This window comes from Lemur catta, chromosome 1 (assembly GCF_020740605.2).
Source record: "Lemur catta isolate mLemCat1 chromosome 1, mLemCat1.pri, whole genome shotgun sequence".
NCBI lineage: Eukaryota > Metazoa > Chordata > Mammalia > Primates > Lemuridae > Lemur > Lemur catta.
Window position 1 is genome coordinate 223,837,119 of NC_059128.1, and position 137,545 is coordinate 223,974,663.

Below are 137,545 nucleotides of genomic sequence, written 5' to 3' on the forward strand. Positions count from 1 at the left end.
ACGAGGACAATCATACATACTTTATTGATTCAACAGATACTGAGTGCCCTACTCTATATTGTTCTGGATCTGGATGTATAGGTGAGATGAAAAGAGACAAAAATTCCTACCTTCTCAGAACGAATAAACTAGTGAGGAGAGAGAAAATAAGCAAGATAAATGAATAAAATATATGTTACATGGCAAAAATGCTTAGGGGAATATAACAAAAGAGGTATAGTGTGTACAGAGGACTGCAATTTATTTCTCTTCATTTTTAAAATTGATACATAATATTTGTACATATTTATGGGGTACATGTGGTATTTTGATACATGCATATGATGTGTACTATATTTAGGATATTGATCATTTATCACTTCTTTGTATTGGGAACATTAAAAATCTTCTAGTTATTTTGAAATATACAATATACTGTTGTTAACTATTGTCACCTCACTGCACTATCAAACATTAGAACTTATTCCTTCTACTTAACTGTATGTTTGTATCCACTAACCAGCCTCTCTTCATTCCCCCTCTCCAAATCCATATACCCTTTCCAGCCTCTGGTAACTATCATCCCACTCTCTACCTCCACAAGATCAACTTTTTTCAGTTCTCACATATGACTGAAAACATGTAATTGTCTTTCTGTACCTGGCTTATTTCACCTAGCATAAAGACCTCCAATTTCTCTAGATGGGTAGCCAGGAAAAGGCTTACTGAGCTGGTGTTTGAACCTGAAAGGGTTATGGAATCACTAGGATGAGGATGCATATAGTGGGCTAGCTGAACGCACAGTATGATTCAATAAATTCAAACTAATAATTAAATAATTATTCTCATTGTCCAGAGAGTGCTTGAAATGATAGATCATTGGAAGCTGACTGCTGTCCTCCCTTTCCTTAGGGTTTTAAGTAGAGCATACATGATTTCCGTCTCTTGCTGGAGCTCCTTATTAACTCCCATTCCAGGGCCTGAGCCCTCAAATCTCACCCTTTGCTTAAGGCCTGGCTCAAACGCCACTTCCCAAGAGGCACATTCCTGATAGTCGCCATTTTCTATCTCTCACACTCATGTCCTTAGAGACATTGGCGATCCTCTTTCATACTGACACCGGGTTTTAGTCCGAGTTCCGTCACTAAGTCGCCGTCTGACTTCGGGCAGTTCACTTCTCTGGTTCTCATTTCTCATCAGCAAAACGAAAAGGTTATACTAGACAACCAATAAGCGCCTCTAGTATTTTACGACTCTCAGAGGAAAGCCGACATCCCCACTCCCTTCTCAAAGCTCATTCAACAATCCTAAAGGCAGCTGGTGCCCACAGTCCCAAGTCTCCGCAGAAGCCCAAGCCGTACTCTCGATCAGTCGCAAGCAAGAAAGCAGAGGAATTGGAGGAATCCAGTACACCCACCTCACCCCCAAAACACTTAACCTTTCCCAGAACGCCCGCCCTCTCGGCATTTCCGGTCCTTCCCCAGATCTTCTTCCGGGACACTGGCTCCTGTCTGATCCCGCCCTCATTCACTCTTTAGAGTCCATTGGCTGTTTCTTTGAGGAAGCGGAGCATTTTCTGGCGTTGATTGGTTTCCATCATTGTTGATAGGTTAGTTATAAACAAGGCGTGCCTGGTCTCCCTGGTAACGCCCTGCCGATAGCCTTGATTGGCTAATGTCCTAATCCCATCTTCCGTCCCAGCTGCGAGTGGTTGAGTCCCCGGTGGGGCGCGGCGGTGGTAGGTGTCGTGTAAGGTTCCCGAGCTGACGTGGCTTCAGTTGGGAGGGGGGTAGCTGGAGCCTCCGGCGGCAGCCGCTTCCAGGTGAGTGGGGGACACTCCCCAACTCCTCCTCTTCGCGAGTCTAATAACGGCCACCCCCGCTACGGGGGCCGCGGGAGCTGCCAAAGCTGCCACACTCGAGTCCCCTCCCCGCCCCGCCTCTCCCGGATTCAGTCCGGGATCCAGTTGTTCACCCGCCTCCCTTCACCTACCAGGCCTAGTTCTAGTAACCCACTTGCTGCTTTGGCTCCTTCGGTGTGCTTTGGGGTGTTTCTGCGCCGCCTTGGAGCACATACTCGCCGTCTGTCCCCTGCCCAGGACGTTTCTCCTCTGAGAGCAATGTGGAAAAGCGCCCAGGTCAGTCCTGTCCGCACGGCCTTGTTCCCCGAGCGGCCTGCTTAAGCCGGCCTCCGTACGCAGCAGCTGACGTCGGAGAGAACCAGCCTTGCCCCAGCACTCAGGCCCTAAACAAACTTAAGTGTCCCCAGAGGGAGGCGGGACCTAAAATCAAAGGTTTTGAGGGCGGAGATCACAGAAACATTGGAGATATTAATGCAAACGGAGGCCTGTCAATAAGCCTGCTAATGCTAATGGGTTGCTGGAAAGATGAGAAGAGAAGGATGATACCCGCGACCCCACCAACACTGAAATCGCAGGAATCAGAGGTGGGCAGGCTGTCAGAGGAAAGGGAACCTTGAAGAGAATTCTGGAGGAAAAAGAACTTGATTTGATTGTGTGGAGTATGTTTATTCTGCATAACAGGAGTGTGAAGGGGAGGATGAGTCCCTTGACGAATGAGGAATATATTTGTCTGACTTATTTAAAGAGCTCCAGTTGGTTTATGGGGAGAGAACAATTTAAGAGTGGGAAAAGATATTTAAAGTAATGGATAAGTACTTTCACTTTTGGAGATAGTTGGAAGCTGTCAGAGCACTTAAAGGACGCGTGTACAGTTCTATGCAAGATGGCAGTGAAGAACTCCTTACAGAAAGGCTTGGAGGCCTGTCCAGAAGCATCAATTAATAAAATTTGCATAGTTAGAATGATTATGAAGGGTCAAATTCAGGAAATACTCTGTTGGAAAAAGGGCAGGCTTTGGTCTTGGAATAGATATAGGAAAAAGCTGAAGAGTACTAAAAATTGCAGACATTGTGCACTGACTGCTTCACTTTTACTTTTCATCCCTTGATCATGGAATGACCATTTAATGCTTTCCTCTTCACTGCATTAAATTTGTTTGACTACATCAGTAGTTTCTAAACATTTTTAATTGCACATCCTATCAGTAAAACATTTTTGAGCATGAATCTCCCCAAATACTGTATATTTACTTGTGGATAATGCATGGCTACCACTGGAAATATATATGTATAAAAAATAAAATGTGCAAAAGTATAAATTTAAAATAATGACATTAAAAAAAATGTCTTATCTACACTGTAGGACACTCCTAACCTGATTTGAAGATCACATCAACGTGCCTCCTTGTTTTTTTTCCTTTTTTTTTTTTTTTTACTTACCAAGTTGTGTGCCTCCTTGTTTTTTAAGAAAGTTGTTTGCATCTCTGAGGATCTCCAGACTGTGGGACCTCCATTATTCTGGGATGCAGCCCTTCTTAAAAATAATCATCTTTAGAAGATACTTTTTTTAAAATTTTCTGAGTTTTAAAGGCCCCCTTTCTTTTCCTGTCTTTGAATTAATGGATTAATTAAAGGGATGTTGATTTTACCCTTGTTTATAAAATCATTCATTAACTTCTCTAGGTTAACTATTATTAGGAATACATTATTTGGGACACATCTCACCACTGATCATTACATACCAGTCTGTTGTTTGAAACCTCTATGTAAAAGGAGATTAGGCTCTATAATACTGTATTTTTAATTTGACTACTTTAAAACCAGCAATATATGCTTCAGTATAGAAGGTTATAATGTAAAAAGAAAAATTGCTTTCTTCCCTATCTATTGATCCTCTTCTCCATTTCCTACTTCCCAGAAGTAAGCACTATAAATAATTTCTTGGTTATCCTTAAGAAAGTTTCTGATCATAATGAAGCACACATATAATATATACCCTCCTCTTTCTCCTTCACAAATGGTATCCTAATACACATGCTGTTCTATACTTTTCTTTTGTCACTTATTACTGTATATTAGATATTTTCAATATCCATAAGTATAAAACTTTTCAATGGCTACACAGCATTTCCTTGTAGAAATGTAAGACATGTATTTAGCCTGTCCCCTATTGATAGATATTTAGATTGTTTTCAATCACTAGTCATCCAAACACTCCTGTAGTGAACATTAGTGTATATGTATCTTTGGCCATTGTGTGAACCTATCTGTGGTATAAACAATACAGAAATATTTGGGGCCACATTACTATGAATCATTTCATTTTAATCTATGTGCAGCTCAAAAAAAAGCACCTATATGACTATTAACATAGTGCCTTTATGCCTTCATCCCTATTTGTAGAAGGGTGAGAATGTTGGGTGATGAGGTTATCCAGAAAATAGAATATCTTTTGTGTATCTCTTCAGCCAAAAAGCTTTGTGGAGCTGTGTGATTGGGAAAAGGACTTAATTTCCTTATGCCTTAGTTTACTCACTTTAAAATTGGAGACACTGATAGTGCCTCCCCCTTGGGGTTGTTTTAAGAATAAAATGAGTTAAATAATGAAGATAAATAAGTTATATGTAAAGCAATTGGAGCAGTGCTTGGCAGGTAGTGCTGTGTATGTTATACCTACCACTGACTTTTAGATTTGTTTAATGAAAATAGTAGCTTTTTTGTATCATGAAAAATAGTTTTTCATTTTCTAATTGTGAAATTATATCCTAATATTGAATATGCTTTTCCCAGCTATATAGCACACTACTTTCCTATTAAGAATCACTTTGAGAATTAGGGAATTAAGGAAAACTACTGAGTCTTAACTAAATATGCATGAAATAAGTTTGAGGAGTCACCTCAGTGGAAGTCTAACCATGTTCTGTGTTGCTTCTGTGGAAAAATGTGATTTAAATTCCAAAGCAAATGGTGCATATGCGTGTGCACACAGGCACGCACTCACTGTCTTTAGTTATTTTGCCTATTTTCCTGTGCATATTGTGGTAAGTTCTCTGTCATTAGGGACATGCCTTATATTTCTTTTTATATTTTTATAGTTTCTGGTATAATGTTCTCCACCAGGTAGATATTTTTTAAAATAGTAATTGTTCATAACAGTGAAGACTTTGAGAAAACAGGTTTCTTGTTTAATTCGAAGTGCCACTTCAACACACAAGTGTTGAGGTCCTGTGGCAGGGTTTGTGGAAGGTATGACCAGTGTGGACTTTGAAGTATTGTTTTATTTGCCTGAGTGTTCTAGAATCCTAGCCGTGGCATAAAGATCTGTATTTTGTTCTTTTCCTTAGTTGCTTATTCATGATTCTGGTCCTTTATAAAACAACAGTGAGATCTTTGTCCAGCACACACATTCCTTACATGAATTTACTACTGTGAACATGAATATTCTCCCTTGTACTAATTTTTATATAAACATTTGCTCTTCTACAGGGGGCGTAAGAGAGGAGGATACCCATCTTTCTTCATTTAGCTTAAGAATGGCTACTTAGCGGCTCTCTTGCCCTCGTTTCCAACGTTTGAGCTAACCAAAAGCACTTATCTGTGCCTGTGAGATGCCCTTCCATTTATATTTCCAGATTATTCCTTTATTGTCAACAGCTAGAGCATAATGGGCATTAGAATAGTCCTTGTCAGTCTTCATTTTAAGATGAAGAAACTGACACTTAAAAGGTGAAATGACTTACCCAATGTGATACAGCTTCTTGTTGAGCCAGAGTGAAAGCCCGGTTCCCTGGATCCCAGTTTGCTGTTCCTTTCACTGTATCATCTACTTTCCTGTGGACATCTCAGATTTTTTAATCAGCGTATAAGAGACTCCTCTTACCTTGTCTGAAATGGTACATCCCTGGCACTCACCCAGATTTTTATCTCATTTAAATACTAGTCTTAAAAAAAAAAAAAAAACTAGTCTTTCCTTTCTTAAAATATATATATTTTTGAATGATTATGTGAGAAAAGTAGTCTATTTTCCATTTAAAGAGCTTTTTATCTTATTCTATTGATCTTTTTATCTTATTCATATGTATTTAACTGAGGTACCTCGGAATGTCTTAAGTTCTCTGAGTGTCAGTTTTCCCTGTCTATAAAATGGAGATGATAACCCTTGCAGATTTTAAGATTAAAGTGTATGTAGAGTGTCTGGTATACTTACTTTGTATTTAAGTTAAATATTGCTCGATAATTGTTGTCATTACTATTATCATTATTATCCTATGTTCATGTGTTTGTGTCTTTCATGTGCAATGATTTTCAGTAGACACACCTTCCTAGAGAGGATCAATCAGAAACTCATGTGTGGTAGTGGTATAGGGAAGAGAGGAGGACAATTATTTTAATATAATTTGAAAAAAATATTTAGGATTTTAATTTTATATAAACAGAAAAGAAAAAAGTCATTTTCACAACAGAAATTACATTAGATAAGATTCATCACAACCTTCTTGGCTAATGATATGCAAAAGATTTGATGTAAGTCACACCACCTATGGATCTGGTGGGTGTGTGCAACGGGTGCTTGCATACACATGGTAGTTTGACATTTCTCTAGAGAGGGTATGGCTTAAAAATGGTTAAGAAACACTGTTACTGTGTCTGAAATTTCAGTACTTTTTTGTTTAGCCTTAAAGGTAGTAGCAGTAGCAGTGGGGCCCAAGCTACTTAGAGCAGAAGCTGTGGGTGTGAACAGCAGGGCTATGATAGAGGTGGAGTTGTGGAATTTGAACTGAAAGTGACGGAAAATGGCCAGTGAGTTAGGTATATGTAGGTCGGGGTGTGTGACAAAGCCCAAGGTTAAATCAATAAAACTCCCCTATGGACTGCCTCTAAACATAATTGCTCAACTATTTCTGTTAATTAATTTTTTAAAAAACCTTCTTATTGCAAAATAAGGCACAGATATAGAAAATCACACCCCAAAAATGTATACCTTACTGATTTATAAAGTGAACATTCTTTTCATAACTACCAGGTCAGGAGATATAACTTTGCCAGTCATCTCAGAAACATATCCCGGTCATGGCCCTCTTTTTCCTCCCAAAGGTGATCACTTTCTTCTGGTTTCTTTATAGTTTTATTACCCAAATGTCAGTATTGCTCTTTTTGACAAATTTGATGCATCTCTTAAGACTTTTCCTTATAATTTATCTGTCGAAGAACGTAGGCCTTTTTGGAATTGCACATTCATGGGGCAGTTTAGCACGTTCCACTGACCTCTGCATTTCTTGCAAATGGGCAGCAGTATGGTGGAGGCTTCATCAGACTGAGGTTCCATCCCTTTGGCAAGACTATATAGGCGGTAGTAGGTCCTTTCATCAGAAGGTTCTAATGTGTGGTTTTTGCCCTTTGTTATTATCAGCTGTTGATGCTCGATGTCTAGATCTGTGAGTTTATTAGGGTTTGTAAAATATTAGAACAGATATTCCAATTCTACCATTTTGTTTTCTTTTATTAGTTGGAATAATTTTATAAGGAGATGTATCTCCTCATATATTATTTGCTTCCTGAATGCTAAAGTTCAAATAGGAAAGGCAAGATAAAACCTGGTATTTACCTAGTTTTTAAGGTAGTTCATTCAATGGTGACTGGTTAGCTTATAATGATTATGAACTTATGAATTTAAATATTTTATGTTGGTTTCAGTCTATTGTAATTCTTATTCTTATATAAACTCAAATTGTCCTTTTAGCCAATGGGAACTTCTTCAGTTTGGCTCCTGGGTCCTTTTGATATGACTCTCATAGTCTTTGATAGCTTCCTTGTTATCTTATATAACAGGATGTTTCAGGCTCATTTTGTACATTTCCTACCTTAGAACTGGAATCAGGCATTTCTCTAAGAAGCCCTCCTATTAAAAAAAAAAAAATAGTGGGAAATGGTATTTCAAGACCCTGACCTAGGTACTGGAGATACTCACTGCTTCTGTTTGTCATTGTTTTTATGCCTTTTCAGTGGATAGAGCTAGGAAAATATATGTACTAACATCAAGTATCTTGTAAGTTTATACTTCCAATTCAAAGATCAGTTTGTATTTTGGGGTTCTTAATTTCTTCTGTAATGCACCTATATCTTATATTTTCATACTGAAAATATGATAGAATTAGTATACCCGTAATTAATACTTATTTGCTTTAATTCCACATTCCACATACAACAGTCTGGGAATAACAATGCTAATACCACCACCACAACCACTTATTGATTATTGAAAACAGTTTAAAAAGTTTTATCTTTTGCATATATCTGTTCATATTCCCCTCGATTTTTTTTCATGGTTGTTAGAGCATATAATTATTACATACTATGCTGTCTCCTTTCCAGTCTTTACTTAGTCTTGGTTCTACTAGTAACTGTGTATTTAATGCTCACCATAAGTCCTTATTAATTGTTTTCTTCAGTCATTTTGCTTTGTCTCAAGTTTTCTCTCTAATAAATTCCTTAGGAAAGGCTTAAGGGAAAATGTTTCATGAATTTTCTTGATTTTTCATAACATTTTGTCTGTGCTCTTTGTATCTGAAGGTCATTTTTGCTGGAAATAAAATCCTTGGCTCACTTTTTTCTTTTCTTGAATATCTTAGATCTGTATCTCATATTTTTTTTCTGGTGAAAACATTGGTGTTGAAAAGTCTAACAATTGTCTTATTTTCTTTATCTTAACCTTACTAGTCATAGGATCTTTTGACCTAAATCCTAAAAGATTTTTTTTTAAGTCTAGTAATTTTACTGGACTATCTTATTGGTCATTTTGAGGTGATATTCTCAGGTACATGGAAAACTCTTTCAATATGTAGTTTCAAAGCTTTAATTTTAGATAAGTGTTCTTGGATTATAGTTTTAAACATTTGTGCTGTTAATTTGCTTTGTTTTTCTTCTTCAGGGAATCCTATTAACCTCTTTGCTTATCCTCTATATTTATCACATTTTCTTGAATCCTATTTAATCCTTTATTTCTTTTAAACATTGAAAAATAAATTATTAGGAATAATTTTAGATTACTATATAAAATTTGGAAAGCTAAAACAGAGTTCCAGTGTACCTCTCACCAGTATTTCCTAAGGTTAGCATGTTACATTTGCAATATACAAAATGAAGTAATTAGCATTAGTACATTACTAATAAGTAAACTCCAGACTTTGTTCATGTTTCACTAGTTCCTCCATTAATGTCCTTTCTCTGTTCTAGGATCCAGTCTAGGATGTCACATTGCATTTAGTTCATTTCTTTTTCTTTTTTAAAATATTAAGATAATTGTGGAGTCACATACAGTTGTAAAATAATACAGAGATAACTTGTACACTTTATTTAGTTTCCCCAATGGTAACAGTTTACAAAACTAGTATATAATATCACAAGCAGGATATTGACATTGATACATTCTCCAATTTTACTTTTATACTAATCTGTATATGTGTATATGTCTTAAGATCTGTACTGTTTTGTCACCTGTGTAGCTTCCTATACCCACCACCATAGTCAAAATTTTGAATAGTTCCAACACCACAAGGAACTCAGATGTTGCCTTATAAGATAGCCACCTCCCATCTTAGCCCCTCCCTAACCAGTGGCAACTACTGATTTGTGAAGTTTTGTCATTTAAAAAATGTTGTATAAGTATAGAATTATATAGTATGTAACCTTTGGCATTGGCTTTTTTCATTCAGCATAATTTTTGGGGGATTCGTGTAAGTTACTGGGTATATCAGTAGTTTGTTCCTTTTTATTGCTGAGAAGTATTTCATGGGATTTATGTACCACAGTTTGTTTAATCACATACTTGTTGAAGAACAGCCAAGCTGTTTCCAAATATATTTATTTTTTCCAAATATGTATATTTACAAATAAAGCTGCTATGAATGTTCATGTACAGGTTTTTACGTGAACTTAAGTTTTCATTTCTCTGGGATAAATACCCAGGAGTAGAATTGCTGAATCATAAGGTAGTTGCATGTTTAGTTTTTAGTTAACTTCTTTTTGATTTTTAAAATTATCCTTCCTTTCAGCTTTTTTTTAAAAGGTATGATTTGTTATATTTATTTATTTTCCTGTTCCTTCTAGTTTCATCTTTGTTTTTAAAATGATTTGAAATTTTTTTTCAATCCTTTCTTGAGTTTGCATTTCATTTCTGGGCTTTTCTGTCTCTCATCTTTTTTTTTCATGTCTTATGTCATTTTTAATGCCTTTCAGTTCCTTTAGTACGTTTAGTAGGTTATAGTTTTGAACTGCTTTTTGAGTATGGCTGAAACTTTTAGAAGGAGACTTTAGATAGCTTTTTTAACTATTGTGCTGCTTTCTGATATTGTTCAAATATTTGGCAGCTGGATTTCTGAGATTTCCTGGCTCTCATTTCACCCACTCTTTATCTACACCTTCTCTTTCATTAGTTGCTTACTTTTGATTAGTCTCTTACTCAGCAGTCTCCTCAGTGTGGGACCCTATCATGAAAGAGAGCCCAACTCTTCAGTTTTGAGAATTCATAGGGCCTCAGCCCTTGCAGGCCCCTTGCCCATACCTGTTACTGGAATGACAGTTTTTCTCTAATTGGCTTGACACATTTGCCAGTGAGTGCACACTGGTTCTTCTGTGGTTCTCTTGATTCTCTCCGTGGTTCTCTTGGAAGCACTCTTAGGGCTTCCCTCTGCTTCCTCCCACATGGACAGCAGTGACACCCAGGTTTTGTGGCTATTGGTGGTTTGTCTATATCCATGTTTATTTTGGAATTTGTAGGAAACTTTGCTAAGTAGTTTTTTGGTAAAGGCTGTCCATGGGTTGTTTGCCCATGGGTTGTTTTATTATCTAGTTGCTTTGTATATTTTTATGTGGGAATTCAGGAAGATACAAAAGATACACTGCCCCTGCTACTACCATCTTCTCAGAATTCCATCAGTTGGTGATTTTGTTTTGTTTACTTGTTGCCAAAGTATTCCGAAAAATCTGAAGATAAAGTGATTCTTTTTGATAAGTTAGATTCCCATGTGATTTTCTTTGATTAGGGCTGATTTTGTGTCTAAAAATAGCTCTTTAGTGATGGTATTGATTTTATGCATTAAAAGTTACTATAGAAAATGAGATCTTTAATGTTGAAAGGAAAGTTTGGAGTCTGTGTGCTGGTGAGTTGTGAATTTTTTTTTTCAAGGTGACTATACCTGTGAGTCTCATAGCTTGAATGAGTAGTTATATAAGGTTCTGTATACTTATACATGGTCTCACATTGCCCTTCCAGTAGTTATATATGACATTATGTATGTAGTTATATATGGTCCTATGTTGCCCTTCTAGGAGGTGTTCCGTTTTTCCTTTTTTGTCTCATACATCTTTTCTTTTTATTTATTTATTTATTTTTTTGAGGCAGGGTCTTGCTCTGTTGCCCAGAATAGAGTGCATGATGTCATTATAGCTCACTATAACTCTTGGCCTCAAGGGATCCTCCCACCTCAGCCTCTAGAGTAGCAGGGACTATAGGTGTGTGCCACAGCTAATTTTTAAATTTTTTGTATAGATGGGATCTCACTGTGTTGCTCAGGCTGGTCTCGAACTCCTGGCCTCAAGCAGTCCTCCCACCTTGGCCTCCCAAAGTGCTAGGATTAAGGGCATGAGCGACCATGCCAGGCCTCATACAACTTTTCTAAATGCTGTATGCTACTTAGGTTATCCAAGACAACCTGTTGTAAAAGCAACGGTCTCTCATCACTTCTTTCTTTTTTTCTTTTTATATAATTTTTATTTCAAAATATTAAGGGGGTACAGTGTTTTTATTTCATGGATGAATTGTATAATGCTGAAGTCAGGGCTTTTAGTGTGCCTGTCACCAGAATAATGTACATTGTACCTGATAGGTAAGTTTTTATCCCTCACCCCGCTTCCACCCTCTCCCTCCTTAGTTTCCAAAGTTCCTTACACCTCTTTATGACCATATGTACCCATTGTTTAGCTCCCACTTATTGGTAAGAACGTGTGGACTCACCACTTCTTTCTTATGAACCATGGCTACCCTAAACACTATTACTACTCGGAGTAAAAAATATTGTAGCAGAGACTAGTTTTGTTTAAGTACTTATTTTTTACAACAGTTTTTGTATTTCTTTCTGCTGAGGGTTTTAAAAGCCAAATAACATTTTATCACAAAACATAACATGAAGCATAATCACTTAAACTAGTGCTATCCGGCACAGTCCAGTTCTATTCTGATTTTTCCTATCAAAACATTAATATAGTTCTTACTTTCATGGAGTTTATGGACTGAAACTTGACACTGATCTGAATATGTAGCATACATAGTGGTTATAAAAGTGAATTAATTTTGAAATAACTTTAAAATTACATAAATCTTGCCAAGATTAGTAAAGAGAGTTAGTGTACACTCTTCATCTAGCATCCTCTAATGCTAACATGTTACATAATCATGGTAAATTTTTTAAAACTAAGAACATAGGTACAATGCCATGAACTAAACTAGAGGTAGACTTCATTCACATTTCACCATTTTTTCCACTAATGTCCTATTTCTCTTTCAGCATTCAATTCAGGTATGTAGTGGTATTTCGTTTTGCTTTTAATGGGTATTTTCCTAATGACAAATGAGGTCAAGCATCTTTTCATATACTTATTTACCATCCCTCTGTCTTCTTTGGTGAAGTGTCCAGATCTCTTACACATTTTTTATCAGGTTGTTTATTTTGTTGATGCTGAGTTTTAAGTGATTTTGGTTTTCTGTTTTTTTTTTTTTCTTTAAATTCAAGGTACAAGTTCGTTACTGGATATGTTATTTGCAAATATTTTCTTCCAATCTATGGCTTGTCTTTTCATTCTCTTAACAGTGTCTTTACAGAGCAATAGTTTTAAATTTTCATAATTCCTGTTTATTCAAGTTTTTAAATTATGGGTTATGCTTTTTGTTGCGTCTAAAAACTCATTGCCAGATCCAAGGCATCACAGATTTTCTCCTATGTTTTCTTCTAGAAGTTTTAAAGTTTTACAATTTAAGTCTCTGAACCATTTTGAGATATTTTTTATGTAAGGTGTGAGTTATATGTCAACAGTCACTATTTTGCAGATGCCTAATTCTTCCGCTGCCATTTGTTGAAAAGATTGTCCTTTCTCAATTAATTTGCATTTGTACCTTTGTCAAAAGTCAGTTGACTCTATTTGTGTGAGTCTATTTTTAGGCTTTGCATTCTGTACCATTGATCTATATGTCCATACTTTGACTAGTGATACACTGTCTTGTAATTATAGTTTTATAGTAAGTTCTACTTTCTTTGCCTTTGAGTGAGTTTGTTGATGTTTACTTAAAGCTTGCTGGAATTTAGATTGGAATTGCACAAATTTTATACATCGAAATGGGAAGAATTGAACAATGTAGAGTCTCCAAATCTATGTACATGGTTTATTTCTACATTTATTTAGATTTATTATTTCTTTAGTTTTTTAGTAGTTTTCAGCATGCAGATCCTGTGTATATCTTGTTAGATCTCCACTCACTCCTCTCCTCTTTTTTTCAGTACTATTGTCAATGGTATTATATTAGTTTCAAATTGTTCATTGTTTGTAATAGGAATGCAGTTGACTTTTATATACTAAGCTTGTATTCTACAACCTTGCTAAACTCACTTATTAGTTCTCGGAGCTTAACTATAGATTTTATTTTTTAGGAAAGTCTATGTGGACAACCATGTCTTTTGCTAATTGAGGCAGTTATATTTCTTCCTTTCCAATTTGTATGCTGTTTATTTCTTTTTCATGCCTTTGCACTAGATAGGACTTCCAGTGTGGTGTTGAATAGAAGTAGTGAGAGATGACCTCTTTGCACTGTTCCTAATCTTGTGGTGAGAGCATTCAGCATCTCCCCATTAAGTATGAATACCCTTTCTTAGTTTAAGAAAATTTACTTCTTAGTTTGCTGAGAATGAATTATTCTTATTATGAATTCATAATTATGAAAGGATGTTGAAATTTGTCAAATGTCTGTTTTGAATCTATTGATATGATATGGTTTTCCTTATTTAGTCCACTAATACAGTGAATTACATTGATTTTCATATATTGAATTAGCCTTGTATTTCTTGAATCCCACTTGGTTCTATTGTATTAGCTTTTTATATATTGCTGGACTTGACTAGCTAATATTTTGTTAAGTATTTTGAATATTTCATTGGCTATAACTGTGAGGAATATTGGTCTATAGTTTTCTTTTCTTGTAATATCTTTGTCTACTTTTAGTATTAGAGTAATGCTGGCCTTATAAAATAAGTTCCAAAGTGTTTCCTTCTATTCTGTCTTCTGGCGGAGATTATATAAAATTGGTATTATTTCTTCCTTAAGTGTTTGTTGCAACTTGCCAATGAAGCCACCTTGACTTGGATTTTTATTTTTTAGAAAATTTTTAATAAAATATAAATTCAATTTCTTAGTTATATGTGTGTATGTGCATACACATATGCACCTACACCCATCCACCCGTATATATTCAGGTTCTCTATTTCTTCTTGAGTTTTGGTGGTGTGTATCTTTCAATGAATTGGCCCATTTCATCTACATTGAATTTATGAGCATAGGGTTATTTGTAGTATTTCTTTATTATCTTTTAATGGTTGTTAGATCAGTAGTGATGTCCCCTCTTTCATTTATTATGTCAATAATTTGTGTCTTCTCTCTTTTTTTCTTGGTCAGTTTCACTAGAACTTTATCAATTTTATTGATTTTTCAAAGAACCAGCTTTTGGTTTTATTGATTTTCTCTATTTTCTATTTTATTAATTTCTGCTCTAATTTTTATTTCCTTTTTCCTGCTTACATTGGTTTTAATTTGCTCTTTTTTCTGACTTCCTAGAGAAGCAGCATAGGTTACTGATTTCTATCTGTCTTCCTTCTTTTCTAATATATGCATTTAGTGCTATATACTTTGAACAATGTTTATATTTAAATTTTAGTGAAACCACATGGTTTATCAAAAAAGCTTCCTGAAAAAATGGGGTTCATGGGACACATAAGAAAAGTTTTGCAGAATCATGGGGTTTATTTGAAAAAGTGGGAGAGAATAACAGTCTAGCAGAGGAAGGAAGAATAAGAAATTCATGTTTACAAATCAAACTACTGTGAAAGAAAAGGCATTAAAGATAACCTTTAAGGTGTACTTAACTATTACATCCTTGTACTTAACAATTAGGTACTTGTATTTCATTCAAAAAATGATATTAGTGATGGCGATTATATTCTCTGCACAATTGCCACTGAAAAGAACTGTGTGTGACTGCATTGTATATACTCAAATGCCTTTTTGAAGACATCATCATGTTGCAGACTGTATCTAATATATTTCACCTGCACAGTTTTATTTCACTTACAGATGATATGGTTACAAATATAGGAGAAGACCATGTCTGTTTTGCTAATTCTTATGTTTTTTTACCCTCTTTTCTTACAGAAATGCTGAGCCGATTGTCAGGATTAGCAAATGTTGTTTTGCATGAGTTATCAGGAGATGACACTGATGAGAACATGAGAGCTCCCTTAGACCCTGTGAGTAGCTCTGTTCTGAGTTAAACTGATAAAACATATGTTCCAAATTTAAGATAAAAGGGTGTGAGCAGCCTCCCTGGTGCTAGGAGGAAGTGAGGATTCAAAAAATTTTGAAACTTTATAAATGATTGTTTTTTTATAACTTTGTAGCCTAAAGAACCACAGTGATGGGAAACAAGATGATACTTGAAAGGTCTTTCTTATTTGTCCTCCAGGACCTTATTTATTGCCAGATTGATTTAAGTTCTTTTTCTCATCCTTGGGTATAGATTCCTCTTCAATAGGAAAGGTTTAAATGACAAATGGGGGAACTGGAACACCTTTTGGGTTTGAGAATATCTGTTTGCATTTATAGTTTCATCTACCACTTCTCTAATAGTTTGTATTGTGTTTTCTGAGGACCACATCAGGAATCAAAAGAGGTCCTTTAGTTTTCTGAAAAGACAAGCAGTAACGCCTAGTGGTTAAGAGAATTTTATTCAACTACTCTCTTAAATTTTGGGCTCTTCTTAATGATTTGTGATCTATGCTTCCCTTTAATTTTCTCTTTGTTAAAATAAGGTTAATAATACCTTAAATTAGATGTTTGTAAAATGCTTAGCATTTATAAGATACTTCATACATTATAATGTTTATGATTGTTATCGTTGGATCAGAGTTAGAAAGATTCTTAAGTTAACAAGAATATGAGGTGGGCAAAACAAAGGATGAAGTTGTAATAAAGGAACTCCTGTTTGGAAGCTAATACCTTTTCCCTGGTGCACTGGCAACTTTTTATCAAAAAACTAGGAATTACCCCAGGAATCTGACATGGAATTTAAAAATAGAACACAAGAGGATGTTCTGGAGCGCCTGGCTTACGCAGAGCAGTTGGTGGTGGAGCTAAAAGATATTATTAGACAGAAGGATGTTCAACTGCAGCAGAAAGATGAAACTCTACAGGTACTATTGTTTTTATCCTTCCTTGCAGAGCGTTTGATAAAGGACAGATACACCATTCACAGATTTTTCTCTTCACTTAGATTATTAGAAAATCTGATTCTTATTTCCCTAATACTGTAACAAGATCCCTACTGAACATGACTTTCGTTATGTTAGGTAAGTGATGAATAAACATTTATATATTGACCATCATCGTTCTCTGGCAGGAAGAAAGAAAAGCTGCTGATAACAAAATAAAAAAACTAAAACTTCATGCTAAGGCCAAATTAACTTCTTTGAATAAACACATAGAAGAAATGAAGGCACAAGGAGGGACTGTTCTGCCTACAGATCTTCAGTCAGAGGAGCAACTCTCCAAGGTATGGTGACTGGGTATAATATATATTTTCTAAATCAAAAAGGTTTCCCAATATAACAGAATAGTAAAGCAGATCTTCACTAATCACAAATATTTAAGATGGTAAAATAATATAGTACTAATGCTGTCATTTATTAATGAGTTTGTAGTCCAGCTGGACTATAGGCTACAAACAGGGAAAATAAAGGGCTACAGAAAACATGGACATGAAATGTCTACTTGTGACCTAGACCATAAATCCCTAACCTTTTTGGCACCAGGGACCAGTTTCATGGAAGACAATTTGGGAGGCGGGAGAGGGGAAGGGTTTCAGGATGATTCAAGCGCATTACATTTATTGTGCAGTCCAATCTCTCTGGTAATGATAATCTGTATTTGCAGCTGCTCCCCAGCACTAGCATCACCACCTCAGCTCCACCTCAGATCATCAGGCATTAGATTCTCTAAGGAGCACGCAACCTAGATCTCTTGCATGCACAGTTTGCAGTAAGAGTTCAGGCTCCTATGAGACTCTAATGCCACTGCTGATCTGACAGGAGGTGGAGCTTAGGCAGTGATGTGAGCGATGGGAGCAGCTGTAAATATAGATGAAGCTTCACTCGCTTGCCTGCTGCTCACCTCCTGCTGTGCATCCTGGTTCCTAACAGGCCATGGACCAGTACTAGTCCACCACCCAGGGTTTAGGAACCACAGACCTTGACTTTAAGAGAATTAAAAAAAAATTAACAAGAGGAAATAAGTACTGACATGAGGCATTTAGAGAGGAGAGATACATATCTTTTGGATGAGTTTCATCATTGGTTAGAAGATTAGATGATCTCTAAGGTTTCTTCCAGCTCTGAAATCCTTTAATTCAATGACTTTACAGAATATTCTATGTTCTTTTATGGCCACATAGTGGCAGATTAAAGTTTTATGTGTTCTTGGCTGAATCAGCTAGATTACCTTGAACTCCTTCTAGGGGAGGCTCTCTAGGTTTATAACTGCTACTGACAAAACAGTTTAAGGTTGAGGATACAAAGAGGAATAAGGAAAGTATTGCCTTTTGAGGAGTATAGAGCACTGTCCTAGTACTCATATTCATTATCTTTCCTCTATGGTTAAACCCCAAATATTCATGTTCAGCCAGCTATTTAGAGAACCAGAAACTTCAGTTTTGTGGAGAGTTTGGCATAGATTATATGAAGGCAGGCATATCTCATGTGCACATTATAGTTACAGAGTGAGCCTAGACTTTACCCTGCGTAAGAAATCTTTCTATTTTCATAATTTCACTCTGTTTTACCCTTTGACCCACTAGAATTTTTATTCTCAATATTCTTAGTTCATAGAAAATAGGTTTTAATCATTTCTCTAGGCACAACCCTTGGGGTTACTCGTTAGCTTTCCAATACCTTGGTTAGTCTTTTGAGGGCTAATGTTTGGAGGATATTATTAATACTTTTTCCAAATTGGTAAACTTATTTAACTTCACAAAGCATATTTTAAAAGCTTCTCTTAAATAATTTCTTCATCTTGATTCCTCCTTTCTTGCTTTTTGGTTTTACCTCTGACAATTCTTCCGGCTGTGGTACCATCAACCTCTCTCCCCATGTTGCTTTGTTCCTTCTACCTTCCCCTCGGCTATGTTACTAGATTTTTAAATTATCCATTTTATGCTCTGCTTTTTAATTTAACTTTTAGCTCTGAGACCTTAAACAAATCAGTGTGTTACAGCTCATTTCCTTCCTCTGTTAAATAAATGATTTCTAAATTCCAGCAATTAGTTATAGCAACCCTTTAACTATTATATACCCAATACAGAGCTAGGTATTCTGTGGAAAATGTAGTTGAAGATTGATAGGAATCCTCATATGCTTGACTGACTATTATGTGAAAGAAAGGGCAAAATTATTCCTTGTAGTTCTGGTAAACAAGACCAAGTTTGTTTTGGGAGGTGAATTCAATAGAGAGACATAATCTCAGTCTAAGGAAGAGCTTTTGGAAAAAAATAGGTTATTGAAATATTTGGTTTTCCCCTCACTGGCTCTTTTCTGATGTTTTTCTCCTCCCTTAGCAGCTGTAGTTTCCTGAACTCTGTCCTTGATTCTTTAAGACTGGGGTTTTTCTATTAAGGTTTATTCTTGTATGGCACTGACAGGTTTTGCCCTCAGATGAAAAGCTGTCAAAATGGGAAACTCAGTGCAATTTTTTTCCAAATATCAATTCCTAGCATTTTCCTGCTTTTGGTTGCTCTCCAATATTTTCAGATATCTTTTTTCTATATTTTCCTTAGTTTATAGCTATTACTTGTGGGAGGGCGGTTCTCATAGGAGCTACTTGGCCATAGTGAAATGGGAAAACCCTAAGATTCCTTACTTGTTACTAGGTCAGCTGGTTTTTCTTGCTTCCATGAGTTCAATAAAAATATTATTAAATGGTTGTAAAGGGCAAATTAGAGCAAAAGATCAAATGCCTATTAATTATAATTCTTTTAAAGAAAAATGACTTTATCTTCTGCATTTTCAGCATGACAAGAGTTCTACAGAGGAAGAAATGGAAGTAGAAAAGATGAAATATAAACTCCAGGAGAAGGAGGAACTAATTAACAATTTACAAGGCCAGCTTACCCAGGCACAGGCAGAGCAAGCTGCACAGGTAGGGGTATAATTTACTTCATAATCATTAGGTTAACTAATCACTAAAGCCCAGTGGATTATTATATGACAAATACATTCTTTTAGATGCCCAGTGGGTATTTATCTATGTATCAGTCTCCTTCTTTCCTTCCTTCTTTTCTTCTTTCCTTCTGTCCTTCCTTTTTCCTGTCTAGTAATTTTATTAGCATATGCATTGGTGTTTGTAATTTTTGGTTGATATTTGTAGATACCCCAGTATGCTCTTTCAATATATGATTTCACGTATTTTTATTTCAGAAGAGTTTTCTTGAATTATGTGGTTTGTAGTATTTGATCTGTTCCTCTGTTTTGGTTTTCTTCTTTGGGGACTTCTATTATCCATATGTTTGATCTTTGATTATCTTCAATATTTATCACTTTCTCTCAGTTCCTTTTTATCTCTTTTTCATTAGAAAAAAATTTTTTTAAGTCTCTTTTTTGGTTTTATTTCACTTAAGGTATTCTATTTGTGTTTACTTTTGTTTTCCTTCTTATTTTGTCTTCTGAAAATATTTCTTTTATAGCAAATTTTTCATGAATTCTGTCATTTTATTTCTGAGTTTTTCTAATTCTGATTTATGTTTTTCTCTGATGTCACATAATTTTAAAAATATTTAAAAATTCTTTTTGAAATAGATTGCAACTTTTATTTATTTTTTAGTATCCCTTTGATATGCTTTTATTATATGTAAGCATATTATTCAGCTTCTTAGTCTTTTTTTTTTAATTTATAAAGAAAAGGAATTTATCTCTTACAGTTATGAAGGCTGAGAAGTCCAAGGTCAAGGGGCTGCATCTGGTGAGGGTCTTCTTGTTGGTGGGGGCTCTCTGCAGTGTTCCAAAGTGGTTCAGGGCATCACAGGGTGAGACGGCTGACTGTGGTAATGTGCTGGTTCAGGTCTCTCTTCCTCTTCTTGTAAAGCTACCAGTTCCCCTCCTATGATGCCCATTAACTCATTAATCCATTAATCCATGAATGTATTAATCCATTCCTAGGAACAGAAACGTATGATCCAGTCACCTCTTAAAGCCCCCTCCCTCACAACACTGCCACATTGGGGATTAAGTTTGAATATGAATTTTGGAGGGGACATTCAAACCATAGCATTCCACCCTTGGCCTTCAAAAACTCATGTCCTTCTCACATATAAATACATTCATTCTATCCTCATAGCCCCAGAATATTAATTCATTCTAGCACCAACTGAAAAGTACAAAGTCTTATCTGTAAGCTTGTGAAATCAAAACAGGTAATCTACTTCCAAGATACAGTGGTGGGATAAGCATAGGGTACACATTCCCATTCCAAAGGGAGAAATAGGGAAAATGAAAGGCGTAACAGGCCCCAAGCAAATCTGAAACCCAAGAGAGCAGACGTTGGATCTTAAGACTTCAAAATAATCTCCTTTGACTTCATGTCCAGCATCCTCTGCACACTGGTGTGGGATTTGGGTCACCAAGGTCTTGGGAAATCCTGCCCTTATGGCTTTGCTGGGCCCGGTCCACCCAGCTCTCCCAGGCTGGCCTTGCACACTGGTAGTTCTGAAGTTCTGGGATCTTGGTGGCAGTCCTGCTACCATAGTTCCACTAGACATTACCCTAGTGAGGACTCTTGGCAGTGGCTTTGCTCCAACAGCTCCACTCCCACAGCTCTGCTAGGCATTGCCCTGATGGGAACTCTCTGTGGCAGTTCTAATCCCACACTTCCGCTCAGCATTGCTCTTGTTGGGGCTCTCTATGGGGTTCTGCCCCTGAGACAAATCTTTGTCTGGGCCTCTGGGCTTTCAATGATATCATTTGATATCTGGGTGGAGGCTGCAAAGACTGCAGGATTAGGACCATGTGGACTCTGCTAAGATTTATAACTTGTGCCTTCTGGGGCTGCTGCATGAGCTGCATCTGGGGCCACTTGAGCCATTGCTGCATCAGCCAGGGGCTGGGATGTGGAGAGCAGCATCCTGAGGTGGTGCAGGGAAGTGGTGCCCTGGGTCTATTCCAAGAAACCATCCTGTCCTCCTCGGCCTCTGGGCCTTGCGATGGGAGGGGCAGCCTAGAAGATTTCTGAAATACCTCTGAGGTCTTTTTTTGTTGTCTTGACTATTAGCACCTGGCTCTCTTTTAGCCATGCTAATCTCTTTAGCAAATGGTGACTTGTGCACCCTTGGATTCCTCTACTAAAAATGCTCTTTCATTCTCTACCACGTGGCCCAGCTGTAAATTTTCCAAATTTTTCCAGTTTCCCTTTCCTCCAGCACTTCGCTGCAAGCAGTTGGAAGTAATCATAAAGCAGCCTGAGCACTTTGCTGCTTAGAAATTTCTTCTACCAGATACTCTCATCACTCTCGAGTTAGGCCTTCCACAATGTCTGCAAACATGGACACAGTTAAGCCCAATTCACTTCCAGCTTGTAACAAGGATGGCCTTTACTCTAGTTTCCAATACCTTGTTCTTCAGTTCCATTGGAAACCTCATCAGAATGGCCTTTACTGTCAATATTTCTGTCAGCCTTCTGGTCACAACCACTTAACCAGTCTCTAGGGAGTGCCACACTTTACCTAGTCTTCTTGTCTTCTGAGCCCTCACCAGAATCTAGGATTTTTCTAGTCTGGTCCTCTAAATTCTTCCAACCTCTATCCGTTACCCAATTCCAGAGCCACTTCCACATTTTCAGATATCATTATCAGCAACAACCCACCTCTCAGTGCCAGTTTTCTGTATTAGTGCGTTTTCTGTTGCTTATAACAGAATACCTGAAACTGGGTAATTTATAAAGAAGAGTTTATTTCTTACAGTTATGGAGGCTAAGTCCAAGGTTGAGGGACCACATCTGGTGAGGGTCTTCTTGCTGGTGGGGACTTTGCAGCATCCTGAGGTGGTATAGGACATCACATGGTGAGAGGGCTGAGGGTGTTAACACGCTGTTTTGTTTTTTTAATAGTAACTTTATATGAGATTTAACCTTGATTCTTTTCTTTTCCTTATTTTTGTGTGAAATTCATTTTCCTAAACTTTTAGAAGGAAACTTGGTTCAGGAAAGCTTTTCTTAACAGACTTCCTTCTTCTGTTGTTTTTGTGTTGTGTTTAAAGGTATGGGAGCTGGATTTCTGACATGTTTGACTTCCCCCTGCCCTTCACTTTGGTCTATACCAGTACTGTCCAATAGTAATAGGTTTACTTATAATAACCAAAGACAAGAAACAACTTACATGTCCATCGACATGGGAATATTTAAACAAACTGTGGCATGTCCCCGCAATGGAATACTACTTAGATGGAAAAAGGAATGAACTATATATCAGTAGTATGCCTTCATTTTAAATTTCAAAATGTATCCATACTTATTTTTGAACTGGAAAAATAATTCAATTAAAATAATAAAGGCTTATATTTGAATTTAATTACCAATTATAACTAATATTGGTATCAACTGTTATTCATGCCATCTGCATTAAATATTCAAATAAACACATTACTGTTTACATAGGAATATAGGAAAAATCATTTGAACAGAATCAACCCATTGATACCAACTTCACATACACTTGTTACTTGCACAACACCTGAACAGTATCTTATGTGATGTGGCAGATAAAGTGAAATATAATCATTTCAAAACAAAGTTGTATTTAATGGAAAAATAATTTATATTTTTTTAAATTTAAATTAATTAAAATTAAATCATATTAAAAATTAAACATTTCTTTTGTACTAGGCGCATTTCAAGCCTTCTATAGCCACATGTGGCTAGTTGATACTGAATTTTACAGCATGTATGTAGCCCTTCTCTTTCTTCTATCTCTTTTATTGCTATCCTGCTTAATTTTGATTTCATTCCTAGCAGTTTCTTCTTAGCACAGATCCATGTCTTACAAGGGAGCCCTGATCAGTCAATTTTGAGTATTCAGAGGGGCTGGCTGCTCTAGCTCCTTTAGTTCTTCTTAATGTGGATCCCTTGCATTTACCCAGCATTAGAGAATGAGAAAGCTCTGCAGCTGTTCTAAAATTGGCCAACTCTGCATTCCAATAAATACATTGGCTGTTTGGGAGTTTTCCTGTTCTCAGCACCATCAGATGTCATTCTGTTGCTGCCTTCTTTTTCTTATGCCTTTTGGTGGTTTGTCCCTACTTGCTTATATTTTAGGGTTTATAGGACCATCTTCCCAATTTTATGGTAAATGTCCATGTTATTTTGGTTTTACTATCTGGTTGTGCTGTCTTTATGTGAGGATTCACAGAAGCTGAAAAATTGCTACTGCTGCTTCTGTCTTCCTTTGACCAATAAATTTTTTATTGATAATTACTTTTTGACAACCACAGTGCATGTAATTTGCTTTTGCATTAAGTAGAAATTAGAAGGAAATATGATAGGTATTTAGGGGAAACAAGAAGTGGAGGTCAAAGAATTAAGAATACTAATTCTTTTGCTTAAATAAACATTTTTCTCTTCTGTATCCTCAGTTTAATAAGAATTCTACAGAGATGGAAGAATTTGCAATGACGAGGCAACAGCTCCAGGAGAAGGAGGAACTTATTAGAACTTTGCAAGCCCAGCTCAGCCAGACACAGGCAGAGCAAGCTGCACAGGTAGGGGTGGAGAATACCTCATAAAATTTGGATAAAGAACCATGAAGTCCAGTGGGTTATTACACAGTTATTAATTCAGTAAGTCACTTTTTAAAATCTTGGTAGATAAGAAAGTAGCTAGAGCATTAGAGTAGAAATTAGAACAGTGTATGGTAGAAGAAATTAGAAGATACATGGTAGGTAAGTGTGTCATTAGGGAAAACCAGAAAACCTCAAAAAGTGTTATTTATCTTATTGCTATTGCCTAATTGATGGCTGTTTCTTAGTTCTACAGGTCCATAAACGATTGACCACCTCCCTACTTATTTTTCCTTTGCCAGTGTTTTTGAATCATGAAAGATTTTTTTCCCTGTAGTACCTTGGCCCATAGCTAATCTTATCCATCAGGTGTTTACTTTATTGATAACTTATAGTATTAGTGGTGCCTTCTGTCTATGGATGGCCTTCTGCTGTGTTTACTGTTAAAATTGTATATCCTGAAGTCCTTAATGGTACCTATTAGCTTTTATTATGTCCCCTCTCTGCACAAGCACTATATACAATGTGGGATGGAGAAATAGAAAACATGATTTTTACCAATGAGTTGCTTAAAATATGAAAATCCAGGATATATAAATATGTTAACAGATCCATCATAATGCAAGCCATTCTGAATAAGTGCCAAAGCAAACAGCAATATAAGCAAAGTATTTTAAGAGGTAAAAGAGGTTACTGTGAGTGTGATAGTCAAGGAAGGTTACATGGAAAATTTGGGATTACATGCAAAACCATGATGGATAGATAATATTCTGGACAAGCTGGGGAAAAGTATGTCAGTCATGCAGCATGTGCAACGTCTCAGAGAAGAAAAAGAATATGGAACATTTGCTGAAAGAATGTTCAAGGTTTTATTGTTTGGCTAATGAAAGACTCCAATGCATATACACTTTGAAACACAGATTCTAAATTCATAGGAAGGTCACAATTCAGATAATCAAAAATTTGAGAATTTTTTTCTTCCAACCAAGAAGGAGGGTCAAGGTCAATTCAAGATGTCGCAAACTGAGAAATCAGCAATAGTTGAAGGACCAATGCAAAATAGGCGAGCTAAGAGCTGGACAGCATGCTCAACCATTTATCTTAAGCAAATAAATAAACAGACACACACACACACACAACTTAAAAACAGTGTAACATCTGTTTGGGGAGGTGGTGTGGGTTTAAAAGCACACCAAGTTCTTTGGTAGAATCAATGCTTTGAAAATAAGACTAGAAAGATAGATTTGTATTTCCAGTTTTAGAGAATCTTGAATAAAAGATACATTAGTTTGAATTATCACTTATAGGACATGAGATGTTCATTGAAAGTTTTTGAGCATGAGTGTCATATTGAAAGATGTGTCCAGGGTTTAACAGAAATCTTACTTTGCTTTGCATGTTTATTATACTAATCTTTTTAGAACTGTTAAAAAATACACTTTTGTATATTTCAAACATTTCTAGTAACCGTGAATATATAATTTTTTTTTTTTTTTTTTGAGACAGGGTCTCGGTCTATTTCCTGGGCTAGAGTGTAGTGGAATTGTCATAGTTCACTACAACCTCAAACTCTTGGGCTCAAGTGATCCTCTTGCCTCAGCCTCCCAAGTAGCTGGAACTACAGGCATACATTACCATGCCTGGCTAATTTTTCTATTTTTTTGTAGAGACAGGGTCTTACTGGGTTGCTTGGGCTGGTCTCAAATTCCTGGCCTCAACCCACCCTCCCACCTTGGCCTCCCAAAGTGCTAGAGTTACAGGCATAAGCCACCACCCTTGCCAGAAAATAATTTTTAATCAAAATTTATGTTCCAATTGACTTCTGAATTTGAAAATAGGCTTTCTCTCACATTTGGAAGTTACTGTCAGGCCTGTCTCTCTTCCAGCATTCTCATTCTTGACATTCAAAATTTCATTTGAAAAAAGTGACTGTCTATCAATTCTCAGTGTCTATCTTTGGAGAATAGTCTATGAGTTTTGTTTGTACAATATTTGGGGAGTGTAACTTGTATAGTTTCTCTGGTATGTGTCTTCAGTTGAGTTCCATGCAGCAGGTGGTCCGAGAGAAAGATGCCCGCTTTGAAACACAAGTTCGTCTTCATGAAGATGAGCTGCTTCAGTTAGTAACCCAGGCAGATGTGGAGACAGAGATGCAACAGGTGTGTTGCTAAAACTCAGTAGAATGACCACCATTTTTGCTTAATTTGATTAAATCATCACAGCCACTTCTCTACCCTCACCCACTGCTCTTCAATTGGTGTTAGTGTGCTCATTTTTGGCTTCTTTTTGGTGTCTTTGTCTTCTGTTGCATATTAATTATTTATTTTTTCTTACCCTTACCTTGCCTTGTACTCCTCTAATCAGGTGGTTGGTACTCAAAAGCTGAGTTTAGTTGGTGAATGTACATGGTAGTCAGAAATAGGTTTTTCTTCAATTTGCTGATTGTAGATACCTTTGTGCATTAAAAAACATAATCTAAAGCTTCAAATCAATGAAGTCAGTTTTAAGTTTTCAAAAAATTAGAGGTGAAAAGGAGTGATTTTACAGCCATGAAATCTTTTATTAAGTCAGTAAGTCTTTTTTAAAAACACTTTATTGAGTAGATTTTAAAAATTGGCTTCCTTGTATTTGAGTTCATCATCTACTAACTTAAAGTATTTGTTTTTACTTAGCACATAGTGCAGTGTGGTACTGAAAGGCACTTCTGTGGTACTTTATGTTTGATCTATTCAATTGTTTTCGAGTAAAAACTTCTTGTAAGTTCTAAGCAATCCTTCAGAATGCATCACTAAATAAAATTTCAAAATGCAACACATTATTAAGTAGAATATTAATTGTATGGATTTATGTATTCAACAAGTGTTTTTCAAGTGCCTGCCCTGTGCATGAAACTAGGAGAAGAGAAATGGTTCTTGCCTGCAGAGAATGTTCTGTTTGGTAGGTGAGATATGCACATACCTATGTTACTTAGGTACAGAACATTAACTATATAATTTTGAAAGTGGATGTGTATCATTTTTTTCTAATTTTTAAAAAGGTTCCCTAATTCAGGGACTTGCTTGTGTCTGAGTTTGGTTGTTGTCAGTGCTCTGGAGAAGACATTTTGGAAATTCTTTGTTGCTGCTGGATGGGGAGCATGGCATGCTGGTGTCCCATTCTTTATTCTGTCATCTTCAACATCCAGGAATTTAAGTATATAAAGCTACATGACATTTTGAAAGGTAAACAATTAATAGTGCTCATTTGTTAGAATATTATGTCTAAAATATTTTCTTCTCAGAAATTGAGGGTGCTGCAGAGGAAGCTTGAAGAACATGAAGAAGCCTTGCTGGGCCGTACTCAGGTTGTTGACTTGCTGCAACAGGAGCTGACTGCTGCTGAGCAGAGAAACCAGGTGTTGCCTTCTGATCTTTACTGCCTGCCTTGAGAGTATTCATTTCCACTGTAATTTGCCAGGCAGTGGGGATAAAAGCCTAATTTAAGCCTTCAGAGAGTTGATGCCATTTATTCATTCTTTCAACAAAATACCCTGAGCTTAAGTGGTAGTGATACAGTACAGCAATGAGCAAAGCAAATACAGTTCCTTCCTTCATGGAGCTTATATTGCACATCTTTATTATTGCTTTTTTCATTGTCATTTTAGGCCTAGTTTCTCTAGAATGTCATTGAGGTTGAGCATCCCTAATCTGAAAATCCAAAATCCAGAATGCTCCACAATCTGAAACTTTTTGAGTGCCAACATGACGCCACAAGTGGAAAATTTCACACATAATAAGTACTTAACACACACTTTGTTTCATGTACAAAATTATTTAAAATATTGTATAAAATTACCTTCAGGCTATGTATATATGTGCATATGAAACATAAATGAATTTTGTGTTTAGACTTGGGTCCCATCCCCAAGATATCTCATTATGTATATGCAAATATTCCAAAATCCAAAACACTTCTGGTTCCAAGCATTTAGAATAAGAGATACTCAGTCTGTATTTTCCTTTAGTGAGGTTTTTTTTCATCATTTTACCCCTTCCACTTTATTCCTCCAGTATGTTACTTCTTCCTTGGCCCGTCTCCTTTCCCTGTCCTGTATGGACCCATGCTTGATGATTTGGACGACTCTTTTACCAGCCCTGGTATCCCTGTCCTATCACATACAAGGAGCCAAATCCTAATGCAGAATTGATGCTGTTAGTCCACATTCTCTGCTTGTTCATCTGGGTGCTGCATGCTGCTAGAAAAAGTCAGCCATCTCCTCTCTTAACTTTCAATTCTCCTTCTTGAGAAAAGCTTTCCTTCTAGAAAAGAAATGTTCCCATTTCTTCCATCCTGACAAAACCTATACACTGACTCTACAGCCCCTCTCTGGCTGTCATCAGATAGTCAGGCTCAAATCCCAGTTGTACTACTTACTAGATAGTTACCACATGGATAGTAACATCTATGTGACTTTTGACAAATCGTGTATTAGTTAGTAGTACTATGAATCTTCACAACAACCCTATGCAATGGATACAACGCTATCCAATATATCCATTTCACATATAAAAAAACTCAGAGAACTCATACATACCCAGGTTGATTTAGTAGGCTTCAGATTTTTCATCAGTAAAATTGGGGTAATAGTATCATGGGCATGTCATAAAGATCCACATGAAATAGTATGTTAAAGTACTTAGTAGAGTGCTTGGCACATAGTAACACAGTATGATAGCTAAAATTACTCTGACTCTACTGAAATCTGAAATCATTCTATACAGTCATGAAATACTTCTGAATTGTCAAATCTAATGGGGATTTTATAATTCTTTTATTGGACCTTTCTGCTATATTTGTTAGTGTTGATCACTCATTCCTTGTTGCTTTCCATTCCCTTGAGTATTAGAACATTGCATGCTCTTGATTCTCTTCCTCCATATCTGGGGCTTTTCTTCCTGCCCATTAAACAATGTTGCCCAACGTACCAGTCTCAGCCCAGTATTATTCTCATTGATACTTTCTTCTCTAGTCCTGTGTTATGGTAAATATGAGACTCTATTCCCACAGCCACTAATGTCTCCCAATTATTCATCTCCCCCGTGCATTTGGTTTATATCCAGTTCCTGTTGATATATGGGTAGTCCACAAATACCCCAAATTCAGCAAAATCAAAATTCTTCCCTCTTTAAAACCTTTTAGTTTTACTGTATTTTCTCTCTGTTATTGAACTATTTGCTCAAAAGAATAAAACTTATTAGGCTTTCTTGTTTCCTCCATATTCTTTAACCCCTACGATTAATTATCAAGTTCTGCTGATTTTACCTCTTAAGTAATTCTGGAATCTGTCCTCTCCTCTTCATCAATACTGTCAGTACCCTGGTTCTGGTCAGGAACATCTTTGCATAGAGAGCGCTTCCTGACAGGTTTTTCTCTGCCTCTGTTCTCCTTCCTAACCCCATATATCCTCTATCTGGCAATTAGAGGGATATATCCAAAAAAAGGATCTGACCAAGGCACCTCATTAGTTAAAACAGCAAATTTCAAGTCCTCTAACAATATGGTATATTTTTCCAGCTTCATCTCCTGCCTTTTCCTGCTAGAGTTTTACCCACTAACAACACCAAACTACATAGATAACCATGGTTTTTTTTTATTCTATCACTTTTCTTGGCCTGTTTATCTGCCTAAAGTACTCTTTTTAATACTTATTTACCTGGCTGATTCCTCCTTACTTAAATCTTAGATTAGTTGGCTCTTCTTTTAGGAAGGCTACCCTAACCCATCTTTCTTCTCTGCTCCTGTTAATACCTGTATCTCTCTCATGGCCTCAATTATTCTGTATGATACATATCTGTTTCGGTGTGCCTGAACTCTGAGTTCCTTAAGGGTGACTGTATTCATTCGTTCACTCAGTATTTATTGAGAGCCACGCTATGCCATTATACTATGCTATGTGCTGGAGATGGAAAAGGGTAAAACAGACATCGTCCTTTCCCTTATGGAACTTATTTTCTAGTAGGCCAGAGAAATTAAAAGATAATTACACAAATAAATAAATATGAGTACAAACTGTCAAAAGTATCAGGAATCAAAAATGTAGGATCTTAAGTAATTATAATTTTCATCCCAAGTGCCTAGCTCCATCCTTCAGCTAGAAGAAGCACTTCCCTATGCTTATTGAAATGAAAGAATATATTTAGGCCTCATGAGGTTTTATGTTTTTTCTTAGATTCTCTCTCAGCAGTTACAGCAGGTGGAAGCTGAACATAATACTTTAAGGAACACTGTGGAAACAGAAAGACAGGAGTCCAAGATTCAGATGGAAAAGATGGAACTTGAAGTGGCAGAGAAAAAATTGTCCTTCCATAACCTGCAGGAAGAAATGCAGCATCTTTTGGAAAAGTTTGAACAAGCAGGCCAAGCCCAGGCTGAACTGGAGTCTCGGTACAGTGCTTTGGAGCAAAAGCACAAAGCAGAAATAGAAGAGAAGACCTCTCACATTTTAAGTCTGCAAAAGACTGAACAAGAGCTGCAATCTGCCTGTGATACTCTGAAGGATCAAAATTCAAAGCTTCTCCAAGATAAGAATGAACAGGCAGTTCAGTCAGCCCAGGCCATTCAACAGCTTGAAGGTCAGTATTTGATTGCTTTTGAAGTCCGCACCTCAGTGGTTTTGTATTTCATATTTGCAGGGATCTGTTAACGAAATTATTTGTTCAATCCAACTTAATTAATATTATAAAAGGACTAAGAAAGATGTTTCCTCTGAACTCCATGTTGCGTTTTTCCTGCCTCTAAGGTTATAATCTGTCTTAATATTATAATTGTCATTACAGTACTAAAAACATGTTAGTGATGTTCCAGATATTAAATAGAATGCTATGTGAAACATGAATGTGATCTGAAAGGTTCAAAAACTGAAATGACTAGGATTTAAATTAGTTTGTGGAAAACTCAGGTAGGGAGACTGAGTTAGATGGAGTTATTCTTAAATCTAAAGATGGCTCTCAATGCTTTTGTTATAGGTGAAAATTTCTTTTTGAAGAAAATATCATTAAGAAGCTACAAGAAAAACTTAACTTTTTAAAAATGTTATTATATAATATGTGCCTCTAAAAAAAATTGAACATTTTAGAAGTTTATAAATTAAAAAGTGAAACTTTCTCAACGTTAATCCATCTCACCAGTCCTCTTCCCCAAATTATAAACTCTTCTAATAGATTGGCATATACCTAAAGGAAATATTTTAGAAATAATTAAGGTGAGAATTTTATGGAAAAACTGAACATTAGCCAGACAGCCTTGGGAGGAATTACTCGGGAACAGGGTGTTACATGAGGATACTGTCCTCTTAGCTGAACCATGTTCACGTTTAAAACCATATTGTGGACTCTTTGTCGGACCTATAACACCTAAGTGGAAATTAAAGAAAATAAAATAAAAACCACTGAAACCATTTTCAAGGGGGAAGAGAAAAACAAATTTTCTTTTTAAAAATGCCTAGGCCTTTTTTTTATTTTAGCTTTGAAGGAAGTAGCTTACTGATGTGTACTTGGGCCGTTGACAGCATTTAAATAGTTAAAAAATAAGTTTTGTCATTGGCATCATAATTTTAATTAAGGTAACTAAACTAGTAAACAGCCTACAGTGTATCCTTAGAAGATAATAACTCACTAAGTTTCAGACTTGAAGCAGATATCACATTTGTTTGTTTTCTTTTCCTTAGATCAACTCCAGCAAAAATCCAAAGAAATTAGCCAATTTCTAAATAAACCAACCTTGCAAAAACACGAAACAGCATCTCAGACTTCTTTCTCAGATGAGGGCACCCAGGTAATTAAATGTGGACTTCCTATGAATATGAACTGTTTGTTTTTGCTGTGTCTACACTTCGGTGCTCTATTGAGGGTTTATTCCAGAAAGCTTATTCCAGTAAGTCTTCTAAGTTTTCCGCCTGATAAAATGCTTTTTTGAGGACAATTCTGTTTGAAAGGAATCATGAAGGGATTAATGCAGTGTCTCCACAATGGATAATAGAAAAATGATAGATAACAAGCACCACAATCTCAAAAGCCTGTCTCATTCTAAGGTCTTAAGAATTTGTATTTGAGGTGAATCACTACTTATGCATTTATAATCAGTTTTCCCAGTTCAGAAGCTAATTTTAAACTTAGATTTGATCAGGTTTAGTGTGCACAAGTCAGTCTAAGTCTACTGTAGAAAACACATTGCTCCCATTAATTAATTAATAGTAAAAAATTTAATTGCCAAATGGCTGCTGATTGGCTAATATATTCCCTCTTCCTACAAAAATCTCTGTAGAAAACTAGATTACAGTCACTAGAAGGCTGCTTATTGAGCATGAATAGCAGAACAAGGGGAGTTAGTTTGGTGATATTAATTGACTAATGTCAAGCTGGGATAACTGGATTCATCCATCTCTCTTATAATCCTAAGATTATACCATTCCAAACTGACAAGATGTATTGGCCAGCAGGATTCCGTGGTCCCTGGGCAGAACTGTGCAGTGATAAAAATTTTTGCTTCTTAGTTTCTAGCATCTAGGCTTTCCAATCTCTTCTATTCTCCCATTGTCAACTTTTTCCTCCAATGTTTTGTTAAGATATTTTGCAGTCATTCAAATAAATTGAAAAAGGTTTATAGTGAACATCTGTATACCCACCATCTAGATTCTATCATTAATGCTTTTCTGTATTTGTTTTATAAAATACCTATCCATTTATTCATTCCTCTGTCCATTCATCATTTCCTCTTAATTTTTTTATATACTTCACAGTAAATTGTGGACATTTCTCTCTAAATATGTCAGCATACATATCATTGACTAGGTTTCAATATTTGTTTATAGTTCTTTTGCTTTTGAGGTAAGATTTACAAACCATTAAATGCACAAATCTTAAGTATACCTTTCATTGAGCTTTGTCAAATGTATACACCTGTGTTACCCAAACCCCTATTACAATATATCACATTACCATTACCCCACAAAGTATCCTCGGATGCTTTTACAGTCAACTTACCTCTCTCTACCAGAGGCAACTTCTGTTTTTTCACCAGAGATTAATTTTGCCTGTTTTATGACATCGTATAAATGTAATCTTGCTTCTTTGACTCAGCATGTTTTGAGATTCATCCATATTGTTGCATATATTATAATTTATTATTTTGTATTTCTGAGGAGTATTCCATTTTATGAATGTACTGCATTTCCCTTTTGCATGATTGTCCTACATTTTCCTATGGATGGACACCTGGGCTTTTTCATGCTTTGGTTATTATGAATTAAGCTACTGTGAACAGTCTCATATAAGTATTTATGTGGACATATGTTTTCATTTATCTTCAGTAAATATACTTGTTGAGGAATTGCTGGGCCATAGAGTGTATATGTATTTATTTTTATGAGGACCTGTCAGATCTTTTTCCAAATTGGTTATACCATTTTATCCTCCCACCTAAAATATAAGAGTTCCAGTTGCTTCATATCTTCTCCAAGATTTGGTGTTGTCAGTTTAAAAAGTTTTAGCCATTCTAAGTGGGTGTGTAGTGGTATCTCATTAGGGTTTTAATTTGTATTTCCCTGATGACAAATGATGTTGAACATTTTTCCTTAAGATTCTTGGTCATATGTGTATATTCTTTTGGTGAAGTGTCTGGAGTTGTAGGAAGGTTTTTGATAGTGAATTTAATTTCTTTTACAGATATAAGGCTAATAAGATTTTATATTTTATATATCAGTTCTGGTTTTTTGGGGGGTGGTTTGCAAATGTCAATTTTTTGTCGTAATGTTATTTATATCTTTTTTTTTTTACTTTTTATCCTTTTAATGCCTGTAAACCATAGTGTAAACAAATGGTTGTGGCTATAGTCCAATAAAACTTTGTTTACAAAAACAAATGGCAAGCCTCCAAAGTTTGGCAAACCCTGGTTTCATATTTCCACCTGATATTATTTTCCTTCTGCCTGAAGGATTTCCTTTAATTCATGTATATGTGTGCACATGTGTATACAAGTCTACTGGTCATGGGTTCTTTTTTTTTAACACTTGTATGTCTGACATCTTTATCTCACCATTGTTGAAAGATATTTTTCCTGACTAGAATTCTACATTGGCAATTTATTTTGTGCCATAAGGATATTACTCTACTGTCTCCTTGCTTGCATTTTGTTTTTGACAAGGAATCTGCTGTCATCCTTCTCTTTCTCTTTTTTTTTCCCCTGGCCGTTTTTAGGATTTTACCAGTTTTTGAGCATTTGGATTATGATGTAACTTGGCATAGTTTTCTTCATGTTTCTTGTGCTTTGGGTTCATTGAGCCTTTTGAATCTCTATTTATGGCTCTTATCAATTTTGGGAAAATTTCTGCCATTAATTAGTCAAATATTTTTTCTGACCTCTGCCCCTCCTTTGGGAACTCCAATTACACGTATATTAGGTTACTTGAAGTTGTTCCAGAACTCATGGATGCTGTTTTAATATTTTTAATTCTTTTTTACTGTTTTACTTTGTTTCTATTTCTTTATCTTCAAGTTTACTAATCTTTTCTGTGCAATGTTCAATCTGTTAATCTGATGTACTATATTTTTTTCAGTCTCAAACATTGTAATTTTCTTCTCTATAAGTTTAATTTGGGCTTTTAAAAAATACCATTCATGTTTTTATTTGACTTTCTGCATATATAGAATGCAGTTATAACAATTGCTTTATATGCCTTTATCTTTTAATTCTAACATCTGTGTCAGTACGGGGTCTGTTTCAATTGATTATTCATTATGGCTTATATTTTCCTGCTACTTTCATTGCCAGACATTATGGATGATGGATATCTTTGATTTCTTAACATATTTGGACCTTTTTTATGGGATTCAGTTATTTGAAAAAAGTTTAATCCTTTCAAGTCTTCTTTGATTTGTTAGGAGGATTTGAATCAGTGCTCCTTACTACTGAGGCAAAATGTAGCTGAGTATTCTCCTCGATGCCCTGTGAAATGTTGTTTTTTCACATTTGGCTGTGGAAACTGGCACTCTTCCAGGTCCTGTATGAGCACCAAGTGCTGTTCTCTAATCTCTTTAGATGGATAGTTTTGGGGAGTTCAGGTAGCCCTGGATAGTTTCCTCACATTCAGATGCTGCTCTGTACTCTGCTGAACATTTATTTGTTGGAGACCCTCTGCAGATCTCCAGTTTTCTCTGTGCGACTTTCTTCTGTCTGGTGTTCTATTCTGTGAACTCCAGCCATTTTGCTCTTCTTTGAGTCTTATCTCTGTCTCGTCCACTCAGGGAGTCCACCAGGCTTTGCTAGGTTCCCCCTTCTTGGATCGTAGCCTAGAAACGCTTCTTAAGGCATTAAGCTTAGTCAGTTGTAGGGCTCACTTTATTTGTTTCTTGCCTCTCTGAGATTACTTTCCTTCATGGCCTAATACCCAGTATTTTGAAAATTATTATTTCATTATTTTGTCTGGTTTTTTTTGTTGTTGTTGTTTCAGGGAGGAGAAAAAAAATCTGTTCCATGTTACTGTATCTTCAGCAGAAGCAAAAGTCTTCTATTGGATGTTTAGCGATAAAATTTTTTAAAGTAGTTGCTCTAGGAAGTACAGTATATCCTTAACTTTTCAGTCTTCTTGGAGTTAATACTATACCACTTCACCTAAAGTAGAAACCTTATAATCATATACGCTCACCCTATACTTTGTGCCATAGTTACTGTATGTATTATATTAACAAAGATTATAAGCCCAGCACACAATTTTAACATTTATGCTTTAAACAGTTATATGTATTTGAAAGACATTAAGAGGAAAATATTGACCTTAATATTTACCCAGATATTTACCATTTGCAATGCTTTTTTCCTCTCTGATAATCAAGTTTCCATCTGATGTCATTTTCCTTCAGCCTTCTCATAGTGTAGGTCTATTGGTGAAAAAAATTCTCTTTGTTTTCTCTTGTTTAAAAATGTCTTATTTTGCTTTTATTCTTTTTTTTTTTTTTTTTTCGAGACAGAGTGTCACTTTGTTGCCCTGGCTAGAGTGAGTGCCGTGGCGTCAGCCTAGCTCACAGTAACCTCAAACTCCTGGGCGTAAGCGATCCTACTGCCTCAGCCTCCTGAGTAGCTGGGACTACAGGCATGCGCCACCATGCCCGGCTAATTTTTTCTATATATATTTTAGTTGTCCAGATCATTTCTTTCTATTTTTAGTAGAGACGGGGTCTCACTCTTGCTCAGGCTGGTCTCGAACTCCTGACCTCGAGCGATCCACCCGCCTCGGCCTCCCAGAGTGCTAGGATTACAGGCGTGAGCCACCGCGCCTGGCCTTGATTTTATTCTTAAATAATATTTGTTACTGTTAACTCTAGATTGATAGTTTTTCTTTCAGGACTTTAAAGAAGATATTTCACTGTCTTCTGGCCTACATTTTTTTCCTCAACAGTTGATCAGTAATCATTCAAATTATTGTCCCTCTGTATGTAAAGGATCATTTTTCCATGGAACTTTTAAGACTTTTTAAAATCCTTGTCTGTGATGTACTTATTTGTTAAGTTTTTGGTCATTTCTTCACATGCTTTTGGTGAATTCCTTGCATGTATACCCTTATGTTTGGGAAAATTTTGGCCATTTCTTAAAAGAATTTTTCTTCCCATTCTGTCCTTCTCTCTTGGTACTCCAGTTACAGGTATATTGAACCTTTTAATATTTTCCTGCATGTCCCTGAGGTTGTATTGATTTGTTTTCAATCAATTCTTTCTTCAGTCTTCAGATTAGATAGTTTCTGTTGATCTGTCTTCAAGTTCACCAAGACTTTCTTCTGTTATCTATATTCTACTGTTAAGCGTATCCATTAAAGTTTTCATTTTAGGTATTCTGTTTTTTAGTTATAGAATTTCAAATTGGTTCATTATTATATTTTCTTTGTCTATACTTAGATTTCCTATCATTTCAATAATTATGAGCACAGTCATTTATGTCCTAAGCATAGTTATAATACCTTCTTTAAAATTGTTGTTTGCTATTTCAAAATTTGTATCATTTTGCAGTCAGTCTCTGTTGATTGTGTTTTTGTTTTTTCTTGAGAATCGGTTATATTTTCCTATTTCTTTAGGTGATGAGTGATTTTGTATTGAATCTTAGATGTTGTAAATGTTGTGTTTGAAATCCTATTCTGTTATTCCTAAAATTCTGGAGTGTTTCAATTACTTTTTACCAGCCAACAAGTTGGATTCAAACTACAAACTTTGGCCTATGATAGATAGCCACTCAAAACTCAGTTTACTTATTTTTGCCTTAGCTGGGCTATTTTGATTCAGCCTTGCCGATATATAATTTAATGTTCTGCCTGAAATTTGGGCTAAGTTTAAACATAGAATTTAGGGTTCCTTCTTGCCAATACTCCTCCTCTTCTCTTTGATTTCCCTCCCCACATTTGGGCCGTTATGTTTGTCCCAAAGTCTTTCTTCTCATTTTTTAAGCCAGAAATATGTATGGCTGTTCTATTGGAGTTTTACTTGTCCTGTATAATGCAAACTGGGAACTTCACTCAGGATAAAAGCCATAAAAAACCTAAACTCCTTCCTTCCTCATTCCCTCCCTCCCTCCACCTCGGCCTCCAAAGTGCTGGGATTACAGGCATGAGCCACAGCTTCCAGCCCCTTGCTATTTCTTTAAACATCAAATGAAGGTTTGGGGTCAGGTATGCTGTAAAGACCCTCATGGCTTATAATTTCCACAACTTGATGAAATTGTATAGAATAATCCCCTTGGATAATAAAATATATAAAAGTACATAAAAAATTAAATATGTGGCATAATTTGACATATGTCTATCATTAGGAAAACCAAACATTCTGAACATGTAAATTAATCACAGGAGTCAGTGCGGTGGCTCATGTCTGCAATCCCAGAACTCTGGGAGACCGAGGTGGGAGGATCACTTGAGGCCAGGAGTTTGAGACTGGCCTTACCAACGAAGTGAGACCCCATCTCTACAAAAAATTTAAAAAAAATATTAGATGAGCATGGTGGCTAGTTCCTATAGTCCCAGCTACTTGGAAGGCTGAGACAGGAGGATTGCTTGAGCCCAGGAGTTTGAGATTATAGTGAGCTATGATAGGGCCATTGCACTCCAGCTGGGTTGACAGTGTGTGACCCTGTCTCATAAATAAATAAATAAATAAATAAAGCACAAGATAATTTTTATTAAACAAAAAAACAGTTATGAATCTTCTTTCTTAAGAGGTACATATTACTTTTGCCTCTATTCCTCTTTGGGGAGATTCTCTTCATGTTCATTCTCCTCAGTAGAGAGACCATGTTACTTGGTGCCATTAATATCATCTTATAATGTTATTTGTTTGTGAACCTGAAAATGTTCTTTCTTTTGGAATAGACTTGGGATTTCTATCTTTGTAATCCAGGCTTCAATCTTAAATTCAAAACCAATGAACTTGATGTTTGCATGAAATATTTTATTTCTCTATCTTCAGGTAGAGAACATTTCTTCTAAGATTACCTAGGTAGATAAATAGATGCTATTTTAAAAGTGTTTTCATGGCTGAAGAATTTTTAGAAGACAAAAATGCTGGGCATTAGTGTGAGAATTTTTCACTGGAGAAATATTAATTTGTTGTCTTTCTACAATTTAGGCAGTCACTGAGGAGAATATTGCCTCTTTGCAGAAGAGAGTGGTAGAACTAGAGAATGAAAAGGGAGCCCTGCTCCTTAGTTCTATAGAGCTGGAGGAGCTGAAAGCTGAGAATGGTATGTATAAATGAAAACCATAATTCTCTGTCTTCTTATCCCACAAGTGCCTCTACTTTTATCATTATGCATGTATAACATGTAGATTCTCTGATTCTGTAATAATAAGGATTTAGATAGAAGAGCTGATAGTTATCAAAGATAAGATTAATATGCACATGCATTAAACATTTAGAGCATAGTACCAGCATTTAACATAAGTATAATATTTTGCAATATGGGCTATAAATGCTTCAGGATTTCTTTATATTCACTTTGGTATGGTCAAGGTATCTTTTAGGAATTACGGATTGATTGAACAGGACCTTAAATAAAATGATGAATTTTTAAATAGGTACAATAAAGAAAGGAGGGACATTCCTGTAATGAATTTGTGGGTTGAGGTAACAGATTAGTAAGGTTCAAAGGTAGCAACCATTTGGTTTTTGTTCATATTGTACCCTGCTTAGAATCCTACCCCTTTCCATTAGCCTGGCTGATTCCTACCCATCTTTCAGGCCTCAGTTAGGGCATTATCTTTTTCAAGACCTTGGACCTGATCCCCAAAGGTTGGGTTAAATACATTTTTGTGCTTCCATAACATCCTTGTATATCTTTAGCATTGTATTAAAATGATCTGTTTATATGTTTGTCTTTTTTACTATATTATAAGCTCTTCAAAGATGAAGTATAAGCTTTTCAAGAGCAGGGGACATTTCTTTTTCCATCTCTGCATTACCCAGACAAGTATAGTACCTGAAAAATAGTGGCTGCTGAATAAAGTTGTGTTGGATTGAACTGCATAGCATTTTATCCCATAAGACTGTGTGTGAACAGTAAGAATGAAGATGTATCTCCTTCCATTTATCATCTGCTCTACAAGGACCTTACGGATTTCGTAGCATATAGTTAATAATGCTTTACTGGTCTAATTCATCCTAGATTAACTGACTACTATACTTTATCTTCTAGGGGTGAGAATGAGTACCAAGTAAAGTTTGTAAAACTTACATTAAACTCTAAAGCCAATATTTCCAACTTAACCATTTAATAGTTTTCCACTTAGCTCTAAATGGAGGATTATGTAGTTTTATTAGACTATTCCCACTATTGCTGATAAAGAACACCACAAATTCAGCTCATTATTTAACTCACTCACAGCACTTCTTTGAGACCTCATCTGTAATGCTTATTTTGCAGTTTTGCAAAGAGTCTCTGTCCTTTTCACATAGTTTGGAGGTATTATATGAGTTCCATTCTTTGCCTCTTTCCTGCAGGGGTCCCTTAAGGTTTTCTGTATTGGTTGTTGTGTCTGGTCTCACAGGTTACCTTTGCTTTATGTGTCCTTTTCTATTCAGCTCACCTTCCACACTGCCGTTTCTACCACTATACCTCTTTTGTCAGGTTTAGTCTCGTTCTGTGTTCTTGGTTCTTAGCGTGCTCATGTCGAAAGAATGACCAGATGCACCAAAGTAAGGCAAGCATGAGGTGAAATTTATTGAGGAGAGGAAGATAGGATTATAGAGCAAGAGCACGACATAGATTTACAAAGCAGAATACATACACCACAGATGATGACCGGACCCTTATTGCAGCAAAGGGTGAACAAAAGGAAGGGCGCAAAAGGGCCTGGTTATGGTCTGTGTCTTGTTTTTTAGTGCCTGGATTGGGACCTCCCCATGGTTCAAACGTCGCTGTGTAACCACTTTGATTGGACAGTTAGGAGATACATGACCCGAGTCTCACTGCGCATGCACACCTCCCATGAGCCTCTCTAAAAGCCCGTGTGGGGGCTGTGAATCACAGCAGCACCCACTTCTGTCCCTAGGAGACCCAGAATCCCTTGCTATCTACTTAATACTTTCTCAGTCTTGTGAAGTGTCTGAACATACTGTATACTGCCTAGGGCATTTTACAGTTTTCTACTTAGCTCTAAATTCATTTATCTCATGAATATTCCTTCATTCATATAGCAAATATTTATCATGCCTTTCCTATGTGCCAGGCACTATTCTAGTTGCTATGAACATATTAGAAGGGAAAATAGACCCCATAAACATGTATATAAATAAGAAAATTTCAGAGAATGATAAGTATTAGGATAAAAACAAAACAGGGTACTACAGGTGTGCATGGGGGAAAAGGAAAGCAGCATTAGAGTGGTCAGGGTAGGCCTCTTTGAGGACTTGAAACCTGAATGATGAAAAGGGGACAGCCATGCAAAGAGGCTAAGCAAAGAGCATTCCAAACAGAGAAAAGAGTGGTGCAAATGCCCTGAGGTATGAATGAACTTGATAAATTTGCAGAACAGAAAGAAGGCCAGTGTTTTTGTAGTAGAGTGAACAAGAGGGGGGCAGAACAAGCAAAGGAGGTTGCAGGTCCCTGTAGGTCACATTAAGACATTTGGATGTAGTGTAAAAAATATACTTTTCTCCTTTGGTGTATCTGTTTTAGTATCTTGGGAAAAATATAAGCTTCTTGGGGATATTAATATCAATGTTGAATATTTCCAATGTATTACTACCCATTTTAGATGTATACATTTTAATAGAACATGGGGGTAGAACTCAGAAGACCTGGATTTTGATCTGAGCTCTCTCTGAACTAGCTGTGTAACCTCTTCAAGTCATGTCATTTCTTTGCTTCCTCGTATGGTTGTTGAAGAGATTGGAAAGCTCTCTTTTAGTGCTAAAATTTGGTGTCTTTATGAATATATGTGACAAAACATTGAAGACATTGTAATTGTTATATTAATATAAAATGTATTACAATAGGATTATGGATAAAGTAAGGCAAATTTATTGCCCTAGAAGTTCCAAATTGTGCCATAGAAATAGCTGCTTCATGTCACATGCCCTGGCATCCTCTCCTTTCAAGCCTTCCACTATGTATACTTCACTCAGGTTCATTATCATTACCCAGTACTATTGTGTCTTATATCTCATCTCATATTCTCTTGCCACTTCTTTATTTTAATAAGATAAGCCTTTTATCTTCCCCAAACTGTTCTGTTTCTTTTGTGTTGATTATTTCATGCCTCTTAAATAGCCTCACATACAGTTATCTCCATTTTTTCAAACACTCCCCATATATATTCTAAAGATATTTATTTTGTGCCTTTCAGAAAAACTATCTTCTCAGATTACTCTCCTGGAGGCTCAGAATAGAACTGGGAAGGCAGATAGAGAAGTCAGTGAGGTAAGTGAAGTGTTCTTAATATATCTAGAACATGAACTAGATTAGGAGACAGTAGCTTCAAATCTGAACATTTCTGCAGTATTCTAGTGTTAACAGAAAAGTATATTACCTATAGAGTGAGATCTATTTCAGAGTCATAATGGTTATTATTTCTCATTTACTCTCATTTGGTTCTGAATATTTGGAATTCTTTGTCTTAAACCAACACAGATACAGTAGCTATTTGGGATTTGGTAACCCATTTCTCATAGTGAGTTATTATTTATCTCAACTTCTTTGTTCATCTCAGGAAAGTTTCTCAGTGAAGACATTAGATAAAATCTCTTGGGCCTCCTCCCCTGCAATTGGCACAGTTTTACTTATGATTATATAAAAAGGATATCTCTGGAGAATGGTGCCTTTTAAACCTGAAAATTATTGTAAGAAATGTATGATTGCTTAATATTCTGTTGATTTAAGGTTATTGTTAGCTGTATTGTATTTAGTTAGCTGTATTCTTCCAATCAATAAGTCAGCGATAGAATCATAAATGGCTTTGAGGAATAGTGTAGCTTCTTTATTTTTTATTATTTTCTCCTGGCCTGGATAATAGTTCATAATGTAGCTTCTTAACAGAAATGTCTGCTTACTTATTGTATCAGTATCAGAGAAACAGAACCAATAGGATGTGATATATATAGATTTATTTTAAGGAACTGATTCATACACATGTGGAGGCTGGCAAGTCCAAAATCTGCAGGGTAGGCCAGCAGGCTGGAGACCCAAGGAAGAGTTTCAGTTTGAGTCCAAAGACAGTCTGCTGGAAGAATTCCCTCTTTTGGGGAGGTCAGTCTTTTTTGTGTTAATGCCTTCAACTGATTGGGTGAGGCCCACCCACATTAGGTAGGGTAATTTACTTCACTGAAACTCTATTGATTTAATTGTTAATGCCATCTAGAATATACCTTCACAAAAACATCTAGAATAACGTTTTACCAAATATCTGTGTACTCTGGCCTAGCCAAGTTGACACAGTAAAATTAGCCATCACACTTATATTTAATACCTTTTCATGGGACAACTAATGCTCTGTTCACAAAATTGTCAAAAGGAGACTAAATTTTGAAAATTGTATTAAATGGTTACTGACAAATTATAAGAGCCTAAAGTAAAAATGAATGTTCCTTGACCAATGGGGTGCTTAATGTTTTAAGTTGCTCAGCAGTAGTGTCTCATGAAAACAAAATAACTTAGCTCAAAAAAGAAGAGATAAGAAAGATGAGAATCTGATAATAAAAAGAAAAACAAAACAACCAGAAGAAAGAATTAACAAACATGGAACAGTGGAAAAGAAAGGGGGGAAAAAACTCACAGAAATTGCCAAAGGAAGGGCAACTGCTATAATCCCTTGGGATAAGAGAGAGTGAGTAGAAAAGATTCAAAGAAGGTGTAAGCTCACTCAAAATGGGAAGACTAGTATTAGGACAAACAGTTATGAGAGTGCCCAGAAAGAGTGAAGTTCTCTGGTTCTCTGCCTCCTCACTATGGGATGACATTTATTCTTTACTCAAGCCAAAAAGCTGATTAAACTGTGTAGGCATCGTAGGGAGCAGCCGAAGGCATGATCAAGGGAAGGAAGAGACTGAGCATATGACATGAAATATAGTTAGAAAAGAGGAAATAATACTTAGGGCAAGGGAGAGAACAAAAAAAGAATTACATTGAAGTCTTCTGGCAGAAACAATGCCTTGACTATATCAGGTCTTTAATGTATACAGGGACGGATAAAGAGGAATGTGACGTGAAGAAATTATAAAGGAATTTTTCCCCTATGCAAAATACTGTGTCCAGTTTTGGTCTCTAGAAATTTGAATATGATACAGGGTAATGCAGAGAGCAAAGAATTGTAAATAACTAAAATAATGCTTATGAAGAATGATGAGATAACTTTTCTAAACATAACAATTCTAAAATAATGAATTTTTTTCTTACTCGTTAGCTGAGAATGATAGCAAGATAGTAGCTAATATTCATTCAATACTTACTATCTGCCAGCTTCCACTAGTAGGTGGTAGAGCTAATGTAAACCCAGGCAGTTGGGCTGTAGAGCCTGTAGTCTTGGCCACTATATTACTTGACAGTCCTATGATTGTTTGCTTGTGTTTTCTCCCATCAAGTTGGAATATTTTTCGGGGGTGGGGGAAATGTGTCATTGGAAAAGGTGAAGATTTTATTCTGTGGCCATCTCCAAACTCTTTTAATAAAATGCTAATTAAAGTTATCATGAGATTCACTGATTTTGTTCCCCCAAGAAAACAATTACAGAAATAATTTCTATGGATCGAGCGGTCTAACACAGTAATCTTTGTAATAACTTGGTTCATATTTTGTCAAACAGGTCCATAATTTCATGCCTAACCCCCAGCAGAGCTCCATTTTGATTACTTTATTCTGGTAATTTATCTGAATCTACTTGTTTGATAATGTGCTTGTCTATTAATGGCTATTTTATCTAATATTTGCAACTTTCCTATTTTAATGGATAGTTTAGGAAAAGGAATCCATAACTTCCTTATTGGAATGGGTTAAAACGAAGATTTAATTCATTTCCTGCTTCTCTTTTTGTTTTTAAGCAGTTCTTAGAAGAAACAATTAAGAGTTTTAATCTGAAGGAAAAAAGCTTCACATGTAAAGAATATCTAGGAAATAAACTCCAGGTTTCCTTAGATCTCATGAGTGGGGCTTGACCTCAGTGCAGGATTGACCAAGTGCCCTCGGAGGCCCAATCTGGGAGGTACAAACTGATTCTGAAAGGATTTAGCAGTTTTATGCTACACAGGAGGTTTGGACTAAAAAGTTTCAGGTTTTGGAAAAATGCATGAAATACTAGTTTTAGGTAGGCTATTTTTAGTATTATAAAACATTTGATTAAGGCTTTTTTTTTTCTGTTTTAAAAATAGATCAGCATGGTTGATACTACTGGGCTCAACAAGAACAGCTTTTCTACCAAGGAAAGTGGACAAGATGTTCAAGAGGACACATTTTCTCAGAAACATAAAGAATTATCAGTTTTATTGTTGGAAATGAAAGAAGCTCAAGAGGAGATTGCATTTCTTAAATTGCAGCTCCAGGGAAAAAGGGCTGAGGGGAACCCTGAGGTTCTTGACCAAAAAGAAATGAAACAGATAGAGAGTGAAGGATTACTTCCAGTTAGAATGAAAGTATTTCTTGAAGATACAGGGCAAGGTTTTCCTTCAATGCCAAATGAAGAAAGCAGTCTTCCAGCAGTTGAAAAAGAAGAACAGGCAAGTACTAAACATCAAAATAGAACACCTGAGGAAATATCATTAAATGACAATGGAATGGAATTGAAATCAACTAAACAGGATGATGTTGATAAATCCATTTCTGCTGTACCAGATATTGGTCATTATCATCAGGAGGAGTTGGAAAGATTAAAAAGTCAAATTGTGGAGCTTGAAATAAGCTTTCGTAAAGCAGAAGAAATCTATGAGAAAAATTTAGATGAGAAGGATAAGGAAATTAACGACCTAACCCAGTTGATTGAGGAGTTTAAGAAAAATGTTGAAAACACCAGCAGTGCATTCAGTGCTTTGTCTGAAGAAAGAGACCAGCTTCTTTCTCAGGTGAAGGAACTTAGTGTAGTAACAGAACTGAGAGCTCAGGTAAAGCAACTGGAGATGAACCTTGCAGAAGCAGAAAAGCAAAGAAGACTTGACTATGAAAGCCAAAGTGCTCATCACAACCTGCTCACCGAACAGATCCACAGTCTCAGCATAGAAGCCAAATCTAAAGACGTGAAAATTGAAGTTTTACAGAGTGAACTGGATGATGTGCAGCTTCAGTTTTCTGAGCAGAACACACTGATAAGAAGCCTGCAAAGCCAGCTACAGAAGAAGGAAAGTGAAGTGCTTGAGGGGGCAGAACGTGTGAGGGATATCTCAGATAAGATGGAAGAACTGTCAAAGACACTTTCACAGAAGGAACTTGAAATAGCAAAAATGGATCAACTGTTACTAGAGAAAAAGAGAGACGTCGAAACCCTCCAACAAACCATTGAGGAGAAGGATCAGCAAGTGACAGAAATCAGTTTTAGTATGACTGAGAAAATGGTTCAGCTTAATGAAGAGAAATTTTCTCTTGGAGTTGAAATTAAGACTCTTAAAGAACAGCTGAATTTATTATCCAGAGCGGAAGAAGCAAAAAAAGAGCAGGTGGAAGAAGATAATGAAGTTGTTTCTGGCCTTAAACATAATTATGATGAGTTGAGCCCAGCAGGGCTAATAAGTAAAGAAGAACTTCAGCGTGAATTAGAGCTTTTGAAGAAAGAAAGTGAGCAGAGAAAGAGAAAGCTGCAGGCAGCTCTTATTAACAGAAAGGAGCTTCTACAAAGAGTCAGTATATTAGAAGAGGAATTAGCCAAAGTGAAAGATGAATCTAGCAAAGAGATCCCACTCAGTGAGAGTGAGAGAAGGGAAATGGAGGAGGATAAAGAGAACAAAGAAGACTCAGAAAAATGTGTGACTTCTAAGTGTCAAGAAATAGAAATTTCTTTAAAACAGATAATATCTGAGAAAGAAATGGAACTAGAGCATATAAGGAAGGATTTGAAAGAAAAAATCGCAGCTGAAGAACAGTTACAGGCTGTGGTCAAACAGTTGAATCAGAGCTTGCAAGATAAGACAAACCAAATAGATTTGCTCCAGGCAGAAATCATTGAAAACCAAGCAATTATCCAGAAGTTAACTACAAGTAACAAGGATGCAGGTGATGGAGACTCAGGAGCACCTGTGAGAGAAACAGCAGTGATCAGTCCACCTGGTGCAGGTAGTGGAGAACACTGGAAACCAGAACTGGAAGAAAAGATACTGAGTCTTGAAAAAGAAAAGGAACAACTTCAAAGGAAGCTACAGGAAGCCTTAACCTCCCGCAAGGGGATTCTAAAGAAGGCACAGGAGAAAGAGAGACATCTTAGGGAGGAGCTAAAGCAACAGAAAGATGATTATAATCGCTTGCAAGAACAGTTTGATGAGCAAAGCAAGGAGAATGAGAACATTGGAGAGCAGCTAAGACAACTCCAGATTCAAGTAAGGGAGTCCATAGACAGAAAACTCCCAGCCACTGACCAGCAGGAACCAGGCTCTCCCACTCAAGGTATAGAAAAACCTTCATTCAAAACCACAGAACAGCATCCCACTCAACCACTTTCAGAGTCTGATTTGTGCCCAGATTGGCCTTCTCATCCTGAAGATGCAAGTGCTCTGCAGGACAATAATTCTATTGCCCACATTAAGGCACAACTGAAAGAAATAGAGGCTGAGAAAGAAGAGCTAGAATTGAAAGTTGGTTCTACAACAAGTGAGCTTACTAAAAAATCAGAAGAGATATTTCAGTTACAAGAGCAGATAAATAAACAGGGTTTAGAAATCCAGAGTCTGAAGACAGCATCCTGTGAAGCTGAAGCCCATGCAGAAAGCCTGAAGCAGAAATTGGAAAGCAGTCAACTAGAAATTGCCAGCTTAGAACATCTAAGAGAATTACAGCCTGAACTAGATGAACTGCAGAAACTTATAAGCAAAAAGGAAGAAGAGGTTAGCTATCTTTCTGGACAACTTAGCAAAAAAGAAGAAGCCCTTGCTAAAGTACAGACAGAGATAATAGAACAAGAAGATTTAATTAAGGCTCTACATACACAGCTTGAAATACAATCCAAAGAGCATGATGAGAGGATAAAACACTTACAGGTAGAACTTTGTGAAATGAAACAAAAACCAGAAGAGATTGAAGAAGAAAGTAGAGCAAAGCAACAAATACAGAGGAAACTGCAAGCTGCCCTTATTTCCCGCAAAGAAGCACTAAAAGAAAACAAAGGTCTCCAAGAGGAGTTGTCTTTGGCCAGAGATACCGTTGAACGGCTCACCAAATCTCTAGCAGATATGGAAAGCCAAGTTTCTGCTCAAAATAAAGAAAAAGATACATTCTTAGGAAGATTAGCTCTTCTTCAGGAAGAAAGAGACAAACTCATTACAGAAATGGACAAGTCTTTACTGGAAAATCAGAGTCTCAGTGGCTCTTGTGAAAGTCTAAAACTAGCTCTAGAGGGTCTTACTGAAGACAAGGAAAACTTGGTGAAAGAAATTGAATATTTGAAATGCTCTAAGATTGCAGAAAACACGGAGTGGCAAGAGAAACACAAGGAGCTACAAAAAGAGTATGAAATTCTTCTACAGTCCTATGAGAATGTTAGTAATGAAGCAGAAAGGATTCAGCATGTGCTGGAAACTGTGAGGCAAGAGAAGCAAGAACTGTATGGCAAGGTAAGAAGTGCAGAAGCAAACAAGAAAGAGTCAGAAAAGCAGTTGAAGGAAGCTGAGCAAGAAATGGAGGAAATGAAAGAAAAGATGAGAAAGTTTGCTAAATCTAAACAGCAGAAAATCCTAGAGTTGGAAGAAGAGAATGACCGGCTTAGAGCAGAGGTACAGCCTGCAGGAGATACAGCTAAAGAACATATGGAAACACTTCTTTCTTCCAATTCCAACATGAAACAGGAACTTGAAAAGATCAAAATGGAGTATGACACCCTTTCTAAGGAGTTTAAGGATTTATTGGCTGAGAAAAAGTCTCTAAGTGAAGAGGTTCAAGATTTAAAGCATCAGATAGAAGGTAATGCATCTAAACAAGCTAGCCCAGAGGCCACTGAGAAACATAACCAGGTGGATATGGTTGAAGAGGCAACACAGTCTGTGCCAGGTGAGGCTGAAGAGCAAGACTCTCCGAATATGAGCACAAGGCCTGCACGTTCAGAATCTGTTCTATCAGAGAACAATACCAAACCTGATATAAGTGAGAATTTCAGCTCACATGATGATGAAATTAATAATTACCTACAGCAGATTGATCAGCTCAAAGAAAGAATTGCTGACTTAGAGGAGGAAAAGCAGAAAGACAAGGAATTTAGCCAGACTTTAGAAAATGAGAGAAATGCCTTAGTGAGTCAGATGTCAGTAAAAGATGATGAACTAAAAATGCGTCAGGATGAGATAACCAAAATAAACCTGTTAAATCAGCAAATCCAAGAAGAACTCTCCAGAGTTACCAAACTAAAAGAGACAGCAGAAGAAGAGAAAGATGATTTAGAAGAGAGGCTTATGAATCAATTAGCAGAACTTAATGGAAGCATTGGCAATTATTATCAGGATGTTACAGATGCCCAAATAAAAAATGAACTACTGGAATCTGAAATGCAGAACCTTAAAAAGTGTGTGAGTGAACTGGAAGAAGAAAAGCAGCAGTTAGTCAAGGAAAAAACGAAGGTGGAATCAGAAATACGAAAGGAATATTTGGAGAAAATACAAGGTGCTCAGAAAGAACCTGGCAATAAAAGCCATGCAAAGGAACTTCAGGAGCTGTTAAAAGAAAAACAACAAGAAGTAAAGCAGCTGCAGAAGGACTGCATCAGGTATCAAGAGAAAATTAGTGCTCTAGAGAGAACTGTTAAAGCTCTAGAATTTGTTCAGGCTGAATCCCAAAAAGATTTGGAAATAACCAAAGAAAATCTGGCTCAAGCAGTTGAACACCGCAACAAGGCACAAGCAGAATTAGCTAACTTCAAAGTACTGCTCGATGATACTCAAAGTGAAGCTGCCAGGGTCCTAGCAGACAATCTCAAGTTGAAAAAGGAACTTCAGTCAAATAAAGAATCAGTTAAAAGCCAAATGAAACAAAAAGATGAAGATCTTGAGCGAAGATTGGAGCAGGCAGAAGAGAAACACCTGAAAGAGAAGAAGAATATGCAAGAGAAACTGGATGCTTTGTATAGAGAAAAAGTCCAATTGGAAGAGACATTGGGAGAAATTCAGGTTACTTTGATTAAGAAAGACAAGGAAGTTCAGCATCTTCGGGAAAATTTGGACTGTACTGTAGCCCAACTTGCTGCCTTCACTAAGAGCATGTCTTCCCTCCAAGATGATCGAGACAGGGTAATAGATGAAGCTAAGAAGTGGGAGAGGAAGTTCAATGATGCAATTCAAACCAAAGAAGAAGAAATTAGACTCAAAGAGGAGAATTGCAGTGTTCTAAAGGATCAGCTTAGACAGATGTCCATCCATATGGAGGAACTGAAGATCAACATTTCCAGGTAAATGAATAATAAGTTTTTTTTCTCCTCCAGAAGTAATTGGAGGCAAGAAAAGGATCTATTCAAACTATTTCTATTCCCTTTAAAATTAATTTAAGACTAATTTTGGCTCCAGTTTCCTTAGAAGATATATTCTCTCTGACTTTTTTTTTTTGGCTAATAATATCCTGCTACAACTTATCTTAACATGGAAAATTTACATCTTTTCTTCTCATCTTTCTATTGAGAGATCTCTTATATTTCTTTCATTTCCATTTCAACTACCCTTGTATGAATTTTTACCATAGTACTCCCAAATTATTGCTATAGTGTCCTAAATGGTTTCATCTTTTTTCTTCCTCGTAGTCTACATCAATTCATGCTGCATGTGCCTGTGAGAGTTATTTTTCTCAAACTCCAATTTTCTATCACTTTTCAAGCTCAAAAACTAACAATGTCCCTCACCCTTTGTATTCCTCTACTGCTAATAGGACCTTTCTGTTCTGAAATAGCTTTCCTCACTATCTCTCATACCAAGATTACACCTTAAAGAGGGCAGACATTAGCTTGTGGGGAACAAAGTAGAGTACAGTAGGAGAAAATGTTACTTTTCAGAGTACCCAAAACCATGTCATTAAAACAAGCAACATATTTTGGAGTTTATGATTTAAATATATGAACCCTTAGGGGTGATTCTTCTAATACAGAGCACTCAGTAGACAAATGTGTAGATATAGAGAACTAATAATCTCTTCAGAAAAAAGTCTTAACACCTTCAATTATGAATATTGATTTATTTGTAGATCTGTTGAGTACATGTTGTGGTATTTATTCCTTACGCATAACATAGTGTTTCCTTGAAATCTTTAACTGTTTTTTCAGGCTTGAACATGACAAGCAGCTTTGGGAGTCCAAGACCCAGACAGAGGTCCAGCTTCAACAGAAGATCTGTGATACTCTACAGGGGGAAAACAAAGAACTTTTGTGGCAGCTAGAAGAGACTCGACACCTATACCACAACTCTCAGAATGAATTAGCTAGGTTGGAATCAGAACTTAAGATTCTCAGAGACCAGTCAGCTGATTTAAATGACTCTTTAGAAAAATGTAAGAAAGATAAAGAAAATTTGGAAGGGATAATAAAGCAGCAAGAAGCTGATATTCAAAACTGTAAGTTCAGTTATGAACAACTAGAAACTGATCTTCAGGCCTCCAGGGAGCTAACCAGTAGGCTGCATGAAGAAATAAACAAGAAAGAGCAGAAGATTATAAGCCTGCTTTCTGACAAGGAAGAGGCAATCCAAATAGCTATTGCTGAACTGCATCAGCAGCATGATAAAGAAATTAAAGAACTGGAAAACCTGCTGTCCCAGGAGGAAGAGGAGAATATTGTCTTAGAAGAGGAGAACAAAAAAGCTGTTCACAAAACCAATCAGCTTATGGAAACACTGAAAACCATCAAAAAGGAAAACATTCAGCAAAAGGCTCAATTGGATTCCTTTGTTAAATCCATGTCTTCTCTCCAGAATGATCGTGACCGCATAGTAGGTGACTATCAACAGCTAGAAGAGCGACATCTCTGTGTAATCTTGGAAAAAGACCAACTCATCCAAGAGGCTGCTGCTGAGAATAATAAGCTTAAAGAAGAAATTCGAGGCTTGAGAAGTCACATGGATGATCTTAATTCTGAGAATGCCAAGCTAGAGGCAGAACTGATCCAATATAGAGAAGACCTGAACCAAGTGATATCAATAAAGGACTGTCAGCAAAAGCAACTCCTTGAAGCTCAACTTCAACAAAATAAGGAGCTGAAAAACGAATATGCTAAATTAGAAGAAAAATTGAAGGAATCTGAGGAAGCAAAGGAGACTCTGCAGAGGTCCTCTAATGCCCTACACGAGGAGAAACAAGGTTTATCTAAAGAGATTGAGAGTTTGAATGTATCTGTATCCCAACTAAAGAGACAAGTGACAGCCTTGCAAGAAGAAGGTACTTTAGGAATGTATCATGCTCAATTAAAAGTAAAAGAAGAAGAGGTACAGAGATTAAGTACTACGCTTTCCTCCTCTCAGAAGAGGATTACAGAACTGGAAGAGGAATTGGTTTATGTTCAAAAAGATGCTGCTAAGAAGGTAGGTGAAATTGAAGATAAACTGAAGAAAGAATTAAAGCATCTTCATCATGATGCAGGGATAATGCGCAATGAAACTGAAACAGCAGAAGAGAGGGTGGCAGAGCTAGCAAGAGATCTGATAGAAATGGAACAGAAATTACTCATGGTCACCAAAGAAAATAAAGATCTCAAGGCACAAATTCAGTCTTTTGGAAAGTCTATGAGTTCCTTGCAAAATAGTAGAGATCATGCCAATGAGGAGCTTGGTGATCTGAAAAAGAAGTATGATGCCAGTCTGAAGGAGTTGGCGCAGCTGAGAGAACAAAAAGGCCTCCTAAACAGAGAGCAAGATGTTCTTTCTAAAGCTACTTTTCCAATGAACTCCACTGAGGAGAATAGCTTTCCTCATCTTGAAACACTTAACCAACAGCTCCTATCCAAAGATGAGCAATTGCTTCACTTGTCCTCACAGCTAGAAGATTCTTACAACCAAGTGCAGTCCTTTTCCAAGGCTATGGCCAGTCTACAAAATGAGAGAGATCAGATGTGGAAGGAGCTGGAGAAATTCCGAAAGACAGAGGAAGGAAAGCAGAGGTCTGCGGCCCAGCCTGCCACCAGCCCAGCTGAAGTACAGAGTTTAAAAAAAGCTATGTCTTCACTCCAAAATGACAGAGACCGACTAGTGAGTATCTAGCTCTTTTGGATCTATGTTTGAGAGTTTTTGAATCTTTAATTTTTGTATCTGTAGAAAAGGATAAACACATTCTTATGTTATCTGGACACTCAAGGGCAGTATTAACATCATACAGGTTCTTTTTGGTCTGAGAGAAACACAGAAACATCATGTAAATTGCTTTAAATCTGCCAATTCCATTATAAAAAAATCAAATTTTCTTGGTACAAAACTGCCCATTGGTTATAAAAGGACTTAAAGATGGAAAGCTGTTTTGTATGTACACATACATACAAATGTTTCCAGAATTTGTCATAGTTTCATTGAAAGGAAGTATAGATATCACATAGTACCTTCTTACAGTGATAGTTTAGCAATACATCATCTGGTAGAATTGGGGGCAGGGAGGACTCAGCTCATAACTCAACCCTAATTTGTCAAAAAAAAATGTAAATAAAAAAGTTTAAATGACTATTTAGTAAAATTTTACTTGCAAGCTGAACCATTTATCCACTTCCTTTTAATACCCAACTTTTTTCAATGGGAGAGAATGCTAAGTCGGATCTCTAATGCTAAAATGTTATTGCTTTTAGTAGGGGCCAGGAGTTTAATCCAGGTCTTTTTTTCTGAAAACTTCCAGGTCATTAAGATTCAGAGGCAAAAACTGGAACAATATGAGCCCAGCCAGGTTGTCAGGGGATTCTGCTTTGTGACATTATTGTCTTTACTTTCATGGCAGTCTCTTAACTCTGTCAAGGCCATGAACTTGTAGGAAAATAGGCCAAATAGAAAATAAATTGAGACTTAAAAGGCTAGTTAAAATGTTATCCATGTCCAATACCTGAAAATTCTAGTTTCTAAGATTAGCCCTAGTGAAAAGATCATTTCCCTTAACCATAGAGATAATTTTTCCTTTTTTTTGTAGGTAATGTGTTCATTCCTATTTCATTTAATATCCAATATTTATAGACAGTCTTTTCCCTTTTGTAATTTGAACAAAGTCCCCCTTTTCAGCTATGGTTTTGACATCAACACAACATATGCATATATGCTTATGTTTTTAAAACAATTTGAGTTTAGCTAACTTTGCCCTGAGAATTTGGTCTTCTGTCAGTCCTTTCAGAATGCAAATTCAGAAAGTTCTCTTCATCAGGACACTATATGCCTCAAAGATGTTATTTATACCATGCTGATATTGATTATCTTCCAAGTTAAAATCTTTTTTTCTGGTGCTGTTAGGATTCTGAGTTAACTGACTTTGTTTTATTCAGTGAATTGCTTTGCTGTTCTTATCCATTGTAAATACTAGGCACTAAACTTTGTCTCTCAACCCCAGTCCACATTTTTATCTGCTGGCTATTTACATGTCAAGCCAGCTTTTTTATTTCCATGTGGTTTTTTTTTTTTTTTTTTTTTTTTTTGAGTTTCCATGTGGGTTTTTTTTTTTTTTTTTGAGAAATGGTCTCACTCTTTCGCCTGGGCTACAGTGCTGTGGTGTCATCATAGCTCACTGCAACATCAAGTTTCTGGACTTGAGGAGCGATCCTCCTGCCTGCCAAGTAGCTTTGAACTACAGGCACCACCATGTCAGGCTAATTTTTTATTTTTTGTGGAGAGGAGGCCTTACTCTGGCTCAGGCTAGTCTCCAGCTCCTGGCCTCAAGCAGTCCTCCCACCTTGGCCTCCAAGGTGCTAGCCTTACAGGCATGTGAGCCACCATGCCTAGCCATTTTATTTCCGTGTGTCTGTAATTCATAGTAATTAATATTCTTCTGTTCCCTAAAGATCATAACTATTTTATTTAACCATCAAGGCCTGTCACTCCATTATTTGCACTGCTCATCAAATATCTTTCCTTTCCATCTTCAGCATCCTAGGGTAAACTCTGACTTTACCCTTAAGCTCTTATAATAATGCTGCTTCCAGTTTATCATCTCTCCAGTATATTGTTTATACCATTGCTGAGTAAATCTTTCTTGAACTCTACTTTCTTATTACTGCACCACTCAAAAACCTTTAAAAGTTGTACTACCTCTAAAATAGGCTTAGGATTCAAACTCCTTAGACCAACATTTAAGACCCTATAATTTGTGTTTAACTTTCAAGCCCTTTTACTGCTTCCTCCTCATACCCTTCATTCCAGGCAAGCTGATCTACTCAGTATGCAATAATCATATCTCGTACTTCCTTCTTACCCATGTTATCATTCTCAGCCAAAATGTCCTCCCAGTTGCTTTCTTTTTGGGGGTTAATACTTCCCACTACTTAAAGGTCATTTCAGAGCTCAAATCCTCTGGTTACATTTCATGATTGCTAAATTGTCTTTTGCCTTTGTTTGTATTTCCTTAGTACTTTTCTTATCATTTCTCCCATATTGCCTTGTTGTGTGTGTGTATTGTGTATGTGTATGGATATGTATGTGTGTTTAATTTCTATATGCTATTTTTTATTTCCCCAATTAGATTATAAACTCCTGGTAAATAAGTATCATGTCTTATACTTGCTTGTGTATCCTGTGATATTTAACATAGGGTTAACTAAGAGGGTGACAAACTTCTAGAGTTGCCTGTATTTGTTTATCTCTGGTCACCTCATTCTGAAAATGACTTGAGGTAGCATATAAAGATATAAACAGTTTTTCAAGATAAGATACAATAAAAGGGACTGAGAAGGAAGAGAAAATAAGGATACTACAAAAAAAGATTAAACCCAGGAGTAAGGTTAGTGTCTCAAGGAGAAATCACAGTATCCTGTAGTTTATTCGAAAGAAGGCCCACTCATTTGCTCTGAGCTTTCTGTCAGCCATCAGAAAGAGGGAATCACAACCATGTGCATGAATTACAGTGTCCATATTTTAGGAGAAAGGAAGAAAGAAAAATCACCTGCTCAAAGCAAGAATAGTTATATTTTTTAAGTATTGAGGCATGTAAGAAATTTCTTCTGTGTTCCCATAAAGAGAACACTGTATATTTGTGAAACAGACATTACTTTTTTACAGCAAACATTATAATGTGTTGTATAGGGTTTTTATTTAGCTGATTCTCATTGTCAGTGCATAGGAAAAGAACTATGTCCAATTCACTAAAACTACCAATACAAGGAGCTAAAATGCAGTCCCAGTCACACAGCTTTCTGATGATCTGTTCTTTTCCAAGGATGACACTTAGCGTATCTAGACTAGAGGAGTGAGTGGATTGCATAAGGAATTCATTTTCACTTTAGATCAAAACAAAAATACGTTTCAGTTCTTGATTAATAAAATAAAATTATATGGCACATACTTAGTCACTGTATTCTACAATGTTTGGTGGGAAAAGCTAAGAGTAGCACTACCCCGACCTTATTTATTCTTCTCCTGAGGCAATTTGCTTTCAACCCTTTTAGCTTATTCTTTTGGTATTTCCTCAGTATCTAAATATCATGCTTACATTGCATTTTGGCTTTTTATTTGTTGCATTAACTATTGACTTTCTTTATGCTGACAGGGTTTAGCTCTCTTTATTCCCTCTGCTTTCACAGCATGTACGCATATTTTCAGTACACAACCCCTCCCCATTCTCCTGATGGAATTTAATTTTAATTTTGGTTAAGTCAATTCAGTGCTTACATTTTTATGACTACAAATTCTATTAGAGCTGAGATGTGTTACTTTTATTTTCCTCAACATCTTTCTGTTTTTCCTAGAGTTGATAATTGTGTTTTCATTGCTGTTACTTAGTTTTCTTTGTATTTATCAATGTAATTTCACCCTAGATTTACTGCCATTTGTCCCCATCTCCTCTCAAGATGTTTAATTTGTATAAGTTTCATTTTCATGAAGAAAATTCTCCTAGAGTCCCTGACCTGCTCCTATATGAACCAGTTGCCCTGTACTACAAGATACTGTTTTCATCCTAGAATATTTCCCTTCACCTCTCTCCTGTATTAGATATCCTGTTTCTTGTGTTCTATGTCTTCCTTTTCTTGGTTTTGTGCCATCATTCTGATGGAATAAATCATTCAGTAGCTCCCTGCAGAAAGATAGATGGGAGGTAAATTTATTAAAAATGTCTTTTTGTCTCTTATACCTGATTAATATAGAATTCTAGGCTGAAAATAATTTCCATTCAAAACTGTGAAGACATTGGTCTCTTGCTTACTTTGTAGTTCACAAGTCTAAAGCTATTCTGATTCCTGATCCCTTGTATGTAATCTGTTTTCTCCCTTCCCTTCCCCTCTCCCCTCTTTTCCTCCCTCCCTCTCTCCCTTCCTGTCTCAGTTCTGAAATTTTATGATCATGTGATTTTGTGTGGATCTACTTTCCTTTATTATGCTGACTAGTCCTTTGAATCTAAGAAATTGTACTCATCAATTTTTGGAAATTCTGTTGAATTTTTTTTTATCATTTTCGTTTATCATTTTTCTCTTTTGTCGTATTTCTGAAAATCCTGTTATTTAGATGTAGGACCTTCTGGATTTGTTTCTCTAATTTTCTTACTGTTTCTATTCTTTTTGCTATACTTTGGGAATATTTTCTTCATTTCATCTTCTGACCCCAAAATTGAGGTTTTCATTTTTGCCATCATATTCTTAATTTTTAAGGAATTATTTTTTTTCCTTGTCTCATGGATAGATTTTCTTAACTTCTTTCTCCAAGGATAGTGGTAGTAGTTTTGTTTTTGGAAGTTTTTTTATAATGAGTTTTTCTTTATAATTTTTTATTTCTGCTGCAAGCTTTCTGATTGGCGATATTCGCTGTTAAATCTTTGAGTACTTTACATTTTTTCCTTTACTAATCTTTTCCAAATTATCTTCTTCCAGTAGGTTTTCATCCCTTCTTTAATGTTAGCCGTTCTTCAGATGAATGTTAATTCTTGGTTTACTCTTCATGTTTAAGGGAAGGGTATAAAAAGCTTGGTGGGTGGAACTTACCAACTGAGTTTCATTGCATGGTGATCTTATTGAGTTTATTGTTGGTAGTCCTCATGTTGATATCTTTAGTTCCTCTTGGGATGGTCAGATTTTTGAGAGAAGGCTTCTCATTTCCTGTGTGGAAGATAGAAGGCCTTTTACCAGCATTCTGTAAGCTGAGTAGAGGAGAGGCTTCAGACATTCAGAAAACATATATTCACTTGATCACCCTTGTTTTGGAACGGTACCCTTACTTGTGACTATAACTGGTGTTCCGTAATCCAGAAACACTTCTCCAAAGAATAAAACTAGTTTTCTGTTGGGGTAACAAAAAGTGTGGTGCTGAGGAGGGAATCTATGGATGAAATTGTTTCTTAAGCAACTTTCATCTGTTCCTCCTTATCTCAGCTACCACCTCCCTCCCACCCCCATGACCATCTTTTCCAGAGGTACCTGATGCTGTTAATTCCTGAGCCTTTTGAAGATTCTGCAGAGTAAGTTCTGTTGGTTCTTGGCTTTCCTTACTGCTGGCTTAAGATCAGCTTTCTCAGATCTGTTAAGTCAGTTACCACTTATTCATCTGCTTTTCAGCTTCCAAAATTAATTTTATTGCTGCTGACTCCTGTGGTGTTTTTCCTATTCTTGTGTTTTGTGCTTTAAAAAAATGCCTTTATTATAGCTTTAGTGGTGTTTCAGAGTGAGTGAAAAGGTGTGTGATCAAAGCCCATGTCTTTGCCCAGATGTCCTGACATATTTATTACTATTTAGCTTTTAATGAAATGTAGATAGGCAGTTTTGCTAATTAAAGGCAAGTTTGTCATCATCATCACTAACTTTATATGTGAAGGGCATTAATTTTCTCATTTACTTCTCATATTCTTATGAAAAAGGTACTGTAATTATCTTTACTTGATAGGTGAGGGAAATTAAGACTTAGAGGATATGGGGAACATGCATAGGGTCACACATCCAAGAAATAATAGGATATCTAACTGCAGAGGCTAAGTGCTCTTAACCATTGGGTAGCACTGCCTTCTTTATAATCAACATGAGCTAAGCTGGAGTTAAGACTGTTATGCCTAACCAGGGCACATGATTAAATGGAAAGCCAGTCTATCTTTATACTTCTTCTTCTAGGATGTTACCACCCACAGTGAAGCTGTAGGTCCATTAAGTCTGTCCCATATCAGAGGTGTAGCCCTATAATCAACTTAGGGCCTCAGAGGCAAGGGGAAGAAGAAGAAGTTGCAGGAATGATTGGGCCCTGCAGCCTTGATGGCAGCTCCATGGGTGATTTCCACCATTCTGACTGTATGTATTTCACCATTTTAGAGATTTGTGCTGCAGTGATATGTCAGCAGACTGTTAGGTGCTGGTTGTATGTTGTGGTGTCTGACTTACTTGGTAGGGAGCTGCTGATGACTTCAAGCTGGGTGAATGAGGTGTGATGAATCACCCTTTTATTCTCCCTTTTGTTAAAGCTGAAGGAATTGAAGAATCTGCAGCAGCAATACTTACAGATTAATCAAGAGGTCACTGAGTTACGTCCACTGAAGGCTCAACTTGAGGACTATCAAGATAAGACAAAAACATTTCAGATTATGCAAGAAGAGCTCAGGCAGGAAAATGTCTCCTGGCAGCATGAGCTACATCAGCTCAGGTATGATAATTCCTCCTTTTCAACCCTTTTATTTTCATTTTAACTTTTTATTTTGAAATAATTGTAGGTCTATAGAAAGTATAAAAATAGTGCAGAAAGCTTCTATGTACCCTTCCCCCAGTTTCCTCCAGTGGCAACATCTTGCATAACTATAGTATATTATCAAAACCAGGAAACTGACATTGGTACAATTCACAGACCATATTCAGATTTCACCAGTTTTACATGCACTCATTTGAGTATTTGTGTTCTTAGTTCTATGCAGTTTTGTCACATGTAGATTCATGTAAGCATCACCACAACCAAAATATAGAATTGTTCCATCATGACAAATATTTCCCTTGTGCTACCACTTTATAGTCACATTCCACCATCCCCTACCCTACCCTCATCACAGCTCTAATGTCCGGCAACCACTAATCTGTTCTCCATTCCTATGATTTTGTCATTTTGAGAATTTTTTATAAATAGAATCATGCAGTGTGTAACCTTTTGAAATTGGCTTTTTTCATGCAATATAATACCCTGAAATCCATCAGCATTGTTGTGTGTATCAATAGTTCATTCCTTTTATTATAAATACTGTTCCTTAGTATGAACGTGCCACTTTAACCATTCACCCACTGAAGGACATGCACGTTGTTTTTAATTTTTAGCAATTATAAATAAAGCTACTGTGAACATTTCAATACAGATTTTTATGTGAGCATAAGTTTTCATTTCTCTGGGATAATTGCCCAGGGGTGCAAATGCTAGGTCATGTGGTAAGTGTATGTTTTGTTTTTTAAGAAACTACAAAACTGTTTTCCATAATGGCTGAATATCTTTTTATGTGTTTATTTGACATTCATATGTCCTCTTTGATGAAATATCTGTCCATATGTTTTATCCATTTTCTAATTGGGTTAATTTTTTACTGTTAAATTTTACTGTTATATATTGTATGTATGAGTTCTTTGTTAGGTTTGTGGTTTATAAGTATTTTCTCCCAGTTTGCAGCCTGTCTTTTCATCTCCCACAAAAAGGTCCTTTTAATTTTGATGAAATCCAATTTGTTGATTATTTTCTCTTTATCATTCAGATTCAGTATTTTCTATTGTTCTATCTTCAATTTCTCTGATTTTTTCCTCTATCACCTCCATTCTGCTACTGAGCCCATTGAGTTAGCTTTTTATTTTGAATATTGTATTTTTTGGTTCTAAAATTTCCATTCAGTTCTTCTTTATATCTTCTATTTCTTTGCTGGAATTTCTGTACCTTTTCCAGTGTGTTAGTAATTGCTTATTGAAGCATTTCTGTGATGGCTGTTGTGAAATCCTTGTCATATAATTCCAACATCCGTGTCACCTCAGTGTTGTAACCTGTTGATTTCCTTTTCTTAATCAAGTTATGATTTTCCTGGTTCTTGGTATGATGAATGATTTTCAGTTAATATTATTTAAATTTTCTGCTTTAGCAAGCTTCCACAGATACCACACAAGCAGGGAAAGGGAGATATTACCGTATTACCACAAGATAAAGGGTGAAGTCCAGGGACCCCAGTCAGCCTCTGTTGATACCCCTAGAGGGAAAGGGAGTCCTGATACTACCAGGGGGAAATGGAAATCCAGGCTCCCCACATGGCCTCTATTGATGGGGCGGGGCCATTTTACCTGACAACAATCCCAAGGAGTAGATAGTTTATTACTATTTTATTGATGAGGCCCAGAGAGATTAAGTAACTTTTACTCAGTGTCTCACACCTAGTATGTGATAGAGCCAGCATCTGAGCCTGGGTCCTTCAGAATCTGCAGTTGCATTCTCATAACTGTGATGTTATACTGCATCGGGGCACTGCTCTTCTGAAAAGTGGTTTCCCATGGTCCACGTAATCTGACCTCATTCCTCCCCATCCTCATTTCTCACCACATCCGCTCTACACACTGTCTCCTACAGCCATTCTAAAATTCACTATGTGCATTCATACTTGTGCCTCTTGCTCAATTTGTCCCTGAACATGGAATGCTTTTCCCATTATAGAATATGGACTCATTGTTTGGGTTCCAGACCAACTGCCGGCTTTTCTATGGAATCTTTCCAGTCCTGCCAATTGGAATTCTTTTTTTAGTTCTGCATCATTCTTGCTGCACAGTATTGTTTATAATATAAATTTCACTCTGTTTATGTATTTTCTTTACTACATCTCTAACAGCCCATAACACTGTTTTAAATATGGAACTATTCACCTTTATCTCATAAGTATATTTTTACCTGTGATTATGTCACGTTTTTTCTAGGATGGAGAAGAGTTCTTGGGAAATGCGTGAGAGGAGAATGAAGGAGCAGTACCTTATGGCTCTCTCAGAGAAAGATCAGCAGCTCAGTCATCTGCAGAATCTTATGAGGGAAATGAGGTCTTCTTCCTCTCAGACTCAGCCCCTCAAAGTGCAATACCAAAGGCAGGTGAGTAATTTCAATGCTGATTGCTACTCAGAAGTAACCACTACCCAAAAAGTATCAGCTTCCTACAATTATTAATATGTGCCCATTTGTCACTAGTAGGCAAGCCATTATGACTTCCTGTGGGGTGGACAGGGTTTCTAGAGGGAAAGGATTAAGCATGAGCAATCTTAGGAGAAAATTTCATCAATGTTTGTGTCCTGGCAGGCATCCCCAGAGACAGCAGCTTCCCTAGATGGGTCACAAAACCTGGTTCATGAGACAGAACTTCTTAGGACCCAGCTCAATGACAGCTTAAAGGAAATTCACCAAAAGGAATTAAGAATTCAGCAACTAAACAGCAAGGTAAATGTTTCCTGCCACACTGGAATTCAGCTGCTTTTTTCCATGACTGAAAGCAAGAAGGCAAGTAGAAGCTGATTCAGCATAGGCTCCCAGCTGTCGTATATTTTAGGGTGGAGAAGTTTTATCTTTCTCAAAAGCTGGGCTGCTTGTTCCAAAGCACTGGACACAAGGCCCTTTCCTGTGCGTTGCCCTGGGAGGGCCCTTGGGAATGGTTTGAAGAAATCCATACAGTAAGAATAAAGAAGCCAACTACTTAAGGAAGCTTTCTTTCCCCGTCTGTGTCACTTGTTAGCAATGTTGAGGTTACTCCCCACTCTACCCTCTCACGAATCACTACCCTCCTATTGTTCTCTGACTATTCAAAGTATTCTCCAGTGACCCCTCCCCTAGTTCTGCCCCCTTCGAGGAACCCAGCTAGGTAAGCTATGACAGAACTAGAAGAGATTTAAGAGATCCAGTCAGAATCTGGTGTTCAGAGATCAGCTTTGAGGAGAGCTATGAATGCCCTCAAATTGTATGCACAATGGTGTGTGTGTGTGTTTCTCATCACAAGAACTCATCAGTTCATCAAGGGGTCAATGATCCAAAAATTGCAAACATCAGTAGCCTATTTTCACAGATGAGGAAAAAGGCCCAGAGGTATTAAGTAACTTGCCTAAAGTGTTAGGAGGAGATCTGAGATAAATGTGATCATGTGTTTAGAAAAGCACAGTGCCTGCTATATGTAGAAGGTACTTACTAAATGTTTAATTCAATTAATTGAGAATGAAGTGTCAGAGGCTAACATTATTAACTTTAGCAGAGAAATTTCCATTTTTTAAGTTTGCAGATCCAAATAAATTGGTAAAATTGCAGACCCTTTGTTGGGGGATTTGTCTGGGAGTTTTCGGAGGGACTCCAGAGTAGCTTCCACCCAGTTCGCCTTCCAGCTAGTCAGCTATTTCCAGAAGTTCCACCCTTCATAGCTCTGTAGCCCATCTTTCCATAAACGGGGTTCCGTCTGAGCCCTGTTACATTTACTCTCCAAACATTAGGTAGACTGTGAATCGCTCTGGACATTTGTCTCTCTAGGATAGTGTTTTAAACTGAAATTCAGAATTATTAGTAGATAATGAAATCATTTTGATGGGTAGCAACTAAAAAAATGTAAATGTTTTATTGAAGTAAAACATACAGAAAAATACACAAATCATAAGTATAGCACGGTATATTTTCACAGAATGAAGATGCTTGTATAACCACCACTTAGATCAAAAATCAGAACATACCAGAACCCCAGAAGTCCCTTGTATCTTCTTTTGACTACTACCCCCTTAGAACTACATATAAATGGAGCCATATTTTCTCTTTTGTATTACTGCATTTATTTTGTGAGATTCATACATGTTGGATATAGTGTGATTTTTCCATTCTCATGCTGTGTGTATTATAGGCATATACCATAATTTCTGTTTTCTACTGTTGAAGGACATTTGGGTTTTTCCAGTTTGGGGCTATTGTAAATAGTGCAACCAGTGTTTTTACAAAGCAAAAGAAACAGGATAAAAAATATATATGTAATATATAATAAAGAGTATATCTTACTTTGACGAACTTTAAAGTTTTGTTTTCTTGAGACAGGGTCTTGCTCTGTTACCTGGGCTAGAGTGCAATGGCGTCATCATAGCTCACCTCAAATTCCTAGGCTCAAGCCATCTGCCCAAGTAGCTAGGACTACAGGCATGTGCCACCAGGTCTGGCTAATTTTTCTATTCTTTGTAGAGACAAGGTCTTAGTGTGTTGTTCAGATTGGTCTTAAACTCCTGGCCTCAAGTGATCCACCTTCCTTAGCCTTCCAAAGAGCTAGGATTATAGGCTACTGCCTTCCTCCTCTCACGTACCTGGAATAGCCTATTCTCTTAGGTTGCTTATGGGTTTCTGCTTCATGGATTTTTACTTAATATACCAGACACCATAAAACAAAAGTTTCCTGCTACTCCTCCAGAATTGTTTTCCTTTCTTGTTCAAAACAATTATGCACTTTCTCACTTTGGAGGAACATACAGTGCTATTGTAGCTGTTGTTGAAATAAGGTCTTACATAAGAAGATTAGATCTTTAAAACTCAGGACAGTTAGCCTAAGCACTGCTTATAGTGAAAGAGTTCTTAGGATGGTGCTTATCTTCTCCTCTGTTTTAGTTTTCTCAGCTACTCGAAGAGAAAAACACCCTTTCCATTCAGCTCTGTGATACTAGTCAGAGTCTTCGTGAGAATCAGCAGCACTACGGTGACCTTTTTAATCACTGTGCAGTCTTGGAGAAGCAGGTTCAAGAGCTGCAGGCAGTGAGCAAGAAGAAGGTGAGAGGCTGGAAGAAGTGTGATGAAAGTGAGTGTGAGTGATGAAGCGTAAAGAGCTATGGAAGAGGCCAACGCAGTTAGGTGGGAGAGAAAGAGAGTGTTAACTGAGGTGGAAAAAGGTCTGAGAAAAATTACAGAGTCAAGGGATTAGAAGAAAAAAGATCAGTGGGATGATGGGAGAGAAATCAAAGAGTGAGAAACAGTGATGACAGAGGCTTTTGGAACTCTGAGAAAGTACTGATTTTGCTTTAAGTAATGAGAAAACTGTAGGAAGATTTGGACCTGAGAAACAAAACGGACAGCACTGTTGACAGCAGTGAGGAGGGCAGTGTTAAAGTAGGAGGAGCCTGAGAATTCATATGGAGATGAATAGGACAGGTAGGAACAGAGGGGTTGGGGGGGGGGGGCTGGGGAGCAGGAAAGGATCAGAGTAGCTTCTGGAAAATCCATGAGCATCTGCTAGATAGAAGCAGACTTAAACTTTTAAGAGGAGAAATTTAAGAATGAGAATCGGGGAGAAAAATCTAATCAAGGGAAGAGTTTTATATAAGTGATTAACCTGCTGGAGCAGAAGTTTCTCACTTCTAATTTGGACTTGAGGAGAATTATAAGAGGGGATATTTCTCCCCATGATTTCTCATTGTCTCTGATGTTAAATAAATTCTTATTTTGCTCAAGTACACTTTCTTAAGAGCTTTCATCACTGAATTACTAAGCTTATGCTTCTTCTAGGGGCCACTCAATACAGATGTTGCTCCAGGAGCTCCCCAGGAAAAGAATGGAGCTCACAGACAGAATGATCCTGAGGAACTGAGGGAGCCACAGCAAAGGTAGGGAGTGGGACCGTCCACCCTGGAGCATATACTACATGGACAGAAACTGGGTGGTCAGGAGACTGGGGCTGCAGTAAGCTATGATGATGCCACTGCACTCTGACACTGGGTGACAGAGCATGACCCTGTCTCTTAAGAACAAAAAAAAAGAAAGAAAGAAAGAAATGGGGTTGGTAATCTAGATTGACCTGAACCTCATAGAGTGGATTTACTATGTCTTCTTATCTTATTGACGTCACAGAAGTGAGGTAGGGATTAAATAGTAACAATAACTAGCAATCGTGTGGGAAAAGTTTGTAAAACAAAAACAGCAACACTAACGTACGTACACCACTAACGAACACTCTGGTATTAAAATGGAAGGTAGTCAGTTCCTAAAACCTCTTAAGATATTTTCTACAGCTTCATTTAATCTCTCCACAGCTATGCTTTTAAGATACTCTTCGTGTTCACACAAGCTTCTATAAATTTCTCTGCTTTCTAACCTTAGAAAGACTTAAAATCCCTTGTATTAGCAACTGTGTTCTTCACCTAGTGATGCTGTTTGTTTTCCTTTTATCCTGAAGCTTTTCTGAAGCCCAGCAGCAGCTGTGCAACACTAAACAGGAAGTGAATGAATTAAGGAAGCTGCTGGAAGAAGAACGAGACCAAAGAGTGGCTGCTGAGAATGCCCTCTCTGTGGCTGAGGAGCAGATCAGGCGGTAAAGACTGAGGGAGAGAGCCTGTGTTCACTTCTCATCCTTTCATGTACTTTTCAGGGGCCAGACTTAGGATTAAGATGCTTTCCTCATCTTAAGAAGAGCGCTGCAGTGAGTTTAGGGTCATCGTGGTCACCTAAGAGAACACTGTACTTGTGGAGTCTTGGAGGGCCAGTACTTTCCCAAACAATGATATCTACCATTGACTGACAGCTTCCTTCATATAATATGAAATAAGCTATGAAAGATATCTTATTTCATCTCAACAATAACTATATGAGGTAGGGGTTGGGTTCTTTAGAGGGACGACAAGTAAATGACAACCTCATTCCCTATCTGAAATCTGAATTAATTGAAATCTTTCTTTAAAGATGAAAACATGCTGGGCGCGGTAGCTCACGCCTGTAATCCTAGCACTCTGGGAGGCCGAGGCAGGCGGATCGTTTGAGCTCAGGAGGTCGAGACCAGCCTGAGCAAGAGCAAGACCCCATCTCTACTAAAAATAGAAAGAAATTATATGGACAGCTAAAAATATATATAGAAAAAATTAGCCGGACATGGTGGCACATGCCTGTAGTCCCAGCTACTCGGGAGGCTGAGGCAGGAGGATCGCTTGAGCCCAGGAGTTTGAGGTTGCTGTGAGCTAGGCTGATGCCACTGCATTCTAGCCTGGGCAACAGAGTGAGACTCTGTCTCAAAAACAAACAAACAAACAAAAAAAAACATATGGAAGACTAAAAGACTACTTTATAAAGCTGATATTAGCTTTTGATTTGTTGACAAATGCACTTCCTAACCCTGAACTTCCCCTCCCAGTCACAGGCAATGTTGGGCCTGGGCAGGCTTTCCTTGCAGAAGAACCTGCTTTTGCCAAACAGTGAATTGTACTTCTGTGGGCAGTTTGCTCCAAGGTCGATTTGTAAGGTTAGAGCTGTACCTCCCTAGTTCTTCCTTCCCAACTCACCCAAGTCAAGAGACTCACTATGCATGAGAGGGTAGAGAGTAGCTGCAAGTGTTTTGCTGCTGGAAGTCCCTTTACACAGAAAGAAACATTAGAAGCAGGCACTTATATCTGGGGAGGAAGAGCCAACTATGTATATTGTCTCTTTTTCAGGGATTGGCATTTGTGATATTAATGCCTTCTTGCAAAGTTTAGTTGTCAGAGGTGGCAGCCCCAATGAGCAGGTTTTATTTGAGATACCTTTCTTTCTCTCCAGCGTATTTATGATTGTTCATTGGGCCTTGGTACGCAACTTTGAGGATGGGCTCTGTGGGAACACAGCACAGTCTCGTGTGGTGTCTTGCTGTCTCTGCCAAGCATTTTCGCGCCTGTGCACCCATGGCTGTTTCTCCTCCACTTGCTTTGGAATTGTTTAGACCTGTGAACCCTGGCCTGTGGAGAGGTTAATTGCCTCCATGTGTGATTAACCTGTCCCAAACCAACTGAGACTGTAGGTAACTCCCAAGCCTGTGGACATTCCACATTAATCCAAGCTTAGCCCCTCTGCAATTCCCTCTTTGGCCCTGATGCAGAATGGAAATTAGGGTAGCTGATTACGTGCTGCCTATCCAGGCCAGGTACTGCCATTTTAGTGTTAGAACTTTACATTTACCCTATAGTGCATGTGGAACTCAGTGCCCTTGAAGTTTAAAAGCAGCCAGTACTGTTTGCCTCACCAGTACCTACAGACATCTCATCCTTCCTCAGCCTACAGAATTTGACAGAGTGACCTCATAGTAACAGACCTTGCTGTTCCAGATCAAGACCACCTCTGAAAGGCTTATCACATGGAGGAACAGACACAGAAGGTGTGCTCTGCAGTCCTGGCTCTTAAGAGGGAAGCAGGCAGGAGGGAACTAGGCCATGCATGCCCTCTTTCTCTTTCCAGACTCACAGATCAGTTAAGATGTTCCTTCTCACCTGGAGAAAAGAGCGTGACCTGCAATAAGAGACCAGGAATATTAGGCCAGTGGATATCCCTTCATGAGGAGGAAACATGAGTAGAGGAAAGAGTTCCCTCCTCCCTGTCCCAATTAAAAAGTGCATCCCTGGAGGCAAATGCTTGGTCACGTGTGCCGTTACCTGCAGCTCCTTTGTTTCAGTTTGTCAGAAACCATTGAGTAAAGAATGGCAGCCTCTTCATAAATGGAGAAGTTCCAGTATTAAAAAAATAAGCAAATCAGCAAAAAATGAGGTGAAAAGCAATAGAGGCTGCCAGTTCGGTTTAATTCTAAGAACCCCACAAAAATTTTTCTTGGTTGCTTTTGCCAGTTAGCCTTTTATAAATGAAAAAATAAATGTAATGAGTTTCTCCAACTCAAGTGTGGTATACTGGCAAGAAAGAGCATGAGGCTTAAAGACAAGCCTGGGTATTGAATCTGGCTCTGCCGCTTACTGGTTGTGCCACATGGGCAAGTCATTTAACTTCTTTAAGGCTTACCACTTTGAAGATAATAACACCAACCTCAAAACCTGAGGATTAAATGTATGTAAAGCACCTAACCCAGCACCTGATACATAGCAGGCAGTCAATTCCTGGTAGTTATTATCACTTGTTACTGCTGCTAAAAGAAACCCATCTGCCAATCTACTCCTGGCATGAGGACAGAGACTGTGGGAACAACCTTTGCTGTAAGTTCCCTGTGCTACCTCCTGTGGCAGGATGACTGGGAAGAGTTCACCTGACCAGCCTGTCATGCTGTGAACCAATGCCCTGCCCCTTTATTTTCTCAACACAGGTTGGAGCATGGTGAATGGGACTCTGGCCGGACTCCTATCCTTGGCTCCTGTGGCACTCAGGAGCAGGCACTGTTAATAGATCTTACAAGCAACAGTTGTCGAAGGGTAAGAAGGGAAGAAGGATAATGAGAGGGTGCTCTACTGACAGACAGGGCTGGCTATGTTGGGGGCGAAGAGTAAAGGAGGAGGAATGTGGAAATCCAGCTATTGAGCCACTGATGGATCCAACACTGGAAGGGTGTGGAAGATTGGGGGAACCTGGTGGAATTTGCCAAGTTGTTACCCCTGGAAGACTTTCCTCTTAGCAGGTATTTCTTTTCTGCAGTGGTTGGATCAACTTTGCTTAAATGCAAGACAACAGGGGAGAGAAAGGGACATATCCCTATAGGGTGCAAACTTTCTGACTATCAGATTTTTCTTTCAGACCCGGAGTGGTGCTGGATGGAAGCGAGTCCTGCGTTCGCTCTGTCATTCCCGGACCCGAGTGCCGCTGCTGGCAGCCATCTACTTTCTGATGGTTCATGTGCTTCTTATTCTATGTTTCACGGGCCATCTATAAACTTAGTCGTCACCTTTTGGACCACTCCCCTCAGAACTTGGAATTCCCTCACCTCTAACGCCAGAACTGTCAATTCCAGCGGAACAGTCTTCCCATTTACAGGTCAACTCTCCAACTCTCCGCGGAAAGTGCCTGTAAAAAGCAGAGGTGGATATGAGGTCAGGTTGGAGCTACAGGGACTGTCTGGTCTCCTTTCTTCTACTGCCCTGGGCCGGAACACTTCTGCTTAATCCAAGAAGCCTCACAGTTGATGTGTTGAGCCCAATATTTGCTCAGATTACAGGGCTCTGATCCTTTGTAGTCTTGTAAAAGATACTGAAGAAAGTCTTTCAGCCAAACCAAGAGGATGGTTTCAATAAACCTAATAATCTAAAGTCCAGTATCATTTTGATCAATAACTTTCTTTGCCTTGTTTACCTGTATTTTCTCCTGCTTCCAGGGGAATGAACACATCTCCTCATAGGACATTTGGTTAGGTCTCTTGCAGTATAAGGGGGGGGAGCTGAAAACTCCCCAGAGGTCTTAGCTATTGGATCAGAGGAGAGAACACCATCTTCTTCCCTGGCTGTTCAGACGTAACTGGAGTGAGAATTTGTGGGCCTGGACTGAAAGGATAAGCTCCCATTGCCTTTCCCTTGATCACATGTCTACTAAGGTATTAAGTGGCCCATGTCTTTCACTGAAAGGCAGGAAAAACTGGCTACAGACAGCAGGGTTCATATTAGTGTCATCCCTGTGTTATCTGGATATGCCTGGAAGGTGGCCCTGAGCCGGCCAGGGCCAGTCCTAGGTGAGGCATTAACTCCCAGCCAGAAGTCTGACTGGTCTGATGACCACGCTGCAACTCTTAGCCTCTTGAAGTACTAAGCTACTTTGGTGACAATTATTTCACTTTCTCAGCCCCGCAGTCTCTGCCCTCTGTGGTAATGGAAGGAGAATATGGAGAAGACACAATATTTAAATCTAGACCGGAAAAGGACATCCAGGATTGCATTCCATTTGTGCCTATTCCCTGCCTCCCCACCCCCACCCTTACCAGTTGGTTATTTTCTTATTACGTACATGATGTGTTCCGTGCCTGGTCTCACCACCCAAAGAGAGAAGACTGGTGGGCTGACTGATCTGCTCTAAATCTTTGTTCTCTGGTGATTAAATCTTGGTCACAGCTTCCCAGGAACTTTCCTGAATAACTGTAAAATAATAAAATTATTTTCCGAATGAAGAGTTGTGGTCAGTGTGTGAATGTTTGTGTGCACAGGTGCTTATGTACCTGTGTTTGCATGCTGTGGGGAGGAGGCAGGTTGTGAACGTGGGGATGGAGTAGCCAGGGACGCTTACAGAGGTAGAAACTACATCTTCAGGCTTCCTTCTCACTGGCTGACATCAGTAACGGCTACATGCATTTTCTAGCCTAGCCACTAGTCCTCAGGGTGATGAGTGTAGTGAGGAAATTCTATCCTAATACCGAACCAAGCAAGCTGGGCCTTGGGGCATTAAATTCATGCAGGTTCATGCGTGGTCTTGGGTAAGCTCTTGTCTGGTATATATCAAAAACATTAGGCCCCAAGGGGTCCCTCTGAGTGGGAATGAGAGAAGGGAAGTTTAATAGCATATAGCAGGTTAGATAAACATTATTATATTTGTATATTAAGTTGCTTCTTGAGAACAGGTAGCTCATTTTCTCAAGGTACAATAAGTGGCTTAATTGAACCAAGTCTGTCTGGCTTCAAAGGCCATTCTATTTCTGTGTGCTACACTTCACTACCTCATCAGGAATGAACTTGGGACATTTGCTAGGGAGAGGTGTAGTTTCTTGGTGTCATCTCCGATTACATTCTATGGTTTCTCTAGAGAATTATGTCATGGTGTGTCACAATATCTGATCTAATATCTATTTTGACATTGCATTTGGATTCCAAATGATCTAAAAGACTTTTTTTCTCCTTCTACAAACTTACTCTTCCTTAAAATAACTTTTGTGCCACCATGATAAATATTTAATAGATCAGGGAGTAGGATTGATAAATAAAACTCCCCCCAGGCATAGAATCCTTAGATTTGGAAGTAGCCTTAGAGGCTTCCTATTCCTAATACAGAAATGCCCTCCTCCATATCATGGAACGATGTCATCCAGTCCTGCTTGGGGAGCTCACCGCTGTGAGCAAACCAGGTCAGAACTCCACAGGCAATCAAGATTAGGAGAGGCTGGGTCAGAGCCAATAACAAAACACTCCTAAATTCTCAGTAGCTAAAACAACAAAGGATATTTTTTAGTCAAAGACTCCAAGTCCCTCACGTGATGAATGGGGCTCTCCTTGTATTGTCATTCACGGAGGGACCCAGGCCTCCAGAGGAGCCACTCTGCAGAATTGCAGGTTGCCTTGGTGGGCAGTGAGGGAAAAAGCGTGGTAAAGTTTGTCTCAAAGTCTCCGCCAGAAAGTGATGTCTGTCACTGGTCAGGACAAGTCACCTGAGCAACTCTGACTTCAGGAGGGAAGGGAGGGGCAGCAAATCTTGATGAAAAGTAGTGCAGGATAGCAGAAAGACTGTCCATCGGCTGTTTACCACCTGGTTCTTCCAGAATTCTCCCTCCTATCTGGAGCCAAATCTTCCTAGTGGTTAGCTCAGACTCCACACTGTCCCCAGGCAAGCTATGAATTTTTTCCCCTGCCATCTTGCTTTTTCGCTTTTGAGTTTTTCCCTTCCAACATTCAATTGATCAATGTTTATTTGAACATCTGTATGCAAACCCACTTTTAAATGCTGTGGATAACATAGGAGTGAGTTTCCTTTTTAAAATCGCCTTTCCTGTTAAGCCTTTCTTGGTTACTACAGCCCATACCAAATGCTCTGAATTCCTTTACTATATCACAAATGCAACTGCCCACCTATTTAGGACACAAATGCTGTTCTACAGCATTCTTTAATGTGTTTTCTGGTTGAAAGTTTGTTTCTCTGACTAGACTACAAACTCAGGGTAGAAGCAGTATTTCCTATGACTGCGTCATGACCCTCACCCCTAAAACCTTGCAAAAGACTAGCCCCGGGAAGGTTTAATCCTTTTTTAATTTAAGTGCCTAAAGCAGAAGGAACTGACTCGAACTTCAGGAAGTAGCTCTGAGGACAGGGTGGCAGGAAATGACAGAAAACCTGAATACGGAACTGAAGCAGCCGCTCAGAGTTTCTTGCTCTGAAGTGGCAGTCAGAGAGGGAGCCGGGTGTGGACGTGAGGAGCTGGGAGCTTAGAGCAGACGCTCGCGCTTGTGGAGGTGGGTACTCGGAGTGGTGGGAGAGTTGGGGAGCACGGGGCAAGAGCTGAAGAGGAACCTACTGGCTCTTAATCCTTGGTGAGGGGCAAGGCCACCACTGGTAGGCTTTTAACCTTTTATGGCCAGAAGGCCGGAGTGTGAGTGGTTGTGGAGAGTAATGATCTGGCAATGGAAACAGAGGAGAGGCTTGAGCCCAAGGAACATGGTTCAGCAGCCATCTAGGACCCCAGACCCAGTGAAGTGTTGCCTGGTTACTGCTGACCATCTGCAACCCACTCTAAGGCCTGTTGCTCCTAGGCACTGAGTTGGGAGGAGAACCACAGCAGATGAAGACAAAGTGTGCCCTTGAAAAGTGTATGGTCTAGCAGGGAGACAAAACCCACATAGGACATCTTGTGACAGATCAGGAAGTAGTTGCTAATGCACACTAGTGCTGACAACCAAGTACTGATGGAGGCCAAGTGAAGGCTTGATTGTTCAGCTGGGGCTAGTTTCTGTGGTTGTAGGATCACAGAATCCCAGGATGTCAGAAATGGAGGGGACTTTATAGATTAGGTTAACCCCTTCATTTATTTTCCACTGGGGAAATCAGAGGTGATCAGTGATTTGCCAAATTATTTAAGTTAATATTTGTGAATTGCCTAGTCTGGTACCTGGCAAACGAGGACACACTCTGTGTTGATTCCTTTACCCTGGTCCCACACAGGCTTAGTCCCAGAGCTGGAGAGGCCACCAGGTCCCCTGACTCCCAGTCCGTGTACTTCACTGATGCAGTGAGCCGTTGTCACGATGAGGCCCTTGATCGTGCCTGACAGCCCAGCCTCCTCACAGATTATTGTCTGGCCCCCACCTCTGGGTAGCACCTCTCACCTTGCCAATTTCTGGTCAGTAAGTCAGGGACATCAAATTGCCTCTGTTTCAGAAACTCTTCATTTCAAAAATGGGTGAAGGTGGGAGGTTTATGGGAGAGTCCAGCTGTGGCCTCAGAGGAACAGCAGGAAAGAGGACAGGACCATCGGGTCTCATTGCTTCCTTATTGCTCAGGACTATTTCAGAAACTTCTCCTTTCCAGTTTTCCGTGTGAAGTCCGTTTGCTGCAGAGCAGCCCAGGAGCCAGGGCATGAGAAACAGAGGGGTTGTAAGGATGCAGGACCATAGGTCTTGTGTCGCTGCCCCCACACAAGCGGGCCTGAGGGAAGGCAGAGCTGCTCTCAGCAGGGCCTCATCTCACGGTTAGGCTGACTTGGTCAGTACTTCTCCAGCGTCCCCTCAGCATCTCTCTAACCAGTCTACCCCAAAGTCCCCCTGGGCTGGTGTGCAAGGGGTTGTTCAAAGAGTATGGATAAGGGTGGAGTTTTCAAGTGGACATAGAAAACTGGAGAAATTGACGGCCCAGGTGGAGAGACAGGGAGCCCTAGCAGTGGTTGTAAAAGGATCTCCTTTGGGAGGTGATGGAGCGCTTGGGGGAAGGTCTCCAGGGGGACGAGGGGTCTGAGCAGGGAAAGGTTGCGGGGACATTGCCAGCTAGCAAGTGGTGCCCAGGTCAAGAAGTCTCAGTGGTCACCAGAGCAGATGAGCATTGTCTGTTGTCACCTCTTCACACCAAGATCCGGGATCCCACAGATGCCGAGCGACGGCGCGGCTCTCCTCACGCACTGTTGGCAAGGCCCGAGGGAGCAGTGGAGCTGCCCCAGAGGAATAGCAATTTGGCATCCCTTCAAACCGGTGTTCTCTACATGTTTCTTCAACATTTATTTAGTTGATAAAAAGTAAATATCTCTTAATGTTCCAAATAAGGGATATATTAGATGCTATTTTTGAACCATTAATCTTCTTCAGAAATATAATTAAACTGTTTTTAAAAATTGAGTAATAAATAACTTATTCCCAGAAAATAATACTTCTCCATGCACTGGAGAAGAGTTTTAGGAAAGCTCTCCTGCTCAGTTGGAGGAGGAGTCGGCAGAGGTTCAGTGTAGGAATTTCAGCTGACTGTCCCTGCTGACCTCACACAGCCGTGCAGTGACCGGTCTCGAAGTGGAGATGGGACAGAACTTGAGCGGAGGGTTGGAAAAAATCTGCGATATAGTTAAGCAGGTTGTAAGAATGAGTGTAGATGTTCACTCTGTCAGGAGCTGGGCTGATTTATACTTTGACAGCTATGAAAGAAGTCATGTGTTAGAATCTGAGTGAAAGGAGGCCATAATTTTAGGGATGTTGTAGCACTTTTCATTGATTACGACTTCAAGCCACTGCCTGGCTGGCCTCTGGACAGGAGGGAACAATCCCGGGTTATTTAGTGTTACCTACACCCATGCTGACTTCTCTCCAGACCCAGGTGGGCCCAGGCCTCATCAGTTTGTCTTGAATAAACCTCTGCCAACTCCTCCTCCAACTGAGCAGGAGAGCTTTCCTAAAACTCTTACTTGCTTTGCCTCATCTTCTATAACATTTTCTTCAAAGAAAAAGTGTCAGAAAATATTGGGCTGCTATGTCATTGATTTCAGCATTGTTGGTTTCTCTCCCATCGATTCTTTCCTGCCCTAAATTATTCCCATTCTCTGGCACCCTCAGATGTGGAAGTCTGTGGTGGGGCATGATGTGTCTGTTTCCGTGGAGACCCAGGGTGATGACTGGGACACAGATCCTGACTTTGTGGTGAGTTTGGAAGTAGCTTTGCTTGCACAGTGAAGAGGGTAGCTGGGGGGGCAAGGGCATCGGGGACACTCTATGGCCTTTGAGAAGGCTTGGGAATGACCTTTTGGGACTGAGACAGCCCTCATGGTGGGACTGATTTCTAGGACAGTTGGCTGTCACGAGTGGGACATACGTGACAGCTAGTGTCGAGGATGGAAGGAGACAGGCATGGATGAGTCTGCCAGTGTGGTTGACAGGCTATGGCAGGCTGTGCTGAAGGTGAGGAGCAGGTGAACCTGGGTCTCCTTTGGCCTGTGATCCAGGACGTGGGCTGGACATGTGTAATCTGGGGGGGTTGAGAAGTTGTAGGAGATCTGAGGGGAAAAGTGTGCAGGATATAGAGGAGGAATGGAGGTTTCAGAGCTCACCAGTTTAACTTGTACACGAGGTCAGGGTCAGGTAAACAGAAAAGCAGTATAAGTAAACACTTCTTCTGACTGAAGAAGGCAGTGGATGCAGGGGACATAAAAGGCATGTGTCCGTTGTGTGGCCCCTCTCAGTGTGGCACATTTCTTGCCACTACTTATTGCTCAGTGCTGTCTGTTTTTTGCAGAATGACATCTCTGAGAAGGAACAACGGTGGGGGGCCAAGACCATCGAGGGTTCTGGACGCACAGAGCATATCAAGTAGGTGCCAGAAGGACTGGGGAAAGGGGACCGGGTTATGGAAAGAACTGAGAGAAAACTCAGAGACGTAGGAGGAGACAAGGAAGGAAAAGGAGAGGATAGTTCATTTCTATGTATCTTTGTTTTTTTCCACAGTCTGTCCTTGTGTGCCCCTATGTGTGTCACTATGTACCGCTATTTCATGTCTCTCCTCTTATCCCCCCAACACTGTCATTATCTGTATTTTATGTCTAACAACTCTGCTATTTCCCCAAATGGGTCTGTTGTATCAACTGCCTCCCTTCCTTCAGTAAGCCATGAGGGATTCAGAGAGGAAGTGGCTCAAATACTGGGATTTTATCTATCTATTAATATCTATCTATCTATCTATCTATCTATCTAACAATCACCTATTTGTCATCTGTCTCTTCACAGAAATGTAAATGTGTGGTTAGAATGTAGGGGGACTTCAGATAGGTTAAGAAGAATTCAGTAAAATGTCAAGGTGAAGAACTCAGAATAAATGCTGTAAAAAAAACAATATTACCATCTCCTATGCCTGGCCCAAATGACTTTTTCTTCTCTTTTTTTTTTTTTTCTGTCTGTTTTTTTATTTTAATACTGGAGCAGCAGTTCAGTACCAAATGACTTTTAAAATACAAATTTGTACTTGGCTATTTGACAGAAGTTGGAAGCCATGAATGGTAACATGGAGAAATGTGATGCTTTGAAAACCTGTTGATAAAAATTACTTTGGCAACAACGTTTCGGTGTCTTTAAGATTATAGCCCAATATTCATTTTACCAGAAACAAACAAACAAAACCTTCTGAAACCAGAAGAGAAAAGAAATTTATAGACATATCTAATTATATCTGTGGGATTTATCATATATTTGGATTGAGAGATCACCTCCTCTCTTCCATAGAATATTCAGGGTCATCTAACCAGGACAGCTGGCTTTGGATAGTATCAGAATATCAAATATTAGTAGCCAGGTAGACACACTAACTAGTATAAGAAGAGCAAAAATCAGTAACTATATACAAAATGGCAAGATTAATAGAGTTTTAAGATGCATTTTAACTTTTTTCTCCACACAGCAGTGTTTTTAGCTCTAGATTTTAAAAACTGTCCATGGATGACCACATTGCACAAGCAACAGACTACAAAAACCTGACAGATGTTTATGCAATTGGATAATACTCAATTAGACAACAATATATTGTCTAATTAGACATAAATGGTTTGAATCAAGCAGCTGTAATGAATATTGTTCTTAAACAAACCATGCAATTCTTGAAGCAGAGAGACAAAAAGAATGAAACAGGGTCATAGGGTCATTCAGAAAGCTTCTTTGATGCTCTTCTGTGGGCTTGTGGATACCTCACACTGCCCCCCCCCCCCAGTCAAAAAAAAATCAAGACTCTTTTCCTTTTCTGAGTAAAGGTCACCCAGCCCTAGTGTCCTGGGAACTGTTCAGATGAGGATACACACTCTCTTGGCACCTTTCCTCTCCCAGTGCCTGTCTCATGTATAGGAGGTAGGAGTAGAATGTTTTAAGGAAGACTCCTAAATTCCTGCCATGATCTTATGGAAAGGGCTTGAGTTTGGATACCAGATAGATTTAGATTCAATTCTCAACTCTGCCACTATTACAGATGTGAACTTGAACACACAACCACTATGAATCTCAGCTTGTTTATCAACTGGGGATAATAACAGCTACCCGGCAGATAGATGGTTAGGAGTCAATGGGATAGCACATGTCAATGTCTAGTGCAGTACTTAGCACTTCCTAGCAGCTCAATAGTGTTATTTCTCTTTCCTGTTAGTATAGATTAGTTTAATCAGATTTCCTTTCGAAAACCTAACATAAACATGTAAGCAGATAACAGCCTTTCTTCTTCGTAAGTGGTGTTCACCTGGACTGCCCCAGTATATTAATAGATGACTGACTGGTGCCCCTCGGAGTCATACAGTGTGGTGACCCTGCATATTTCTGTGTTAACCTAACTGAATCCATATGGGATAGAACAGATGGTGGAGATATTTACACAAAAGCTCATTCACCTCCCATTTACCCAAGCTACCAAGGTATAAAGGCCTGGTCACTGATGGTAACAGGCCAGGTGACCTTCAACAGGTCACTTTTCCTCTCTGATTCTCAATTTTCCCACCTGAATCAAAAAGACCTCTAGAGACCTTCCAGCAGTAAGTCTCCAATATTCAGTGGTTCTCTCTGGCTAGTGTGGGCTCAGCTAATCTTTCAGTTCAGATGGGAAGCACCAAGGTCCCTGGAAAGGAGGAGAGATTGGAGAGGAGAACAGTAGCTACAAAGCTGAGATGACTCAAAGCAGGAAAAGGAAGTGGTTGTAGTTCTCATAAATCTCACTACCTTCCCCCAGACCATAATGTCTTTATTTAGGTCTGTCTTAAGTAAATTTAGTTTGAGAAGTTATTTGGTAATTCAGTGAGTAGCTCAAATGATCCTATCCACCCCTCATCTATTCTGTAAAGGAATTGTCTGGTTTCCAGGGCTATTTGCCCTTCTCTACCCCTTCCTCTCCCTGCTCTTGCTCATTCATTCTCTTTGGTGTATTTTCCCTTGACCAGGTAAGAAGTCTTATTATTCTATGACAGTACTTCTTAAACTGCCTATGGGATAGGAACAGGGATTTTTTTTTAAGCCTCTTTATTTTCAAATGTGTCATCGACTGATACTTTTGTAAAATAAAGTAAAATTGAATTGTTAGAAAAATGGAAAAAATGACAGAAAATACTAACTCAATTTTTATTTTTAGATTCAATAGATATAAAATCACTATGTCAAATTGCTATAAAAGTTTCTGAACACGTTGTATCAATTTTTATTCCAATTTCCTTGTGGAAGAGAAACAGTTCATCTTGTGGACCACACGTTGAATGGCACTGCTCTAGAATAGGCTTTCAGTACTTCCTGAAACCTGTCTGGCCTTTAGATTAAATCCTTCCTGAGATGAACCATAGGATACCTGCCTCAGTGGCTCTGGCCACTTTCTTGTGCCCTGGCATTTTATACCAAGTGGAAATGAAGAATGCTGCAGTGTCAAGAGTACTGAAATAGAATTCTGGAGCCCTAGGAATTGGTTCCAGCTCTGCTATAAAAGGACTCACAGTGCTGAAGAGGATTATTTCACCACTCTGCCCCTATTTCCTACTGGTGACGGGAGATAATAGTATCAGCCCTGTTCACTGTAAAGGGGTGCTGTGAGAGCCATGGCTCTCTTTGGCCATTTTCCATGGCCCCTTATTCAAATTATATCATCTATTGGCATGATCCTCTGACTAGCCTCTAGCCTTCCTGTTATTCGTTAGGTAGATATGCCTGAATATCATTTTCTAATCCCTTTTAAAAACTTGTTTCAACTATTTGACCATTTAACAATCAGTGTACTCATTAAAACTTTGCAGATTTTTCCCATTTGAAAGTAATGTTTGGCCTCGTTTTCTCCATTCTTCATCTAAATACTTCAGTTGGAAAGTACTGGACAGTCATTTACATGTACTTGGTACCAGTAGATTTTTTGACACAGACAGTTCTGAAGTGTTGGTGTTGTTGAACTGGCAACACGGGATCTCTGCTTTCACTGCTGCCAGGGGGTTTAGAGGAGGCATGGGAACAGAGAGTTCTTCCAGCACTCAGCTTAATTTCATTTGATTCATAGCCAGCTTTCTAAAATAAATAGTGGCTAAAGCTGAGAAGGCTTTTAAAAACCTTTAGTGGAATTATCCTACAAGGCCACCAGATGGGTCTATTCGTCCATGAAAGAGGAGAATTTCTGCTGTGAGTTGGCCTTTCTACCTGTACCCAACATGTCTGGTGTCCTGAGCTAGTGAAGTCCCCACAGCATCACTGTCTCAGTACCCTACACCTTCATTGCTTACTGTAGGAAGTCAAATTTCTTACTGAGGGTTCTCTTGCCCAAAAGTTTCAAATATATGTGTTCAAGTATCAGACCAGACTGCTCCTTAGTGGTGCTGGAGCTGACCTATCACTGCACGTCCTCAGGCCCCACAGGCTGCCAGAGGTGGCTCTCTACCCTCTGAAGTGTTGCAGTCACCTTCATGGTAAAGATGGGAGTGAGTGTGAAGTAAGGAAGAGAATGCCTCCTTTTGGTGTTACTTTCACTTAGGGATAGAAATGTCCAAATCAAGGTTATTGGAGGCTTAAAGTGTCATAGCAACTAATGATGAGTGAATTTTATCAGTTTTCATTAGTTATATGAATTCATAGCATCCACTGCCTGTCTTTCACCAAAGAAGCATGGGCCTACATTCAGGGGTGAGTGTTGATAAGTCTCACATGATTTGAGGTGGGTGAGTTGTCATTTAGGTGTCTCTTAGGAATTATCAGGCTGGGGGGAGTGGGAAGAGGATATTAATTCTTGACCAAGAAGTATACAAAATACTAGTGTATAAATGCATTTCCCCAGTACTATGTTTTTATAAGCATCATTTTTAACCACTTCCTAATATGCAAATGAAAGGTAATATTTCAATTTACCTATTATCCAATTATTTGTCATATAGGTTGTTTCTTGGTTCTTGCTATTATATACAATGTTTCAATGAATATCATTAGATATTAAGTTTTGTCATATTTAAAATTATTTTCCTGCCTGGGGTAGACTTCTAAGACTAGAATGTAGAGATCCAATGGTATTTGAATATTTTTATGCTTCTTGAAAACAGTTCATCACTGGTAGAAAGCAGATATATTCAAAGAGGAAAATAACTTTCTAGTTATTAGTGTCATTGTCCTCTAATATGTAGGAACATGAAAAATGGGGCTGAAGATTAGAAGATCATTTTAGTGTGCAAAATAACAGACTAGAGGGAATGTTATACTATTGGCCTATGGAGAGTTTAAATCAGGCTCTGGCATGCATGCTAGGTTGATCTCTTACTTCCAGACCCATCATTAGTATATTTTGGGGGCTCAGGTTTTTGCTAAAAATAAACAGAGCAAACCTCAAGATTTCCATTTTTGGGAGAAGGTGGGTTTGTTAACCTCCTGTGCTAGATGAGTCTTGGTCGTGTGGTTTTTTCCAGTATTCACCAGCTCAGGAACAAAGTGTCAGAGGAACATGATGTTCTCAAGAAGAAAGAGATGGAATCAGGGCCCAAAGCCTCCCATGGCTATGGAGGTCGGTTTGGAGTAGAAAGAGACCGAATGGACAAGGTAAGTCAAAAAAGAGAGATTTTCTTTAAAAAAAAAAATACAAATTGACTCATTTATTGGTTTTATGTCTTAAAATTTGTTCAAAAGCATGGTATCCATTTGGGCTCAAAATAGAATGTCCATATATTATTCATATCAATTTTTGTGATCTCAACGCATAATCTATAAATGGCAGAAAGTGGAAGTCCAAATATTAGAACAGCTGGCCTGTTGCAGCCAAGGAGCACAAATGGAGAAGGGAAAAATATGTTTTAAAATCATTTGCTGCTTTTAAATATTTGTGTGTTATGTTGTAATTTCTCTTATTATTTTCATTACTCTGTATTTAGTGATCTTTTTGTGTATATATTATAAATTATATGTTGTGTAAAAGTTCAGAATTCACTTCCGAACTTCGATGGCCATGCAGGAGCAAAGATCTAGAACAAAAGTATCTGGCTGTTCTAGTGAAATATTCATCTGGGCTATGGTAGCCAGTCAGTCCCCTTGGTCTCTCCTCGATACTACCCCTGTTTCTGTTTTGCTGCACAATGTCCTAGTTTTAGCTTTCTGTTTATTTCGCGTTTAAACACTGCTCTGTCTACCCAGTCTCTATCCTCTGGCTCCCAGCCCATCCTATATGAGTGTTGGGTATGATGGCTGCCTAATGGTATTAAAAAAGAATTAGGGATATGCAAAAAAAAGTCATCTTGCTCTCCCATCACGTATTCATTGGCACCACTGTCAGAGGCTATAGGTCTGACCCGAAATGGAATTTCTTATATTCTTACATCTCATTCCATCTCTGTATTTTTTTCAAGGTCATTGTTATCTTTTCACTCATTCCATCCTTGATTTTTCTCAGAGTGCTGTGGGCCATGAGTATGTTGCTGAGGTGGGGAAGCACTCTTCTCAGACCGATGCTGCCAAAGGTTTTGGGGGCAAATACGGAGTTCAGAGGGACAGGGCAGACAAGGTAAGTGACAACTCCCCCTGCACCATCTGCCTCAAATCATGTGAGACTTATCAACACTCACCCTTGTGAGCACTGATGCTTCTTTTGTGAAAGTGGATGCTATGAGGACCCAGCACCATGAGCTCCCCCAGCTAGTCATTCTTGGCATCAATGTTGGCGCCCACATGCTGAACTGAAAGGCATTCATTTAAATAAGGCAGAGACTCTCAAACTCTCTGTTTGAATAAGAAATTCCTCAAGCTATTGGTTTTTATTATACCTGTATGCATGAAGAGAGAAAAGAGAATTTCAAAGCTCCTCTTTTGGCTTAACATAAAAACCTTATAAATATTCATGCCTTTCAGGAAAACAGAGATGTCAGTTTAAATATTATTACCATGGCAGCAAAAAATCGAGTAAAACAACTTATTAGGATTACAATGTTTTTAAAAGGTAATGGTTACTTTTCACAAGATTTAGCATCAATCTTAGAAGTCTGGGCATTTCTAAAGACTCCTTTATACAAAAAAAAAAGTTATTTTTAAAGAGAAATAAAAGACACGATGACTACAGCATCATACAGTGGACAGGAGAGTAAGACTGATAACTCATTGATGTTCTTAGTTCCATACCTTATTAGATCAGATTCTTTGAACTCATTTTTTATGGTGCAGAATGATGCCCCTTCTCCTGAAGCTGCACATAGAGAGAGGACATCTCCTTCACAGCCAGCTGAGACTTTCTTTTTTTACCCAGCACTTGTTAACTAGGTGGGCAGGAGTCCTTAAAGCTAAGTTTTAGAATGTTAATTGTTTATATTGTAGGGAAAAAAAAAAACAGAAAAAAAGCAAGACCAGGAAAGTTCAAAATATACTGTAAAGGAAAGGAAAAATGCAGCAGGTAAATTTTAAATGCAACCATGGAATGTGGCGCATGGAATATTTTATAATCAGGATGGAATTTCTGGTTCCATCTTGGCCCCCCTCCTACCTGCCTTTGCTTAATCTCTTATTGTTATATCTTTTGCTCACAAAGCCACAAACTGAATCACCTAAACAGTGTGTCATGTAAATCAAGAAACAATGCATACTAATTATCTCTTAAGATACAAAACCCAGACTTGGTTAGAGACCCATAGTTAACGAGCAGATGGGCACAAAGCTCCATGGTGATGTTCGGTGTTGGGCCAACATCTCCAGTCCTGGGGTCAGCTAGGATCCAGACCCTCCCGGTTGCCCTCCTCCCTCCAACATCCACACGTTTGTGTTTCTACTGCTGAGTAAGGAAAGAGACACAGTATAATCAACTGGGAATAGGATATTATCTCTTCTTACATGAACATAGTGCTTTATAGTTTACAAAGCACTTTTCTAGCTATTATCCCTTAGTTTTGTGAGGATTCATTAGGAAGAAAAGCACTACTTTAGTGAGTGACCTAATACAGACACTTTATATACCTTGTCCCCTTTAGTTCTCTTAATATCCCAAATGAAGAGGGATCATTTCTCTCATTTTATAGTCAAGGTAGGTAAGGTGGATATGCCTCTCTTCATTTTATATTTGAAAAGACTGGGCCATAGTAATTATCGAGGAACATGCCTAAAGTTTAACAATTATAAGTAGGGGAGGTGGGGTCTGAATCTAGAACTGTCTGTGTCCAGAGCCCACGTTCTTCGCTCTGTATAGCACACGGCATCCACCCACACCAGCCTGTTCTACATTAAACCTCCATACTCAGCCCCAAGGCGCTGTAAACTACCTCTGGGGCAGAGCTGGGAGTAAGAGCAAGTCAGGGAGGGGAAAAATCGTCAGCTCAAATTAACCCATTCTCTCTCCTCCTCTCTGTAGTCAGCAGTTGGCTTTGATTATAAAGGAGAAGTGGAGAAACACACATCTCAGAAAGGTGAGGACTCTGTGCTTCCGCCTCAGCAACCTGACTGGCCACCTCGTCTGCTAAGATTTCATTTTCCAACAGCTGCTGTCAGCTCCCTTTAGTCCCATGACCCAGCTCCCCTCTACTTTATTTACTTTTTAATCCAACTGTGTAGTTGCTTCTTTCTTTCTCCTTTATTGTTTTCTGTGATATTGATCAAGTTTTCTTAAATCCCTCTTTTTCCTCTAATGAATTGAAAATAAAGTATTCTACTCCTTCTACTCCCTTATTTTAGGTTATCTCTAAGTTTTAGCATGCATCTTTGCCTTAAATTTAAAATTAATCACTATCTCTTTCTGAATAATATGGGAAATTTAGACTATTTTAACTACATTCTTTCTACCAACCATATTATTGTTATTCAGTATATTAGTTCTATCTCATTCTTAAATCCCACAAAATTAATCATTATTATTAGTAAATACATATTTAAATTGATCAACATATTTATCAATTTCATAGCTCAACATTGTTTATTATATTTCATTGTTTCCTCTTTGATGCTTCTAATTCTTTCTTACTAAAATATATCCTTTGATAATTCTTTCAGCGAGTCTGTGAAAGAACTCCCAGTCTTTGAGCAATGTCGTTATTTTGCACCATTCTTCATTGTTGCTATCCCTTCATCACTGTAAAGGTATTATTTCATTGTCTCTAACATCTCTCTTGTGTCAGACTAATTATCATTCCTTTGTAAGTAACATGTCTCATTTATCTTTTTTTATTATTATTAAAGGTTTTCTTTTGGTCTGATGTTCTGCAGTATTATTAAGGTGTGTCTAGGTGTTACATCTATTTTATTCTCTTGTATTACACTTATTGCTCCTCTTGAACCTCAGACATGACGTTCATTGTAGAAAGTTCTCACATATTTTCTCTTTGAATTGTGCCTCTCCTCTCTTCTCTTTAATTCCTTCTTCTTGAACTTATATTAAGTGTGTATTAGACTTTCTCATTTTCTTCTTGATGTCTCTTAATTTCTCTTCTCTATTCCTATCTCTTTATCTTCCTGTGCTGCATTCTGGGCAATTCCTTTGGATCTATGCTAAGTTCACTAATTCTCCGTTCAGCTATATCAATTATTGTTTAAGCTGTCCATTACATTTTCAGTTTTCTTTCACACATTTCATTTCTGAAAGTTTGTTTCTATTGCAAATCTGCTGATTCTTTTTCTATAATGTCTTATTGCTTATATCATGGTTCCCTGCCCCCCTTTCTTAAGCTCTTTAGTTATTTTAAAAATATTTATTTTATTGTTTCTTTCATATTTTATATGATTTGCAGCTTTGGGGCGTGCCAGTTCTTCTGTTTGATTAATCTGCTTTCCCTTATGGTTATTTATTTCCTTGATGGTTTGTAATTTTTGTTTGTAAACTTATTTCAGTGGGGAAGAAGGATATTTGTTTCATGGGAGTTTCATGTGCCCTGGGTTTAGTAAGTGCCCCATAGAGAGAAATTTTGTCTTTACTTCTGGCTGAGTTCTAGAGGTCTTAATAGAAATGAACCTTTATGTTTTTTCCCCCACTGAGTTCAAGTCTTTATGTTTTTCCTTAAGTTACTATTTATGGTATGTTGTACTTTTCAAGGAATTTGTCCATTTTATTTATGTTGTCAAATTTAGTGGCATAAATTCATTTATAGTATTCTCTTCTTTTTAACCTCTAAGATTTGTGGTAATATGAAATACCCACTTCCATTTCTGATATTGTCTATTTGCGTTTTTTTCTCCTTTTAATTGATTATTCTTACTAGAAGTTCATCAAATTTATTATTCTTTTCAAAGAACTAGGTTTTGGCATTGCTAATTTTCTCTATTATTTACCTATTTTTAAAAATGTATTAGTTTCTGCTTATTATTTTTTCTCCTACTTAATGTTGGTTAAATTTGTTCTTTTTCTAGCTTTTATTTTTTAGTAAAAATATAGGTGATTTTATTTTCCTGACATAATCTCTATTATCATCTCAAATCATTTGAGATCCCCTTCCCATCCCACCATCCCACCATTTTTTAAAATTTTTTTTAGTGTGTGATTCTACCATGGTTTTATTTATTTATTTATTTTTCTCAATAGATTTAGGGGGTACAAGTGGGTTTTTTTGATACATGGGTTAATTGTATAGTGGTAAAGTCAGGGCTTTCAGTGTACCCATCATCTGAATAGTATGGATTGCACTCGACAGATAATTTTTTGATTCCTTACCCTCCTCCCATCCTCCCCTCTTCTGAGTCTCTAAAGACTGTTATGCCACTCTATATGACCATGTATACCCATTACTCAGCTCCCACTTATAAGTAAATGCATGTGGTATTTGTTCTTCCATTTCTGAAATACTTAGGATAATGATCTCCAATTCCATCCAAGTTGCTGTGAAAGACATTTTTTCATTCTTTTTAATGGCTGAGTAGTACTCCATGGTATATATGTACCATATTTTCTTTGTCTAGTCATCAGTTGATGGGCACTTAGGCTGATTCCATATGTTTGCAATTGTGAATTCTGCATATGAGTGCATGTGTCTTTTTGATATAATGACTTCTTTTCCTTTGGGTAGATAACCCAGTAGTGGGATTGCAGGATCGAATGGTAGGTCTACTTTTAGTTCTTTGAGGAATCGCCGTACTGTTTTACATAGAGGTTATACTAATTTACATTCCCACCAACAGTGTATAAGCATTCCCTTTTCACTGTATCCACACTAACATCTATAGTTTTTTGATTTTTTTATAATGGCCATTTTGACAGGGATAAGGTGTTATCTCATTGAGGTTTTAACTTGCATTCCCATGATTATTAGTGATGCTGAACATTTCTTCAGATGTTTGTTAGACATTTGTACAAAAGTAGATACATAGCTCAAAGGCACAGAATAGAGAAACCAGAAATAAAACCATATAGCTATAATCAACTGATTTTCAACAAAGTAGACAAAAACATACACTGGGGAAAGGACACACTGTTCAATAAATGGTGCTGGGAAAATTGGATAGCCAAATGCAGAATGAAACTGGATCCCTATCTCCCACCATAAACAGAAATTAGCTCAAGATGGATTAAAGACTTAAGTGTAAGACCTGACTCCATAAAAACCCTAGAAGAAAACTTAGTAAAAACTCTTCTGGACATTGGCCTAGGGAAAGAATTTATGACTAAGATCTCAAAAGCAAATATAATACAATAAAAATAAAAGTAAATAAATGTGACTTAACTAAAAAGTTTCTACACAGTAAAAGAAATAATCAACAGGGTAAATAGACAACCTACAGAATGGGAGAAAATATTCACAAACTATACATCTGACAAAAAACTAATATTCGGAATCTACAAGAAACTCAAACAAATCAGCAAGAAAAAAACCAAATAACCCCATTAAAAAGTGGGCAAAAGACATGAACAGATAGTTTTCAGAAGATATACAAATGGCTAACAAACATATGAAAAAATTTTTCTAGCTTCGTAAGGTAGAAACTTAGATAATTGACTTTAAGCATTTTTTTCCTATGTGGGCACTTACAAAACTACACATTTCCCTGTAAACACTGCTTTTGTTACATTCAATAAATGTCATATGTGTTTTAATTTTCATTCAGTTAAAAATATTTTCTAATTTGCTTTGTAATTACTTATTTGACCCATGGGTTATTTAAAAGTGTGTTATTTACTTTGTAAGTATTGGGGAAATTTTCTAGATAATTTTATTGCCATTGACTTCTAACTTAATTCTATTGTGATCAGAATAAGATCTGTAATATTTCAATCTTTTGAAATGTATTTCGACTTTATGGATCAGCACATGGTCTATTTTGGTGAATGTCCTATGTGCATAAAAAAGTATATCCTATAGTTTTTAGGTAAGCGTTCTATAATAGTCAGTTAGGTCTTATTAGTTGGTGATATTTGGCTCTTCTATAATTTTACTTATTCCTTTTTGCCCAAAATCTCTACCCATTAATGAGAGAAGAGTGTTCAACAATGATTATGGATTTGTCTATTACTCTTTCTAAATCTCTCAGTATTTGCTTCATGAATTTTGATTCTGTTAATAGGTTCATACCAGCATATATATTCCTGATGAATGATGAATTATTCTTTTATCTTTGTGTTATCTTGTGTTATGTCTCTCTTGTCTCTTCAGTGCATTTTTTTTTTTTTTTTTGAGACAGAGTCTCTCTCTGTTGCCCAGGCTAGAGTGCCATGGCGTCAAGCTCACAGCAACCTCAAACTCCTGGGCTTAAGCAATCCTTCTGCCTCAGCCTCCCGAGTAGCTGGGACTACAGGAATGTGCCACCATGCCCAGCTAATTTTTTTCTATATATATTTTTAGCTGTCCAGATCATTTCTTTCTTTTTTTAGTAGAGATGGGGTCTCGCTCTTGGTCAGGCTGGTCTCAAACTCCTGACCTTGAGCAATCCTCCTGCCTCAGCCTCCCAGAGTGCTCGGATTACAGGCATGAGCCACCACGCCCAGCCAGTGAATTTTGTTTTGAGGTCACTTTGTCGCATATCCATGCTATGTTTCTTTCTTTCTTTTTTTCTTTTCTTTTTTCTTTCTTTCTTTTTTGAGACAGGGTCTTGCTCTATTGTCTGGGCTCGAGTGCAGTTGTATCATCCTAATTCACTGTAGCCTCCCAACTCCTGGGCTCAAGCAATCCTCCTGCCTCAACCTCCCAAAGTGCTTGGATTACAGGTGTGAGCCACTGCACCCGGGCTCCATGCCATCTTTCTTATGCTTACTCTTTCCATGATATATATTTTTCTGGATCGGCATTTAAGTTAATTTCTCAGCATAGAATTCCCACATCATACAAGTAGGAAAAAATTGGGTATTTGCATTCCATACTCAGGTGTAGCCTTGGAGTTTCCAAGTCTCATAGGCAAAATTTTCCCCTATAAAATGCTCAACAGACTATAAGCCTCCTCACCACTTCCCTGAAGAAGTAAGTAGAAATTTTTCAGAACTCTTATATAGGAATGGGCAGAAATTAATCTCAAGTTCCCTAGCCCCCTACCTTGTTCTTATATAGAAATTAGAACCTCAGATCCTAGATCCTAATCACTATTCACTACATTTGGAACTTACTAATACAAAGCCCTTGGGTTTTCTGTGGTTTCAGCTCATAATTACCTTTATACACAGCGCTTTGATTCATTTCTTTGTTTCTGGAGCCAGGATTTTTTTTTCTTCTTTTCTTTTGAGCTTTACTGTTTTCAAAAGAAATTGTTATATTTTAGCTGACATTTCTATGTGCTTATATGGAAGTAGAGAAAATGCATATAGTTCATATGTATCTGCCTCTTTTTTTTTTCTGAAAATCTCTCCCCACACTTTCCCTACTTGCTCCTTCCTTGGAGAAGAAGGGAGACAATTGAAATGATCTTTTCATCTTGGGATAGAAGTGAGGGAGAAAAGAAAGAGGAAGAGTGAGCAGTGTTCAATTAAAAGGTGACTTAGGACACAACTTCTCTTTAATTAACCTGTATTCAAGCCCTGCTCTATTCTCAGGCCCCTAACGCCCTGCACCATTCCTCCTGACCTCTCTTCTCCAGCACTGCCCTGTGGGCTGGAGGCTGAGGGTGGGCTCTCATGATTGCTCCTTCAACCGTAGATTACTCTCATGGCTTTGGTGGCCGTTACGGGGTTGAGAAGGATAAACAGGACAAAGCAGCTCTGGGATATGACTACAAGGGAGAGACAGAGAAACACGAGTCCCAGAGAGGTGAGTTGGGGCTGGGAAGAGGAAGGTCACAGATCTAAGGTATGTGGACAGAAAAGGATGCTGCTTAGCATAGAGCTCTCCTTCTTCCTTTCTGGAAGTTGGCCAAGTGGTCCAGAATACAGAGGGGCAGATGTGCAGTGCAGGTGCTGAAGTGGACGGCAAGTGTGTGTGTGGCGGGGGAGGGGGGGGGTCGGTGGGGGAGGGGAGGCCAGGAGAGGTGGAGAGGAAAACAGCAGGATTAAGAGCAGGGCAGGGGAGGGAGGCCAGTGCGAAGGGGTCATTAAGAAAGGGATGAAGACAGACAGGCTGGGTGGTGGCCAGAGGGTGGCTTGGCTATGAGTCTTATGAGCCCCAGTGCCTCACAGAGGACAGAGAGGTCTACTGCTTCCCTGGGACACATAGGGATGGCTGGAAGACTCTCCTTTTTCCTATTTCTTCTTTTACATTTCCCTTTGTCTGTCACATCTCTTTTTTGTTTCCCTCTTTCCATCTCTCTTCTCCATTCTCTCCCAACTTTTCCTCTCCGCATCCTTTTCCTTCTCTTCCCATCCATTCCTCTCTTTATCCTCTGATTCTCACATTTCCTCCTACACCTTTCTGCTTTCCACATTCCTGTCTTCTGGTCTTTCTTCCCACTGATCCTTCTCCCCACCCATTCCCAGCATTTGAATCTCCTGTTATGACTCTCAGAACTTTCTGTCCTGCAGATTATGCCAAGGGCTTTGGTGGCCAGTATGGAATTCAGAAGGATCGAGTGGATAAGGTAAAGCACTGAACACTAATGTCCTGAGAAGAGTTCCCTAAGTTTAGAGAAGTACACAGAGAAAAGTGAAAGGCACAGCTAGGAGAAGGAATGGACAGTCCTTGTGGGTTTCCTGAGCCCATCCTGATGGTGTCCTGCATTCCCCATTAACTACCCTCAGCATCTAAAGGGTACGTCCTCCAAAGCCTGAGCCTTGCCTGAGGAGAGTGGAGAGAGGCAGAGAGAGATAGAGAGAGAGGTAAAACTCAGGGAAAGGTGCTGTTAGACTTAAAATTTCATTGATTGCTTGGCATTGCTTAACCCAATCTCAGTCTCTTCCTGCTCCGTGTCCCGGTCCTCCTCATGCATTGGCCAGGGTCCCTGCTATATTCTAGGCAACTGGGCTTGGAGACATGAGATTCTAAGTACACTGAGCTTTCAAAAAGGGGAGCTGATCCCACCAGTTTAGAACTTCTTAGCCCCTCTCTCTGCCACAAAAACCCTGTCCAGCTGTTGGGCGTCAGATGGTTGGGGGTACTTCCTACAGCAGCCCCCCCCAACACTACCTCAGCTCTCTACTGCCCTTTCCCTTGCCCAACCTACCATTCTCCTACTGCAGAGCGCTGCCAGCTTCAATGAAATGGAGGCCCCAACCACGGCTTATCAGAAGACAACACCCACAGAAGCTGGTGAGTCTCCATGATTCCCTCTCTCTGTGCTCCTCAACCCCTTCTTCCTATTCTTTTTCCTCCCCACATGATCTTTCCATTCCTTTAGCCACTGAGATTGGCTGAGGTGGACTCGATCTCTACCCTCATATTCCCAGATTACATCTCCTAGAAAAACCAGGTCTCGGGGATAGAGAGATGGAGTGGCCCTGGGAGAGGAACGGGGGAGGGGGTGCTGGGAAACCACCTGGGAAGGGTGCACAGGGATGGGAGTGTGGAATAAAGGTTCAGGGTGGGTGGTGGCTAAAGGCATACAGATTTAAGGAATGTGGACAGGGAAGGATGCTTGTTAGGGGACCAAGGCTGATAATTCAGAAAGGACAAGAGGTTGAGGTTGCACAGCCTGGCCATACGGAAATCTAGGCTTCAGGGCTACCCCACTGTCCTCTAATCCCCCTGTTCCTCCATCAGTACCTCTCTACCTTCCCTCCATGAGTCCCCTTCCCATCTTCTCTCCTCCTGGATATTAAACCGATTCCTCTTCTTTCCTCAATCTCCACCCCTTCCCCCAGCCCCTATTCCAAGACAACCCCAATTTGTCTTATTTGTGTCTGCAGCTTCTAGTGGTGCCCGTGGACTGAAGGCAAAATTTGAGTCCATGGCTGAGGAGAAGAGGAAGCGGGAGGAAGAGGAGAAGGCACAGCAGGTGGCCAGGCGGCAGCAGGAGAGAAAGGCTGTGGTAAAGATGAGCCATGAGGCTCAGCCACCACCAGTGGTGCCTGTGGAAGAGCCAGAGGTGCCGGCCCCACTGGCCAAGAAAATCTCCTCCGAGGTGAGTGCCTCGCCCTCTGGGATCCACTGCCAGGATCTCTTGCCCAGACAGGAGCCTAAGAGGTCCAAACCACTGGCAGAAAATGAGGCAAAGGCCTCCCCTGTGCTAGGCAGTCTGCTATCTCTGTCCTTAGGAAGGTTTCATTCTGACTGGAGTTAGGCCTCATATTCCAGGGGAAAACCCCAAGATTTATGTAGTACAACAGAAGACCAGTCACCAGCCGGGACAGCCATTTCTTGAGGGCTGAGTTCCATGTGAATTGGCAGAGAGCAGGAGAGGGTGTTGCTGGTAAGTGTAAGTGTGAAGATGCAGGTTTGCTTACTTGGGAGATGCTTCATTCCCCGCAGGCCTGGCCTCCAGCGAAGAGTCATCCATCATCAGAGCCTGAGCCTGTGAGAACCACCAGGGAACAACCAATGCCTCCCCTACCCATGAGGCAGAATCCTCCAGAGGTAAGCAGAGCCCCAAAGATTCTCTGTCCCTACCCCATCTCCTCGGGTCTTAGGAAGGTGAACTGTATGGAGGGACCAACCATGCTGGTTTGCCTGGACCTCTTCTGGTCTTAGCACTGAAAGTCCTATGTTCTGGGAAACCCTTCAGTCCTCGGCAAATGAGGACAGTTGGTTACCCTCGCTGCGGTATCTCAACAATGTGCTTTTGCTTCAGTGTCTTCCTGGTCTTCCAAGAAATGTGACTTGCCTTCCACTCTTCCCCACCCTGACCTCTTACATTCCCCTCCCACCATCTCTGGGTAGGTGTTTTGAGAGTGTGAGTGTCGAGGAGGTTGAGAAATGAGGATGGATGATACTGCATTCCCTAGGAGTGGCTGTAGATGGAGGCTAGGGTGGAGGGTAGAGGAGGGGTGTGAAGGGAGGGCCCTAGCAGTCCTGCAATGAGACTCCTTGAGTCCTCCTGGTGAGTGGAGGTCACCCTGCTCCACACTGTCTCTTCCCAGGACAATGAGGAGCCCCCAGCTCTCCCCCCAAGAACTCCGGAAGGCCTCCAGGTGGAGGAAGAGCCAGTGTATGAAACAGCACCCGAGCCTGAGCCTGAGAATGACTATGAGGATGTTGAAGAGATGGACAGGCACGTGCAGGTTGATGACCCAGAAGGGGACTATGAAGATGTGCTCGAGCCTGAGGCTGGTGAGTGGTGGGAGAATCAGCTCCTGAATTTGGACAGGTCTGGGGGAGGTGGGTAAGAGGAAGAAGAATTTCTCCATTGCGCAGCAGGATCTATCTCTATTTGCCTTCTCCATGGTGGTGAGACCATATTTCTCACTATACAGGATCATCAGGCTGCCCAGCTGGGGCCATGGGCATCTCAGCTGTGGCCCTGTATGACTACCAAGGAGGTAGGTTGGCGTGGCCTGAGGGGCCTGGTTCCTGGAGTGGGGGGACATGGGGAAGGAGGGATTCACATCTGGCCATCCTAACATCCCCTCAACTTCCTCCACAGAGGGAAGTGACGAGCTTTCCTTTGATCCGGATGATGTCATCACTGACATCGAGATGGTGGATGAGGGCTGGTGGCGGGGGCGTTGTCATGGCCACTTTGGACTCTTCCCTGCAAATTATGTCAAGCTCCTCCAGTGACTGGCGCTCTCTGTCTACTGCAACTGTGACTTCCCATGTCCAAAGTGGCTCTGCCTCCACCCCCTCCCCATTCCCGCTGCAAGTGTCTAACAAGATGTATGGGTTGCCTGACGCTCTGGACATGCTTCCCTCTCCCGTTCCATTAAAGGCTTGGGGCAGAGACAGCATGAAGAAGGGGTGTCCTTCCCCTCAGTGTCCTCTCTCCCCTGGATGAGCTCATGGACATGTGTCTTGGGGTCCTGCCTCCTTCCCCACGAATGCCTCCTAACCCCCCACACTCTGCTCTCCAACCTTGTACTCTGGGCTTCCTGGTTTGCTTACCTGGGAAGGTGTGTCTAGATTGCCTGGTTTACCTGGTTATGCTGTTTGCCCACTTTCCTTCCTTGAAGACATATCCCTGAACCTTCTCTCTGCTGAGTCTTAAAATTGGAAATAAAGTGGGACTATGGCTCACCCTCTGCTGAGGTAAATAGTACTTTTTGTGCAGCCCTCAAGGGCCCTGACTCTCCTTGGCTCCAATTCTCCTTCCTTCTTCCAGGAACATGCAGAAGACTCCCTCTTCCCCCTTCCTACACCCCTGCAGCCTGGATGTCAAGGGCTAGTCCTTGTCCTTAGACTGCACTTTCGACCCAGTCCAAAACAGACCAGCCTGAGGAGTAGCAGTGAGGTGGGGGAAGAGAGGGCCAGGTGGTTTCCGTATTAAAGCAGTTCAGCTTCTACTGGCTTTAGCAGTTGTGGGAGGCCAGCTACATTCGGCCTACGAGTAATGACCACACTCTTTCAGGACATGGGGATTTGTGAGAAAGAAGCACAAATTAGGGGACAGGAAGAAGGAAAGGGGAGGTTTGGTGAACAGAAAAGACTGAAGCTAAAGGAAATAAACTCAGGTGAGGTGTAAGAGGATTTGAAGCCAGAGACAGTGACCTCTGCTCAAGAGAGTCCAGGCTTCCTTATAGCTGGACTGAACTCAGTGGTCAGGAGAGGGTGGATGGAGGAAGCACATCTGTGTGGTCTGGGGCTGAGGCAGATAAGAAAAGGGGCGAGGACACTGGGCAGACAGTGACAGGCAGAAGGTGAATCACCAAGCACAACAGGGGGAGAGTGAGAGGCCAGGGCACTATGGGCCCAGCTGCAGGCTCCTGTGCTCACCCTCAGCAAGGTCCAAGTTAGAAGATCCTGGGGCAAAATCAAAAGAAAAGGCAGAGATTTGGTGCAGGGGATCTTTGGTTGGTAGGACATAGAAGTCTGTGCTGTTATCAGTATGGAAGTTGGGTCCAGCTTTCAAAGTCGGGGAAGGCATAGGGATCAAGAAGGAGCTGGGGTTAGTGGCTGAGATGCAGTTAGTTGTTCCAGGACCTCACAGAGCAGGTGAGTTGCCCAAGTGTCTAAAGTGTTGTGTCCCTCGGGCTTGTTTCTTGGCTTTTCTTAATGACACACACTCCTTGGTTTCAACAATGATGTCTATGCCAGTGAATCACAAATCTGTCTCTAGACCTAACTCACAAGATTCACCCAGTTAGACTTTCAGAGTGCAAAGCAGATTTATTTCCTCTTACAGAGACATTGGGATTTCCAGTATGTAGAAGTCACCACAGATATACTCAATCTCATCCCTCATTTCAGTTTGATTTGATATCACACATAAGTCAGACTTTGATGGTGATTTTCCTGATACATCTCCAAGATCCACCTTGCTTTTCACCTTGCCCTTTATTGTAAGACAGAAATTCCTTTTCCAGAGCCCTGTGCTGCTAAGGCGGCAAGGTCCTCTCTGCCTCAGTTGTACCGGCCTCTTCCTCCCACTCACCCGCTCCCGCCCTGGACTGCCCTTCTCGCAGTGATGCTCACCCAGGGCTCTGCTTATAGGCGGCCCCTTCCTGCCTGCACCGTCCCTCTCTGCTCCCCTCAGCTGCTTCTTAATCTGAAGCCATGTCTGGCCCACTTGCCTCTGTCAGGTGACACTTGCTACTTGGGCTGCTCACCACAGCTTCATTCCTCTAGTCAAATCCTCTTTGTCTAATCTTTAGTCTCTCTGAAAGGCTTACCCATGGTGCCATCTGCCTTCTCACTAGAAAATGTGCTTGTGTTCTTGAAGCCCAAGCTTCAGTACTGCTCTGCAGGCAGCACTCGGGAGGGGAAAGTGCAGCTGGAAGTGCGCAGCCCCCAGAGCCGTGTGGGCAGTGCCACTGCTGTCCCGACCCTGGGCTGCCCCACCCGCCCAGGCTGTGAGGGGAAAGCCCTTTGCCCTCTTCCTTTCTCTGTGCTGCACCCTGCTTCTCCTCTGTCCAACTGTAGCCCCAGATTTTCATCTCCATTGGTTTGTAGTTCTCCTCTCTCTCTTTTCTAGTAAAATAAGAAACTCAGAGTGAACTTCAGGAGTTTTCTCCCTCCATGTAGGAAGGACTAGATTCAAAGCACATGGAACTGACACCTGGGGAACTCTCTCCCTTCTTTCCCACTTCAGTGTTCAGTGGTTTCCAATCACTCATCTTCACTGAATACAACCTTAGGTCACACTCTAGTTATATTTTTTAGAAAATGGTGCCTTATATACAAATGTGAAATATAAACCAAACAACAGGATTAAGAACAATTGAGTTATATGGCCAAATATTACCAAGTGGCACATTATAATGAAAAGATGAGCATATTTCTGATCTGAGACTTGCTCTACTGCCTTCTTGACTCCTCTCAGAGGTGTACGTCATCTATAGTAGCTCTGAACCATGTTCAGAGAGAGAGACTCAGTGGCAACAAGCACCCAAATTGACTAGACTCTTTTTTTTTTGTTGGCTAAATTCTTTGTTCTCTGCTTTCCTACAATACCTGTCCTTCCCTTTCCCTATTTCTCACTTGCCTGAGGACTGCTAGGACTTCTGGGAAAATGGCACTGGTTAAGGTGAGAAGAATATAAACACAAGACAACTCAACTTTCCTGGCTTCAGGTATACCCCAAAAGAACTGAAAGGATATAGTTTTGCATGTGGCCCAAGACATGGAGCCATACCAAATGAACCAGCTCTATCTGGTTCCCAACTTAAAATCACCATGTGTCTAACACCTATTTAGAAAATAAAGAAGAGCTGCATTAAAGCATAACCATTGCAGATAGCTATGTGAAATAAGATTTTGCTGTACTAAAAATAAGCCTATCCCAACTTTCTGTCACTAGCATGACATCCTTTAGTACAGTGGTTCTCAACTGGGAGCCATTTTGCCTGCAGGTGACATTCAGCAATATCCAGAGACATTTTTGGTTACCACTGTCGGGGGGGGGGGGTGCTACTGGCATTTAATGGATAGAGGCCAAGGATGCTGCTATATATCCTGTAACATACAGAAGAGTCCCTTATGACAAAGGAGTGTCCAATTCATAGTTCTGAGGTTGAGAAGCTCTGCTTTGGGGGATGCCAAGTTCTGTTGTATATTTTTTTCCTTTTCCTTTTGTTCTTGTGCATATTCACTGTTTGTTACCAAAAACAGCAGTATCATCTATTTTTGTCAGGCTAGAGGCATGACCAGCAATAGGTAGGAGAAATTTTAGGGAACTATTATGTGCACATGTCTTCCTCTCAAAGACCCTAATGGGGTACCCAAGTGGTGTCTAGGACCTGGTGACTGGTACCAAAGGAGCTGCAGTGGACCTTGTCTGGACTTTGCCAAATGTGTGGTCTGCTTGGGCTACCCTGTGCATTCTGGCATGACAGTAGGTTGGCATTAGTATACTGAGGTCATTTCAGATAGCATAAGGTGGTGCTGGCCCCTGCCTATATTTCCCTAACCCAGACTTAGAATATAATTTTCAGAAGAAAAAAACTTTGACTAAGTCTTTTTTTTTTTTTTTTTTTTTTCTTTTTGAGACAGGATCTTGCTTAGTTGTCTGGGCTAGAGTACAGTAGTGTCATCATAGCTCACTGCAACCTCAAGCTTTTAGACTCAAGTGATCCTCCTGCCTCAGCCTCCTGAGTAGCTGAGACTACAGGCATGTGCCACCATACCCACCTAATTTTTCTAATTTTAGCAGAGGCAAGGTCTTGCTCATGCTCAAGCTGGTCTTGAGTTCCTGACCTCAAGTGATCCTCCTGCCTCAGCCTCCCAAAGTGCTAGGATTACAGGAATGCGCCACTCCACCCAGCTTTAAGTCATCATTAAAATGTTAAAAAGTAGGCTTGTGGCTTTTTTGTCCTAATTTTCTCCATAAATATAGGGTCTCCTTTGGACTCTCCATTATTCAAGGTTTTCCTCCTGTATGTTGCCAAGATGCTATATGACAGACACAGTGACCTCACGTCGGCTCCTCATCTGTTGGCCTGTGGTGTCCTCCAGGCTGCTGAGCTCAGCCAGGGGCTCTACTCTGTTGGGCTGCTAGGACTATCTGGGCTTAGAGGCAGTAGGGGACTAAAAGAAGCCCTGGACTTGACTGACAGGACAGATCCAGCCCCAGCACCTTCAACATGTGCCTTCGCCCTGGGAGCCCGGGGAAGTAACTCTCTGTACCTCAGCCCCTCCCTGCGCTGTCTGCTCCACACATCTGGACGTGCTTTGTAAACTAAAAGCCCTGTGTAAAAGCAACAGGCCTGTGCTAGTTATGGAATTTCATTGCTCTCTCATCTCTTAAGGCGTTGGGTTCATCTTCCAAATGGCCTCAAGTTACTTATTTTATCCTCAGACTGATCTATCTTAGGGAAAAGAAAAAAAAGGAAAGGAATTAAGTCATCGATATGGTACTATGATTACAAGCCACAGCTTAGGAAGCTCTTAGGTCTTGTGCGACCACAGAGGTTTTGAAGGTCTGGTGTGACTGCGGAGGTTCTGTGTTTGAACATCGCGTGTTCCAATACGCCCTGATAAGCAAATATGCAGTTTACTGAAGGGAATCTTCAAAACCACACTCTGTCCTACCAATGCTTTCAGCAACTCCAAGGAGAAATCCAAGACTGGTGGCATCTGAATCTTTAGGAGGTGTATCTTCCTCGTGCTCTGGCTCTAAAGGTGGAGACCAGGCTTTCTCGGGCCTGCTCACGGGGCTCACACATGCTGGTTAAAAGAATCGGGTCAGTTTTGCGCTCTACAATGTTGAAAGGACAGGCCTTCAGGTGCTCGGACATGGAGGTGACTTCATTAAACTCCCAGCTCTTGATTTTGGAGAAGAGGCTGCTGAACTGCCAGATCTGTTGGGTAAGAGAGAAGCCCGCAGGTGAACAATGGGGCCACACCCTGGGGCTGGCTTTATTTGAAAAGTATAAGGAAAGGCCTTTCTTTTCTTCCTGTTCTTAGCCTCTGGCGTGTTTAGTGGCTGCTTGCAGACATTGTTAGTTCCTTCCCCAGCATTCAATTCCTAGTTTGCCCTTCCGGTTAATAGTCTCCTCAGCCAGCCATGTAGTTGTGAGGGAATGGCTAACAGCAGTCAGCGTATTGACATATACCCACCTCACGTTCCCTCCAGCAACAGTGATTAGTTTTAGAGTAGACAAGCAGTTCAAATAAGGACAATTAGTACCCATGAGACTCTACTCCAGAACTTGTGTTTGAGATATCAAAAACCAGAATGTCTATCTCCTTCTGTACTTGAACTGGGAAGCTGCAGTCCTAGGAGCTGTCAGCAGCTACCAGGGACCACCAAGGGAGAACTGTCTTAGAATGGAGCCATTATTGAGGAAGTAAAGGAAAAAAAATAGAAAGAAAAAAGGTCAGTTGGGGCATTTTTTTGAGCTGCTAGATCAAACCTTACCTGAAGCCATTGCCTTTGGACTTTTCAGTTATATAAACCAATAAATTCCTTTATTGTTTATGCCACTTTAGGTTGGTTTCTATTGCTTGAAATTAAAGTATTCTAACTAATAAGGGTCTCACTAGACCAGGAACCCCATAGGAGAAGTCTATGAGTCTGGTACTCAGTAAAACGCCCTCTGATCTTTCCACCTGGGATGTGGTGGCAAAGTCGCTAATTTTAAAATATAATTAGGAGAGTAAGCATATAACCTGATACCCTTTCCACCCGACTACTTCACCCTCAGTTTCTTTTCATTATTCCTGTATAAGAAAAGTATTTCCTGGGATCTTAGAACTACCTGCCTTTTTTACTTTAAAAAGCCATGTCAATAGAAGTATCCTTTAGTACCAACTAAATTCTCTTCCTTTCTGCAAGGAAATAAGTTCGTACCAAATGATATCTAAGAATGGTCAGCAATCATTGAATTGGGGACAAGCTTGAGCCAAAGAATGAGATTTCTAGTATTTAAATTAAATTATTTGCATCTGATTTTATAGAGGAAGATATTAGCAGTTTTAGACAATACTATTCCTGAGGGCAGTATCTTGGTCTCATTCATGTTTATCCCTAGTACAGGTAGTCAGTGTTTATTTAACACATGGAGGCAGGCATGGATACATGAAGGACAGCCTTATAATCATTTTTTGAAGAAGACTGCTCAGGGACTAAATAATAGGTGACATACACAAGATGTTTTAGATATAATCAATAAAAATAGTTAATCAACAATTCTAACTCTCCAATGCTAGTTTGCAAATACCCATATATTAGGAAGAAACTAAACAGTGAGATTATGGAATTATTGGCCTAAGTGGGCATCATAAATTCATTTATCATATTACCAACATATTTACCCTGAGAAAGGATGCTATGAGCATCCTGGGAGATGAAGAATTAGGAGTCTCACTTCTGTATGGTCCAAGCTGGTAGGAGTGATAACACAGTGAAACAGACATGACTCACAGGGAAAAAGGAGTAACGTTTTTCCTAAGGGAGAGATTTGTTGATTTATACAGAAGAGTTTTTGGAAAAATTATATTAGCATTTGAACCGGGGGGAGAGGGGATCAGTGGGCCAAATTCATTTAGAATTCCAAAATGCCTCTCTCAAAGGCAAAAACTGTTCTAAAAAATCAGTTAACATGGAACTGAGGAGAGTTTGTTGGCCTACTGTATCAATCAGAGTCTGAGCAGGAAAAGATGGCACACTCAAACTGGGTAATCTGAGTAAGATTTTAAAAAGCAATGCTTTACAAACATGTAGGCGGTGTACTCAGGGCTAGAGAGTTACTGCTCTAGGCCTGGAGGGGAGGTAGAAGGAAGGTCATTGGGACCGAGAGTAACTGTGTAGAGAGTGCCACCTTCCGTGGAGGGACAGGGCCAGTTCAAAGTGTCACGAAGGGGAGGAAGCATGCAGGGAGAAAAAGATACTTCACCCTCACTCTTCCTCTGCCTCCCATCTCCTGCTGATACACTCCGTTAGATTAGCCCCCTGGCAGCTGGAGGGCTAGGGAGCTAGCTGAGGCAATCTGTACAGATCAGCCTCCTGGGGACAGACCAGCGTGGAGAAGGAAGGAGAATGGATCATGTGAGCAAACGGAAGATATTCAGGACACATTAGAGATAAACGGCACTACCATCTGGGTTGCTATTTGTATGTTCTAGACTGGCCTCCTTGAGTCAGTTTTATTTCCAGCAGCTATTCCAATGCCTAGTGCAGTGCTTGGCACATAAGAAGCTCTTAATAAATATTTGAGGAATGAATGAATGAATAAATAAATGAGTGTTTACTTGCCTGTCTGTGGACTCTCCAGGAGGCGCCTCCGTGGGAATACCTCTTCTTCTTCCATTGCAGCAGGACCATCCCTCTCTCTTGTAGCAAAGTGGCGCAGATATTCCTCATCAGCACGGACACCTGGGAGAGCTGGGACAGGCTGATGCTGTCTAAGAACCCAGCAATGTACTGCAAAATCTCCAGGGGTAGGCTGGTTAGAGAATTCTGGCTTTTTCCTCTGTGGCCTGAGAGATGGTTGTTTTTCCTTCCCTCACTCAGCTCTGGAGCAACCTCCGGCTTGATGGCAAAGGTCTTGAGCTCCTGGCTATAGATCACCTTTGCCTTTTGCCCCGGGGGACGGAAATAGTTTTGAACAAATGTGCACCCCAAGTAGGCGAGGGGGCATCGGTGCTGGAACCAGCCGTTGAGACATGACTGAATGTCTGTGTGAACATTCTTGAAGTGCAGGGGGAATTCATCCCTCCTGAAGAATTTGTTGCAAGTGAAAGTGAAAGCAGAGCTGCTCTTGTTGTGTCTCCTGGTCACACACTCGCTGTGGAGCTCCACGTGGAGTCCCCCGGGGCTGGCAGGGGTTACGAGGTCAGCCAGCACTGTCCCAGAGGAAAACTGTTCTGCCTCAAAGTTGTACGTCTGTGTGGCAAAATCCATGAACAGCCCATCAATGCTCCTGGATTCAGAGATGACGTGACCTTTGAGTTCTCTTTCCAAAGCACACTGGAGGGTGGTCTTGATGAGATCTGCTTTGGGCAGGTCCTCCACAGTGATGCCCAAATCTGAAGTATCCACCGCCTTGTGCTCACTTGGCCTACAGCTCAACATGGCATCTCCAAGTCGAGCTCGCTTTCCACAGTAGCTCACAGGAACTTTGAAGGTGTGAACAGTCTTAACTTCCTGAGCCTCAAGCTTGCCATAAACAAAGTCTCTCTCCTTAGGCGTACAAGCCGGCATCTGGCCAAAGTGAATAAGCATCCGCCCGTTGTGCACTAGATACATATTGTAGTCCTTTGCATCCACAGCTGTTTTCAATCTTTCCAGGACGCCATCCTGCCAAGGAGCAAGCCCTGTCGTTTCCATGGTTGTGCGAAAGTCCCGCTGCTTCTGGTTTTCCTGTGGTTCTTCCTCTTTGGCAGTGCCCTCTCCCTCCGCCGCGTTCTTGCCACCGGAAATCTGTTCTTTCCCGGAGCCGTTCCTGCTCTTGCTCTCACAGCTTGCCGAGGACTTTGCTAAAGCAGAGGCTGCATGCTCTTTGCTGAACATATTTTCCCACTTGCCAAACTTGTCCAGGTCCATCCCTTCTTTGGTTTTGGCCAAGGCCTCGCGTTCTTCTTGACTCAGCTCTGCCGCCTCCCCGTTAGCAGCCGACAGGCAGCCGCGCGGCAGCAAACCGGAGTCGTCTCCACCCGCCGCCCCTGCCCCGTCCTCCGGGCTGGCTTCCCCATTCACAGCTGGCTCCTCCTCGCTGGCATCTCTAGTTTCTGGGAAAAGTTCGACCATTTTCAAGGATCTGAAGAGGACTTTCTGGTCCTGCAGGGCCAGGGCTGTGTCCAAACACTCCTCGCTGGGGGGCTCTTTCATGATGTTCTCGTGAAGGGTGGTTTCGGAGTCCACGTTTGGCCAGCGGTTCCACTCCATGGAGCAGCAGACCACGCTGGCGGGGCACACCTGCAGGTGCTTGGCCAGCTTGTGGCGGGACATGGAAAGGGGGCAGCCATATTCCGAATTGAGGCACGGAACCTGCTCCAGCGGGCAGAGGAGCGCGTGCTCTGCCTCTTTGCACATGTGGAAGGCAGCGCCGCAGAGCAGGTGGCAGTTTATCACCAGGCAGGAGACGCTGGGCTCCACCGGAGCACGGCAGTGGCGGTTGAAGCATCCCTCACAATGCCTGTGCTGCCCCGGGAGGGGCCTGCGCGCCCTGCCCTGCACACATCACGGGCAAGGGGAAAGAGAAAACAAGTGACTGCTGGAAGAGAAGCTCTAGGCATGTCTGTGAGTGTGTTTTAATTGACTTAATTCCTGTTTATATGTACTATCTGTAGAAACCTTTTACTATATAGAGAATCACAGAGAAGAAAGCAAAAGTCAATCATAATCCCACAATACAGAAATAACAACTATAAACACTCTTTAAAAATTTTTCTAATAGTTCATTGGGGAGTATGTTTAGAGTACAAAAAAAGAAAAGCTGAATGTAACTGTTGACAACTGTTATTTTTGAGTTGTGGATTATGGGTGACTTACATTACACAGTTAATACTATGAACACAATTTTGCATCCTGCTTTTTAACTTGGTATTAGAACAGGAGACTAATGGACTGTCTTATTAATTATTCTTTGCATACTTTCTGCATAATGGCAGTGTAACGTTCCAGAGTATGGGTGTGCTGTTATTCAACCAATTACCACCAGAGGGCGCGCTGGGAGGACAGCCGTCCTGTCTGGTGCTGCTCACGTTTGCATCCCTAGCATCTGGTGCGGGGACTAGGCCTTCGTAGGTCTTTGTACTCAATCATGGTTGTGGAATGAAGGAATTGTTAGCCATGTAGATCATTGCTGGCTTTTTTGCTATTTTATTTTTAAGTTTTCACTAAAAATCTTTGCTCACAGATCTTTCTCAACTCTCTGCTTTCTCCTTACTGTGTCAACTTCTTCCAAGTTCTGTTCAGCATCTTTGGTTTGGCAAAAAGCTGATAAATACCATCAAACCATAAGGAAAAGTCTGCCAGATGCTTGGGCTAAAAGCTAAATAAAGCAAGACCTGGACCTCTGGAGGGCAAAACTCCAGTAAAGCACCTGGTACTTACCATAGCTTCCCAATTTCTTCTTACTGCTTAAGTCTAGGGGAAAATATGAAAATATGAGTATGAATGATAAGTAAGATTAGTGAGAAAAGCATTGTGGTTATCTATATTCACAGGGGCCAAAGAGACTTCACATTGTCTCTCATTTAATTCTTTCTGCCACCTTGGAGGTGTCCCTGTCCCCATTTTGCAGTCAAGGAAACAGAAGCTTGAAGAAGTTAAGTAACCTGTCCAGGGTCACAGCGATACAATCAGTTTTGCCACCCAGGCCACACTGGCCCATGCTCTTTTCAGTGACCCACACTGCCCTGCTACAGGGCATGTTACCAAGCATGGCATGAGGACCTTCTGCTTCCTGTAACTTCTCCCCATTATCTACTTGCAATTATCCTGGCATTCCAGGCATCCTTCCACCCCCAGTCTGGACCAAGTTATCTTCTAACCTTCTCTCCCTCGGGGGCTTCCTGTCTACTTAGAGGTCAGCCTGATGTCCAGCTTGGTCTGGGGCAGTATGTCAGTGTCTGTAAAATATCCATCCATCCCGTGCCATTTGCCCTGGTGTATTCAGCTGTGCTATGGCTGGAGCAGGGGACAAAACCCCAAAGGCCCCAGAAACCGACTGAGAGGAGACTCTGCCAAGTAGAAGAGAAGGTACCCTGCTTTCAGGGGAATGAAATTACTCAGCTCTAGTCAGTTGGTCTCACGTGGGAATGTGTTGCCAGATCTTCTGGTTTTTCCAGAGAAAGCGGGGAGGCAGACTTTTGTGAGTGGTGGTATAGTGTAGTGGTTAGGAGGCAGACTGCACAGGTTTCAACAGTGACGCTACAACTCAGTAGTTATGAGACTTTGGGAAAGTTGTTTAACCTCTTTGTTCATCAGTTTCCCCATCTGTAAAGGGAGGATAATAATTGTACCTATCCCACAGTGCTGTTGTGAGGAGTAAATCAGTTAAAATACACATGAATGTCTTAGAAGAGTGCTTGTCTCATAGGGAGTGATCTACACATGTTTGCTATATGAAATAAGTGTTTTATATTTCATCATAATGCAAAATATTTTATTGTATAATTTATCAAAATAAAAATCCTCAGAATTTTAAATATTGGAAACTAATTTAAAAAGACAACAACACTCTATTTGAGCCAAGAAAAAAACGTGAACACTGACTAGATAAAATCAGCAGGTTGCCAGTTTGCAGTAGCTGGTCTAGAGAATTTGTAAGAATTTTGGCACTGTGTTAGTCTGGAATGGGGTAGGGAGGTCAGTATCCAAAAGTCAGAAGATGCAGAATTTTAAAATGTTATTTTACTTTAGGATTTGCCAATTCATTGTGGGTTAATTTTTCCCCAACTTTTTTTGGGAAATATTTCAAACACACAGAAAAGGTGAAGTAATATATACCATGAACACCCAAATATATTCTATCTAGATTCAACAATTTTTAACATTTTGCAACTTTTGTGCTCTGTCTCTCTTCTCTCTGCACTCCCTCTCAAGTCCCCATACATGCGCACATACACACATTTTTGGCCAAACCACTTGAAAATAAGTTGCTGATATGATACTTCATCCCTAAGTACTTCAGCATGTGTTTCCTAATAAGGACATTTTCCTTTGTAATCACAATAGCATTATCTCATCTCAGAAAACTAAAAATAATTTTTCTAATATCATGTAACATGTTGTCTATATTAAAATTTCTTCAGTTGTCCTAAAAGTGTCTATTGTAGTTTTTTTTTTAATTCTTAATTTTTGAAGGATCTTTTTAAGGTCAATTTATTGCATTTGGGTGTTAAGACTTTTCAGCTTCTTTTAATCTAGAACAGTCCCCTAGCTTTTCTTTTTCAGGGAGACAGCCTTAAATCTCAAGGAAACGGCAGTCTTTTTCATTCATTTATTTATTTGTTCATCCACCTATCCATCCATCCATCCATCCATCCAACAAACATTTGTTGATTACCTACCATGTGCCAGTAAGTTAGCATAAGGGTCACCTGGAGTGCTTGTTATAGTGATTCTTAAAGACTATTGTCCATTAGAATCAGCTGTGATGCTTGTCAAACCTATAGTCTGCACTGTTCAATATGGTAGTCACCAGCCACATGTGGCTATTTAAATGTAAATTAATAAAAATGAAATAAAATAATTCCTCAGTCATGCTAGCCACATTTCACGTGCTCAAAAGCCACATGTGGTTATTAGCTGCTCTAGTGAACAATACAGAATAGAACATTTCCATCTTCATAGACAGTTCTGATATAGATGCTGGCCACATCCCTGACCTGAGCCAAGGTGTGTTCCTGGAATTTACATACTTAACATACTCCCCGTCTGAATCTTATGCACATTAATAAATGAGAACCCTTGTTCTACGTCCCACTGGAGCTATTAAGTGTGAAAAAGGGATCATGCTAGAATGCTTTATACTGCTAATAGCCTGAATCAGGAGGCAGATAAGAAGTTGCAAGCCAGAACATCAAAGAGATTCAGGGCCTAGTAGAAGTTAAACCAAGGTGTTAAAGCCAGAGAAGGAACTGGGCAGAATGGGATGGCTGAGAGGGATGGACTGTGCTGTGGTCTGAACATTTGTGTTCCCCTTAAAATTCATATGTTGCAATCTAATCTCCAATGTGAGGGTATTTGGAGATGGGGCCTTTGGGAAGTGATTAGATCATCAGCCTCAAATACTACTGCAGAGTTAAGAGCAATGATGACAATGCCACTGCTTATGAGAGATTCCCAAAGAGCTCAAATGTGACAGTTCAGCTGTGCAGTGGGACCCTTGGCCATTCAAAATGTGTTGCTCGCACGGAGGGGAGGAGAATGCTATTAAGCACACCCTCCAGTGTTGGCAGGGCCTTTGTCTTGCTTGGGAGAAATGTGACCATCCACTTTCTATTCAGAAGAGAAATTCATCAATAAGGATGGAGTCTGGCTGATTCTGAGTCTCCTGGTAGTTTGTAGGTGGGGAAGAAGAGGCCAATCACAAATGGAACAAGCCTATGTGAACAAAGCTACCAGCACCAGCAATGTCTAACTTCATACTTGCCACCCCCGTTCTGCCACGAACTTGAGCTCAGTCCCTGGGAAGAGAGAAGAAGGGCTGGCTAGGTCTATGGGCTCCATCTGTGTAGTGAGAACTCTGCTCCAGCAGCGGGGATGTCGTCTGGCTAGAGGTGCATTGTGATGAACTCTAAGCGCAGTCATTTCTTACCCTTCAGCATTAAGGAGTATGGTTCTAGGGAACAGTGTTACTGAAGCTGGAAGTGTTTGTGGTGTAGCCTTATTGCTCTCCACCTCTTTGAAGTTATTTGGAAATATCCCTTTAAGAGAAAACAATGACAGTGGATAACAAAGATGCTTTTTTTAATGTTGCTATTTAAAGACCTTCTGCCAGGCTCTGGAGCTACACCAGGTGAGTGACTTTGAGAGAGGACGTGTGTGGAGTAGAAGGGCATGGCAAGTGACCACTCTGAAGCAGTTTGGCAGTGGAAGGAAGAAAGATAAATATAGTGTAAGGGCATAAAAAATTACATGTGAACCCTTTGTTGTATATCAGAGGGAAATTGTTCCTACTGAGATAAGGGTCAATACGGAATTCTTGATAGCATGATTATGGCTGGGTGAGTAGGGTGACCAATCATCTTGGTTTGCCCGGGACTCTCCTGGTTTAGCACTGAAAGCCCCAGGTCCCAGGTGAATGTGGGCAGTTGATTGGTCACCTTAAATTGGAGCCAATTGGTGTTGCCTGAAATTGATCAAATTAGATATATCATTGGTTGCCTTGTGATACAAGATGCGCTGTTCTCTTAATCTTCTCTGTTCTAGTACACAGTGACAGGGTGACTGGATCCTTATTCTCCATGGGGTTTGTCTGACTTTCCTAGGCTGACAGATTTCTCTGAGTTTTGGGTGTCAGGGAGGAAGAGAAATAAAATTTTAGTGTCTTTTATGCACTTTTATACAACATCTCATTTAATTTTCACAGCAACCGTGTGAGGTGGATATTGCCATTCCCAGTTTAGAGATAAGGATACCAAGCCATGAAGAGGCCTAGATTTCTCTGGCTTCATACTTTGTACCTTTTCCTACATCACACTGTGTCCCTCAGAGACTCACAGACGTATGTGGTCCATCCTCATGATTTGGGGAGAGTGCAAGCCCATGGCTAGAGTTGAGGCACAGAATAGTGTTCACAGGAGACTCTTTCCAGATTGGACTCTTCTGGGCCACATCCCATACTGTGCCCTCTTTGAGTAGAGGGAAAAAGAGGAGCATATAAGGCTGATGGCTTTGCATTTCAGAGACTATAAATGTGAAAGGGAAGGGTTTAGGATTAAAAATCTGCACTACAATATGGATTCTGAGATTTAAAATGAAACACCTACTAAATCAAAGCACACAGATTATAGAAACTCTTCACTGTGAGAAAGTTGACAAAAACTTATGCCTGAGACAGAGAATGGTTATCCAGATGCCATTTTCCCCTACCATTTCTATGCCCTATGTTCACCTTTAAAGTCTTGCTTTCTACCCGGGAAGGCAATACATCCCATCCTCTTAAAAATGAACTTTAGTCAAGTATATGGCCAACACACTCTCCCCAGAACATGAGTTTTAAAGTTCTTCTGTTTAGAGGAGACAGCAGTCAAAATAATATAATTTAGGCTTTAATAGTCCAAAGATTTACATGGAACTAGATTTTACTGATTGTACTGGATGTTTTTTTAAGTGGAATGTAAGTCAGTGGAAGAAACAGGTGTGTGAGTTTGAGGCATGGCTGTTTCTTTAAAGAACTTGGGAAGCATTTAGAACCAGGCAAGGGGGCAGTGACTTGATTTGATGTAGGTTGTGGTGTTGTGCGGACCACTCAGAAAGGAGTAAATTGATAAGCAAAGGCAAGGTTGCTAGAACAGTGGGTCTCAAAGTGTGGTCCCTGGACTACCAGCATCAGCATTACCCGTGAGCTAGTTAGAAATGCAAACTCCTGGGCCGGGGCCCAGTCCTACAGAATCTGCCTGATGAATCCAGCTGATTCTGATGTAAGCTCAAATTTGAGAACCACTGAGCTAGAAGCAGCTTGGTATTGTATCCCAATCAAAAAGAAACTACTACCAGTTAGATGGGAAGGCCTTGACAAAAGATCTGGAAAGCCGTGTGCAAATTCTATCCACTTCTATCTCCACCACCACTGCCGGAGTCCAGGCACCATCATCTCTCATCTGTTCTAGTGCAATGGCTTTATAACCAGTCCCAGCCCTCCCATCTTGCACCACCTAATCCATATTCACCAGCAGAGTGATTTTAAAAATTAGGTTATACTCTCCCACTTAATAGGATTCCCATGACAAGGGCTAAACCGTGAAGTCCTTACCTTGGCCCACAAGGCCCTGCAGGAGCTGTTTCCTGCTTGCACCTGGCCTTGTACCCTCGTGCACTTTGCCCCAGCCTTGTCACTCATCCCAGCGTAGGGCCTTTGTACTTGCTCTTCCTGCCAGGATGACCTTCCTCTGCTCCTTATTTGCCCTGTGGGCTCCTTTTTGGTATTTATTATAGATTTCAGCTTCCATGTTACCTCCACAGAGGCTCACCTGACACCCCCAATACAAGGTAAATCAATGAGCACTCTCGTGAATTAACTGAGTAATTTTTGATGTTATTTAATCTCCCCAAAGTTAATTTATTCATTCATAAAATGGGGCTCATCATAAGCCATAGGATTGTATCTGCATCAAATGAGATAAAATAGGGAAAGTGTCAAATATATGAGTAACTCAACTGTTAGTCCTTCCTCCATGAGGAAGGTCATTGTCATGGTCACCTCCCTTGTCCAGACTTCCATTTCTTCCCGTTACATCCTCCTGTAGCCCTTGGCTGACCTTTCAATTTTCAATTCCTCCTTGCTCCAACTATCTTATGCACCATTACCAGCTTAATAATCTCCAAACCCTATTTTTTTTTTTAAATCTTATTTTACTCTTTTAAGAATGTAAATCCTCCTACCTCTTCCAACCCCTTTTGACCCCTAAGCACTTAGGCATTCAAATAGTACTGCTTCAGAGCTGGGACCTTTTAGATGCCACGAAAACAACTTGAGGGCATCTTTGTTTCCTAGGCCCAAATTTGTAATGTTTATTGTTCACCTACATTATTCTGGTCATTAAGAAGAAATGGAGGGTGCCGATTGGACTTGGCTTCTCTCTGTGATTGGCTGCGGGAGTCGGCACAACCCGCTGGAAGCTGCTGTGATGCTGTGAGTGGTGAGAGGTTCTGACGACAGGCCACGTGGGAGCCCAAGTGCTGCGGCCAGCGGGTATGTGCAGGCAGTGGAAGGAGCTCTGACTGGAATGCCAACGGTCTCGAGGACCCGTGGGAATGGGCTCCTAGGGACTGGAGAGTGAGTGCAGCTGACACTGTCCCCAGCACTCAATCAATGTTCTTTGAATGGGACTGAATTGAATTAAATTGAATAGAACCCTAAAGAAGGCAGCATAAAGAAGGAGCTGTGAGAGCAATTTGAAACAACTTTAGGAGAGTGTAGTGATGTCAGATGTATGCTAATTGGGGGTGTTTTTGTTTTAAGGCAGAAAAAGAAATCTTTTCATGTTAGATTAATGTAGCCTTCACTGAATGGAGAAGACTTCAGTGGGCTCAAGTTAAAACAGACACTCTGAGTGCTGCCAGAATTGCTTCCAGAGGATTAAAAAAGAACAACACATTCTTTTAAACACTTGGAGTCATAGAATCAGGAATTTGGATTAGGCTGATAACCAGAAACCCACTATTCAGGAGCTTCTCAAACTTCAAAGTGCACAGAAATCACCTAGGCAATGTTTTTAGAATGCAGATTCAGATCCAGTAGGACTGGGCTGAGACCTGAGATTCTTCCCTGATAACCAGCTCCAGGCAGTGCTGAAGGTCCAAGGACCTCACTTTGAGGGGAAAAGGTCTAGATTAATTAACTCTGTGTTTCCTAGTGGAGAAACGCAGGCCCAGAGAAGTAAAGTGTCTTGCCCATGTTCCCAGGGCCTATGGCTCTACTCACATACTTTTTTCCTACTGTACCGTGATGTTTCTTGAGAGAGTGTAGAAACCATAGCGCCACACAGAGCTACCAGCATGGTGGTGGCCAAGGGTGTGCTGGCAATTTAGATGGTGCCAAGGGCAGACTAGGACGGGGCCTGGAAGAATGAGGAGGAGGAGGTGGTGACCGGTGTGGCTGGCCAACCAAGTCATGATAACACATATAGCAGGTTGTATTTAAATCACTGACTCAAGCAAAAGAGAATGGGATTAACAGATAATAGTTTTTAACATTCTTTACTGTAATTTTAAAGTTAGTAGGCAGCCAGGGTTGATGTCAGGGAGATATTTTTAGGCAAGGGGCCCTCTCAGCACCTGACATGATGTCAGTGACTAACTATTGTGCCTCCTCATGTGGCTAGCCCTGGCAATAATGATTTTTTTTGTGAACTTTAACTGCAGTGAAGGTGACAAGATTAAAAGTTAAAGGGCAAAGATATTCTTTAACTTTTAACTTATTAACCAGCCATCGAATTAGTTACTTTAATTATACATTGTTGACCTATTTCTCTGCTATGGAGATATTTAATTCCAGGAAAATAAAATGTATAAAGTTAACAAAGCAATCCCTTTGCCTCTTGGTTTTTTTTGTTTTTTTGAGAAACAGTCTTGCTCTGTCGCCCAGGCTAGAGTGCAGTGGTACCATCATAGCTCACAGCAACCTCAGATTCCTGGACTCATGTGATCTTCCTGCCTCAGCCTCCCAAGTAACTGGGACTATAGACATTGGCCACCATGCCTGGCTAAGTTTTCTTTTTTTTATAGAGATGTGGTCTCTTTGAACTCCTAGCCTCAAGCAATCCTCCCACCTCCAGCTCCCAAAGTGTTAGGATTACAAGCATGAGCCACCATGCCCACCTTCCCTCTTGAAATTTTAACACAAACAGTTTGCTCAGTTACTCATAGGCCAACAAAAACTAGAGTCACTGGGACAGCACCCTAGCATGCACCTTGGAGACCTCCGTGCCATGAAAACCCTGGAAAAATTAAATGAAGTTAGGCAGTTATACACAGTGAATTTGATTGTGCCCAGCAAACAGGTATAATTATAACCCAGACACCTATAGCAGAGTCATGGGGTACATATGGGGGTTTCAGAGGCAAGCAGAAAGGAACCAGGATTAGGGTGTCTGAGTAGTTGCTTTAGTCCTGTTTTTACTTGGTTGCTGGCTTTAGTCTGTACACTTCAAAGTTCACAGGGTACATAATCCCTTTTGCTGCATAGGCCACTTCCCAGGATGTCCTTAGCTGAACTTTGAACCAAAGAAAAACAAGGAAATAAACACTGCTTCTTTACCCCTGCCAATTTTTTTGTGCATGCAACACTATACAGTTATTCCAGAAGCTAGAAATAATCTGTCTACATTTTATAACTTTTGATACCCCAAGTAACATTAGTCATTTTACTTTTGTTCCTCTGGATTTGCAAATTCCAGGTTTATAACAATTTTTTATTTGAGTGCATAAGCCTATATAAGTTTTTCAACTTGTAAAATACTTGCACTTATGTTCCATGGATGCATTTTGGATTCAAGAGAGCTGGGGAGGAGAGAGCCACATTTAGGGAATATTGTTGGAGGAAAAATGGTTTTAAACTCTGCAGGCAGAGTTTCAGTAGTGCATGCAGTAAATACAGTTGTGCTACATTAACTGGTAGTGTGACACAGGAAGTGGAAATTAAGCTACATGCAAATGTTGATGGGAGAAAAGATCACAGCACTTGGACTTTAGAAAATAAGAGTTCTGGGTTCTGGTCCTTCCACCTATTTCCTCATCATCTTCTCTGTCCCCCAACCTTACCCCCATCACCACGATGTAACTAAAGATATCACATAACTATCCTGATTGATTGTAGAAGAAAAAAAACGAAGCTGTCAGAAAGCAGGTGATCTCTTCTTCTAAGATTTTAAATTTGAAACAAGAGTTTACGCATGGCTGGGTCTCATTCTCAGTGCTAGCCCTTTTCCCCCTATACATAACTAATTTGCTTAACAACCCTCTTCCTCAGGGCACAAAGGTGATGTGCACCTCAGCCTTGTTTGCATGTTCACCCTCCGAATGTCCCCTTACTGCACCTGCTCATGTTTGCAAAGCTTACCTGAATGGAACGGGCTGAGTCAGCATCTGCTCCACCTGTGTCCCTGATTGTGCGCAAGCAGATCGTGGGGAGGTGGCTGGGGTGCACCCGCTGCAGCAGAGGACAGAGCTCTGTGGGGAAGGCAGGGAAAGGAGAGAAATCTTCAACACAAATAGTTCAAGTGTTTCGCAGTTAAAAATAAAACTATATCACAAGGGGCAATGTGACCAGGCTCAGCTTACGACTTTTTCCTTCCTCCGTATTTATCAACACTCGGTCTTTACTGGAGTGGCATTTAGCAGGGGAAACCAGATGGGAAGTGTGGTTTTATATCAATGGGTTTTCTTTCCCTCGAGGAAGGAGGAAAATCCTTTTAAGAAGGATCATTTTTCAGGGCCAAAGCAGCCTCTCAGACTCCTGCATGTGCAGTAGGCAGGTCCAACTGTGCTGGAGGAGGCTGGTGGAGAATTCAGGACCGGCCGCTGCTCTAATTATAACCATGCTTCTCACCCAAACCCATCACTGGCTGAAGCAGCAACTTGTGCAAGTGACAAGCTGTCCTGCTTCTGTATCTCCTATTTCTTGTCATGACAAGTAAGTGGCTGTCCTCTCTTAGTCCTTGTCTTTTCCAGGTGGCTGGGAAAGGGAGAGTTTGTAATTCAGAAATTGGGCAGGGATGTAAGTCCAGTGAGAGAGAATTAGAGGTGGTAGAAGGCTTAGCTATCATTTAGCCCAACTTCCTCTTTTTACAGACAAGGAGACAGAGGTTCAGAGACGGTAAATTGTGCATCCAAGGTCACACAGTTCGCTAGCGGAAGAGCCAGAGGAAAGAAAGACCCAATCAGTTCTTCGAACTCCCAGTCTAGTGTTCTTTATCTTATCTTCTTCAAATAAACTCATTCAGCTATCTTCTGAGGAAAGAAAATATAGAATCCTGAATTTATTAATTTCTAAGAGTGTGATTTTGACCAAGTTACTTAACCAGTCTCTCAGTTTTCCCAGTTATGAAATGGAAATGATAACACTTGGTGTGACTACATGGATCTGTGTTAACATATTAATTAATGCAATAATATGTTAAATACATAAAGCACATGAATGTCTATCCCATACCAAGTGCTCCATAATGTTAGCTGTTATCTGAATGTATTTGAATGTATTCTGACTAAAACAAGATATGCTAAATCCTGTTGTAATTAACAGTCACTGAATTCCCCTTTCCCCCGGATTCTTCGATGCCTGTAAGTCCATGTAGGTACACTTATTTGAAGTAAGCAACTGACAGTTGGAAATTGTAAAAATTTTCTGTATTGATCTTGTATTTCAAAACTTTGATGAACTCATTTATTAGTTCTAATAGTTTTCTTGTGGATCCCTTAGGATTTTCTACATAGAAGATCATGCTATCTGTGAATAGAAGTATTTTTACTTCTTTCCAGTTTGGATGCCTCTTACTTCCTTTTCTTGCTGTACTGCCTTGCCTGGAACTTCTAACACTGTGTTTAACAAGGGTGGTGCGAGTGACCATACTTGACTTGTTCCTGATCTCAGGGAGAAAGCATTTAGTCCTTCACCAATAAGTATGATAGTACCCGTGGATTTTTATAGATGGCGTTTATCAAGTTGAAGGAGAGGAGTTTTTAGTTTGTCCTAGTTTGTTGAGTGTCTCTGTTACGAAAGGTGTGCAGTGTTGTCAAATGCTTTTTCTGTGCCTATCAAGATGATCGTGTGATTTTTGTCCTTTATTAATATTGTGTATTACATTGATGGATTTTTGTATGTTGACTCAATCTTCCATTCCTGTGGATAAACCCCACTTAGTCATGGTACATAATTCTTTTTACATGTTGTTGGGTTACATCTATATTCAGAAGAGATAGGTTGAATACCTCTAATCTAAAATCCGAAATGCTTTAAAATTCAAAACTTTTTGAGCACCAACTAGACACCACAAGAGGAAAATTTCACACTTGACCTCATGGGACCGATCATAGTCAAAATGTAATCAAAACTTTGTTTCATGGGCAAAATTATTTTAAATACTGTATAAAATTACCTCAGGCTATGTGTATAAGGTATATATGAAACATACATGAATTTCATGTTCATTTTATTTTATTTTTTTCCCCTCGACACAAGGAAACAAGAATTTCATGTTACTTGGGTCCCATCCTGGTCCCAGGCATTTTGCATAAGGAATACCCATCTGTAGTCTGTAGTTTGCTTGTGATGTCTTTGTTCAGTTTTGGCATAACAGAATACCTGAGACTGGGTAATTTTTAAACAGAGATTGATTTCTTACAGTTCTGAAGGCTGGGGAGCCCAAGATGGAGGGGCTTGAATCTGGGGAGCGCCTTTGTGCTTTGTCATCCCTGGTGGAAGGGCAAAAGAATGACAGAGCAGTGGCGGGGAGGGAGGGCAGAGGAGGAGGAGGAAAGAGAGGGAAGAGGGAGAAAGGAAAGGAGTGGAAGAAAAGACTCAAACTCATCTTTTAGCAGGAACTAACTCCTGAGATAACTAACCCACTCCCAAAGCAATGACATTAATCTATTCATGAGGGCTCTATTTATTAATGATCATCTCTTAAAGTCTCACCTCTCAACGCTGCTGCATTGGGGATTAAGTTTGAACACATGAACTGTGGGGGACACATTCATAAGCTCTATTCACAGCATTTCTATTCCTTGTTGAGATTTGGTACTTTGTGTCTTCCTTGGAATTGTCCATTTCATCTAATTTGTTGGCATTCAATTATTCACAATATTTCTTTATAATGCTTTTGGTAGTGAAATACCCTTTTAGTCTAACAATTTCTGTTTTCTTTTGGTCAATTTAGCTAGTTTTGTCATTTTGTTGATCTTTTCAAAGAACCAGATTTTGGTTTTATTGATTTTTCTCTATTGCTTTTCTTCTGTTCTTTCATTTCTGCTCTAGGCTTTATTTCCTTCTTTCTGCTTTCTTTGGACTTAGTTATTATCTATCTCACATAATGATTATTATGTATTTGTCAAGTTTCCCAAAGAATCTTGTTAATTTCTATTTCATATATTTTGAGTATATGTTATTAAATGTATACAAGTTCAGAATTAGATCTTTCAGATTGTTTCTTTTGTTATACTTTATTTCTAACAAAGGGTTTTGCTTTAAAGTTTATTTTGGTAGATATTAATAAAACTATGCCATCTTCTTTCCTTTTTAAAAAAATTATTGATTTGAAACCTTCCTTTTACATTTTTTTAAAATTTTATTTTATGTTTAGAGATGGAGTTTCACTTTGTTGCCCTGGCTGGAGTGCAGTGGCTTGATCATAGCTCAATGCAGCCTTGAGCTCCTGGGCTCAAGTGAGCCTCCCAGCTCAGCCTCCCAGGTAGCTGGGACTACAGGCGGGAGCCATCATGCCTGGCTCCTTCTCCACTATGTTTGGAGAAGACATTTTGTATGCTTTCCATCCTTTTAAATTTATTATTTTTGTTCAGACACAGTAAAAAAAAGGAAAAAAAATTAAAAAACAAGTTTATTATTTTATGGCCTCAAATGCCTTTTATCAAAAACATTTTCAATGTCATTTTTTAAGTTTTAAAATTTTCTCCACAGGTCTTAGTTTTCTTTGTTAATTCCTAGATATCTTAAATTTTTTATTGAGAGATACTTGTTTTATTAATTTTCTTTATTATTGGTGTTGAGAAATGCTATTAATTTTGTTGGTTATGTAGCTGGAAAATGTGCTAAAATGTCATTCTAAAAGTTTGATTTTGTTAATTTTCCTAGATAATCATCCCATCTTCAAAAATCTGTTTTACCCTGTTCTGTGCCTGTTTTTATACCTCTTACTATGTCTGGACTGTTGAACTATGTTAAAACTAATGGTGATGATGATTTCTCCTCAAATTTGGACTGAAAATCCCTTTTTAAACCCCCCAAACATAAAGACTGGAAATAAAATGTAAGTTTATAACCTTCTGTCATCAACAGTGGATGACCCCAAAAGCCACTGTCCCTCTTTTAAAAAGTCCAAGACAGCTTTGGGAAGAGGGAATTTTGGAGTCTTATTGGCTAAAGGACTAGGAAGACATCTCCCCAGAGAGGATTGTGAGGCTGATTGTATAGTGCTGAGCTATATGTGGAAAACTCTAGTTATTACAACATTTTCACGGAAATCAAAGAGACAAAGACCCAGACATTTGGGTTAAAAACCAAAGGAAAGAAAAGAGTAATATATAAGATGCGAGAAGATCTCTCTTCTAAATGGTCTGGTATTTATTAGTACTTTGATCAGAGAGGTCCAAAGTCTACCATATTGGAGGTATTCTGGAATTCCAAGCCGTCTCTTAGACTTCAAAGCTTTGGCTCATCATACTGGACCAGGCTTGCCTAGGAGATAGACCTACAGCTGGAACAGCAAGGGTGCTGATAGAAGAACCCTATCCTTGTATCTGGGACCCTGTGGGTGAGAGATACTGACACAGACAGTGGAAGGAACAGGATATCTCATCCTCATCAGGAAAACTGTACATTTCCATGATTTGGTCTATGTCATAAGCATCAGGGTACAAAGCAGGAACAGAGGCCACCAGCCTCTCCAACTGAAGATCCTGCATTTGGAAATCACTTGTGGGACTCTCAGTGAAGGTACACCCACATGCCCGATTGGAAGGATCAAAAGACTGAGGTGGAAAATAGCTGCAGTAATCTGAAACCACAGGAAAAAAAGAGTAAGGATTGGTGACTATTCTGGATGAAGTGGGCATATTCATCATTGGAAGAATCTGGTTTGGTTGCTCTGATGATTGCTGTTGCTGCTGCTGTTGCTGCTTCTGCTGCTGCTTCTTCAATTTGAATCGTCTGTTCCTGAACCAAACCTGGGAGTTGGGGAAGAGGGGAAATTGTGGTCTATTTATGGAGAATTCATTTGACAGACAAATTATGACCCTCATGTCCTCCTCTCCAAGTCACCATGACAGTGGCTTCTGCAAGAGCAGAATGGAGTGAATAGGAGGGATGATGAAGATCAGGACTGGGACCCCAGGAAGGAAGGAAGGAAGGAGTGTGTTTCAGAGGTTGTGCTGGGGCGTCAGGACAGGGTCCTGAACTCTAGAGAAGAGAGGTTAGTTCAAGGATCCAAGCAGAGGTGGGGAGTTTGAACTGAAGGATTTCCAAGGATTATTTTAGGCAGCCTCTACCATGAGGAATACTCCAACAAAAATGTTATGGGCTTTAGCAGACTCAGAGGTCAGAGGGAGTTATTTCTGTTTTGGTAGTGTTATGAATAAACAGATTACAGGGTTTTGCTTGAAAAGGCTAAGGAGTTTAACTGGATGAAAGCCCTTCCTCTATTTGAGCTCTATAGTATAAGTGTTAAAAAAAACAATATTTTTGGAGTTTTAATTCTAGTTATACTACTTATTATCTCTGTGACCCAGTCATTTTGCCTCAACCTCAATTTTTTTCTAATTGTTCAAACTGCATAATAGTGAGGCCAATATATGCAATGTACCCAGTCCAATACCAGTTCAGTAGGTGCTCAATAAATGAAATGCTGTTACTGTGTTAGGGAGGGAATTTGTAGGTTGAACAGTAGACTGTGGTTTGGATGGGGTAGCAAGGGGATCAGACCTTCACTGTTGTCTCTGGCAGGTTGAGTTCCAAAGCTAGTTCCTTCTGGCGATTTTTATCGGGGAACATGGTCTGGGCAAACAAAGCCTCTAACTTTTCATACTGTTCTTGAGTGAATGTGGTACGTCCCTGGTGTTGCTTTGATGTTGCTGTAGGGCAAAGATAGAAACGGGGTGATTACACTTACACTACAGATGCCCCCCAACCCCCCTCCAAAAAAACCCCACAGCTGTAACCTCCCACACCTTCCCTCCAACTGGGCTTAGGATCCAGAAGATAGAGATCCCAGATCCCGACTCTGAATAGCTGAGCCCTGTGTAACAATGTTCAGTCCTCTGTTTTCTGAAATTTAGTTTGTCCTGTTTAGGAAATGGGTTACCTCTTCAATTTTCTCCATTCTCAGTCTGTTCACTCTGGAAACTGGCTCCCTTGAATTTCAGTTTGGCCTGTACTTTAATGTTTTCTGTTTTACTTTTTCTCTGGTACTCAGTCTTTCTAGTCTGCCTAACCTCAGGACAGTTGACAGCGGCTTCCCTCTTCTCAACCTCTCTTTCACACACTGTTTCTTCTAGAAACCAGGAATAAACTTCATATCTCTGCACCTGAGTATAACACACTCTTCAGAATGAGTCTTCTCTCTTCATTTATTTATTCAGAAACCCAGTCCATCTTGTCTGGAAAATGGGCTTTTTCTTTTACAGATTTCTGAAGCTCTATCCACTCTTTTGGGAAAGGGGTCATAAGAAATGAAATATAACTAAAAATGTAGGAAATGTTGAAAAATTATAGAATATTTTAAAAAATGGAAATGAAGAAGACATGGAATTTTTCTTTAAAAAAAATGGAATTATCAAAATCAGCTAAAAAGGAACTATGGATCCTGAATAGACTGATAACCACACACAAACACAGGTAAGTTATGGAATTCAAGACAATGCTGTGCTTATTCTCCTGTTATATACTCCATTTCAATAAAAGGAAAAGGGATCTTCACTTGAGCCTCACTTCCTCACTTCTTGTACTTAAAGTTCATAATACCAATGCCAAAACCAGGCAAGCATAAATACTAAAAAAGAAAAACCAAAACTATAGGTTAATACCACTTATGAACATAGATGGAAATAACCTATATAAAGTATATTTAATCCCATTTTAAATGCACATAATTCTATACTTACCATCTTATTTTTGCAGTTCATATATATGTATTTGAAATCAAATATATACAAAATTTAGAAATATTGACCTTTTTCTGTTCACATTTAATAAAACTATTCTGTACGAACTCTGTTTACCTTAAATAGCTATATCTTTGGTACCCTGAGCCTATTCTTTTAACTATTAATAAATAACATGGTTTTACCAAGCACATAATCTTTACTTTCAGATGAGTAGTTTGTGATAAAAAATAAGTACTTTTGGAATGTGTTTATGGAATGCTATTACTGGGAATTTTGTTCTAAGCCACAAGAAACTTATTTATAGAATATGAAGATAGCTGTTTTTCCCTTACATTCATCCTATAGGGGTAGGTTTGTGATTTCCACAGCCTAATTATTTACTGTAATTTGTTTTAAAATAACAAATTGATTTATTCATTTCTTTGGATAAATATATGCAAACAGTACAAAATTGACACCACCTCCATTCCTCAGCTACCCAACTACTCTCTAGAGCTGTTCTATTCAATACAGTAGCCACTACTCCAAATGACTGTTTTTATATATATATACATATATATATTTTTTTTACACATTCAGAGAAACTTCTCTAGTAATGAACTATAGAAATGATCCCTGAAAGTATAGTCTTTCCAAATGACTATTAAGCATGAGAAATGGGGCTGGTTCCACCATTTTATTAAATTTTAATTAATTTAAATTTAATAAACTGATACGTAATCCAGTTTGGGGGAAGCATTTTAGTATGCCTGCAACAACTTGGGTATGTGAAACTACTTTTTCAACTGTAAATTTTATGAAATCCAAATGCAGATCAAATATTTCTGATGAAATTAGCATCTAGATTGAGATATACTCTTAAGTGTAATGTATTCACTGAATTCCAAAGTCTCGATCTGAACAAAATAATGTAAACCATCTCATTGGACTATATTTTGTCTGTTTAACAAAAAGTGTTTACAGTTTGTTAGTATGCTATATTCAATTACATATACATTGTCTAATTACGTATCAAAAGTAATGGTAAAAGCTTTAAACTTACCTATTGGTGTATATCCAAACACAACATATAAAAGTAAATTAAATAAACAAAAAGCTTATAAATGATAAAGGAAAAGATTAATTTTTGTGTGCTTTTAGATTTTTACATTCTCTTGAATCATTGTTAGCTTGCTTCTGTAAAATATCATCCCTTTAAGTAAAACTAACAACTTTACACTAAGCGTTATACCCATATCTTGATGTAATAACCAGTCTTTTCTGACAACTCCTTTTTTGGCTTTTTCAGATGGATCTGGGAGCTGTTGGTTGGTTGTCACTTCCCACTTCTCTGCGCATGAAGACGCAGAAGGAAGTCGGCAAGACATCACCAAGGCTGCAGAGGAGGAGAACCCCCAAACGTTAACAGGTACACACTGGAAAGATCAGCAGACCATTCTGAGAAAAGCATCTGAAACTGAGAGCAGTTCTGCAGCCTCCAATTTGTAAGTGAGTGCAAAGAACCTAGGTACAAAACTAGTAGAAATAAGGGAAAAACTGCATTTGTATTCTGCTGGGAGGGACTGCTGAACACAAAATAAACAATACAGACAAAAGGAAGGAACGGTTCAGATAAGAGGCAGATTTCTGATAACTTCAAAAAGCAACAAAAAAGGAAACTCTAGAGCTGAAAATCTTCCTAACCCACTCTTCACTTTTTAAAGCACAGGAAAACTCGTTTCACAAATAAAATGCACAAAAGAGAGGATCACGGTAGTAGTAGTAGTAACAATACTCCAGCAACAGACAAGTGAGACATTGAGCTACCAAGAATGGAGAGTAAACCATCTCAAATCTGATAGTCTGGATATGCTGGCTCAGGCCTGTAATCCTAGCAGTTTGGGAGGCTGAGGCAGGAGGATTACTTGAGTTCAGGAGTTCAAGACCAGCCTAAGCAAGAGTGAGATCCCGTCTCTACCAAAAATAGAAAAAATTAGCCAGGCATGGTACCACACGCTTGTAGTCTCAGCTATTTAGGAGCCTGAGGCAGGAGGATCATTTGAGCCCAGGAGTTTGAAGTTGTAGTGAGCTATGATGATGCCATTGCATTCCACCCCAGGTGACAGAGTGAGACCCTGTCTCAAAAAAAAAAAAATCAATTATGATAAACATACAAGGTATTTAATCCCTTCTAAGTGGTCTATTTTTATTTGAACCTTGTAACTACCCACCATGAGGGAAAAGACAAGGGGGCTCCCAAGAGAAGAGGGACAAACTAGAGAGAGGGCACAGAGAAACCGTACTTTCTGGAACTGACTTGAGCCTGTGGTATCGAGTACTTGCTGGAATCACCCTTGTTAATTAAAGTGTGAGGCTGAAAACTCACAAGGGACATTGTTTTTCAGGGCACTATGAAAGGGAAAATTAGGTTACAGAATGATCACATATGGACAACTCCCAATTATACCCCAGGAAAACTCATGTTCACATGGGCAAATTTCTTCTTGAGATTTAAGTGTATATACATGCTGTGTCTTCTCTAAACCTAAACCTATTTTCCGTTCAATAAGCTCAAGGAATCTATAGTATGCAAGTTGTACTATGGAAAAATTTTTAACCAGTAATCTCTGAATCATATATGTTTAATAGTAGAAATTTTTCTTTTAAACTACATTTTTCTGCTCTCCTCCAGGGTGCCAAAAGGAAAGGTTAAGGGGAAAAAGGTAGCTTTGACCCCTGCTATCAGGAAGAAGCAGGAGGCCAAGAAGGTGGTAAATCCGTTGTTTGAGAAAAGGCCTAAGAATTTTAGCACTGGATGTGTCATCCAGCCCCAAGTGACCTCACCTGCTTTGTCAAGTGGGCCCACTACCTCAGCTGCAGTGACAAAGAGCTATTCTCTATAAGCAGCTGAAAGTGCCTCCTGCGTTCAACCAATTCACCCAGGCCTTGGACCGCCAAACAGCTGCTCAACTGCTTAAGCTGGTCCACGAGTACAGGCCAGAGACAAAGCAAGAAAAGAAGCAGAGACTGTTGTCCCAGGCTGAGAAGAAAGCTGCCAACAAAGAGAATGTCCCCACTAAGGGACTATATGTCCTTTGAGCAGGGATTAATACTGTCACCACCTAGGTGGAGAACAAGAAGGCTCAGCTGATGGTGACTGCACGTGACATGGATTTGTCGAGCTGGTTGTCTTTCTGCCTGCCCTGTGTTGCAAGATGGGGGTCTCTTACTGAAGACAAAGGATCTCTGGCTAACCTAGTGGAAACTGTCAGAACCAATTATGACAAGAGATACGAAGGGATCTGCTGTCACTGGGGAGGCCACATCCTGGATCCCAAATCTGTGGCTTGCATTGCCATGCTGTAAAAGGTAAAGGCTAAAGAACTTGCCACTAAACTGGGTTAAAGGTACACTGTTGAGTTTTCTGTATATAAAAATAATAAAAATTCTCATTTGAAATAAAATTAAGCCATACTTTTGTAAGAAGGTCATCGTGAACACATTACATAAATTCTTCACCTCAGTCCCATCAAGCTTACAAAGGGAAGGCTAAGAGTATCTACTTTATAATAGTGTTTGTAAATGTATTACATGAGTATTAATGTAAGGGCATTAATGCAAATCACTAGAATAATGTGGGGCACATTGTATGCACAATATAAATGTTTTCTTTTATTAATCTTATTTTAGAGTATTTGTCACTGAAAATGAAGTCTTTTTAAAGTTATACCCTATATTGAACATTAGTTGTATAATAACCTATCGCATTTCTGATGATTAACTCACTGCGTATGACCCTACTGATCTTATAACAGTTAAATTCTGCATATCAACTGGGAGTTAGGAAAGTGTTACCAATTAATACATGTAATTTAAAAACACATATTATTAATTCTTATTCTTTTCTGATATAATTATATAGACATACACTTTTCCTTGTATCTTACAAAATTATAGTTTATGAATATATTAATATAATATATGGGGAGTACAACACAAAAATTACACAAAACCTGTTTTTAGCGACTACCTCAGAGAAGAGGAAGTGGAATAGAACTGATAGGAATGGTCATCCAGTACTTAAGCTTCATCTCCATTATCTGACTTTAGTTTTTAGTAAATGAGACTAAGTTATATGCTATTTAGTTAGAGAGCATGAAGTTGGAAAGAGCTGCTAGAAAAAAATGTATTTACAGGGGAGGAGAGGCAAGATGGCAGACAAGAAACACCTTCAGCCAGAGCATCTCTGCAAGAATGAAAAGAGATGAACGAGAAAAAAATCAGACAGCCAAACATAGATCAGGTGAGGGTTGGAAGGAAGGGTGCCTCAGTCTACTGGAGACTCCACAGGAAGAGGTTGTGTATGTAGAGGAACTGTAAGAAGAAAGGCAACAGCAGGGATTAAACTGAGAAGCTTGGAGATCAGTGAAAAGGGTAGGTGAAGTGGTTAAAATTCCCCTCCCTTGCATCTTGGACTGCTGGTGGGCTCCCAAGCTGCTGCTGACACCAGCCAACAGACTACTGTTGCCAGTGAGCAGAGAGCATCTTGCAGATGGGGCATCAGGCTCCCAGCTCCCTCTGGGTGCCTCTTGCCCCACAGAGCCTGGCCAGTTGGCAGGTGCCATATTGCTTCTCTACCCACTGGGCACCTTTGCCCTTCCTGTGGGCCTCAACTCCTCAGGATCCATCTTGCTTATCTCCATACAGACGTTTCCCAACTCTGGCCCAGATTGCAGGAGCCACAGGGGTCCAGTGGGTCCTGGGAGATCTGTGGGACTCTAGAGCCTGGTCATTCTGGGAGGACTACCTCCCTGAGAGAGGGTTGGTAACTACCAGTGTGCAATCCTTCCGCCACCTAGTCCTTCATTCTCCCCTTGCCTCTCCTACCCACGGCTGCCGAGAGAGACAATTTAGCCGCCACTTGGAGGCATCCACAGGGAACAGGGCTTGGACCTTTGCTTTTGGGGCCCTGCAGTGGACTGAGGGGTGCTCAGACTATGAACTCCCTACCCGCCGGCCCTTCCTGGTGCTACTTGTCTAGTGACTCCTGCAGAGCAGGGCAAACCCCAAGGCAGAAGGACATTGATGCAGCTTGAGCACCCTATGGGTGACTTGAGACCAGCATTCTTCTCCCTGGCATGGTCAGGGATTGATCTCTTGGGCCTGGGGGACAGGCCTGCAGGCCAGATCCCACACTCCCAGGTCTTGATCACATTGCCCAGTGGCACAGAGGGGATATACGTGAATTAGTCTACTGAGGTGTGTGTGCCTTCACGGGTAGATCAGAGTGGGGCCTAGCTGCAGTGTGCTGGAGGGGTACCTTTCCCACGGGAAGGCCACACTCCCAACTCAGGCCGGGATCCTGGGCAGGGAACTTCCCAGCCCACATCATAGTCATAGGGGAGCTCAGCTGGCTTGAACAGAAGTCCAGGAGAAACCACGGAATAGGGCAGGGTAGAAAGGAACAAGGCCTGCTCCAGACTGCCAGACTTCAGGTCTCAGACAACTCCACCTCTGCGTGCAGAATTTTTACCTGAGTGGGGCCACTTCAGCCCCTCCCTGACAGCTTTGCCCAGAGATGGGGAACAGACCTTTAACCCTTCCTAAAGGCATTTGTGGAGCTTGAAGGCAGGCTCACCCAACCCAGCCCCGACCAGCCTCACTCACCCACCTGCCCCTGCTGAGGTGGAGAATAAGGACACACCTGGAAGTCCCAGAGTGCCACCCACCACCTGGGGCACTAGAGTGCTCCTCCAGAGGAACTAGAGCTGGTCCCAGGACCCAAAAACAACATTGCAGCTTGCTCCTCCTGGCCAAGCACCATCTACTGACAAGGAGATCAATCTGCATATGCTTTTACTGACTCATCACATAGGCTGTGGTCAATTCCCACCAACAAGCACCACCTACTGGCTCAGAGACTAAACTGGGCCGGTCATTATCTAAACAAAAATCCAAAGGTAAGAAGCAATGGCTGCTCCAGATGGGGAGGAATCAGTGAAAGAACTCTAGATGTATGAAGAATCAAAGTGAAAGGACACCCCCAAAAGAGAACACCAGCTCTCTAGCAATGGATACCAACCAAAATCAGAACACTGAAATGACAGATGAAGAATTTCAAACATGGATTGTAAGAAAACTCAATGAAATGCAAGAAAAAAAATGTATGCCCAACACAAAGAAAACACCAAAAAAATCCAGGAAACGAATGAAAAATTTGCTAAAGAAATTGAAACATTAAAGAAAAATCAAACAGAACTTCTAGAAATGAAGAATTTATTCAAGGAATTACAAAACACAGTGGAAAGCCTCAAGAATAGGGTAGATCAAGCAGAAGAAAGAATCTCAGGGATTGAAGATAACACCTTTCAATTCAACAAGTCAGTTGCAGAAATAGAGCAAAGAAATAAGAGAAAAGAGCAAAGCCTACAAGAAATGTGGGATTATGTAAAGAGGCCTAATGTAAGAATCATAGTCATCCCTGAGGGTGAAGAACAAAATACATGAGGGTTGGATCAACTATTTGAGGATATAATGGAGGAAAATTTCCCTGGCTTTGCTAGAAATCTAGATATCCAGGTACAAGAACCTCAAAGGACTCCTGGGAGATTCATCACAAGAGGCAAACACCATGACACATAGTCACCAGACTGGCCAAAATAAACACGTAAGTGTTTATTAGTAGTAGTTATAAATCAAGACTTTTTAATAACGTGGCTGACACATATCCTCATTTATTATTAGTGAGTATATAACCTGATACAAGAGTCAAGAAGAATTTAATATATTTTATTTTAATATACTTTATACCATTTAACTGAGAATATTTACTTTTAGGAAGTTAAAGCATTTATCAATAGGTAAAATAACCTTTCATACATCCATAGCTTGGAATAGTACACAGTCATATATATATTTATGTGAAGGAAAATTTAAAATCTCAGGACACACCCTGCCCAACTCCTTATGCAAAAGAGAAGGTCAAGCCTAGAGGCTGAGTTATGTAACATCCTCTTCCAAATAAATAGCTGTTACTAACATTGTGCATTAGCCATATTCCCACAGAAAAGTGAAAGGCCTCCTACAGATTATTCATAGGTAAATTCTTTGCTGGCCTCCCATAAACAAGGACATGTTATTTGTAACTTTAGGTCTGCAGTGTTTAGTCTAGCTCCTAAAACTAAAGTCTTTTCAATTCCACACTGAAAATGTTGATTACAAGCTTATCTTCCAGGTACGGTACAGAGACAAGATCAGTGGTTCCTCCGCTTACCCTGAGATGTCTGCATAATTGATTCTTCTTTCATTTTCTTTTTCTCTTCATTCACCTTATCTTATGTAAAACGTAGATTTCTTGGGCACTAACTAAAGTCTCACAAGAATGTAGCCATTTACCTTATTTGCCTACCTGCCTCTCTTCCTACATGCCTTTCCCCCCCTTTAATGAAATGCATAAATACTAAACCTCCTGAAAACCTCTTTGGAAAAATAGCCCCAGGAGGATTTGTGGCTTGTGTGCCTTAAAGTGGGCTTAATGATTGATTGAGATCATTGTCTTAGTCATTCATTTCCGTTGTTACTTATATATTTTTCAAATGTGGTAAAGTATACATAACAAAAGTTACCATCCTGATCATATTTTTGTATATAGTTCAGTAGTGTTAAGTACATTCACATTATTGTCCAATCAATCTCCAGAACTCTTTTCATCTTGCGAAACTGAAAACTCTATACCCATTAAACTCTCCACTGCCTTCTCCCCATAGTTTCTGAAAACCACCATTCTACTTTCTGTCTGTCAATTTGAGTACTTTAGGTACCTCATAAATGCAACCATATAGTATTTGCCCTTTTGTGACTAGCTTATTTTACTTGGCATAATTTCCTCAAGGCTCATCCATGTTGTAGTGTATGACGGGATTTCCTTCCTTTTTAAGGTAATATTCCATTGTATGTATATACCACTTTTACTTATACATTCATCCACTGATGGATATTTGGGTTGCTTCTACCTCTTGTCTATTGTGAATAATGCTTCCATGAACATGGGTGTGCAGATATCTCCTTGAGACACTGGTTCATATTCTTTTGGGTATAGACCCTGAAGTGGAATTGATGGGTCATATGATAATTCTAGTTTTAATTTTTGGGGTACTACCCTACTATTTTTCATAGTGGCTACAACATTTTACATTCCCACAAGGGTTACAATTTCTCCATATTCTTGCCAACATTTGTTTTTTTGTTTCTTTGATAGTTGTCATCCCAATGGGTGTGAAGTGGTAATGGGCTTATTATCCATTTGAATATATTCTTTGGGCAAATATCTATTCAAGATCTTTGCCCATCTTTTAATTGGTTTTAGTTGTTGAGTTATGAGTTTATATGTTGTAGATATTAACCCCTTATCAGATATATGATTCACAAAAATTTTCTCCTATTCCACAGGTTGCCATTTCACCCCATTGATTTTGTCCTTTGATGCAGTTTTTAAATTTTAATGTAGCCCAATTTATCAATTTTTATTTTTTTGCCCGTGCTTTTGGTGTCATATTCAAGAAATCATTGCCAAATCCAGTGTCATAAAGCTTTTTCCCTATGTTTTTTCTACGACTTTTATAGTTTTAGCTTTTACATTTAGGTCTTTGATCCGTTTTGAGTTAATTTTTGTATATGGTAAGCATGCAACTCCATTTATTTGCATTTGTTTATCAGTTTTCCCAGCACCATTTGTTAAAGAGACTGTCTTTTCCCCATTGAATGATTTAGCACCCTTGTCAAAAATCATTTGACCATGTATGTTCAAGAATGTGTTTCTGGCTGGGAACAGTGACACATGCCTATAATCCCAGCTACTCAGGAGGCTGAGGTGGAATGATCACTTCAGGCCAGGAGTTCAAGACCGGCCTGGGCAGCATAGCAAGACCCCCATTTCAAATCAATCAATCAATCAGTTAATTAAATAGATAAGATAAGCATAGTGCTTGAGATTTTCCCATGACCTTTTTTTAAAAAAAAAATGTATTTCTGAACCCTGTTCTTTTTCATTGGTCATATGTCTGTCTTTATGTTAGCACCACACTGTATTTGATTACTATAATTTATAATAAGTTTTGAAATTAGGAAGTATGAGACTCCTAACTTTGTTTATCATTTACAAGATAGTTTTGGCAATTTGGGATCCCCTGAGATTTAGTGTGAAGTTTTGGATGGATTTTTTTTTATTTCTCTAAAAATCACCATTTAGATTTTTATAGGGATTGCATTAAATCTGTATATCACTTGGGTAGTATTGAAATTTTCATAATAAGAAGTCTTCCCATGCACATGGGATATCATTTCATTTATTTGTTCCTTCTTTAATTTCTTTGGCAACATTTTGTAGTTTTTAATGTATAAGTCTTTTACATTCTTGGTTAAGTTTGTTTCTTAGTATGTTATTATTTTTGATGCTACTGTAAATAGAATTGTTTCTACAATTTCATTTTTTTGTTTATTATTAGTGAATAGAGATACAACTAAGTTTTATATAGTTATATATTTTTTAAAAAGTAGACAATATGTGCAAGTACAGGAAAGTCTCCAGGATATATGTTTCAGAATAACTCTTAATAAGATCCAATTGTAAATAAATTTCTGTATACATTTATATACTACTACTCTACATAATGAGCTTCTTTTTTCTCAGTTTCCCACAATATTGGGCCACAATATTCCTGCCTTGAAAAAGGAGCTTTCTTTATTTCTATCTGCATATGCTTCAGACTTTCTCTCCTGCAAAAACATTCTCACTTGCTCTGTATCATGTGTTCTTAACTTATCTATCATAATTTCAATCGACCATGGACCAAAAGCTCATTTGATTTGAAATGTATAGCTTCCCCTTTTATGATGGGAAGATTTTTTAGGTGAATTTTTAAAAATAAAATACAACAGATAATAGCTGCTTTAAAACAAATGCAAAATGCAATTACAGGGCCTCATGAGAAGAAGGCAATAGAAGGAGAGGGAGGAAAAAGAAAATTATACTCACTGGGCCTAGCTGGATCCTGTGGTGACATTAAGTTCATGCTGGAATCATTCGTGTTGCTAGAAGAGCCTGGCTGGGGATTCTCTGGGGTTGTTCTGTTCATCGGGGTTTCTGAAATCTGAGATGGGAGGCCTATAAGACATAGGGAATGCTGATGAGCTAATTCATTAACTGGACAGCAATGTTCTCAAGGCGCCTGGGTTTGCTCTATGACCTCAGGCAAGAGGGGTTAACCCCCAAAGCTTCTGCCTCAGCTGGAAAATAATTCATTTTTATATCATAGAGAAATACTCCAGATGTATTTGTCAAAAAATTAAACTTTGGAAATATTAAAACAAATTGTGTGTGAATATCTTTGTGACTCAGAGTAGGGGATATTTCTTTGAGATTGTTACAATTTACACATGAAAAGATAAATTAGAGATCAGATGACCACAGAGTTCCCATCAGAAACGAAGGCAGACAGACAGTGGAACAAAATCTTTGTAGTGCTGAAAGAAAAGAATGACCAACTCAGAATTCTATATCCAGGGAAAATATCTTCCAAGAACGAAGATGAAATGAAGTCCTTCTCAGAACTATGAGAATCCATGGCCAGTAATCTGTTAAAGGAAGTTCTTCAGGCTGGAGAGAAATTATGTAAGAGGGAAAATTAGAACTTCAGGAATGAAGAAAAAGCCACACATATGGCAAATATCTCATTAAATATAATAGGATAAGTTTCTCTTTAAGTTATTTTAAATGTATATGAATATTGAAAGCAAAATTACCTAGTGGTTTTGTCTGGTTTTCTTTTAATTTTAAACTAATTGCAGACTCACAGGAAATTGCAAAAAAAAAAAAAAATGTACAGGGAGATGCTGTGTACCATTCACACAGCCACCCCCAGTGGTGACATCTTGGGTAAATGTAGCACACTATCAAAACCAGGAAAATGAAGAATCACTAAGAGTCTATCTGTAAATCACAAGGTCTGATGCAATGTAATGCTCAAGGGATGGGATCTATTGTTATTTAGAAAAGTAAATCAGACCATGTAACTGTACTCTTCAGAGTCTTTATTGACTCCCCAATGCAAGTGGGATATATCCCACATCCTCTCTGATCCTGGCCTAGGGAGCCTTATAGGAACAGGCAGTGCTACCCTTTGACCTGGGCAAAACAGTCCTTGTCTTGAATCCCTTCATTGAATTCTATATCTCTCAGATGTTGATAGGTATACAAACCACCTAGGAATCTTGTTAAAATAGATTCTGATTCAATAGGTCTCTGGTGGAGCTTGAGAGCCTTCCTTTTTACAAGCTCCCAGGTGATGCCAATATTACTGGTCTTCAAACAAGACTTAGAATAGCTTTAAAAGGGCCTTTTTCTGTGTGGGCATGAGGTCTGCAGGAAAAAAGTATTATGACCTGGGATACTTGCCTGCTTCTTAATCACACTCCGCGTATCACGGCCCACAGGATTTTTTGCTGCGGACTGCACAGTATCTTTCCTGAATTCATCCTCCTGAGGGGAGAATATGCAGTCAGCATGCACTCCCCTGGCTCAGGGAGCGACTGTTGGTCAAGTGGTATAAACAGAGCCTGGATCTTGGACATACAGAGGTGAGGATGAGGGTGAAGGGGTTGAGGCTGCGGCCAGCTCTTCCTCCATTGTCATGTTCTGTGTAGAACTTCAAGGAAACCAAGAATTCAAAATTTGAATCTTGACTTCCAGGAAGATATGTTTGTCAAGGTAGGCAGGGAGAACATATTTTACTTAAAAGTTTGCTACCTTGATTTATAACTTTTAAATAGATACATGGTATGTGGGCCTCCAGTTGTATTCTGTCTTGGCCCTGCAAATGTTAGACACTGGCTGAGCTCTCCCCTGTTTTCCTTGGTTGTGTTCTGGCCGCACTGGACTCCCTTCAATCTTTGAAACATCAAGATTCTCCTGTTTTTCTCCTGTTTTCCAGGTATTTGCAGATGTTCTTCCCCACTACTGTCTCCCGCTTAATACCAAGTCAACACTCACCTGTAATTTCTCAGTTTAAACAGCACTAACTTGTAGAAGCTATCACTTCACAATGTCCCCTTAGCTCTTTCTTAGCATTGTGTGCTTTGCCTTCCAAAAGCAATTACGATTTTTTTTACCCATTTATTTTTTGGCTCCTGCTTCATTGTACCTTTATTTCACCTTTGGAAACAATTAGCTATGAGGAGGTAACGTGTCAGTGGAACGGGAACATAGATTATTTTTGTTTCTGCTTGGAAAGAATTTACAGAAGAGGTGGGGAGGAGAAGGGAAGTGGGAGAGGAAGAGGGAGAGGCAATTACTATGAAAGTTCAGATGACCTAGAGCTGAAATTCTCAAAGTGTGCTTTGGAGGCCTTGAGGGTCCCTGAGGTTTTTTCAGTTCTTCAGGGTCAAAGTTATTTTCATAATAATATTGTTACTGTTTCACTCTCATTTTATTTCACAATTTTACAGTGGAATACATTTAGAAGAGCTTCATAACTCATAGACCAATATCTTGCAAAGGACCAGTGTGTAATGTTACAATATCATGCATGGGTACAAGGTTTACTCAAAGTTCAGTGTAGACCAATGGATTTTAATGTGACAGAGTATGAAAGGTCCACTGATACAATTTCAAATTCCACATTGCAACGAATCTTTAAGAAACTACCACTTGTTGATTTTGTGTTATAGTTTCAAAGGCTGTCCACAATTATCCCAAAAGCTATTAGAACATTCCTTGCTTTTCTAACATCATATATCTACCTATGGTCAGATTTCCTTCTTCCACTTCAAAAAAAAAATATATCATAAAAGATGAATGCAAAAGCAGAAGAGAATTCTGTCTTCTATTAAGCCAAATTTACTATAATGTAAAACAATGCCATTGGCCTCATTATATTTTTGTGGAAAATATAGTTAATATGTAATGCATTTATCATTTTATTTTGAAATGAATTAATAAATAGATTTTAATTTCTCAATTTTCATTTTGAATGTGGTAAATATCTATAGATGTAAACTACAGAAACAAAAGTTCTTTGGGGTCCTCAATAATTTGAGAATGTAAAGAGGTTCTGAGATCAAAAAGTTTGAAAGAACAAGGGATGGGCCAGGGCTTAACATTTGATTGAAAAGAAATTCAGCTGGGCACTGTGGCCCATGCCTGTAATCCCAGCACTTTGGGAGGCCAAGTCTGGAAGATTGCTTGAGGCCAGGAGTTCGACACAAGCCTGGGCAACATAGCAAGACCCTGTCTGTACAAAAAATAGAGAAAAAATTAGCTGGGCATGGTGGCACACACCTATAGTCCCAGGTGTGGCAGGAGGATCACTGGAGCCCAGGAGTTTGAGGTTACAGTGAGCTATGATGATACCACTGCACTCTATCCCAGGCAACAGAGTGAGACCCTGTCTCAAAAAAGAACAACAAAAAAAAAAAAAAAAAGAAAGAAAAAGAAGAAGAAGAAAAGGAAATTAAACTTAACAAAGCATCTGTTCTTCAATACAATCTGCAGAGTAAATGTAACAAAATGATGTAATAACATACAATAGCAACATTACAATATTGCATGATGTATTAATACAGTATATAAAATGTTAATAACATTTGGTTCCCAAATCAAGTGCCTCAAAAAACAAAAAAAATTAAATGAAATAACATTCGGAGATGCTTTCCATGTGTCAGGTATCCAAGTGTTTCATATACATGATTCATTTGATCCTTGAAAAAGACACGGGGTAAAGTATAATTATTATCAACCTCTTATAAAGGAAGAGAGGTAAGGTCTTAACATTTGGGGAGCTGGAGGAAAAGCATAGCTGAGAGTGAATCAGGGCTTACTGACTCTTGTACACATAATCTAAACCTCAGCCCACTTTCCCAAGAAGGGTGTTGAGAGTCTGCAGCTTAAATTAGCACACTAAACAAAGAAGCAAGGATTCAACTGGACTAGTGTTTTTCCTGATCAAGGATATGGAGAGCATAAGACACAATTTCTAGCAGGAGTACTGCATTTACTCAGCAAATATTTATTGTCTGCCTCCCACAAGTGGGTACTTAGGTAGGTCTGTTGATTCTGCAATGAATGAAGCACGCAAATAGTTGCTGTGATGGAGCTTATACTCTAGTGAGATTTTGCAAAGGCAAGGCTAGCACAGACTGGGAAAGTTTGGGAGCCCTGCAGAACCAACACCCGCCCTCAGTAACAGGAGTCTCACATTCACTCCCTGATTTTCACGAGGCAATCAGACCTTCTGACCTTCCTTTTGTCCTCAACCTACAACCCTTTCTCTATTATCTCCCTCCAATGTGAACCTGTGAGTGATCTGCTTCCTTCAATCTTGCTCTTTTGATCCTTTGAATCCTCTTTGACCAGTTAAAGCCCCACATCCTGTCCCCTCCTATCTCCCCCCTGCTTCCCCATCTCCCCCTGCTTACCTGTCATGAATTCCCTTGGAGTACCCATTTTCAGTTCTGATTGGTGCGTCTCTCTGAACATGCAGTCTCTTTAGTATGGCCTCATGGAGAAAGACCGTGCATTTAAATGTAAGTTTTGATTCAATCAGAACCCTCCCTGTACCACCCAGACACACCCTGATGTCCCGCCCTTCATTCATTCATTCATTCGTTCAGTCAGTAAAAGTGCGCTGACAGCTTAGTACAACTGTTGCTGGAAACAGAGTCATTATTCTTTTTATTCTCAAACTTCCTACCTTTGACAACCCTTCAGGCTAGCTCTTGTGTCCTTTTGATGCAACCACCTCTTCACTTTTACACTTGTTTAAAGTTTTAAGTGTGTTATCTTCAAAATAGTAATCTAATCTGAAAATTTTAATGTAGGTGATTTAATCCATTCATGTTTGAGAGGATAATGATTAGTGATATAAAGGAGTCCCTTATCCATGGTTTTGCTTTCTGAGGTTTCAGTTACCCCCAGTCAACTGCCTTCCAAAAATATTAAATGAAGTATCTAAGCATCTGGCTCATGCTTTTTCTTGACCTTTAATTTTATTTTCTCTGTAATGCCTTGTCCACTCGCCCCTGCCACCATCTTCCTCAAACTGACTGAAGTCTTTCTCATTCACCCATCTGTTCTTTTGTTGTATTCATTCATTCATCACTTATTTATTGAGTGCATACCGTTGGCAAGCACTACTCTGGGACTGAAGAGGGATCAATTTTGACCATCATAGACTTGACTCCTGCTTCATGCTATGGTAGCACCATCAGCTTGCTGGCCTGGGCTTCTCTGGACTAGGGAGGGGTCTCTGACTACTAGCCCTATCTGCTTCTCTGCCAGCTAACCCAGAGGGCACAAGTCTTAGACTAAGGTATAAAATCCAGAAACAAAACACCAGAAGAAAAATTAAAAAAAAAAAAAAGAAAAAAATTAAAGTTAATATTAAAAACCAAAAAAAAAAAAAGAGCTCATGCTCTGCATCCTACCAAAGAAAGAAGAGTGACAAGAGTGAGAAATGTACCCAAAGTAAAAAAATATATAAAACTACAGACAATAGAAAAGATTTCAGCATTAAAGGATCAATCCAGGAAATGGGATGACAATTGACAAGTATTCCAGAAAAATAACACAATACATACAGAGAAACCTCACAATTTAGCCCAACATCTCTCTCAGAATCTCTCTTATTCTCCCTCAGTATCTCACTCTTTTTAAATGTCCCTTAGCTATCTATGCCTACTGATTTCTGTTACTCCATGTCTGTTGCACTCCTCTTTACCTGTCTCCTCCTTCCTCCTTTCCTTCCTTTCTCTTCTATTTATTCTTTTTCCCCCTTCCTCTCTCTGAATCTCTTTCAGAACTCAATTTATCTCTCTCATATTGACTAAATATTTTCTCAGTTTCTCTCTCACTCTAAGTCTCTCATTCACTCTCTCCAAATCTCTGACAATTGTTATGGTCTGAGATGCAAGAAAAACGATGAAATTGAGACAAATCAGGAGTCTTTATTAGCCGGCCAGCGACTATGCTCTGCACCGCCCAAAGGCGGCACAGAGTGCAGCAGCAAGGCTTTGAAAAGGAAAGTTTTTATGTTGTAAGTTTGTGGGTGGAAAATTATTAAGATTGAGGAAGCATGTATACAAAAAGCCTTGAGTAAGCATTATATCATTTTCTTATCTTTGGTGTAACAGGATCTGGGCAGTTTGGGCTCTGGGCCATATCTTGTTCATGCAAAACGTGAGTGTTGTAAGCGCTTCATGCAAAATGTGGGGGCTGTAATCATTTTATGCAGAACATGGGTGTTGTAGTCACTTAGGAATTTCTGTGTTTGGGGTAGCAAGCAGGAGCAAGCAGGTTTTACAGAAGCAGAATGGCAGATTAATGATTTTTTCGGCACGAAACTCAGACTGTAACAACGTCTCCCACCAATATCTATTTCTCAACATTTTCCTCAAAATCTGTATAGATTTGTGTTTATTTCTGTCAGTCATAATCTTGCTCTTTCATGATCTCTTTTACTTATTTTACCTATACAATTTCTTCTGTCATATACATGCTCCCTCTTTTTCTTGGTATTTCTTTTTCTTTTTTTCCCTGGTAGAGATCATTCCATTGCATTTCTTGGTATTTCTATATTTCTTTTGGGACTTTTCTCTTGAGATCTCAATTTTGTTGATCCCTCAATCTTTCTCAATTTTTCTCCAAAATATTTTTGTCAAAATAGCTCCCTTGAACTCTTATTCAAACTCTCCTTTTTTCTCTTTCACAAAAATATAAAAGTTTAAAAAGCATAAAGGTTAAAATAAAAAGTATGAAGGTAAATGTTGATATATTAATAAAGAAGCTCAAAACCATAATGTCTGTAGTACAAAGGTCACCATAAATGAAGTTCAAAACAAACAACAGACTGATCCAAGCCATCATGTCTTTCCCCGGTGACTATAATGGCTTCCTCACTGGTCTCACTGCCTCTGTTCTTAGCCATCCCTGACCAGCCCATCTCCCAACCACGAACATACACCCACTTCCTTCCCCCAGAGCTTGCCATTAAATGATGAGTTTAATAGATTGACATGTCATTTACATTTCAGTCTTTCAAGTTTGGTTTTTTGAGTCCAGTCTCCCAGAAATGGATCTACTTAGTATCTAAAAATTCGAGCGAATTACAAGTCAGTTAACATTTGCTTTCTATACACTATTTGTTGCATAGAGTGTGCTGAATGCTGGTGACACAATGATAAATAAGAATGAAAAGGTCTCTGCCCACACAGAACTTGGGATCTAGCAATTTGGCCAATAGGCACATGGAAAGGTAATCAAAAGAAAATCCCACTTAATCCAATAATTAAATCATCTTTTTCTTTTTCTTCTCTTGTTTAAAATATGATGCAAGGGTAGGTATTGTTGGCACATTCATTCACTTATTTTAGGTGACCGTCATTAACATTTTATAGGTTCATAGAAACTTTTGACCCATTATTTGTATCCAAAGGAATTTACAAAACGATGTAAAATATGCTTTAAAGGATAACTATGCAATAATATTCATTATAGTATTTGTTTTATTGTCAAAATTTTGGAGTTAAGGTCACATTCTAAGGTAAAAGTATGCACAAATTAAATTAAATTAAAAAAAAATTTGGAGTAAAACTAAATGTCTATAAATAGTAGACTAGGCAAATATGAAATAATACATTCATTATATGAATTACTCTACAACAATAAAAATGGGCTTGGAAAACATAT

The 137,545-nt window shown here is 39.4% G+C and overlaps 4 protein-coding genes and 2 pseudogenes across 7 annotated transcripts; 3 read left to right on the forward strand and 3 right to left on the reverse strand.

The window, feature by feature from the left end:
• The first annotated feature begins 1,666 nt into the window (after positions 1 to 1,666).
• GOLGB1 (golgin B1) lies at positions 1,667 to 70,517 on the forward strand. 4 transcript variants are annotated; one of them, XM_045540171.1, is made up of 22 exons: positions 1,667 to 1,801; positions 15,310 to 15,404; positions 16,194 to 16,346; positions 16,553 to 16,705; positions 19,213 to 19,341; positions 23,820 to 23,945; positions 26,000 to 26,122; positions 27,244 to 27,357; positions 30,172 to 30,574; positions 31,669 to 31,775; positions 38,603 to 38,717; positions 41,821 to 41,894; positions 44,834 to 50,031; positions 50,893 to 52,804; positions 59,166 to 59,344; positions 61,621 to 61,786; positions 61,991 to 62,128; positions 64,307 to 64,465; positions 65,198 to 65,295; positions 65,865 to 65,999; positions 68,736 to 68,841; positions 69,161 to 70,517. In XM_045540171.1, the coding sequence occupies exons 2-22, from the start codon at positions 15,312 to 15,314 to the stop codon at positions 69,293 to 69,295; spliced, it is 9,816 nt and encodes a 3,271-aa protein (XP_045396127.1). In that variant the 5' UTR covers positions 1,667 to 1,801; positions 15,310 to 15,311; the 3' UTR covers positions 69,296 to 70,517. The 4 variants fall into 4 exon arrangements, with proteins under 4 accessions (XP_045396127.1, XP_045396128.1, XP_045396129.1 ...); XM_045540172.1 differs by having other exon boundaries at positions 1,714 to 1,801; positions 26,018 to 26,122; XM_045540173.1 differs by lacking the exon at positions 26,000 to 26,122 and having other exon boundaries at positions 1,714 to 1,801.
• A 1,922-nt stretch (positions 70,518 to 72,439) lies between these two features.
• HCLS1 (hematopoietic cell-specific Lyn substrate 1) lies at positions 72,440 to 93,967 on the forward strand. Its single transcript, XM_045540175.1, has 14 exons — positions 72,440 to 72,564; positions 75,139 to 75,222; positions 75,815 to 75,888; positions 80,961 to 81,090; positions 81,935 to 82,045; positions 83,873 to 83,927; positions 89,562 to 89,672; positions 90,380 to 90,435; positions 91,034 to 91,103; positions 91,700 to 91,914; positions 92,262 to 92,366; positions 92,870 to 93,059; positions 93,203 to 93,268; positions 93,373 to 93,967. The coding sequence occupies exons 2-14, from the start codon at positions 75,139 to 75,141 to the stop codon at positions 93,507 to 93,509; spliced, it is 1,404 nt and encodes a 467-aa protein (XP_045396131.1). The 5' UTR covers positions 72,440 to 72,564; the 3' UTR covers positions 93,510 to 93,967.
• Positions 93,968 to 97,556: 3,589 nt separating this feature from the next.
• FBXO40 (F-box protein 40) lies at positions 97,557 to 113,235 on the reverse strand. The gene is made up of 4 exons (XM_045540176.1): positions 113,057 to 113,235; positions 103,879 to 103,911; positions 101,077 to 102,993; positions 97,557 to 98,680 (listed from the first exon to the last, which is right to left on the reverse strand). Exons 2-4 carry the CDS (start codon positions 103,879 to 103,881, stop codon positions 98,465 to 98,467), a joined length of 2,136 nt encoding a protein of 711 aa, XP_045396132.1. The 5' UTR covers positions 103,882 to 103,911; positions 113,057 to 113,235; the 3' UTR covers positions 97,557 to 98,464.
• Positions 113,236 to 113,354: 119 nt separating this feature from the next.
• LOC123642008 lies at positions 113,355 to 123,243 on the forward strand (annotated as a pseudogene).
• ARGFX (arginine-fifty homeobox) lies at positions 117,308 to 121,064 on the reverse strand. Its single transcript, XM_045558716.1, is given in 4 exon segments — positions 117,308 to 117,369; positions 117,372 to 117,894; positions 118,649 to 118,797; positions 121,061 to 121,064. Coding segments are annotated over 4 exon segments (738 nt in total).
• LOC123631026 lies at positions 120,375 to 120,460 on the reverse strand (annotated as a pseudogene).
• Positions 123,244 to 137,545: the final 14,302 nt, after the last annotated feature.

What these genes read in the sequence shown, in the direction of transcription:
- GOLGB1 (XM_045540171.1), top strand. Translation starts at nt 15,312, where the DNA reads ATGCTGAGCCGATTGTCAGGATTAGCAAATGTTGTTTTGCATGAGTTA. An exon ending in AGAAAGATGAAACTCTACAG is followed by an intron (nt 16,347 to 16,552) that starts GTACTATTGTTT and finishes GTTCTCTGGCAG; the next exon opens with GAAGAAAGAAAAGCTGCTGA. An exon ending in TCTCAGATGAGGGCACCCAG is followed by an intron (nt 31,776 to 38,602) that starts GTAATTAAATGT and finishes TCTACAATTTAG; the next exon opens with GCAGTCACTGAGGAGAATAT.
- HCLS1 (XM_045540175.1), top strand. Translation starts at nt 75,139, where the DNA reads ATGTGGAAGTCTGTGGTGGGGCATGATGTGTCTGTTTCCGTGGAGACC. An exon ending in AAAGAGACCGAATGGACAAG is followed by an intron (nt 81,091 to 81,934) that starts GTAAGTCAAAAA and finishes GATTTTTCTCAG; the next exon opens with AGTGCTGTGGGCCATGAGTA. An exon ending in AGAAGGATCGAGTGGATAAG is followed by an intron (nt 90,436 to 91,033) that starts GTAAAGCACTGA and finishes CTCCTACTGCAG; the next exon opens with AGCGCTGCCAGCTTCAATGA.
- FBXO40 (XM_045540176.1), bottom strand. An exon ending in CCTGGAGAGTCCACAGACAG is followed by an intron (nt 98,681 to 101,076) that starts GCAAGTAAACAC and finishes CTTACCCAACAG; the next exon opens with ATCTGGCAGTTCAGCAGCCT.